At 36.8% G+C, this 121,896-nt stretch overlaps 1 protein-coding gene and 1 long non-coding RNA gene across 3 annotated transcripts; one reads left to right on the forward strand and one right to left on the reverse strand.

The window, feature by feature from the left end:
- Positions 1-40,554: 40,554 nt before the first annotated feature.
- Positions 40,555-78,507, reverse strand: RAB18 (RAB18, member RAS oncogene family). 2 transcript variants are annotated; one of them, XM_081123194.1, is made up of 7 exons: positions 78,235-78,507; positions 73,106-73,161; positions 54,803-54,864; positions 48,974-49,046; positions 44,614-44,732; positions 44,472-44,538; positions 40,555-42,489 (listed from the first exon to the last, which is right to left on the reverse strand). In XM_081123194.1, the coding sequence occupies exons 1-7, from the start codon at positions 78,300-78,302 to the stop codon at positions 42,314-42,316; spliced, it is 621 nt and encodes a 206-aa protein (XP_080979320.1). In that variant the 5' UTR covers positions 78,303-78,507; the 3' UTR covers positions 40,555-42,313. The 2 variants fall into 2 exon arrangements, with proteins under 2 accessions (XP_080979320.1, XP_080979321.1); XM_081123195.1 differs by lacking the exon at positions 44,472-44,538 and having other exon boundaries at positions 78,235-78,497.
- Positions 78,506-121,217, forward strand: LOC308549970. The gene is made up of 4 exons (XR_013997823.1): positions 78,506-78,668; positions 115,064-115,237; positions 119,667-119,833; positions 119,922-121,217. It is a non-coding gene; the product is annotated as an uncharacterized lncRNA (long non-coding RNA).
- Positions 121,218-121,896: the final 679 nt, after the last annotated feature.

Consider the following 121,896-nt stretch of genomic DNA (forward strand, 5'->3'; position numbering starts at 1 on the left):
TAAAATATTCATGGTCAGTGTACATAAGGATGCCATAACAGAAATATTTACACATTTAAACTAACATACACAATCACTTTACAACCCCTATGTTTAGTGTAACAATAACATCATTACACAGAATAAACAGGACTGAACCAGTTTCCAGATCAAGGCTTCCATAAATAGTAGTCTGCATTCTCGACCCAATGTTGTAATCTTTGCTTGGTAACTTTATGCAGTCTAATAAAAGACTTATTATAAAAAAGGTCTTGGGCATGGCCCATAATCCATGATTTATCTTGAAGACATATTATCATTATTGTGTAGGTCAAATTTTTACATTCTTTTCACACACCACCACCACCACTACCACCACCACCTCTCCTTATATCTGCATTGTTCAGAGGGTCGACTGAAGTCAAGAGAATTGCTGGCTCTCTCTTTAACAAATAAATGTATCAAGTCAACACACTGGACACCTTAAACTTACACAATGTTATATATCAATTATATCTCAATAAAGTAAAATTTTAAAAATATTCTACAAAGCAAAAATGTTTATTAAACACTAAAGAATATTTATAACATATGAAAAAGGCACAACTACAATAATTCAAATACCCATGGTGCTCGCTTCAGCAGCACATATACTAAAATTGGAACAACACAGAGAAGATGAGCATGGTCCCTCTGCAAGAATAACATACAATTTGTGAAGCGCAAATAACTAACTAAATAAATAAATACCCAGATATATTAGTTTCCTATTGCTCTGTAGCAGATTACCACAAAATTAGCTGCTTAAAACAACACCCACTTATTGGCTCACAGTTCTATATGTCAGAAGTCCAGGATGGTGCCACAGAGTTCTCTGCTGAGGTTATCACAAGGCTAGAATCAAAGTATAAGCCAAGCTGAATTTTCAATGGAGGCTCTGGGGAAGAATCAGCTTTCAAGTTCATTCTTGTTGTTGACAGAATTTAGTTCCTTACAGTGATAGGATTTAAGTCGTCCTTTCCTTGACATGTGGCCCTTCTAGCTTCAAGCCAGCAATGACATGTCAGTCAAATCTATCTAATGCTTTGAATCTCTAACTTCCTAATCTGCAACCCTGGGAAAAAACTCTGCTTTTAGAGTGATCAGGTTAGGCCCACCCAGACAAATCTTCCCTTTGATGAACTCAGAATCAACTGATTATTAACCTTAATCACATCTGTAAAATCCCTTTTGCAACATTAAGTAACACAATCACAGGTGTAACACAAAAGGACAGAGATCATTAGGGCCTTCTTATAATTCTTACCATTCACCGTATCCAGCATTCATGTGATGAGACGGAAATATTACCAGTCTTCTGTGGGTACCTCCCTGGTTTTACCCCTTCCTATTATCCTGAATACTGGATCTTGCCTTCTTTTGCTTTTCTTTACCCTTTAGCACATTTAGCAATATATCATTCCAGAGTACATAATTTTAAACTAAGTCTAGACGAAATAATATGAAAATAACCTTGGTGGTAAAGAATGGTCTTTCAACAATGGTGCTAGAATTACTGAATATCCACATAAAAAAACAACTTTGCCCCATATTTTACACAACCTACCTAAATTAATTCAAAATGGGTCAGAGATCTATGTAAAACCTAAAATTACAAAAGTTTTAGGGAAAAAAAAGGATAAAAGGAAATGCATGTGGCCTTAGGTTAGGCAAAGATTTCTTAAACATGATACCAAAAGTACAATCCACACAAGTAAAAATTGATAAATTGGGCTTCATCAAAATTGAAAACTTCTGCTTTTCAAAATAAACTATTAAGAGCATAAAAATATATGCTTGCAGACTGGGAGAAAATATTTGCAAATCATATATCCAATAAAGGACTTGTACCTAGAATATATAAAGAACTATAAAAACTCAATAATAATTTTTAAAAATCTGAAAATAAAATAAAAAAACTCAAAAGAGATTCACCAAAGATATATAGATGGCAAATAGACACATAAAAATATGCTCATCCTAATTAGTTATTTAAAAAGATGCAAATTAAAAGTATAAGATACCATTACTACCTAGTAAATAGCTAAAATTAAAAAGGTGAATGGGTGCCCAGCCAGCATGGTTCAGTGGTTAAGCATCGACTATGATCCAGGAGATCATGGTTTGATTATCGGTCAGGGCGCATGCCCGGGTTGCGGGCTCAATTCCTAGTGGAGGGCGTGCAGGAGGCAGCTGATCAATGATTCTCTCTCATCATTGATGTTTCTATCTCTCCCTCTCCTTTCCTCTCTCTCTGAAATCAATAAAAATATATATTTTTTAAAAAGGTGAATGGGTAAAGAAATTATGGTATATCTATACAATACAATGGAATACTATCTGCCAATAAAAAGGAATGGTCTAGTGATACATGCAACATGAATGAATCTCAATTATTCTGAATGAAAGAAACCAGACAACAAAAGTCTAGAAAATGCAACCTAATTTATTGGGAAAGAAAGCAGATCAGTGGTTGCTTAGGGTAATGGGGAGAATCAGAAGGGAGGGTAAGAATGGGGCAGGAGAAAACTTTTGAGAATTGTGCTATGTTCATTATCTTGATGGTGTGATGGTTTATGTCAAAACTGGTGAAATTGTTTCCTTTATACATGTGCAGCTTATTGTATAACAATTATACTGAATAAGCTATTTACAAGACAATAAAGTTCTAGGCAGTTTGCTAAGTGACTAGAGCATTGGCCAGAGGACTTCAGGGTCTCAGGTTTGATTCCAGTCAAGGGCACGTACCTCAGTTACAGGCTTGATCCCTGGGCCCAGTTGGGGCGCATGCAGGAGGCAACCAATCCTTGTCTCTCTCACATTGATGTTTCTCTATCTCTCTCTCTCCCCTCCACTCTCTGAAAAGCAATGGAAAAAATATCCTCTGGTGAGGATTGAAAAAAAAAAGACAATTGAAAGCAATTTACTCTGAATTTTATATATAAAAAATAAACTGAACAAATTATTTGCCAGCTGCTTGAGCAAATGCAAATAGAAACACAACACAGAGCAGAGTCACCCACAATTGTTTTTCTAATGAGTCTCAGGTAAACAAATAATTGAAAAAATAAAAATCTTTGATGTATGATACACTATCATCATTGTTTCATTCATAGTCTTATTTATTTTATTTGTTTCTGTATTTATCATAATATTATGAAGAGTCATGAGTACCTGCCCAAATAAATAACTCTGGTCATCATTTCTATCCATTTCATACCCTGGCCTTCAAAAGCCCTGCCTAAAATTGCCAACCACCTTGAATTTCCTATTTAGCATTCTCTTGATATCTTAGAATATTTTATCTAACATGACTTTTAAAAGTTGTTTAGTCAGCCCAGCCGGGCATGGCTCAGCAGTTGAGCATTGACCCAGGATCCAGGCAATCAGAGTTCGATTCCCCGTCAGGGCACATGCCTGGATTGCGGGCTCGATCCCCAGTCGGGGGCGTGCAGGAGGCAGCCAATCAATGACTTGCTCATCATTGATGTTTCTATCTCTCTATCCCTCTCCTTTCCTCTCTATGAAATCAATAAAGATATATTTAAAAAAAAAGTTGTTTAGTCAGAGAAAGACAAGTATCACATGATCTCACTTATATATGGAATCTAATGAGTAAAATAAACTAACAAAATAGATCCAGAGATATGGAAGCATGAAACAGACTGACAAATCTCAGAGGGAAGGAGGTGCGGGGGGGAGCAGGAAGAGATTAACCAAAAAACTTACATGCATATATGCATAACCCATGGACACAGACAATAGTGAGGTATAGGCCTGGGAGGGGAGAGGGGCCCAGAGGAGGGGGGTCAGTGGGAGACATCTGTAATACTTTCAACAATAAAGATAACTTAAAGAAAGTTGTTTAGTTCTTATGTCCTTTGAACTTTTCTTGAAAAGGGTATCATGTTCATAGCAGCACTATTCACAATAACCAGAGGTGGAAGCAACCCAAGTGCCCATTGACAGATGAATGGAAATACAAAATGTGATGTATACATACAGTGGAATATTATTCAGCCTTAAGAAAGAAGGAAATTCATATAGATGCTAAAACATGGATGAACCTTGAGGATGTTACATTAAGTGAAATATACCAATCACAAAAAGACAAATGCTGTATGATGCCTCCACTTCTATGAGGTGTCTAAAGTAGGGAAATTCATAGAAACAGAAAGTATAAAGGTGGTTACCAGGGACTGGAGAGGAGACAGGGGTATAGATCTAATGGGTATAGATTTTCAAGATGAAAAAGTTTTGAAGATCTATTTCAAAACAATGCACTTAAAATTGTATTGAACTATATACTTAAAAATTGTTAAGATAATAAATTTTGTTATTTGTCATATAAACTATTACTAAATAAATGCAAATGCTAAGTGTAGTCCTTTTTCAATAACATTACTAAATTTTTATATTATTGTAAGTAACTACAGTTATTTTCACTGTTGTAAAACATTATTTTCCTTCTTTCTACTTTCTTTGGTTTATTTTGAGACTTTGCCTGATATTAATTTTTGGCATTTATATTTTTTAATTTATGCATTAATGACTATAATTTTTCCACAATATATGTTTTAATATGAAGTATTTTTGTTGTTTAGAAAATTTTCTAATTTTCATTATGGTGTCTTCTTTGACACATGGGATATTCAAAAGCATAACTTAAAAATTCCAATTACACTAGGATTTTTAGTTACTTTTTTGTTTATAGCTTAATTCATTCTGTTCAGACAACCACCATATAAGGATTTTTTTTTTTTTTTAATCCTCACCCGAGGATATATTTTTCATTGATTCTAGAGAGGAAGGGAGAGGAAAAGAGAGAGAGAGAAAAACATTAATGTGAGGGAGAAACATTGATTGGTTGCCTTCCGCAAGTGCCCAGACCGGGGATCGAACCTGAAACCTGGGTATGTGCCCTGACTGGGAATCAAACCCATGACCCTTTGGTGCACAGGACAACACTCTAACCAACTGAACCACAGTGGCCAGGGCCACAATATATGGATTTTTTAAAATGTTCATGTGATTGAAAAGAATGTCATTCAATTTTAAGTATTTTCAAATTTTGTTCTTGAGCTTTTTTAGAAGTGTAAGTTGTTTAAATCTCCAAATAATGGAAAATTTTAATACCTTATTTTTGTCGTTATGTTCTTATTTAATTATATTTTGGTCAGTATAATACCTATTCTTTGAAGTTTGTTGAGATTTGCTTTATGGCTTAGAGAATGATGAATTCTTATAACTGTTAAATTTGTCCATTAAATCAAGATTCTTAATTGTATCATTCAAATCTATATTTTTAATTGGATATTTTTCTTTTTAACATATCAACAGGTGTTTGCTAAATTCTCTGCTACAACATTGAATTTGTCAATTTCTTCTTATAGTTTTATCAATTTTGTATATTCAAATTAATTTCTTGGAATTTAATTTGTTTAGAATTTTAAATGTAATTTTTAATCAATGAATTGAATATTTACTATTATGTAATAAACCTCTATATCCCTAATAATGCTTTTTATTTTAAAGAACATATTTTTATATTATTTCATATTAATAAGTTATACCACCTTTCTTTTATTTTTAATTTATCTTTGTTGTTGAAAGTATTACAGATGTCCCTTTCCACCCCGCCCCCCCCCACACACACACACACTGATATCTTCCACCCTGCATGCACCCTCCAGGCCTTCACACTATTGTCTGTGTCTATGGGTTATGCATATATGTATACAAATTCTTAAGTTAATCTCCTCCCCCCCTGCCCCCACCTTCCCTCTAAGATTCATCAGTCTGTTCCATGCTTTTGTGTCTCTGAATCTATTTTGTTCATTGATTTATAGATCCAGAGACACAGAAGCATGGAATCCACCTTTCTTTTAATTAGCATTTACCTAACATATATTTCATATTCTCTTACTTTCTGCCTCTCTCTCTATATATAGCCTTATGTGTTTAGGTTATCTTATAAATCAGCCTATAACTAGATTTTAAAAATCCATTCCATTAATCTCTATTTTTTCATTTACCAATTTAGTTCATTTATATTTATCATGATTATTTATATATTGGGCTGCATTTTAATCATCTATTCAATTTTCTTGCTTTTCTATATATTTTTTCATTTCTTATTTGTTTCTCTGCAGCAGTGTTAACCAGCCACATCACCATGACCTTCAATGATTAAAAAAAATTAGCTTTTTGTTTAGCGAGTGTATTCATAGTTTTTCTTCTACTCTTCCCTTTGCTGCTATTGGTCCAAAGCTGTGGAAATAACCCCAAGTAAATCTCACCCAGTTTCTTCCATGGTCTATTTTTCATCTTAAGAACCTAGGACCTGAAGATTACGAAAATTCCCAAGTGGGAAGGAGCCCACACCCTTTGAAGAAGCCAGCAGATGATAACATGCTTTTCCTTTCACCACCACCATTTAAATTATAGGCTCTAATTTCTCTATGATCTGCAGCAGGAAGGTGAGACCACAGGGTGCGGGGCTCTCTAACGATCCACCAATGCTTCCAGACCTGTCCTTTACAGTGTTGTTCCCCTACCACCATCACCACCATCAGAATGTCATTTTCTTACTTCCCAAAATACTGCACTGCTTTCTCAGAAAAGTAAGGCACTCATGACTCTCTGAGCCTTCCTTCACTTGGTCCAAACTGTACTTTATGCAGCAGGAGTTTCATGATGTTTGTGAAAGGTGGCTGGCATTTTCTTAAATTCAGGATGTCTTACTTTACTCCCCAAATTGTATTTATTTTTTCGTGTTTTTTGTTGTTGAGGGTTAAGGTTATGGTTATAGGGTTAGTATTAGGGTTTGGGTTAGGCTTACAGGGTCATTTTATAGGTTTAGGGTTAGGTTAGTTTTAGGGTTATAGGTATAGGGTGTTACTATTATAGGTTTGAGGATAGTGTTAGGGTTTGGGTGTGGGTAATGTTTAGGTTTAGGGTTATGTTTAGGGTAGGGTTAGCATTAAATTTAGGATTAAGTTTATAAGGTTAGGGTTAAGGTTTGTTTCGGGTTAGTGTCATTGAGTTACAGTTAGGGGTAGTTTTATTTCTTTAGTCTTTCTTTTGAGAGTGGTTTGAGGGGTCAAGAATCAGAATCAGTATCATGTAAGCTTGCTCTTATATGTTCATATTCCTCAGTTATCTACATTTTCTAATTTTCCTAAAATGACTTTATACGTTTGTACAATTAAAATATAAATTTCACCTATTTACTTTAAAATGTCATTAAATTTCATTCTAGTATTTTCCAATCAATCAATTCATTCTTGCAACAAATACTTGAGCTTATAAAATGTTCTAGGATGACATTAGCTAACTTATAATTGTCTGCTTAAATAGAGCCTCTTTTGTTCCTTTTACTATTAGTATGTTAATTATATGAGCCAAGCAGAATGCACCTCTGCTCAGGAGAATATAGGTGAAAATTATACAATTAGGTTTTGATTCTAACTTGAGGCATTCTCTTTGAGTCTTTTCAATCCAAAACTATTATAAACAGGATAAAAACATCAGCACTTAGATTAACAGCTGGATTTTGTTTAAAATATTTCCTTAATTATAATCTATTTAATTTTTTTGCAGTTTAAGGGATTTTTGTTGTTATTGTTATTGGTTTCCAGAGAAAATCTCTTACTTGTGTTTCTTATATGACAATTTTGTGTTTCTGGGATGCAGAGCTGAAAAAATATGATGGCAATTGCTCTGAAAAACTCTTATTTTTTCTTTTTAAATTTTGCACCCTGGCAATAATTCTCTTTCAGGAATAGGTTTTCAAGAAGACATATCTCACTAAATCATGCAGAAATAGAAGTTGCCAAAACTGGGGGAAGCTCAGTGACTCTTGGGGGAAAAGTTCCAAGAGAAAAAAGCAAGTAAATCCTGCTAGGGTGTTTACTTCCTCTTAAAACTTAGAAAGACCTGAGCAATATAAGAGCTAAATGAACCTGAGATGTTGGTTTTTCTCACCTTTCTGGTCTTCGAGAGACTGGAGATAAAGCCCACCTATAACTAGCATAGCAACAGCTCTCAGAGAGCCAAGGTAGAGCTCATCATTTCAATAGAAACCAATTTTAATTTTAGGGCTCCACACATGACTCAGACTTAAAATCATCAAGCTGTAGAGAGTCAAAAGCATCCTTGACCAAAAAAAAAAAAAAAAAAAAAGTGGAAGAAATAAACTAAGTATCAAGATATGATGCCGATGATGGGTGATTCTGGTAATGCAATGTAAATGAAGAAAAGGAAGTAGAATAACAGGGCCAGCCTAGTGTCAGGAAACTGGGCTCCATTCAGTATCTGTTCTTTTGCTTGTCCGCCTTTTATGGGAGCACAGTGTTATGGAAAGAACATTGGCCAGATCAACAATAAAAACAAAAACCCCTCTGTTTTCAATGTAGAAAATGGATGGCATCCTTAGCAAATAAGTGTTTAATTCTATCAACAGCTCTGGTTAAATATATTAAATATGGTCTCTATCATCAGATTTCACTGTTTCAGAAAGATGCATCTGTTATATACACAGAAAACAGGCCATCTGTGAAACATGAAAGCTACACAGGAAGCATAGAGCAGGCAGAGGGTCTACCCCATCCTATACCTAAGTGGCAAAGCTCTGCCATGTGGTTCTAATCAAAGACCTCAAAAGTGCACTTAACATCGAGAGAGACAAGTCCAGATTAAATGCAGGCTCAACAGACACACATTTCAGGATTTGGTAGAAGCATTTCGATTGTATGACATATGTAGTCATTTCTGGTACCTAAATTGGATTTTTAAGGCCCTTACAGAATCCCTAAGGAAGCCTACCTACTTTTCATGGTCTTTCTGGCAATATTTTGTATAAATGTTGACATTCATCTTTTGAATTGTGTTAATTGGGTAGTATGGCTTTGAGATATTAGTGTTGAAGAGCAGTAAGAAGCAAGGAAATGAATAAATGGGCTCAATCGGGATAGTGGAAGTGGTGAGAGTATAGTGGTGATAGAAGTAGGAATACCAACAGGGAAAGGGCAGAAGGACAGTTAGAGAATCTACCCCAAACCTAGGATGCCTCCTTCTTACCTGCTCCTGAGATCACCCACTGCTGTGCCTCAGCATCCCAAAGAGAGACACAAATCTTTTAGCTTCCTAACAGAGGCAGAATAATGGTCCCTGAAAGGTGCCCACATTCTAATTCTCAAAACCAGTGAGTATGTCACCTTATATGGCAAGAGGGGCTTCATAGAATTGCCTTGGTTTTAAGAATCTCGTGGTGGAGAGATAATCCTAAATTACCTGAGTTGGCTCAATGTAATCACAAGGGTCCTTATAAGAGAGAGGAAGGGGGATCAAACTCAGAGATGTATGACAGAAGCAGAGGTGAAAGGGAGAGAGGGGGAGGGAGAGAGAAAAGAGAGAGAGAAAGGCAGAGGGGTATGGCTGGGGAGGGAGGAAGAGAGACTTGAAGCCACTGCACTGTTGGCTTTGAAGATGGAGGAAAGAGCCATGAGCCAAGGAAAGCAGGTGGCCTCTAGAAGTCAGAAAAAAAAAGCAAGGAAATGGATTCTCCCTAGAGCCTCCAGAAGGAACATGGCCCTGGCAACGCCTAGGACTTCTGACCTCCAGAACTATAAGAGAATAAATCTGTGTTGTTTTAACTCACTAACTTTTCGGTAATTTATTACAGCAGCAATAGGAACCTAATACATCTCTCTACCCCAGTGAAAAGTTATTGATTTATATAATGCCATTCCTTCAAATCTTAATGTCCCTTTCAAACTTCAAAGTTTGTATTTCTGTGATTACCAACTAGGTGACTATGAGGGAACCTTGTTTTTATCTTTTTTTAATATGCTCAAAGTATATTCCTCTAAATAAATTATGAGTTCTGATATTAAAGATTCTCAGAGCTAAAAACACTGGAGCCACAGAAATGGAGTGGTATCCCACATATACTTCAGTTGATAAGGATGGGAACCCTGTGCCTACAAGACAAGGTAACCACTTACAGTAAGAAACAACCTGCTTGCATGTCCTTCTGTCTTTTCTGCACAGCCTTGGGAATCTATATTCACTTCCAGGAAAACAAGAATTCTCAACTTGTTGAAGGAATACTTCTCACTTAAAAGCACTAAAATAGAAATCTGTCTCATAAATATAAACATATGCCCCAAGAACCACCAGATACCTGAGGAAAATCAACAACATGAAAAAGAACTAACTCTTGGGGAAACAGAATTTGCAAAGAAGACCAAAGGAAACTGCAAAATAGTCATCAGTATCCCTAGAGAGATGAGAGGCTATCACAACAAGAAAAGGTTGGTATGAAAAAGTGATCAGGATGGTTGAACAATAAAAACAATTGTATTCTCTAACTCCACAAATAAATCTCAGTACATGAGTTGAATTACATCATAGAACTAAGTGAAGATTAAATCAGTAACCTGGAAATGTAAGCTGAGGGATTCTTCTGGAATAGAGTGCAAAATAAAAAGTAATGAATTATGGGAAAAAAGGGTAAGAGACAAGGAAAATAGATATGAGTCCACTGAAAGTCTAGCAGAAGTTGTGTGGGAAAAGGCATATCAGATACATCTAATTGAAATTTTTGATAAGGATAAAGTTATTTAAGTGTCAAAGAATAAATGAAGGAAGGGGAAAAAAAAGAAGGAAGGAAGAAAGAAAGGAGGGGAAAAAGAGAGGAAAGAAAAGGAAGAGGAGGAGGAAAGAAGAGAGGGAGGGTTAGAACGAAACAGGTTACCTACAAAATATTTAAGTAGACTAGCATAAGACTGCACATCTGCAAGAAATCCATACAGCAATATTATCTCTGTAGTAAAATAATTTTAAAATAAGAATTCAATTATAGTACTAAAACATCACATAATTTTGAAGGCAAAAAAAAAAAAAAGGTATTTTCCAATTTTCTCATGGAACTCATGCCTAGGAATTACTAGATCATGTACTTCACTAAAAAGATTAATAAACAAAAAAGTAAAACTAAAAAGCTGGAAAAAAGCCATCATAGAATTCAAGAAATAATGCAAAGTAAAGAAATGGGTTAAATCATGACATTTTTATTCCATATGGTTTTGAAGAACGATACGACTTGAGAAACCATTTCTCTAAAAGTAGTGGAATCATGACTTGAAAATAATAAAAATCCAAAACTACAATTTCACTTTTCAGAAAGTAAATTCAATGGGTAGGCAAAGAAGGGGATCGAAGTAAGCCAAAATCCCTGACTTTTCAGGTTATAAGAGAAAAAGGTAAAAAAAAATGGATTGTCAATGTTGACAGAAAAATAAAAGGTTACCAATTTGAAGAAAAATAATAAGATGTGTAACTTTCAAACCACAAAAATATTGAAAAAGGAAGGATAGAAGGGATGCAGGGAGGAATAAAAGAATGGGAGAGGGCGGAAAGAAGACAGGGAAAGAAATAAGAGCACTTGATACATTAAAAAGAAAGTACAATAAATGGGAAACATATACCATGGTAAAAGGTATAATATTAAATATATAAATTACTGCAATGAAGGTAGATGGGTTAAATCAGAAAAAAAAAAAAAAAAAGAGAGAGAGAAATTCTTTAAAAACAGAAATGGAAATGAAATTCAGCTGTATGCTGTTTACAGAAAACACACAAATCAAAATAACACAAAATAGAAAATAATGGAATGGAAACATAAACTAGGTAAATGCTAACACTTTGGTACTATTAATGTCAGCCAAACATAAAGCAAAAAACATTTTGTTTAGAAGATATGAATGACAGAAGTGCCTTCTGTGTAATAGAGAGAGATAAAGATAAACTAATAAGCACAGGAGGCCCTAAAAACAAACCACCATTGGGCAAAATGAGGACAAAACAAAGTAAGAAAAATCATCATAAAGTCAGGACGGCACACTACGAATGCTCTCAGTATGGTGGTGAGATGGGTGAAAGGATGGAGGCAAGTGATTATAAAGGATGTCCCACTACAGAACTTAGGCTTAGGTAGTTTTAAGTGAGAAAGGAGAGGCATCACTTTCTTTACTGAGGTAAAATTTATGTAGAGTAAAATGTACAGATCGTAAGTAAATAATTCAATGAGTTTTGAAAAATGTTTCCTTGTGTTCCCTTCAGTCAATCTCCAGCTTCCTTAGGCAATCACTTCTGATTTTTATCGCCACAGATGAGTTTTTCCTGTCCTTGAAATTCATATAAATGAAATCAAACATTGATCCCCGGCTTCTTTCAGTCAACTTTGTACTAGACTTATTCATGCTTTGCACATATTATTTATTCATTCTTTTTCTAATGCTGAGTAGTATCCATTTCAGAATATACTGTTTTCCCATTTTCCTGTGGATGGACACATGGCTCATTTCCAATTTAGATTATGAATAATGTCACTATGAATATTATGTACAAGTTCTTTTATGTTTGAAATTGGTGGGTCATGGGATAGATGAATGTTTAACTTTTTAAAAAAGTGTCACATACGTTCATGATAAAAACTCTCAAAACTGGGTATAGAGGCATGCACCTCAACATAATAAAGGCCAAACAGAACACACATAGGGCTAGCGTTGCTCTCCGGTGAAAAGCTAAATGTTTTTCCTCTAATATCAGGAAAAACATGAAGATACCCACTCTGGCCACTCATATTCAATACAGTATTGGAAGTCCTAACCAGAGCAATCAGACAAGGAAATAAATAAAAGACATTCAAATCAGAAATGAAAAAGTAAAACTGTCTTTTTGCAGAAGACATTATATATAAAAAGCCCTAAAGATTCCATCAAAAAAGACTGTTAGAACTCATACACAAAGGTGATACATTGACTAATTTTAGGATGTCTGCTGGAGGGGCAGGGATCTGTTGGCATTTTCTCCTGAGTTACAGGTGGTGGGCACCATTTTCCTCCCGTCTTTAACCTAGCAGGTCTGACACTGGCAGGCGCCATTTCTGACACTCTCCATTAAACTTGCTAACACTGTTCACCCCACCCTGGCATTTCCCTGAAAACCCACCCATGGTAGCACCCCTCCAAAGCAGCTCAGCCTTGCCACACCCAGTGGGCAGCCTCTGTTAGCACCAGCACAAAGCAGTGTATCTGAAACAGTGTGGCTGAGCCTTGCAGCTAGTCACACAGAAGACTTATCTGCACACCAGTGTATCCACAACAGTTGTTGCCAGACTTCACAGCCAGCAGCCCAGTGACCAGCCTTGCCTGCCAGTGTGTCCAAAGAAGTTGTGGCCAGCCACAACAGCCCACACTAGACCACCCAGGGAACACCTCTGAAACACCTGACTGGTGACAAGGGGGCGTTCCACCACTGGGTCCCACAGGACACTTTCTAAATAAGGCCATTTTTTCAAGACCAGGAGATTTAGCTGACCTACCCAATACATAGAAACAAACAGGCAAAGTGAGGAAAGAAAAAAATATATGTTTCAAACAAACAAACAAACAAACAACAGGGAAAAACCCCACAAAAAGAACTAAATGAAACTGAAGTAAGTTGTCTGCTAGAGAAAGAGTTCAAAGCAAGAGTTATACTCATCAAACTCTGCAGACAAGTAGAAAAACTCACTGAGAACTTCAATAAAGAGATAATTATTATAAAAAAGGAACTATCAGAATTGAAGAATATAACAGCTGAAATGAAAACTACACTAGAAGGAATCAGCAGCAGATCAGAGGATGAAGAAAAAATGGATCAGCAATCAGGAAGACAGGATAGTAGAAATCACCCAAGTGGAAGATCAAAAAGAAAAAAGAATGAGGATAGCATAAGAGACCTCTGGGACAACATCAAGTGTACTAACATCCTAATCATAGGGATTACAGGAGGAGAAGAGAGAGAGAAAGAGACAGAAAACCTATGTAAAGAAATAATAGCTGAAAACATCCCTAACCTGGTGAAGACATCCAAGTACAGGAATCACAGAGGGTTGCAACAAGATAAACCCAAAGAGACCACATCAAGACACATTATAATTAAATTATTAAAAGTTAAAGAAAAAGAATCTTAAAAGCATCAAGAGAAGAACTAGTTACATACAAGGGAATGCTCATAAGACTATCAGCTGACTTTTCAACAGAAACTTTGCAGGCCATAGGGGATAGCATGATATATTCAACATGATGAAAGGGAAAATCCTACAGCCAAGAATACTCTATGCAGCAAGATTATCCTTCATAACTGAAGGAGAGGTCAAGAATTTCCCAGACAAGCTAAAGTTAAAGGAGTTCATCACTACTAAATTGGCATTACAAGTAATGTTAAAGGGAATTCTCTAAGTCAGGGTTGGAGAATGTCCAGCCCATGGACCATATGCAGCCCATGAAATCATTTGGTCTGGCCCTGCCAAGGCAACCACAGGTAGGACTAGAAATTCAATAAATCTAGAAGCTTTTTTCATAGCTAATTTTGAAGTTGATAATTTTGTATGGTCCATGAATGATGTTATAAATATCCAAATAGTCCTTGGCAGAAAAAAGGTTCCCCACCCCTGTTTTAAGTGGAAAAGAAAAGGGACAACTAGAAATAAGAAAATATATGAAAGAAAAAAATCTCATTAGTGAAGGCAAACATATAGTAAAGATAGACCAAACACTTATAAATCTAGTATGAAAACATTTAAAATGCCAATATTATTTAGCTGTAAGAAAGAAAGAAATCCTATAATTTGACCTTAAAGGCTTTATGCTAAGAGAAGCAAGCCAGACACAGAAAGACAAATACTACATGAACTCACATGTGTAATCTAAAAAACCAAACTCATAAAGACAAAAGAGATTGGTGGTTGCCAGAGGTGGGGGTCAGGGAATTGGGTGAAGGTGGTTAAAAGGTACAAACTTCCTGTTATAAGGTAAGTAAATTCTGGGGATGTAATATATAGCATGGTAAATACAGTTAACAATATTATACTGTGTATTTGAAAATTGCTAACAGAGTATATCTTAAAAGTTCTCATCACAAGAAAAAAATGTGTAACTGTGAGGTGATGAATAACAAAACTTATTATGCAATATACATTTTGCAATATACAAATATCAAATCATTACACTGTATACCTTGAACTAATACAATGTTATATGTCAATTACATTTCAATAAAACTGGAGAATTAAAAAAATTGTTTTTCAAAATGGATGTACAAACCTTACATTCTCAAATTTACCCCAGTAGTAGTAGGCCCTTATTATTCTCATAATCTGTAGGATCTGATAATGCTCCTTATTTCATTCCTGATATTATCAGTCTTGCTAAGGGTTTACCAAATTCATTAATTTGTTTAAAGTTTTGTTCTAAGAATTAAACATAGTATTTGATAATTTTCTCTAGGTTTTTCAGCTTCCTATTTCATTTATATTTTTCTTATTATTATTCCTTTCTACTTTAGTATTAATTCATTATTATTTTTCCAACTTAAATGGAAACTTGATTGCTGATTTTAAACATTTCTTCTTTAGTAATTATTCATTTAAAGCTATAAATTTCCCTCTAAGTTACATAAAGTACATCTTCAAGTCTTGATATATTGTGCTTTCATTATCATTCAGTTTGAAGTATTTTCCAATTTTTCTTGTAATTCCTTTTGACTCATGGCTCTATAAAAATGTACTATTTAAATTCCAGGAAGCTGGGCATTTTATAGAAATTTTCTTGTTACTGATTTTTAAAAATTCTATTGAGGTCTGAGAACACACTCTAAAATTTCATTCTTTTGAAATTTATTTTATGGCCCTGAATATCAACTATTTTTGTGAAAATTCCATGTGCTTTTTAAAAGAACATATATTCTGCAGTTGTTGAGAGAGTGTTTTATAAAAAGGATTAATACTATTATTCAATTTTTTGTCATTCTTTTTAAAAATATTTTAAAAATTTAATTTCTGAGAGAGGGGTGTTAAAATCTCGAGCTATGGTTATATAATTCTATATTTCTCCCTTTAGTTTTATTACTTTTAGCTTCATGTATTTTGAAGCTGTTTTAGATGAATACATGTTTATGATTCTTTTGGCTTCTTAATTGGCCCTCTTATCATAATGAAGTATTCCTCTTTACCTGTTTTATTTATACGCTTTGTTTTGAAGTCTACTTTTCTTATATTAATATAGGTTACCAGCTTTTTTATCTATTTAAATGGTATATGGTTTACTTTCACTCTATCTTTCTATATTTAAAGTTTGTATACAGATATAGTTGAGAATTGCTTATTTATTCAGTCTAACAATCTCTGCTTTTTAATTTAGTTTCTTTACTTTTAAAGTACTTATTGATATGACTAGGTTTGGGTCTACTACATCGTGAATTGTTTTTTATTTTTGCATCTGATCTTTGTTCCTTTCTTCCTCTTTAAGGTTAATCATATACTTTGAATATTCTATTCCTCTCTTTCTTAGTTCTAGCTATTTGTACTATTGATTTCAGTTTTATGAGATACAAAGAGTTCTGATGATGGATGGTGATGACAGTTACACATTATGAACATACTTAATACCACTGAACTGTACACTTAAAAATGGTTAAGCTAGTAAATTTTTATAATTTTTATATGTCTTTTATCGCAATGGAAAAAAAATTAGAAAAAGAGATGTTCAACTTCTCTCATGATTAATCAAATAAAAATTAATAACAAAAATCTCAAGATTGAAAACTCTAACAGAAATGAATAAGGGGCTTCCAGTCAAGATGGCAGAGTAGGTAAACGAGGTACTGAGATCCTCACAAGACTATATCAAAATTACAACTAAACTACAAAACAAATGTCATTAAGAACCACCTGAAGTCTAACTGAATGAAGTCCTATAATTAAGGATATACAGAAGAAGCCACTTCAAAACTGGAGGGACAAAAATGTGGAACAAGATGGTCCCACACCGGTGGGTGGCGGTTAAAAAGCAGAGAATATCTGAGCTGTGGAGGTCCCCCTGAGCAGAGGGGTGCCAGGCCCACACCAGGTTCCCCAACCCAGGGTTCCAGTGCCAAGAGGCGAAGTTCCTATCGCTTTTGGCTGTGAAATCAAGCGGACATTATGGCTGAGTGAGACGGAGAGCTGCTGGAGTCCCAGGTGCTCCTTTAAAAGGGCCCGTGCACTGACTTACTCTCATTCACTCTAAACTGCAGCTCTGAGGCAGCAGCTCGAAAAGTGCCAGGGACAAAATGGGGAGGATGTGAACTGTCTGGTTAAGGCGAGGGTTAGGGGGGCAACTTTGTCCCAGACAAAAGTGCTAGCAGAGGCCATTGTTTCTTTGCTAAGCCCTCCAACTGCAGGCAGAGGCCAATGCCGTATCTGAGTTCCATCAACCTGGCTAACACTGTGTACCATGCCTTGGTGATTCACAGAGACCCTGCCCCACCCAACTTTCAGGCCCACCCAAGCCACTTCTTGGGGCTTTTCCATATAAATGGCCTGCCTTGGCTCATGCCACAAACTTTCCTAAAGTCTCTCAACGATTCACAAACCCCCCAGGAGCAGCATCTGGCCTCATACCTTTTGCTAAGTGGGTCCAGGCTTGGCAGTAGTGGCAGCAGGACTCAGTTTGCAGCTTAGCCTCTCCCCGGGACCTCCAAGCCCAGCACAAGTAGCAGCCATCTGCAGTTTGCTCTGTCGTTCATTCTGGGTGGCTCTGGGCAGGGCATAGGTGGCAGCTGGCCTTGACCTGCACCTCCCAGCAGGCCTCACCGCCAGCACAATGGGTACACATAGCTTCAGACCATGTAGGAGCACCACCCAAAGACCTCTGCAAGTGACAAGTTCAAGGGGCAGACTCATCAGGCAACAGAGCTCCACTGAAGTGAGTCCTTCTCTGTGGGGTTGGTCCCTACACAGCAGCTCCTCCACTGTAGTCATGGCTGGTCCTCATAGTCAACTGGTCTAGGGGTCAACCCTTCCCACTGAGATGCCAACAGCAATCAAGGCTCAACTCCACAGGGTAGTGCACAAACCCACATGGGCAGAACACCTTGAGCACGTGGCTCACATTACCAAACAGGCTACACAACTGGGCCCTACAGGATACCTACTACATAAGGCCACCCTAAGTTGGGGAAACCTAAAAGATCTACTTAATACATAGAAACAAACACAGAGAGGCAGCAAAATCGGGGAGACACAAAAACATGTCCCAAATGAAAAAAGAGAAATCTCAAAACAAACCAAAAAAACCCTAAATGAAATGGAGGCAGGCAAACTACCAGATATAGAGTTCAAAACAATGGTTATAAGGATGCTCAAGAAACTTAGTGATAACTTCAACAGCACACAAAAGAACATAGAAATCATAAAAACAAACCAGTCAGAAATGAAGAATATGCTAGAAGAAATGAACAGCAGTTTAGATGAAGGAGAGGATCAAATCAACAATTTGGAAGACAAGGTAGCAGGAAACACCCAATCAGAATAACAATAATTTGTAAAAAATGAGGCATATTTAAGGGACCTCTGGGACAATATTAAATGTAACAACATCCACATAACAGTGGTACCAGAAAGAGAAGAGAGAAAGCAAGGGATTGAGAACCAATTAAAAAAAAAAAAAAGACTGAAAAGTTCCCTAACCAGGTGAAGGAAAAACATACAAGCCCAGGAAGCAGAGTTCCAAACAAGATGAACCCAAAGAGGCCCACACCAACACACATTATAATTAAAATGGCAAAGGGTAAAAACAAAGAGAGAATCTTAAAAGTGGCAAAGGAAAGACAATTACCTACGAGGGAGCTCCCATAAGACTGTCAGATGATTTCTTAACACAAACATTTCAGGCCAGAAACAATTGGCACAAAATATTCCAAGTGATGAAAAGCAAGGCTCTACAACCACAATTACCCAGCAAAGTTATAATTTAGAATGGAAGAACCGATAAAGAGCTTCCTAGACAAGAACAATCTAAAGGAGTTCATCACCATCAAACCAGTATTACAAGAAATGTTAAAGGGTCATCTTTAAGAAGAAGAAAAAAGAGATAAAAAATAAGAATACTACAATGGCAATAAACACATATCTATCAATAATTACTTGAAATGTAAATGGATTAAATGCTCCAATCAAAAGACATACAGTGGAGGAAGGGATGACAAAACAAGACCTATACAATATGCTGTCTATAAGAGACTCACTTCAAATCAAAAGACATCCATTGACTGAAAGTGAAGAGATGGAAAATGAGATTTCATGAAAATGGAAACAAACAAAAAAAGCTGGGGTAGCAATACTTACCAGAGAAAATACTTTAAAACAAAGGTTATAACAAGAGACAAAGACGGGTCCAGCAATTCCGCTTCTGGGTATTTATCTGAAGAAACCCAAAATACTAAATTGAAACGACATACACATCCATATGTTCATTTCAGCATTATTTATAATAGCCAAGATATGGAAGCAACCTAAGTGTCTATCAATAAACGAATGGATAAAGAAATGGTGCAGATATAAAAATGAATGAAATCTTGCCATCTGCAACAACATGGGTGGACCTAGAGTGTATTATTCAGAGTGAGTAAAATAAGATGGAGAAAGATAAATGCCATTAAATTTAAGTTATATATGGAATCTAAAAAACAAAATAAATGAACAAGCAGACAAAAAACAGACTCATAGATACAGACAGTATTTTCCAGATGAGAGAGTGCTTTGGGGGATGGATGGAAAAGGTGAGATGATTAAGAAGTACAAATTGGTATTTATAGAATAGTCATAGAGATGTTAAGTACAGCATAGGGAATATAGTCAGTAATATTGTTAATAACTATGCATGGTGTCAGAAGGGTACTGCATTTATTGGGGTGGATCACTTCGTAAGTTATATCACTAGGTTGTACACCTGAAACTAATAAAATATTGTACATCAACTTTAATTGAAAAACTAAAAAATTATTTTTAAAAATGTTTTGTGTAATTAACTTTATATTCCAGGTGTATTCTTTAAAGAAATCCAGGGAGCAGATGTTCAAGTCTTGCTAATGAAATTATCTTTATTAAAAAAAAAGAGAGAGAGAAATGAACAATGACTTTGATGTGCTTATTAGTAGAATGGATATAGCTGTAAAAAGAATCACTGAGCTTGAGGATATGCTAATAGAAACTTCCTGAACACAAAAGTGAAAAGAGTTAAAAAAAGGGTAACAGAATATCCAAGAGCTGTGGGACAAATACAAAAAGGTATAACATACACATAAGGGAAATACTGAAAGGAGAAAAGAGAGAGGGAGGTACAGAATAAATATTTGAAACAATAATGACTGAGAGTTTCTCCAAAATTAGTCAAACACCAAATCACAGGCTCTGGAAGCTCAGAGAACACCAAGAAGGACAAAAGCAAACAAACAAAAAAACCTACACCTAGACATAACATTTTCAAACTGCAAAAAAATCAAAGATAAAGAAAAAATTTTGAAAGGTGCCGGAGGGAAAAACCTTACAGATAGAGGAGCAAAGATAAGAATTATATCAAACATCTCAGAAATCATGCAAGCAAGAAAAGTACTGACAGGAAAAAAAAATCAACCCTGAAATCTGTTTCCTGCAAAACTGTCCTTCAGAAGTGAAGGAGAAATAAACTTTCAGACAAAGAAAAATTGAGGGAATTAGTTGCAAGTAAACCCACCTTGTAAGAAATGTTAAAAGTTCTTTAGAGAAACAGAAAAGAATACGGTCAAAAATTCAGATGTACATAAAGAAAGAGCACTGGAAAATAAATAAGTGAAGATAAATGCTTTTGTTTTTCTTTTCTCATTTAATCTAACAGTTTGTTCAAAATAACAACAGCACCAGTGCATTTGATGATGTGTGCTTTTGTATATGCTCCTGTATAACTATGATGAATCATATCAATGATACAAGGGTTGAGGGGGAAGAATTAGGAATATTTTGTTTTTATATGGAACTTGTACTACCCATGAAGCAGTATAGTGTTATCCAAAAGTGGACTTGGATTAGTGGTCATTGCAAATCGCAAACTCTAGGGTGATCACTAAAAAAAGTTTAAGAAGTATAATTGATAAGAAAGAAGAGAAAATTGAATCATAAGATGCTCAGTTAAACCCATGACAGACAAAACAAAGGGTGGAAGACAAAAATAAGAACAAAGAACAAGGACAACAAATAGAAAACAGTAACAAATATGGTAGATATTAATCAAACTGTATATCAATAATCACTTTGAACATCAATGATCTAAATGTACCAATTATAAACAGAGGTTGTCAGAGTGGATCAAAACAAGACCCAACTATAAGTTGTCTACAAGTAAGCTTCTTTAAATATAAAGACACATAAATACACATATAGGTTAAAAGTAAAGGAATGGAAAAAGATATACCATGCTAATGCTAATCAAAAGCAAAAGTAGCTATATGAATTTCAGATAGAGCAGACTTCAGAGCAAAGAGTTATGGATAAACAGGGGCATTAGATGATGATAAAAGGATGAATTCTCTAAGAAGACATAACAACCCTCGACATAGATGTACCTAACAGCAGCATCAAAATGCATAAGGCAAAAACTGATAGAACTGCAAGGAGAAATAGATGAATCCATTATTACAGTTGTAGATTTCAACATTCTTGTAATCGGAAATGAACAGGCCCAGCAGGCAGAAAATCAGTGAGGACACAGTTGAACTCAAAAGCACCATTGATCAAGTGAATATAATTGACATCTCTAGACTATTTCAACCAATAACAGCCATACATTCATTCTTCTCAAACTTACCAGGACCATTCACTAAGATAGACCACATTCCAGGCCATAAAACATAACAAATTTGAAAGAATGGAAACCATGCGTGCTCTCAGACAACACTGGAATTAAACTAGAAATTAATAACAAAAAGGATTTGAAAAAATAGCTGGTGTGGGATGTTGACATTGGGAAAGGCTGTGCATATGTGGGGTAGGGAGCGCATGGGAACTCTCTGTTCTTTCTGCTCAATTTTGGTGTGAACCTAAAACTGCTATAAAAAATAAAGTTTAAAAATAGAAGAAGAAATAAATCAACACAGAAGCAAAAATGAAAGAAATAGAAACATTGCCAATAAAAATATACGTTACAATAAAACCAGTATTTTTAAAGTGGCAGGTGTGATCAAGAATATTAGCTGAACCCTGGTCAGATTTGCTCAGTGGTTAGAGTGTCAACCTGTGGACTGAAGGGTCCCGGGTTCGATTCTGGCCAAGGGCATGCACATGGTTGCAGGCTTGATCCTCGGCCCTGGTCAGGGCTCGTACAGGAGGCAACCAATCGCTGTGCCTCTCTTAAATCACTGTCCTCCTCTCTCTCTCCCTTCCACTCTCTCTGAAAAGCAATGGAAAAAATATCCTCAGGTGAGGATTAAGGAAAAAAAAAAAAAAAAAGAACATGAGCTGAGAAGTCTTCCCGAATCTCCTAAAAATGACTCCAACATTAAAAACATATATTTATATCAAGCATGTCTGTCATTACTGTCCACAAGTAGTGTCATTTAAGCAAAGAGAGGTAGTACCAGATTCTGACAAGGAATACAATGACAGAATTGTCTCATAATTTAAAACATTTGGATAAGAAAGCCTACTAGAATATAATGTATTCGATATACTGGAGTCAAAATCACTGAACAATTTAATTTTAAAGTTTGGTGGAAAATTAAGTGCAATTTTAAATCCTTTAACTGTTTCCAGAAAACAGTTCTCTCTCCTCACAAAAAGAAGCCTAATATAATCTCATCTTTAAGCTCTAAAATGATTTTAAAGCAAAAATACAAAAATAATTATTTTTAAGCCTTAAATTAACTTAGTTTTACAAATATTGATGGCATCCTCATTTCATCTGCAATGCCTCCATTCAACCCCCTGAAAAGTCTAAAATATCAAGGCATACGATAGGGAAGAAAGCAAGCTTCTCTTCTAAAATGCAAGATCTCTTATGCTTCCATTGTCTCCACCTTCAGCCAAGCGCACCTGCATGGGTGCTGATCTGTAACTTGGCCCTGAGGACTGTTGGGAAGCCTGTTGACTTCAGCATAAGCAGGCCATTTCAGAACAGAAAGACTTGGATCTAATAAAAAGCTGACCCATGGTTGAACTTTGCCTCCAAAACAGAAAAGGAGAGAGACAAGAGGGAGAGGCAGAGGAGGGGGACAGGGAGAGAGAGAAAGAGAAGAAATCTGACATGCGAGCGCGCGCAGGAGCGCACACACACACTAAGCACACCCGCACACAAACCGCAGCCTGTAGAAATTCTCAAATGGGCAGTTTCTAAGGCTTTGAATGTGACCAGCACTGCAGGACGTCTCAGATAACTGAAGGGCTGCTGCCACCTCATGGAGAAACGCAAGATCTCATTTACAAGTGCTGTTCCGCAATCACACACTTACGTCTGCCTTTTCTCTTTCATTGGACTGTTACAAAGAAAATACCACAAGCATTTCTTATAGAAGATGCCCATTCTTCTTGGTATATAATTTTCCTTTAAAAATAACTAATTTTGATGACGAGGGTATTATATGGCACATGCATATGAAAGGAATGAAATACAGTCTTGCTTTATTATTACTTAGATTTAGATACACCGTCACTCAGATTCTGTTCCTCAGACATGACGGTGCAGACAGGCAGTCTCACACGACAGGCTACTCTGCTCTGAACGCCCACTTTCCAAATCTAATCGCTAAATTTCAAAATTTAGAAAATAGCAGAGCTGAAGTTGATCTTGATGCTCCATGTCTACCTTCCCTGTAACATCTTGACTGAAAATAAAAAATCCTTTACTTTTTGTACTGCTTTCCAATTTCAGCTCTTATCTCAAGCCATGTGATCCTAGCAATATAAATGGGCAAGCACAAGAGCTTAAATAATGAATTCATCTCCAAGGAATGTTTGTATCTTAATGACAGAACAAAACAATGTGCCTCTCTGCAGAAGGAGAATATTCCATAGTGTGGATCTTAGTCCAGAAAAAAATAACCTCAAAGTCTATATGTAATTTCTTTCCTTGTCTGTTTCGTCCCACTACAATATAAATTCCATGAAATCTGGGTAGTTGTCTGTCTAGTTCCATGTTGTAAACAATTAAAAATATTTATTTTTTGAATGAGAAAATTAACATTAGTTTACACAGTGATAACCACTATTTTTTTTCACTAGCAACTGTATCGTCATTGCATTTCTATGTTTATGAAAATATTTGATGCCAGCCATCCACAAAATAAGACTGGTTTTCTTTTAAATTTGAATCAAAGAGGATCTAAAATTCAATCAAGTTTAGAAACTACTGAATTTACTTCAATCTCTGCTTTCAAATACTAATCTGGGAACTGTAATACTTATGCTTTATGAGTCAAGACCCATTTTTGAAAAAAAGCTTTTATCCCCTAGCATTATTTAGGTACAATTGACAAATAAAACTGTAAGATATTTAAAGTGTACATTGTATACATATATATTGTGAAAGAACTCCTCCCATCTAATTAACTGGCATACCTAAGATGTAATTTATACAAATAATATTTATCACTGGAGCTTGAAATGGGATTTCCATTTAAATCATTTGCAACTAAGTGAATTTTGGTATTTCCATATCCTTCCCTTTGAATGCTTCAACCAGGCCCTCTTTACCATCACATTTGTGTTTAAAAGTAAGGTTTTTACAATTCTGTTTATCTTCTATTGACTCCCGCTCCAGCCCTTAACCAGACTTTAATTCAATTTGAAAACAAATCTGAATTCCTGTATTTTGCATATTCTTCTTCAGTTTTTTCCAAAGTTGGAAGAAAAAAATCTAAAGATAAGTCTGCTTTTAATTTTATCACCAAATCATTTATACAGAAATCTCAAAAAATATATTTTACACACACACACACACACCACAGTAGGACTTCAATGGGTGTGTTATATTATTCTTTATAACACATCTACATTATCTATATTCTTTTAAAAAGATGAAAAAAAATAATGAAATAAAAAGAAAAGAATACATGGTTGTAATACTATCACCAGATTAAGCAAAATTCAAAGCCCAACTAAATAAGACGTACAAGGAATATTATGTAATAATAAAAGGCACAATCATAAAGAACATACACATTGTGTTTCTTTATGGACTAAATAACATAGAGCTAAAACTTCAAGAGCTATAGGAACTTGATAAAATCACCTATCATAATAATACCCTTAAAGCAACTGTTTTAGAATTTGACAACTCAAGTAGGCAAAATAACAATGTTATATAGAAGATGTGAATGATACAGGTTTAACTTAATAAATGTATCTGTATAAACTTTGTTTTCCATAAATAGATATTAAATTTCTTAATGAAATACTTTTAAAAATCAATCAAAACCGCAACTCTATTATTTGCGACCTTGGAAAAGTTACTTAATTAATCTTTCTAAGTTTCTATTTCTTTCTCTGTAAAATAAAAACTGTCACATCTACTCACTGGATTGTTGTGACAGCTTAACAATTTTTTCCTAGCACTGATAGAAACACACCTAATACTTGTGCCTTTAAGTAGTGTATTCCATGCAGTATAGTATGGTAAGTGCATTTGGAGGTTTAATGATTAATACAAGTGAAAGTCAAGCACAGAACCTGGCACCTATGTGACACTAAATAATAAGTGTTTTTTTCTTTTTGTAATTATATTTCTTCTTGGTTTTCACCTCCCCTGACTTGTGTACTAAGTACTTTTTAGTCTGTCTTTGTAACACAGCTCTCTTCTACTTGGAAAAATTTTAGATGCTCCAAATGGGTCAACTCCAACATACTGCAATATAACATGCCAGATAAATTTCTCCCGCCTTGGCTGCCCTGGGCTATCCAAATGTAAATCTAAAATAAGTAATGATAAAACATAAGTGAACCAACCAGAAAAATAAATCAAATTACTGGCCACCAAGAAAACCTTAATGAATTCCATAAAGTACAGATTTTATGTTCCACATTCTCTAACCATAACTGAATTGTAAACCAGGAGTTTACAACAAAAATTATCCTAAAGGGAAAAAGAAACAAAACAAAGTCCTTACAATAAAAAAATTAAGACCTACTCTTCAAAATAGTTCCTACCCAAAACGTAATTAAAACACATAAATAAAAAGAATACTTGATATCAAAATATTTGGACATAGCTCAACTATATACAGTAGAAAATAGTTTAAATGCTTCCATTACAAAAAAAAAAAAGACTGACCATTAACTAAGGATGCAACTAAAAGACATTTTTAAAAATTATAATAAATCAAAGAAAGTCATAGAGAATTAAGAATCAAGGTTGATGACCCAGCTGTCCCCTTTTTAAAAAAATCCTCACCCGATTGTTTGTATTGATTTTTAGAGAGAGAAAAAGGGAGAGACAGAGAGAAATACCGATGTGAGAGAGAAACATCAATAAACACCGATTGGTTGCCTCTGGTAAGTACCCTGACCTGGGATCAAACCAGCAACCTTTTGGTGCATGGGATAACGCTCCAACCTACTGAGCCACCCAGCCAGCACCCCCTCCCCCCGCGAATTTCTTTTCATTTATTATTTTTTTACAAATAGATGTTTTTTAAAAATCCTCACCCAAAGATATGTTTTTATTAATTTTAGAAAGAGAGGAAAGAATAGAGAAACATTAATGTGAGAGAGAGAGAAACACTGATTGTTGTCTCCTGTACATGCCCAACCGGGGATTGAATCTGCAACCCAGGTATGTGCCCTGACTGGGAATCAAACCCCCAACCTTTTGGTGCATGAGACGACGCTCCAACCAACTGGGCCACTTGGCAGGGCCACCCCCACGTCTTACACTTTTGTGTACACACAACCTATATATAATTGTTGATAGCAGCTTTATTTGTAATAGCCCCAAACTGCAAACAATTAAAATGCCCTACAACAGGTGAATAAACTATGTACATCGATATCATTACTACTCAGCAATAAGATGAAAGAACTGTTCATAAAACAATTCAAATGCATCTAGAAGAATGTTAAATGAAAGAAAACTAATCTTAAAAGATCACATGCTATATTATTCCATTGATTTAACATCCTTGAAATAACAAAATTATAGAGAGAACAAGTTGGTTGCTGAAAGTTAGGGAAGGTGATTGGAAATGGGGAGACATGACTGTAAAGGGATAGAACAAGAGAGATCTTTGCAGTGATGGAAGCGTTCTGTATCTTGAATATGGTGGAGGTTACACTAATCTACACATGATAAAATAGCATAGAAATATACAAACACATTGGACCAATGTCAATCTCCTGGTTTTAATTTCTGCTATAGTTATGTAGGATGCAACCAATGGGTGAAGGGTACACAGGACTTCTCTATTTCTTTGTAACTTCTTGCAAATTTATAATTATTCCAAAATAAAAAGTTTAAAAAAGAATAAAGGATAAAATTTTAAAATAGAAAGAAAAATAAAATGTTTTTTTAAAACACAAATAAAACAGATTAAAGCCCCAATAAGTCTAAGGAGAATAAAGAGAAAATGAAAGTACAAAATTGGGAATAAGAAATAAGGTATACACCTAACTATAGAAGAAATTAAGAGACCTGACATGTTCAATGGCAAAAAATTTTAAAATTTTAGGGTAAACCGTACTAGTATGGGCTCCTTTTCTAAGTAGGACCTCCTTTGATGACGACACAGTTTGTGCTGAGTCCATTCCAATAAAACAAAACAGAATCCATAAAGGCCTGGGGTGGAAGCATAATTGTATGCATGAATGGCCCCTTTCCAGGTGCAGAAGATAAATTAGACTCGGTCCATGCCTTCATGTAGCTTATAGATGCAGAAGTTATAAACATGTTAAGTTCAATCCAGTAGCATATTTTTAATTTTTCTTATTGATTTTAGAGAGAGGGGAGAGAGAGAGAGAGGGAGAAGAAAGACTTGTTGCTCCACTAATTTATGCATTCATTGGTTGATTCCTGTATGTGTTCTGACCTGGGATCAAATCCAATACCTTGGCATACTGGGGTGACACTCTAACCAAATGAGCTACCTGGTCAGGACCTAGTAGCATACTTTTTAAAAAATATACTTTAGGAGATCCAAGATGGTGGCTGAGTAGGTAAGAAGTTACAGTCACATCCTCCCAGGACCAAACTGAGATTACAACTAAAATATGGAACAATCAACTTGAATAACCAACTAACTAAACATTAGCTGAACAAGTGTTATAACCAAGGATTTCCAGAAAAAGCCAGAGATACAAAATGGGCTGGCTCCACACTGATTGGCAAGTAGTTGAGAATTAGAGAGAGAGCTCAGCTGCTAAGGTTCCCCCTGAGGAGTGAGGGGTCTCAACCTCATGCGGGACTCTAAGGACCACAGCACTAAAGTCAAAGTGTCCACATAACATCTGGCTGTGAAAAACTGTGATCTGTCTGCCAAGGAGAGACAGTCTTCTAAGAACCCAGGCCCCCTCTTAAAGTGCCTAGGCACAAAATCTCATTTGCAGCCACTCACGTGGGCCCCAGAGGAGAGAAGGTAGCCTGGAGAGGAAGTGTTGTGTAAGGAGAGACTAGGTTGTATAGCTCTGGGGAGAGTTGGACAGCCACCAGGGTCTCTGTGATGACTCATTCTCCCACGCCACCCACAGATGACATTTTGCATGGATGCAGCACTCCCCTACATACAGCATCACCCTGGGAGAATGCAATAGCCCCAATCTCCTGAGTTCCTATAACCATACCTTGCAGCGCTCACACACTGCACACTGCATAGCAGTCAGCTGCCTGTGCTTAAAATGTAGAGATCCAGGTGGACTCAAGGGGTGTCAAGACACTGAGTTGTGTTGCTCTGGGGTGGGGCCATCCATCCCATCTTCCCTCAAGCCTGACTAACACTATTCTTCCCATGGGAGATCTACCAGCCCTTCTCTCCTGACCAGTTCAAGCTCTGCAGAAGGTCTGGGCAGAATCCAGGACAGATTAAATTGTGTGGCTCTAGGACGGAGACCATTTTCCCCTCACACACCAGACCAGTGCAGAGCCTTCCCTTCACACAGTCAAATCTTGGGGTCTGTTTGGGCCTGATAAATTCTGCTGGACTTCTCGTGATGACTCCAAGACTCCACCCAACCACAAAGGTCTGTGGACACCCAGGAAGTGGCAACTGGCCTTGGTGTATCTTGGGACTTTTGCTATCCTCAAGCAGCACTGGCACCGATTTTGAATCTCTATCAATTAGGTGAACACCACTTGCCCCTAACTGGTGACTCACTGAGAACCTAGCTCATGAAAACTCAAGTACAGCCAGAGGCTCTTTCAGTGACTGAGACTAACAGGCAGCTGGTAGGCAGAGGCAGACAGAGGCTGATCTCCAGGTACCTTGGGCCTTTTGCTGACTTGCCCCCTGGTCTAGGTGTTGGTAGAAACTGGCCTTTCTGAGAATCTTTGCCCTTCCCACCCAACCCAGCCCCAAGAGAGTAAGCCACAAACTGTGAATTTCTTTGTAGCTCCAAACAGGTTGCCAAGGATCAGTCATAGGCAGTGTCTGGCATTGATCTGCACCAGAGTACCTCCCAAGAGACCTCAGGAACAACATACCCAGCGGCCAGCTTCAGACAACATAAGAGCAGGATCCATTTGGTTCCACAAGTGGCATATCCAAAGGGAGATCTTGGCAGGCACCAGACCCTGCTGAGGCGAATTTTGCTTCATAAGGTTGGCACCCACGTAGTAGCTTGTACACTGTAGGCAGGGTCAATTTTCAGTCAGCCAGCCTGAAGGTCAACCACATGCACAGATGAGGCAACAAACTCAAGATTCAACTACCACAGGGATGCTAACATAACTGACAAAGAAATTCCTGGAGCATCCATCTCAGGTGATCAGAGAGACAGTGCCTCTAGGTCTCATAGGACACCTACTACATTAGGCCACCTGAACAAGGCTGGGAGAAATAGGAGATCAACCTAGTACAAACAAACAAAAACAGAGAGGTAACCAAAATGGGGAAACAAAGAAACATGCCCCAAATGAAAGGAGGAATCCCTAGGAGAAACAAAACAAAAAAATGAAATGGAGGTAAGCAATCTACCAGATATAGAGTTCAAAACAATGGTTATAAGGATGCTCAACAAAGTTAGTGAGAACTTCAACAGCATGAAAAAAGACACAAAACTATAAAAAAAAAAACAAAAAAAAAAACAGTAAGCAATGAACACATTATCCGAAATAAAGAAAACACTAGAAGGAATAAACAGGTTAAATGAAGCAGAGGATCAAATCAGTAATTTGGAAGACAAGGTAGCAGAAAACAGAGCAGCAAAAGAAAAAAGAATTCTAAAAAATAAGGATAGTTTAAGGACCTTTGGGACAACATGAAGCATAACAACATCCATATCATAGGGATGCAAGAAGGAGAAGAGAGCAAGAAAATGAGAAATATAAAGAAATAATGAACAAAAACTTTCCTAACCTGGTGAGAAAAAAAAAGACACACAAGTCCAGAAAGTTGAGAGAGTCCTAAAAGAGATGAACCTGAAGAGGCCCACACCAAAACAAATCATAATTAAAATGGCAAAGGTTAAAACAAAGGATCTTAAAAGCAGAAAGACAAAAGCAGTTAGTTACCTTGAAAAGAGCTCCCATAAGAAAGTCAGCTGATTTATCAACACAAACCTTGCAGGCCAAAAGAGACTGACACAAAATATTCAAAGCAATCAAAAGCGAGGACATACAACTAAGACTACTTTACCCAGCAAAGTTATCATTTAAAATTGAAGAATAAAGAGGTTCCCAGATAAGAAAAAATTAAAGGAGTTCATTACCACCAAACCAGTATTACAAGAATTGTTAAAGGGTCTTCTTCAAGAAGAAAAAAAAACAGGCCGATGGTTGCCAGAGTGGCAGGGGGTTGGGCGACTGATAAAAAAGGTGAAGGGATTGAGAAGTACAGATTGGTATTTACAAAACAGTCATGGGGATGTAAAATACAGCATAGGAAATATAGTCAACATTGTAATAACTTTTTATGGTGCCAGGTGGGTACTGGAAATATCAGGGGGACACTTTGTAAAGTATATAATTGTCTAACCACTATGCTGTACACCTGAAACTAATAAAAAATAATAATATAAACTGCAATTGAAAAAAACCCCAAAACACAGAAAAAAAAAAGACCACACTTTATAGTAGTAAGATATACTCCAAGAATGAAAGGATGGTTTTACAACTGGAAATCTTCAACGTAATTCATTATGTTAAACCAAGCAACAGCTGCCATTCCTTGTAAGATTTAAGTCAAACATTAAAAGAATGAAGCTAAGTCAATTTTCTAAAATATTAAAGACTATTTCTTAAAATTAAAAAAAGCAAATAGTACATTAAAAGGCAAAATACCAAAACTATTGTCATAAATTCAGACCATATAAAATTATCTTTACTCCCACATATTATTTTGAACCTAGAAAATAAGAAACACTAAAGAGATTAGCATTAATAATAAATTTGGTAAGATGCTATTTAAAAATACATAAACTAATTTTTCTCTATTACAAAGAAAAATAGAAAAAAATTTAAAACCTTGACACACTAATAAACAAAAATGATAAAATGCCCAGGAATACATTTAAAAATATAGCTAAAGGGTATATATAAAGGAGACTCTTAAAATTTATTGAAGGGTATAAAACAAGAACTGAGTAAATGGAGATATATGCCATGTTTCTGGACAGGAAGACTTTTTAAAATGTCAGTTTATAATCTAATATATAAACTTAATACAGCTCCTGTCACAATTCCAAAGGACTTTATTTTGTAACTGGATAAAATGATTGCCAAAATAAGTTGTTAAAAAAATAGTACAGGGAAGAACTTGATTTACAAATACACTGTAAATCAAAATGGTTATGATATTGGCAGAGGACTACATTGATAGAATAGAATCTAGAAACAATTCAATTGTATTATCTATTGATTGAAGAAATATCCATGATCTATCTAGCAACTTGGTGTCTTCACTTTCAACTGTCTTTTCTTCCACTCCTCCTCAGGCACCCATACACGTTTATAATCTCTCTCTACTCCCCAAATCTCAGTCAAGAATCTCTCTGACATTGCCTATCTTTCCAGTTCACTTGCCTTGGTATGTACATTCCAAATTATTTGACCTTATTAGGAACCCCTATCCTTTGGTTCTACCATATTATTTTCCCTATTAAAAATTTCCTACTGACCTCACTAGTTAAAAGACCAATGATTGCTACAGTTAGGAGCGTACATACATCTAAGCATGAGTTTGTTTCTATGCCCTCCCAAGTACATGATAAAAATATATTAAAGGAATTAAAGAACAATCTTTAACAGTAAAGAGCATCATCCTATGAGGTATTTCTAGGTTTATGAAAAATGGAGAAAAGATGGGTGCCTCTAATGGATAAAAGAGGAGAAAAAGGAAGTCTGGAATACACAGGTGGAGCCCGCAATAGAGGTCAGAGCCCATCCGCCTGGGGTGGGTCACAGAGAAGGCCTCAGGCAGCATCAGGTATAGTGGAAGTGATGGGACAAAGTGAACCAAACATTATACACAAGCAAACTTTTTGGTAATAGAAATGTTCCAGATCTTGATTGTTATAATGGTTACATAAAGGCATTTATTTATTAAAACTCATCAAAATATAGTCCTAAAATGGGTACATTTTATTTTATGTGAAACATACAATAAAGATTTTTTAAATTGCTCTAGAAACTTATCCTCCACAAATATGAAACAACACAAAGTTATCCATTGCCAATTCATGGGCAACTGGTTGAATAAACTGTGTAGTCCACAATGGAGGACTTGTGAAAGAATGAGGGGATAGCTCCATGAACAGCAGATACACGGAGTGCTTTTTCAGATCACATTGTTTGTTTTTTTAAAATTATTCCAAAGAATGTATCTAGTAAGAAATGGAAAAAAGAATATTGCATGGTTTTTGCAACACGAAACACAAGAGGAGGGCGTGAGATCAGGATGGAATCAATAGGGATGGGAACATGACTTCTCTGATTTAGCTTTTAATATGGTATTGACTTTTGAGCCATGTAAGTTTTAATTATTCAAAAGATTAAATAAATTAAAAGGGATAAAAAAGTAAATCCTAAAATTGAATACAAGCAGGAACAAATGAACTTATATCAAATAGATAATAAAACCATATAGAAAAAAAGAATTTATTCAAGTAATTTCAACACTGACTATATCCATCCTTGAGGTAACAGGTAAGGAAAAAAGAATGCAAATAATTTTTACATTTTCTTAGTAGGTTAATGGCTGGTAGTTCCATCGGTGTTGCAATTCTGAAGTCATTTTGTAAGATTGATTTAGTCATATTTCTATTAATGAAAAGTGAACAATTCAAGAGATAAGTGTAAACAGACATTTATAAATGTACATGGTTATATTCTCTTATCTAGCCCTACAAGATTTTTTTATTGTTTTAGAGAAATGTTGACTGTGTGTCTAACCTAAAAAGAAGGTGTGAGTGTGACACACAGGCATATTTAACTAGCTTAAAATTCCTAGTGAATGAAATATGGCTACAGGAACACGAATTTAAAAAGGACAAATGTCTGTGGTTAGGAGCCTATACTATTTCCTGACATGCAAACTAAATGCTTAGAGCTCCTATGGCATGTGTAGGCCTCAGAGGGCCGTGGCTCAAGGATGCTGTGCAGCTTGAGGTGAGGCCTGCTGTCAGTACCCGGGTCTTCCCAGGGAACTGGCAGTATCTCAACATGGACCTCACTTGCATTTGTCTGTTCTACTCAGAAGTCACTACATTGTTTATTCCCAGTTCACTGTTCTAGACTACCTTTTTGCCTGCTTAAAAACAAAACAAAACACAAAAACACAAACTGTTTGCAAAGGAAAATATACATATACACACATGGAACAAGAAACTACCACCTTAGAAATCTAATTTTCAAATGAGTCTATCAAATTTTGTTCTAGAAAGATTTTAAACCTCAAAAGAAAAAAATGCATTGTTTTCTCTATGTGAATTATAAAAATTGACTTAAGGAATAGAAAAACTAAGAAGATATACTAACAGCTAACATTTACTTAAGTACACTGTATCAAGCTTTACACTCCCTAACCTATTTAATGCCCGCAACAACCCTATGAAGTTGTTGAGACTATTATTACCCAGTTTTCAATATGAAGAAACTGAGACCCAAAATGGTTAAGTAACTAGCCCAAGCTCATACAGCAGTATAACTGGGCTGGGATCTGAGCTCACTCTGATACCAAAAGGCCACACTTAACCTTTATGCTATACTGACGTGTAGGAAACTTCCAACAAACAGGCAAGATTAACTATTCCAGCATGTAGTAAGGAATCTTCCTAATTGTATGAAGTTTGCAAAACACATAGTAACAGAAACAACAGCCCAGTCTCACTATGACTACATAAGAACAAAGTAGGAAGTGGTGAATCCTAGGGAGAGCTTTGCCTAAGAAAATCCAAGAGCCCTGGCCTTGGAAAGAGCAGGAAAGAACTGTGCTCCTGCTGACAGAGGAGCTGGAAAGCGCAGGGAAGATTTGTACTCCAGCTGACCAAGGAGCTGTACCTGAGCTGCCTCTGTGGAAGGCTGGGGTATGTAGTACTTAGCAGCAGTTGTGAAATGGGAGGTTTCCTCCACTTTGTCAGGAAACAGATTCAAACGAAACACATGCCTGCAATTTCCTGCAAATAAATATATCTTTAAAAATTACAAATTATATTTTTGCAATTTTACCTAGAAAACTAAAGAAACCCTAGCTAAACCCAAGTACCAAATGGATTAGGTAACTGGATAGACAGAAAAGTCAATAGCTTTTCCTTATTAGCAACAACTACACAGATTCTGAAATGAAAAAATTAATTCTATTTACGCTAAGGAAAAAGAATCCCTAGGAATAATTTTAAAAATGCAGGTTCAGGACCAATGTAAAGAAAACTATAAATTTAAAAAAAGTATAAAATCTGAATAAACAGATATCCTGTTTCCTAATGGCAAGTTTTACCATCATCAGTTTTCTCATAATTAATGTAGCAATATCGTGTGGTTCCAATTAAAATCCCAGTTTTTAAGAATTGATTAAAATAATTAAATTTTTGGTTTAAAATATTTTAATTATGCAATATTTCAAACAAATTCAAAAGACAAATTACTGGTAGGGAGGCTTTAGCAATATATTTTAATGATAAAGGATTAATGCCCATACCATAGTTTAGAAAGAACTTAAAAAAAATAAATAAAAAGGAAAAATAGGCAAAGGGTAAAGTAATATTTAAGACACATATATAAAAAACAAATTGAAAAACAGTGAGAAAGGACTTGCCCTGCCAGCCATAAATACATTATAGAGCCACTATCATTGAAACTTTGTTTCCCCGGGACCCTGCAGCAGTCTGATGACACATGCAGAGACCTTCTAAGAATGTTTTTTTAAAGCATAAATGAAATACACAGGATTAAGGAAACCAGTAACACTGAAACACATTACTTTCCAAGGTTAAGAGACCATAAAATAGAAGGCCAAAAAGTAGATTCCAGGACTTATGGGAATTTTATCTAGGACAAAAATGGTATTTTTCAGCTCAGTAGGAAATAGAAAGTTTAATGTAGAGTGCTGACACAAATGGCTATCCATATGAAGAGTAAGACTGCTCCCTATCTTGTGTCATAAGCAAAAGTAAATTCAAAGTTATTAAAGATTTAAAAACAAAAAATAATAAAGTCTCAGATGAAGTTAAGGAGATTGTGCATACAATCTAAGAGTTGGGGAACCAAGAAAGCATAAAATATAAAAAAATTACTTTAAAAAAAACATAGCATGGCCAAAAAAAAAAAAAAAATCAAGAAACAAATGCTTAAAACATACACATATGGTTTATTAACTGTACTATACAAAGAGTTCATATAACAAAACCACAAAAAACTGAACAGAAAATCTGACAAAGGACATGCATAAGTATTTCAAAAAGGAACAATTCCAGAGCCTACAAACATAAATAAAATGCTCTAAGAAAATAAAGGCACACACTCCCCCACAGCAGGCCAGCGCCTTTCCCTTCGCCCTCTCCTTCCCCTCAGGTGGTTACCTTTGCCATTCTCTCTCCTAAGCTCCAAAGCCCTTCCTCTGCCCCCATAACTCGTTTGCTGAGCCTACTCTACACAGCCCAGCTGACTCACTTCTACTACCTCTGTAACTTCTTTATCTTCATTGTTGAAAATATTACAGATGTCCCCTTTTTATCGTCATTGATCCCCTCCACCCCCTCATCCATCCACCCACAGGCCTTCCCCACACCAGTGTCTGTGTCCATGGGTTATGCTTATAAACACTTAAGTTCTTTGATTAATCTCTCCCCAACCACTCCCCCCTCCTCACCTTCCCTCTGAGATCTCTCAGTCTGTTTCATGCTTCTATGTCTCTGGATCCATTTTGTTCATAAGTTTGTTTATTATATTTCACATATAAGTGAGATCATGTGGTATTTGTCATTCTCTGACTGGCTTATTTCACTTAGCATACTTTCTAGTTCCCTCCATGCTGTGCCAAAGGATAAAAGATCTTTCTTTTTTACAGCTGCATAGTATTCCACAGAAGATATATATATATATATATATTTTAACCTAAGAAAAATACAGTTGTTATGTAAAGAATACAACAGAAAGCATTCAACTTTCAACATGGAATCAATAATATGGCTCTGCCATAATTGTTTTTCATGAGTTAAATACTTACCGTCCTTCCTCAACACCCTGAAGAGATTTCAAGGAAGGAAGTCTCTGAGTAGGGAGTGAGACAGCATAATAAGCCAGGACAAGTGGAATAGGGAAACTGAGACAATAAACAGCCAAACGTTATACAGTCATCTAGCAAATCTCAAACGCCTATCTTCCCTAACCAAGGACACTTAAAAGTGAATAGCTTCAATAACCCTAACTAGGGAAATAGCAGAAATCCCTTTAGTGCCATTTGTGCCAACCACAAATAAGGATGGATGAAGTCAGGGGAGTAAGTCTCATTTTGGTGCATCAGCATAAAGCTGGTGAATATTCTATTGAGATCCTCCCCTAAACTCCCAGCCTTTAAAACCCTCAAGATGAAGAACCAAGCACCAGCTACCTCGCTTGCGCGCTGTCTCTGTCTCTCTCTCACTAGCATGCGCCTTTTCCTTCCCCCTCTTCTTCCGTCAGGCAAGTTACCTTTCCCTTTCTCTCTCCTAAGCGCCAAGGGCCCTTCTTCTGCCTCTAACTTGTTTGCTGAGCCTACAAAGGTCAGCTGGCTCACTTCTACTACCTCTATAACTTTCTAAATGAACTTTCTCTTATAAATTGAAGGGAAAAAAAGCAGCAAACTAAAATAATCATTAACACCTTAAAAATATCAAAGTGGCAAAAATTAAAATTTGAGAACACCTCCTGCCGCTGTTGGAGAACGCAGGGGGAAAGCAATACACTCACATATTACTAGTGAAAATGTAAATTGTTACAGATTTTTGGAAGGCAATCTATAAAATACATCAAAACTGAAAAACAATAAAACAAAAAACATTTTGTTTGGCCCATGGATCCAACTCTTAGTATCTAGTGCACAGACACAAAAGGGTCCATGTACAAGGGCATTTACTGCAGCACTATCTGCAAAGGCAAATATTAGAAACTATATAAACTCCCATTACGAGAGGAATGGTTAAACAGCGGTAATCCATACCATGGAATATTAATGTTGTACAATCTTTGAAACATGTTACATGCATTTAAGTTGGTCTGGAGGGCCTCTGACAATCTTTTGTTAGATAAGAACAGCAACATGCAGAGATGAATATACAGATCCCATTTTTTAAAAAAATAAGAGTAAAATAAATATACACACATATTTGCATATGATTATAGAGGCATGGAGAAATGCAAAAAGGATGCACGTGCCAGGTTGTAATGCTGATTACCTCAGGGAGGACAGGGGAAGAGTGCGTGTTCCCGTAGCAGAGAAAATTAAACCAAAAAAACATGAGACCCTATAAAACAAGGGGTCCTTAAAATCTTATATATAAAGTTAACTCATTTATATATGTATATATCCACAAAGAAATATATAAAGTAACCTCACTAAAATATTGTTATTTAAGAATAACGGCTTTCAAGTGATAGTCACCAACATATTTGAGCCCGATGGACATATGCACTCACACAGCATACATTTAGTTGTAAGAAAAAAGAAAATCCTACTCAAACTGGCTTCAACAAAAAAGGAATTTATTGGCTCTCATAAGTGGAAAGTGCAGAAATAATCTGACTTCAGTTCCAATTTGATGGAGTTTCCAAATTGCTTCAGGGTTCCAAGTGCCCTCAGGCTGGCTCCTTTATGTTACACAAATGAGCTGCAGAGCAAGGTCCAGGAGAATCCTCACACCACACTATCTCCAAGAAGGTGTCTTCGTCAGCAGTTCCTGAGGAAGCCTCAGCAAACATCTTGTATCTAAGTAGTCTGATCTGGGTCAGGTGCCTGTTCCCAAACCACTGTGTGTGTGTGTGGGGGGGGGGGGGGCGGAGTCCTACCCAAACTACATGTGTGATGGGGGTAGTTAACCAAAGAAAGAGTGGGTGGCAATGTGAGAGAAGGAAGTGGATGCTGGATGGGCAACCACAACGTACATGAACAAGGAACATATTGAATAAAATATTGAAAGTACTCAATCTAATTGTATTCAAAGAAATACAAATACAGTGAAGTAATTTGTTGCTTATCAGGTTAATAAAAAGAAGAAATATTGTTTGCGTGTGTGAGAGAGATGGTGAGGGGTAGAACTGAGAATAGAAGCTCACACTGCTATTCAAAAGGTGCTTATGTGCAAGCAGTTTTAACCTAAAAGGCACATAAGCAAATTTTACACCACAATTAGAAACATTACTGGTTCCTAAATATGAAGCAAAAAGCTAGCAACAAATACTAAAATTTAAAGCCCCATAACACAACAGAAGTTGACTACCTTTTTTTCCTCCTCCATCCTGATAGATGTTTCCATTTTGGAAAAAATAAAGTTAAAATTAAATACAAGACACAAATTCTGAAAAGAAAAGGAAAAAAAGATCAGAGATTCCTGGGTAAATCTATATTCTTTAGCTCTGAGTCTTGACTTGGCCTATCTATTTCTGTCTACTCTCTTCTTTCAACATTCCTGGACGAAACCCAGGATGGAGTCTATAGTTGATTAATCCTGGTATAGCTGGGGTCAGAACTAGTAAAATGTCCTGAAAATTAATTTTACCCCATGCCAACTAGGGAATATATATGAAGGAGAAAAAATTTCCTAAGTATGACTGTTGAAATAGACCTCAATAGATAGAAGCATAAGTTTGAATACTGAGAAGACTTAAAATCTAGAGTACCTAAAGGATTATTCCAGTTGTCTTGAAAATCAGAAAAAATATACACTAAACTATTTAAAAATATTATGGCTATGAGGTAGGTCAGTGCCATCCCACCGGTAGAACAAGTAGTGGCATAAGATCGAATGCTCTTACAAGCTATGTGACCAGTCCCACACTTTGTACACAATCATGTATATTTCTTAAGTATGCAAACTACAATGAATCAAAATGAAGTCCAATTCCACTGCACTCAATTAGCAAGTCAACGCCAAGCGTGAATTTGTAGATGGGAATTAAATACTTGACATGAAAATACACCCTAGATTTGAGAAAAATTTAATTTTTCTCAAATCCAGTTACACATAAGAAGATGCCATAAGTCCCCTGATTGTGTGCTATTCTAAGTCAGATTTTCATTCCACCCTGAGAAGGTAAAAGAACTAAGAGACAACCTAGTCCACTACCTTAACTTTTTCGTTAAATGACTTACCTGGCTGACTTACATCAATGGGATTTACTCTATAACCCAAAAATCTGAAATACGTCTATTATAATAAAAAAGAACAAGAAGTAGGGAAATTCTTTCAACCCTGCTGTCACTAATCACAGCAAAGGGAGAAGTGGTCAAGAGCATGGACTCAGCAGTGAAGATGCCTTAACTGGAATCCAGCTCCATCACTGATTAGCTATGTGATCTTTGGGAAGTTACCTAACATACTTGTGTTTCATTATCCTCATCTTTAAAATGGGCATAATAGGAGTACCAACCAATCTCTTAAGGTTGCTATGAGGTTTCATGAGATAATCCAGCACTTCGAATAGCACCTCGCACCAAGGAAACTTTTAGTAAATGCTAACTATTACTCCTAATATAAATTGAATAGTTATTTGTCTGTTTAGGCCTATGTCAATAATCCTAGAACTCAAACACTATATCCTAATTGTTCTAATTTGCACCATCTCCATAAAGTACTTTAAAACTACTTCAAATGATTGGAAAATAAAATTAACAAAATCTTTTCAGTGGCTAATTTTAGATATTACAACTATTTCTCTTAGAAAACCTCCTCCGTGAAACAATAAGCTTGCAACAAAATAGTAAAGGGAAAGCCATAGAATACAATAGAATTTGAATAACATTATATTCAGAGGTTCTTCAGCTGATGAGAGTAATAGGGAAATGTATAATACTTCCTGAACAAATGCATCTAGGGAAAGCAAGCTATATTTATTCAAAAACTATAAAAGGTTACAATATAAATCAAACAAAATTAGCTTTAAAAAGTTAAGTGACTCATGTATCCAAATTCTGATCAAATCAAGGCAACAATACAAGGTACAGGAAGATTATTATATAGCCCAAGGAGCAAAGAGCAATAAACAGAAATGTCTTGTCAATATAGATACATGAATATTCAAATCTACAGTTTTAACATAACACGAACAAATCCTAAGTACATGTATTGGCTACCTTTTTCCAAAGTAGTAAATGTTTTATACTTGGTAAAAACATACATACTATATAGAACTTTTAATTACATGTAATGAGGTCTAACAAGTGTGAATAATGTAGAATGTAAGTTTTATATGAAGGTGGACATTTCAGAAAGAACTCAACTTCAAGTAAATCCATTATCACATGTATTGCAAAGATGATCCACAAAGATGCTTATCCTTTGCAACTACATACAGAGAACAAAATGCCTAGAAATTAATATAAGGATCTTACTGTGAAGGATATTATAGTGATTGACCTGTCTGAAAAGACAAATTACTTATTTGGAGGCTTAAATAGCAGAGGTCAATGTGAATTAAATAGTATGTGTAAAAAAAAATACAATATACAATAGCTAGAGGTTAGAAAACTGATAGTGTTGGAAAGATTTATTAGTCTGTACAGGTAAGTTTTAATAAAATATTGACTACTTGTTACAATAAATTACCAAGATTTTCATTGCAACAGTGTTTTCCCACACCCATCAAAATCTGGAAGCAATATGTCTTTCTCAAATTGTCATATAGTGTTTTTTATCCCAACCCTCAAAACACATAGGTTTTTTAATACAGACAAGCCATTTATGGAAGTCATAAGATACAGCTATTCATAAACATTACACAAGCTACAATGGAGGTACCTGGACAACCACCACCAACATTTATAAAAAAAGGTGTTGGTTTAAAAGTGTAAGTACTAACATGAGCCACATAAACATACTACTCATGTCTTTCCACAACCAAAATGGGGAAAACCTTATTGCCATTTTGCCAACCACCACATAACTAAAAATGCTGCACAAAGAGTCATGAATCCAATGTACATATCACAGAATTAAAACTCCAGTTAAGCAACTGAGCTACTCATTGACTTAAAAAGATCAAACTTCTTTAACATATCAATGCTATTTTAGAAGCATCATCAAAACAGAGATTTAATTATAAACTGGCCTGGATTACATCCTGTAAAGAGAATTTTGCTTAGTACCAAAGGAGAATCTGTCGGCAAACATCCTAGGGAAGCTGTGGAATCATGCTCTTTGTTTTTCTTGAAGAAATTCACCAGGTTGGATACCTGTAATGGCCCAGTGGTTCTAGGAGTTCTATATACCAATTAATTCAGTAATTGATAGGAGTATTTAAGCAAAAAGAACAACAAAAGTAGACCTTGTTCTCACATATATAATTAGATAGGTGGATTTTTAAAAATCACATGATAAATGTATATCATAAAATCAAGTGTACTTATAAAAGTACACCAATTTTATGTTACATAAAAAAACTGTAGACTGCAAACTGTGCATGCTTACCATAAATAACATTTTACCTGGGAAAGCCAATGAGTGAGATTTCTTTTTTATGCCATGATACAAAACAAATATGTGCAAACTGCAAGGTCCCTAAAATAGCAGTTAAAGAGTTTATATACAGAAAGATGTCACTATCTGATCAAATATGGCATTTCCCAGAGTTTATAACACAGAACAATAACCTCCACAGGCTCCTCCTCCATGGCCTTCTTCCCTGTGTGACAGTTTGACTCCCTTATTCTGGTTCTCACTTTCCCACAGTCCAGGCGTCTGAATGATCTTTTCAACAAGTTCCTCAAAGGCACACTGTACACCATCACAGGTTTTTGCACTTGCCTCTGAAATTCAAGGGAAAATGTCATAGTATATTCCTTCTGGTCATATGTCTATATTTTTACGGGAAACTATTATGGCATAAATATCAGCTGACAATATGTAAAGAGTCAAATCAACAATTCCCCCCCGACAGGTTTAATATTGGTTAATTTCCTCCAACTCTCAATGCCTGTCAGCTTTACCATTAACGCATCTCCCAGATCTGTGAACTTTCTACCACCTGCCACTGCCACCGCAGTCAAAGCAACCAGCTTTATTCATCTGGTCTATTAAGAGATTAACTAGCCTCTTGCTTCTGCTTCTCATGGTCCATTTTCTACACAAATGGGTCCTTTTTTTAAAGAAAATCAGGTCACAGCACTACTCCCTTGCTTTCCACCACACTTGAATAAAATCTATTTCTTTACCATATCCTGTGAGGTCCAACATGACCTTTTAAATCTCACCTCCCATTATCACCACCCTTTCCCCCAACATACACTGCTCCAGTCCACAAGCTTTCTTCCTGTTTCTTAAATACATTAAACTGGTCCCTACCTCAGGAAATATTTGCTATTCTCTCAGCCTGAGATGCTTTCCCTTTAGGTCTTCATATGAGTGTTTCTTGCTCAAATGTCATTGCCTTGCCAGGCCGGGTGTGGTTCAGTGGTTGAGCATGGAACTGAGATCCAGATCGCAGTTCGATTCTCAGTCAGGGCATATGCCCGGGTTGTGGGCTCGATCCAGTCGGGGGCGTGCAGGAGGCAGCCGATCAATGACTCTCTCTCATTATTGATGTTTTTATCTCTCTCTTTCCCTCTCCTTTCCTCTCTCTGTGAAATCAATAAAAATATATTTTTTAAAAAAATGTCATTGCCTTAAAGAACTCTCAATAATCAGTTCCCATGCCAGTTGTCCTCTCTCCTTACAATGTTTTATTACCTTCAGAGCATTACTTACTTGTTTCCCAAACTAGAACATAAGCTCCATGAGAACAGGAAGTTTGTTCTATTCACTATTATATCCTCAGTGTTCAATCAACATTTATTGAATAAACTAATAAATACTGAAATGAAGGACACCCAGCAAGTATGCAATAGAGTTCCTTTCTAAAATTCCCTATACCTTCCACTTATAGCACCCTGCTTCTACCTATATATGATGTTCTCCCATATCAATTTCTTGATTCCTAGAAAATTCTAACACCATGGAATAGCTAAATTGGTAATTCCTAAAGCTGGCTTCACATTTGGATCAACCAGGGTGTTTTTTATATATTGCCTTCTAGGCTTTCTTTCAGACCTGTGATAAGGTCCAGGGACCTGTAATTTTAAAAAGCTCCTCAGGTGCTTCTGATATAGGCGGTCTACTTTTCTAGATGACAGAGTTAGAAAACTTTTTTTGTAAAGGGCTAAATAGTAAATATTTTAGGCTTTGTGCCATATGGTTTCTACTGTAACTGAACTCTGCCATGAACCCAAAAGCAGCCACAGACTATATGTAGGTGACTAGGTGTGGCTGTATTCCAATACAAATGATGGGGTCAGATCTGGCACCTACTGTAGGTTTGCCAACCCCTGCTCTACCATGCTTTTAAAATACTAATGTGCATATGAATCATATGAAGATTTTACTAAAATGCGAATTCTAATTCAGAAAATCTGGTTACAGCTTCAGATGAAGCATTTCTAGCAAGCTCCCAGGTGGTGCCACTGTTGCCAGCACATGGACCAGCAAGGTACAACTTTAGCACTGGAAGCCTGGCTTTACTGAGTGGCATTACACCCTGAGAGGAATGACCTGTGTTCTGTATGACTTCATATAATGTGATCCTATTTTTTATTACAGAAGGAAATATAAAGAACCTGATTCTATAGTTAGATTTTATAGCACAAGACAACTATAAACTAAATACATATCATTTGTAATTCATAAAGAGAAAAATTTAGCAGAAATTCCATTTTTAAATTGCTCATTAATAATAAAATGATATTCACACACCTACCTATAAATAACATGGAATGCTTTCGTGCAAATTTCAAGCCTTCATTTCTATCAACTTCACGATTTTCCTAAAAGATAGATGCAAAGATTTTTAAAAAGCTACCAAAATATAGAGCCAAAATGTCAAGTGTCTAACTTCTTACCTTATCAATTTTGTTTCCAACTAGCATGTTTACTATGTCATTTCTCGTGCAGTATGTTTCCAATTCATTTAACCAATTATCCAGTTTAACAAAGGTGTCTCTTCTTGTGACATCATAAACTGAAGTAAAAAGAGTCATCTATTAATTATTTAAAAATAAGAAGGATAGACATCATATTTTTGATATGTAAATAGCAACTAACATTACTATATAGATAAGTTTGTTTTTTGAAACCTCTGATGCTTAACAATCAGTGTCTACTGATCTGGATGGAAGAAACAAGCAAGTATACGAAAAAAATACAAATACAAACACATTTCAATTTTATTCACACACACTGTGAAAGGAATTAAATTATATCCTGTGTGATAACTGAAAATTAATTTAAGCAAAACAACTACTTCCCCCATTCATAACAAGAAAAATAAGTTTACCCAAAAATCAAGTGTTTCAGCTTAAATTTGTACAAAATACCAAAAATTTTACATGAATTTAATCATCTATGACCCTGTTAATTTGTTTCTTACAAAGACCTGAATTTGAAAAACTATGTAAAGTTAGTAGGTGGAATCCTGATTGTCTGTCTCTATTATCACTTTCACATTATTCTGCATTATAATAAATAAAGAGCTTTATTAATTTACAGTATTTTCTACACTTAGGAGATGCTAAAACCAAAATAAGACTCACTGTCAAATTAATAGAAGTAAAACCAAAGCTTCATAAGTCACAATATGAAAGATTTCCCCACACAACTGACCAATATTCATTTTAAACTGTTTCCTAGGAGCATTTAGAACAAGCACTTTTCAGCATGCCCTGAAGACAATGGCGACCAGAGCAGTGTCTGAGGTGGGCGGTGTAGGTCCTGCTGCTCCAGAGCCGGGCCTGCACACCTCCGCGCCTCCCAGCACAGCATCTATCATCTCTGGCCCAGCTCTATCACAGGAAGGTTGTTGATCATTATGAAAATCCCCAAAATGTGGGGTCTCTTGACAAGACATCTAAAAATGTTGGAGGATCTGTGGGGGCTCCAGCATGTGGTGATGTAATGAAATTACAAATTCAAGTAGATGAAAAGGAGAAGATCGTGGGTGCCAGGTATAAAACATTTGGCTGTGGTTCTGCAACTGCCTCCTGCTCTTTAGCCACTGAATGGCTGAAAGGGAAGACAGTGGAGGAAACCCTGACCATCAAAAACACAGATATCGCCAAGGAATTCTGCCTTCCCCTAGTGGAACTTACAGCAGTGTTCCATGCTGGCTGAAGATGCGATCAGGGTTGCCCTGGCTGATTACAAACTGAAATAAGAACCCAAGAAAGGCGAAATGGAGAAGAAATGAGCCCTTGGCGAAGCTTCCAGCAGGACATATCAGCTGCTTACCCACCTGCCATGCAGTCACCAGAGATTTCATAAGCGCCTCGCACACTATAATGAAAGAGCTGTGTGATGCCCACGATACCTACATTTGCTGTCCACACTGTGGCTCTAAGACAAGCAAAATACAGTTTAATTGTTCTGAATCCTGTGGCTTCTTTCAGCCCACTTTTATCACCTTAACCCAATTTGTGTATATTTTGTATTGTGTGTATGGCCTCAAAGCTAAAATCGGTAACTAAGTCTCAAGTTTTGATTGTGCATGAAGTACACAAATATCTATTTTACCTGAATCTTCTTTGGAAAGATTACCAGTAGAATGCCTTGGTATGATCAGTTGATAGAACCAAGTATTGTTCATAAAATAGATCTGCACATATGTTTTTATTTACATATATATGTGTGTGTATACGTATATATATAACAAAAGAATGTAAGACCAAAAAAAAGGACAAGCACTTTTCAACAACTTACACTGAGATCTACATTTGGTTTTTAAATTTTGTGTGATTATGAATCAACAGTGTTAAGTGCTTTGTGCTATTTTTTAGGACTGATAAAAAGGCTGCTTGCTCAAGATCAGTTTCTGGTAATTAACTACTCAAGACTAATGAGGACTAATCCTCATTAGTTCCTTATTAACATGTGCTTTTAAATCAAATAATATCAGTCTGATCTTTATTTTTTAATGCCAAAGGGTTGAAAATAAGTTTTAAAAGTTACCACTGTAATTAGCTAATATTAATAACAGGAAAGGAGCAAAGGGAAGGCCAGATGTTATAAGCATGGTCATTTGGGAAGCTTCACCAGGAGGCTGCAACTTTATACTCCCCAGGGAACCACCATTCCCCACAGATCACTGGGGGAAGGGGTCCAACAAAGGGAAAGATGGATGCATGTGCAGTGAGTTGGGGTGACATAGGAAAGGTGCTTGACTGTCAGTCTAACCTGGGAACAAAACTAATTGGCCAGAGTAGTAGAACCAATGCAAGCCCACAAAAATTTGGGAATACATAATCTGCAGACAAAGAAATTCTCTTTCTTATGCCTCTGGCTTTGCTCCTGCTTCCTTGCACTTGCCCATGTTCCATCCCTAGCCATGTGGCCCTAGAAGCCATGTCGATGCCACACGCAATGTACTGCACATGGGACAAGCTAACCTAGCAAGATGCTGGACTGGACTGTGCAAATATGGAAAGGAGGTTCTGGGCAGTGGCTTTAATCCTAGCTCTGCTGAAGACAAAATGGGATTTTTTTCTTGGCGGGACAGAAGGAGATGGGCCTTGGAAACTCAGAAATTTCATAGAAATAAAACGTTCCACAATACCTCATCCTCCCGTGGGGGGCTCTGGAAATTCTTATTCCAGAAGCGCCCTAAGAAACCAACTTCAACCAGCAACAGGTGGGGATATAGCACCCCACCAGTAAATTTCAATATTCATTAATATTAAATGAATATAATGTCAAGTTACACAAAAGTAGCCCTAAAGAAAAATAAAACAAAAACTTATTGACTTTCACACATAAGGAGAATCAGAAATTCCTGTAGTAAACAACAATATTTTTAAAATAGTATATTAGAGATTCCAAAATGGAGGTGGATTGCGTGGACGCTACACTGAACTCTCCCAGGACGAAACTGGAATTACAACTAAAATATAGAAAAATCATCCTGAATAATCAACTGCAACTGAAGACGTGCTGAAGAGCACCCTCATAACCAAGGAGGAGAAGTGGAGACTGCATAGAAACTGGTAGGAAGTGTGGAGGCACTGGCAGCAGCTGAAAGCCCATAGGGAGATCTCAGCTGTGGGGGGTTCCCACTGAGAACTCTGGGGTCTAAACCCCAAGTTGTCAGCTGATTTTTCATCAGTAATTCTACAGGCCAGAAGGGAATAACATGAAGTATTCAAGGAAATAAAAAGCATGGATCTGAAACCAAGACTATTCTATCCAGCAAGACTCATTCAAAAGGGACTGCTGTAGCCCAGCTGGGAGTGGCTCAGATGTTGAGCATAGACCTAGGATCCAGGAGATTGCAGTTCGATTCCTGGTCAGGGCACATGCCCAGGCTGTGGGCTTGATTCCCAGTTGGGGGCATGCAGGAGGCAGCCAATCAATGACAACTCTCTCATCACTGATGTTTCTATCTTTTTCTCCCTCTCCCTCTCTCTGAAATCAATAAAGATATTTTTTTTGAAAAAAGAGGCTGCTATAATAGGAAGTAGAATGCTTGGTGGGGCTCTTCTGTGAGGCCGTCTGGACCAGGGCTTTTGTTTGCTGGGAGTTTTTTGATTACTGCTTTGATTTCATCAGTTGTTATTGGCCTATTCAGGTTTTCTGATTCTTCCCGATTCAGTTTTACATGCTCTCACTCATATGTGGAATCTAATGAACAAAATAAACTGATGAATAAAACAGATCCAGAGACACAGAAGCATGGAACACACTGAAGAGTCTCAGAGAGAAGGCAGAGGTGGGTGGGTGGGAAGAGATTAACCAAAGAATTTATATGCATATTATGCATAACCCATGGACACAGACAATAGGGGTGGGGGCGGGTGTGGGGTAGAAGGGGTCAAGGTGGGAAAAGGGGACATCTGTAATACTTTCAACAATAAAGACAAATTTAAAAAAACAACAACTAAGGTCCCAGTACCTACTCTCCCTCCCAGGAGTACCCCACTCTTCCCTCCCTTATCTTCCCCCTTTCTCCACAGGCATGCATCTCCTAAACTCTAAGCGACCCCACGAGGCGAGGCTTGCAACCAGGGTAGCAATGGGCAGTGGCAGTTGATCCCGGGCAAGCCCCCTGAACCTGTCCCTAAGGCCCCCTTTTCTCTGACTTTTTAGTGAGCCTAAAGAGCCCAGCCCAGGCTCATTTCCCCAGCCCTTGCTTGTTTCACTGTCCCCAGCTTTAATAAAAGTCCTCCAAAATTCATAAATAAATAAATAAAACAGTATATTAAAGTAAAAACTTACCTAATATAACGCCCTGTGCACCTCTATAATAGCTGGGAGTTAATGTTCTGAACCTCTCTTGACCAGCAGTATCCTAAAAGTGACAATCAATTACTATTAAATAAAACAAAGTATAAATAACAGACATTTAAGAGTAGAAAGTAAACAGCATTATTGAAAATATCAATGCACAAGCTGATTTAAAACTTGAAATTTAAATGTGTTCTCTTAATGATGTTATATTAAATAAAATTAAATGCTGACTCATCTCTCAAAAAATGCAACTAAGTAAAGGTGTTCTACCACTTTGAATTTAAGATTTTTATCACACATAAAACCCATTTCATTGAAAGCCATGGTTTTCAACTCTGGCTGCACAATGAAATTTCCTGAGAAACAGGTTCCAATACACAAATACTCTGATTTAACTGGTCTAGGGACTGAGGGAAGTTTTTAAGATCTTCCCAGGTGATTCTAACATAGAATCAATACTGAGAACCACTGATTTAAAGAGAATTACAGGGGTGTCTTATTTTACGTAAGCAACTTTTAGGGTGGACTTTTTAAAGTGTTTCCTATATATCTTCTTTTAGGAAAACACATAAAACCAAACCACTCCTTATTTCTGACTCCTGCTAGGGGTGATAAACATAAACTGTACACTAGCAGGTAATTAAGATTTCATGAGGAAGGAACCTCATTTGCTTAGTCACCACTTTAACCCCAGTGCCTACTGAAAGTCCTACCATAGGATAGCTGCTTAACTTCTGTTGGGGGAAAATAATAAGTCTCTACATCCAGGATGGTTCCTCTGTCTTCTTTACACCATCCTTGGACTGTGGCTTCAAGGTACCTAAGATTATGTAAAGCAGCAGCTGGCAATCTGCTGCCTCAGCCACCTACCTGTTTTATTACATAAGGTTCTATTAAAGTTTTATTGGAACACAGCCAGGCCCATTTACTTATGTACTGCCTCAGTGTTGGGCTAAATTATTTACTATTCAGCCTTTTATGAAAAAGTTTGCACCAGAGAAGACAAGAGTTGGGGGACTGGGTGAAAAAGGTTAAGAGATTAAGAAGTATAATTTGGTAGTCACAAAACTGTCACAGGGATGTAAAGTACAGCATTGGGAATATAATCAATAATACTGTAATAACTATGTGTGGTGACAGGTGGGTACTAAAAATATTGAGGGGAAGACTATAAAGTTTACGACTGCCTAACCACTATACTGTACACCTGAAACTAATATAAAATAATAATGAATGTAAACTAATTGAAAAATGAAATTTAAAAAGAAAAAATTTGCAGTTTGCTAATGTAAAGTACCCTGAAAAAAAATAAAGATGTATATCAAATGTCAACTTAGCTACCAGCCCCAAGGTTGTAAATGCGAGTTTAGTTATGAAGCAAACAGAAGCTAGCTCCTTTACATATAAAAAGTGTTAATAACCTCTAAGAGGTTTATAAGATTGGAGAGAAATTTTAAACCAGTAGTGCCAGGCTCCAGCAATACCTAATTTCTTTGCCTGGCCAAAGTAGAGAATGCTTTAAGAAAACAACAAGGTAGAGAGTATATGAGGTAATTTATAGCCCCAGGAGAGAAACTTAGGAAAATAACTTTCATGTAAATCATTCTGCACATCCACTGCTCTTCCAGATAAACTTACATCAATGTAGGATGTCCTTGGCTTTCAGATTATCACCACTACAGAAACTACGCCCCCGCCCCACACCCCTGCAATAATGAAGTGAAAAAGTAACAAAATTAAAATTAAACTTTCTAGCTCTGGCCAGTGTGACTCAGTCGGCTGGAGTGTCATCCTGTATACTAAAAGGCTGCAGGTTTGATTCCTAGTCAGGGCACATGCCCAGGTTGCAGGTTTGGTCCCCAGTCAGGGTATATACTAGAGGCAACAGATCTCTTTCACAGTGACAGTTCTGTCTATCCCCCTCTCCCTCCCTCTCTAAAAGCAGTAAAAACATATCCTCGGGTGAGAATTTAAAAAAAAGTTAAACTTTCTAAGAAATAAATTTTTGAGATAAAATAATTGCTCTCTTTACAAAAATTCTCTTTGCTTATAAAACCTGCCTGATATTTATTCAATTTGGACCAGCCAATGTGGTTCAGAGGTTGAGCATCGATCTATGATCCAGGAGATTTCAGTTTGATTTCCAGTCGGGGCACATGCCCAGGTTGCAGGCTCAATCCCCAGCAGGGGGTGTGTGGGAGGCAGCCTATCAATGATTCTCTTTCATCACTGAAGTTTCTGTCCCTCTCTCCCCCTTCCTTCCTCTCTCTAAAATCAATAAAGTACAACAACAGGCATATAGATCAATGGAACAGAACAGAGACTCCAGAAATAGACCCACGCCATTATGGTCAGTTAATATTTGACAAAGGAGGCAAGAGTATCCAATGGAGTAAAAACAGTCTCTTCAATAAGTGGTGCTGGGAAAATTGGACAGGTACATGCAAGTAAAATTAAACTAGACCACCAACTTTTACCATACACAAAAATAAACTCAAAATGGATAAAAGACTTAAATGTAAGTCACGAAACCATAAAAATCCTGGAAGAAAACATAGGCAGTAAAGTCACAGGCATCCCACGGAGTGGACTTTTCACTGATACATCTCCTAGGGCAAGAGAAACAAAAGAAAAAATAAACATATGGGACTACATCAAACTAAAAAGCTTCTACAGAACAAAAGAAAACAGACTCAAAATACAAAGGAACCCCACGGTCTGGGAAAACATATTTGCGAAGGATGTATCTAATAAGGGGCTAATTTCCAAAGTGTACAAAGAACTCATACTACTCTGCAAGAGGAAGACAAATAACCCAATTAAGAAATGGGCAAAGGACCTGAATAGACACCTCTCCAAAGAGAACACATAGATGGCCAAGAGACACATGAGAAAATGTTCAACATCGTTAATCATTAGAGACATGCAAATTAACACCACAATGAGGTATCACTTCACACCTGTCAGAATGGCTACCATCAACAAATCAACAAACAACATGTGATGGCGAGGCTGTGGAGAAAGGGGAACCCTAGTACACTGCTGGTGGGAATGCAGACTGGTGCAACCACTATGGAAAACAGTATGGACGTTCCTCAGAAAATTAGAAATGGAGCTGCCGTTTGACCCAGTGATTCCACTCCTAGGAATGTATCCTAAGAATCCTGAAACATTCATCAGAAAGAATATATGTACCCCGATGTTCATAGCAGCACAGTTTACAATAGCTAAGATCTGGAAACAGCCCAAGTGCCCATCAGTAGATGAGTGGATAAAAAAGCTGTGGGACATTTACACCATGGAATACTACGCAGCTATAAAGAAGAAGAATCTCATACCCTTTGGGACAGTATGGATGAACCTGGAGAATATTATGCTAAGTGAAATAAGCCAGGCAGAGAAAGACAAACATCACGTGATCTCGCTTATGTGTGGAATCTAAAGAACTTAATAAACTGATGAACAGAATAGATTCAATGACATGGAAGCATAGATGAGACTGACGAATGTCAGAGGGACGGAGGAGGACGGGTGGGTGGAGGGGGAGAGAGTAACCAAAGAATTTATATGCATATATGCACAACCCAAGGACAAGGACAATGGTGGGGAGAGGGACTGGGGAGGAGGAAGGGACGGGGTGGAACGGGTCACTGGGGAGAAAAAAGGGACATCTGTAATATTTTAAACAAAAATAAAATTAAAAAAATAAATAAAATCAATAAAAATGTATTTTGAAAAAATTATTCAATTTGCATGTTTACTCAAAACAACAGAAATTAAAAACTGCATAAAATAAAGTAGATTTACCATCTAAAACAAATTGTAATATTGACGGTATGACATAGATCAGGGCAAGGACCAAGAATGAAATATTTCTGTCCAAAGACTTTTTGTTATAACAGGAAAAAAGTCATTTTATTTGCATAGTGAAAATATCCTTTAAGAAAATAATTTCCAGAACTAGCAGAAAACCATTTGAATATTAATTTTGTTCCCTTTGGTCTTCATCAGTAATTGCTTTAATGGAACAAAATATAAAAATCAGAACTGCAATTCCTGTTAAAATTGGCATAAAGTTCAGAGTTTTAAAAATAAAGACTATAGCAAAAAATGTTTTAGTGTTAAAGTGCTGCCCATGACTTTGACACTTTAAATGTGAACATTTAATTAGGTCAGATGTTTGAGTCTTGACATTTTCTATTCACCTGTAAAAATGTTTATGTAGGTATGGTAATTTGGGCAAAAAACCCTGTGACACAGTACTGGATCAGGATTTATAACAACTATAAAATTTATAAGCTTAAATAGTCAGAAGTCAGATTTTTGCTTGTGTTTGTTTTCAAAACAGGAATATGCAGTAAGTGTAAATGGCATCTTTATAAGATAAAAGATGCAGAGCATATTATCTTTATCCTGTGCTTTTACTTTTCTTTCTTTCCCTCTTTCCCTCTCTCTCTCTCTTTCTTTTTTATCCTTACCTGAGGATATTTTTCCCATTGCTTTTCAGAGAGAGTGGAAGGGAGAGAGAGAAACATCAATGTGAGACATTGATTGGTTGCCTCCTCCACGTGCCCTGACGGGCCAGGGATCGAGCCTGCAACCCAAGAATGTGCCCTTGGCTGGAATCGAATCCTGAATCCTTCAGTGCACAGGCCAACACTCTAACCACTGAGCAAAACCAGCTAGGGCTGTGGTTTTATTTCTTTATAGAAGGAAAAGAGATTATTGAAGATGAGATGTATAAAGGCCTAGAAAGGATCTAGAAAGGCTCAATAACAGAATGTGAGGAATAGAAATGAAGGGAGAATATAGAGAAAAACAACCTTAGCGTAGGTAATAATATATACACAGCACTTTCAGAAGGCTGGGCAATCAATATGAAAAAATAAACCCAGCCCTGGCCAGGGTGGCTCAGTTGGTTGGAGAGTCATCCCATGCACCAAAAGGTTGCCAGGTGGATTTCCGGTCAGGACACATACTTAGGTGGGGGATTCGATCCCTGGTGGGGCAAATATGGGAGACAAATGATGGATGTTTCTCTCATACACCAATGTTTCTCTCTCTCTCTACCTCTTCCCCTCTCTTTAAAATCAGTAAATCATATCCTCGGATGAGGATTTAAAAATACATGCATACATACATAAACAAACCAACAAACCCAAAGTTGGCAAACTCAGATTTTATGAATATTTATACTAACAAACATGAAAAATAATTTTTTCTAAGTGTGACTTTATTTCCCTTCTCCCCAATAACTGCCTTTAGTGTTATGTTTATTCGGTCTAAGCCGTCTTTTTAAAACTTTATAGAAATCGATTCAATAACAATGATTTTCTCTGGCAGGCAAGATAATTTTGTTTGTTTTTCAATATTCTGAAGGGATTTTATATATATATATATATATATTTTAAAATATCTTAATTGATTTAATAGAGAGGAAAGGAGGGAGAGAGAGAGAGAAACATCAGTGATGAGAGAGTCATTGTTCGGCTGCCTCCTGCACACCCCCGACTGGGGATCGAGCCCACAACCCGGGCATGTGCCCTGACCAGGAATCGAACTGCGATCTCCTGGATCATGGGTCGATGCTCAACCACTGAGCCATGCCAGCTGGGTGGAATTATATATTTAAGTAAAACAAGTCTCTATCTAATGACTCAATTATAACTATTTATTACTTACCCTTTAATCAACATCAAATTTCCCAGAGGTTATTTAATACAAATTGTTCACTGACCTATAGAACACTACTACATCAATATCTGCTTCTTTAAAATAGTATAATACTTATAACAAGTACATTTTAAAAACTCTTACCCATATTGCAAGTTTAGCCTTATTTCCATCCACTGAAATTGTTTTCACCTTAAAGTCAACACCTTGAAAAGAATGAAAATTTTGGTAAGAATCGCAGTAAAATACATTTTTAAAACCAATTACCCAGGAAACAGAAAAGCCACTTTATCAAATGCCCTAATTCACACACCAAGTTCTTAGAGTTATGAATGTGAAAATAAAAGAAAAAGTGTCACTAAATTTCAGCACCTTAGGATTTACTTCACAATTTCAAAAAAAGAATTTACACACCAAAACGTTTATGCCCAACCCTCTAAGAATCTTCATACGTGAAGGGGGGGGGGGGCTCAGAGTTCTGTAAAAATCTTCTATTACTATTAATTTATGTAAAGAGAAGAAGAGTTTCATAAGAAGTCATGAGGTTTTACTAGCAACTCCTCCAAAACCTCTCCCTTTTCAGGAAAAAGAGTTGTCACATGCCATCTGGTTTAAATTAACAATAACTACCCATATGTCTTTAAAGATGATCAAATATAATATGCTGTCTACCCAACTGGCCAGAGGGAAAACATCAGCTCAAGAATCTTGGAAAGAAAGTTTCAAAAGATCTTACTTATTATTAGTTTGTCGCAATTAATTCAGAAAGCCACAACTAAGATGAACAGCACCCTCATATACTAAATGCTTAATAGAACACCTATCACCAATAAGGAAATATATTAGTAATTCTTGAATGATTTCTGGTAATTCATTAAATATACAAATAAGGTAATAAAAATGCATTTCAAAGTATGTTCTATGCCAGGTCTTTCTGTGTGCCAAAGATTAAGAAAAAAAGTTTGGTGTTTTGGGCTAGAGTGATAAAGGAGTTGATAAAGCCATGCCTAGAATGATGTGCAACCATTAGTTAAAGGACAGTGCCAATTACACAGTCCAAAGGAAACCCTTAGTTTCTTTGCAGTCAAAAACGACGACGGCAACAAAATAACAAAAACACAAAGAAAAAATCCCATGTTAAATAATCTTGTATTCACCAGGTCTAGATTAAAAAAAGAATTCATGCCACACCATCTACATAAAAAATATGAAATTATGTACCTTTTATCCATATTGCTTTAAAAAACAAAACAAAACCTAAGAAAATCTGAATGATAGAAATGGTTCTGACTTGGTGTAGGTACTAAATGAAGGCCATTGATAGACACTACAGAGAGACAGCCTATCATACATATTCTACAGTTAAATTCTCAGGTTTTTCAGAGAGTGAAGAACTTTCTTCCCCTTAATAACCCCAGACAGCATGATCCAGGGCAAGCTGGCCTTTCAGCTAGCTACTGGCTAAATTAGTTTACCAAAGAAAAGAAACTCACTGTTCCCAGAATGTTTGTTTCCCTCCCTTCCCCCAATCTCCTTTCTCTTTCATAATTTCCTGTTTTTGCATGTTTGTGGACAGCCTAATGCCTGTCTCTGTGATGTGTAATTTACATGTTAGTGACTGTCTCCAAGTTATTGTTCTAACAGATCTGAAAGTTACAGAGAATACCCTTCAGGAAACACTGCGTACCTGAGTTCTACCATCAAAGTTGACAGACACTGTTAGCCTAACAGGGCACGTCATCTGGACCCACACCCCGTAAGCCCTCCATCTTCCCTTGTCTCCTCTGGTGATTCCCATGTGCTGACACTGAACTTTTCAGCTCTCATAAATTGTTTCTTCACCAAGCCTGGTTTTTCTGTTTCCAAGTGGCTGTTAATTTGTCTTCACTGGTGGCAGCAGTGGGAATCATTTTGATAAATTTTATTTTGCCAAATTCTTACTAGATTTAATTAAACTATCTTTTCAACCTACTCATGTGGATAACAGGATGCTCATAAAAAAAGCAGAATGTCTAGGAAAAAAACACTCCTGTGTTTCTCCTTTAGTACAACACTGAACATTTTCTGTGACCAGATATGTGCTATAAGACACAATTCTTGAACTCTCCAGGGACACCAGCTGGGTGTCCTACAATTCAACCCAGCTCTATACTACCTACAGAAGTTAGAGTCAGATCCCACAGAAAAAGGGCTCAGTCCCACAAGACTGCTGCACCCATCATTTCAGATGCCAATCAAATCAGGTTGTTACCTGTGCTTCTGACCAACTGGCTATAAATGAGAGGTTCCCATGATCCCCTCCTTGATTCGATTAATTTGCAATAGTAGCTCACAGAACTCAGGAAAACAGTTTACTTACTAGATTATCATTTTATTATAAAAGGAAACCAGGAACAGTAAGATGGAAGAGATACATTTGGAAAGACATGGTGGCAAGGGGCAAAGGGCTTCCGTGTCCTCCTCCCAGCACCTCCAAGTTTTCACGAACATGGAAGCTTTCCTGTCAGCTCAAGAACAAAACAAAAATGCCTACTTTCACCACTTCTACAGAGTATTGGAAGTTCTAGCCAGAACAATTAGGAAAGAAAAAGGAAATAAAAGGCATCCAAGTTAGAAGTAGTAAAATTATCTTTGTTCACAGACAACATATTAATAGGTAGAAAATCGTAATGATTCTATTCCACACATACACACACACAAAATATAAGAACTAATAAATAAATTCAGCAAAGTGGTAGAAAACAAAATCAACACACAAAAATCAGTTGCATTTCCATATACTAGAAATGAACAATCCAAAAAGAATTATTTTAAAAAAACATTCCATTTACAATAACATCAAAAATAATAAAATGCTTAGGAATAAATTTAACCAAGGAGGTTTAAAACTTACACACTGGCACCTACAAACACTACTGAAAGAGATTAAAGAAGACATAAGACATAAATAGGTGGAAAGACATGCTGTGTTCATGAACTGACTGTTAAGATGACAACACTACCCAAAGCAATCTACAGATTCAATGCAATCTTCAATGCAATCTACAGATTCTATGCAATAAAAATTCCAAAAGCTTTGCCCTAGCCAGTGTGGCTCAGTTGGTTGGGCGTCATCCTGTACACCAAAGGAGCTGATTCGATTCCCAGTCAGGGCACAAGCCCAGGTTGCAGGCTCTATCCCCGGCTGAGGTGCATGTGGGAGATAGCTGCTCGAAGCTTCTCTCTCACATTGATGTTTCTCTCCCTCTCCCTTCCTCACTCTCTAAAATCAATTCTTTTAAAATTCCAAAAGCTTTTTTGCATATATGTTTACAAAGTGGCTTTTAGACTCCACCTAAGGATGGGGAATGGCTGCCAGGGGACCCAACCTTGTGATTAGAGGACTGGAACTTTCAGACCCACCCACTGACCTCTGGTGAAGGGAGAAGGGCTCAGGTTGAGTTAATCACCAATGGCCAAATGATTTAATCAATCTTGCCTATATAAGGAAGCCTCCATAAAAACCCAAAAGGAGGGGAGTTCAAAGAGGTTCCAGGTTGGTGAACACACAGATTTGAGAAGAGTGGTGCATGGAAGCTCTACACCCCTCCCCACACATCTTGCCCTATGCATTTCTTCCATCTGCCTGTTCCTTTTATAATAAATCAGTGATCTAGTAAGTAAAATGTTTCTCTGATTTCTGTGAGCTGCTCTAGCAAATTAACTGAACCTGAGGAGGGACTCCAGGGAAACTCTGACTTGTAGCCAATCAGTTTTAAGTAAAGGTAACCTGAACTTGTGACTGACATCTGAAGTCCAAGGAGGGGGCTGTATGAATCCCCATGTATAGCTGGTCAGTCAGAAGCACAGGTGACAACCTGGAATTTGGGCTGGCATCTCAAGTGGTAGGAAAGAGGGAGGAGGCATATGAAGTGGGGAGAGGGGAAAGTGAGCAGTCCCGCAGGGCTGAACCCTTAACCTGTAGGATCTGACACTACCTCAGTTACATAATGTCAGAAATGACCCAGCTGGTGTCTCAAGAACTGGTGGCATAGGAACCGCGCCTCCCTCTGCCCCCCACCATGAATTGGAATTAGGTCCAGGAACCTAAAAGAAATGGATAAACAAAATGTGGTACATCATAGGCTGGAACATTATTCAGCCATAAATAAAATGAAATTCTGATACACTCAGCTACAAAATGGAATGAAATTCTGACACCTGCTCAACATGGATGAATCTTGAGGACATTATGCTAAGTGAAATAAGCCAGTCACAAAACGACAAATATTGTAAGATTCTACTTATATGAGGTACCTAGACTAGGCAAATACAGGGACAGACAAAGGAATAAAGTTATATAAGGTACCTAGACTAGGCAAATTCATAGAGACAGACAGTGGAATAAAGGTTACCAGAGGCTGAGGGGAAAGTGGAGTGGGAGTTATTGTTTAGCTGGTAGAGTTCCTATTTGTGGTAACAAAAAAGTCTGGAAAATAAATAGCGGTGATGGTTACAAAACAATGTGAATGTACTTAATGGCACTGAACTGTATATTTAAAAATAATTAAAATAGACCAGCTGGGCATGGCTCAGGGGTTGAGCATCAAACTAGGATCCAAGAAATTGTGGTTCAATTCCCAGTCAGGGCTCATGCCCGGGTTGCAGGCTCGATCCCCAGTCGGGGGCATGCAGGAGGCAGCCGATCAATGACAATTCATCATTGATGTTTCAATTCTCTCTCTCCCTCTCCCTTCTTCTCTCTGAAATCAATAAAGATATATTTTTTAAAAAAATGGTTAAGATAGTAAATTTTATATTATGTATACTTACCACAATAAAAAATAAATAACTGGAGAGTCCTATATCTATTAAAGGAACTGACTCTGCAGTTAAAAACCTTTCCATTAAAAAAAAAAAAAAACAACAACCTCCAGGCCCAGAGTGAATTCTACTAAACATTTAAATGATATCTATTCTAAACAAACTTTCCAAGAAATTTAAGAGTAATGAATATTTCCTCAGTCATTCTATGAGTTCTACATTACTCTGATACCAAAACCAAAGACATTACAATTAAAGAAAACTCCAGACTAATATTCCTCATGAACATAAGATGAAAACCCTAAACAAAATTTTATAACTACATATAAATATGTATAAAATATTTATAAAAGAGCAACACATCAAACCAAGTGGGGTTATATCAGAAATGAAAGGCTGACTTAATACTGAAAAAAATCAATGTGAACTTGACTACTACATTAAACTAAAAAGGAACTTCACATGATCATCTTAACAGATGCAGAAAATGAAATAAACAAAATTCAACATACATTCCTGATAAAAACCTTTTGGCAAACTAGAAAACAGAAGGGAAATTCTTCAACCTGATAAAGAGTGTCTATGAAAAACATAGAGTTAACATCACACTTAATGGTAAAGACTGAACATTTTCCCCTTAATATCAGGAATGAAAAAGAAAAATGTCACTCATCACTTCTATTCAACATTGTACTGAACATTTTTAGTGAGGGCAAGAAGAGAAGAAATAAAAGGCATTCAGACTTGAAAGGAAGAATGCAGAAATCCAATGGAATCTACAGAGTAGTTTAAAAAAAAACAAAAAAAACCCAACAACTCCTAGCACTAATAAGCAAGTTTAGCAAGGTTGGAGGATATAAAAATAAGCATTTTTTTTTTAAATCAACTTTATTTCTATATATTAGTCATGAACAAAGGGAAACTGAAAAATAATTTAAATACCATTTTACATAAAAATCTATGAAATACTTAGGGCTGAATTTAACGAAAGATACAAAAAACCTAAAACAAAACACTCAAGAGAAACTTTAAAAGATGTAAATAAATGGAGAGATATCACTTGCTCGGTAATCATAAGATTCAATGTTGTTAAGAGGTCAATTCTCCCCAAACGGATCTAAAATTGATTCAAAATAAACCACAGGCCTACTATAACACATGAAAGTGTAAAACTTCTAGACAAAAGTATAGAAGGAAAATCATGGCAACCTTCTGTTAGCCAAAAAGACACAACACTGAAATCATCTATAAAAGAAAAAATCGGTGAACTAGATTTCATCAAAATAAAAAACTTCTACTGTTAAGAAAATAACAAGAGGAGCCACAGGCTTGGAGGAGAATATTTGCAAAGCATGAATCATCTAATAAGGGACTTATATACAGAATATATAAAAAACTTTCAAAATTCAACAATGAAAAAAGAAAAAATCCAATTAAATAAACAAAGGATTTGAAAGAAACACTTAGGACACACACACACACACACAACACACACGTGAGTGTATGGTATATAAGCACATTAAAAGATGCTCAACCTCACCGGTCATTAGAGAATGTAAATTAAACCATGAGATACCAATACACACTTACTAGAATGGTTAAAATTTAAAAGTACAGGGGTGGGCAAAGCAGGTTTACAGTTGTGAGTATGTGAAACACAGTTTATTATTGCATTACCTTCCATATGAATGACTGAAAACCTACTTTTGCCAACCCCTGTACAATAGGTGAAGATGTGAAAGAACAGGAACTTTCATATAACGTTAGTCAGAATAGTTAAAATAATACTTCATTTAAAAATGGCCAAACTGTTTTCCAAAGTTAAACATGCATTTACCATATAATCCAGCAATTCCATTACTGAGTATTTACTCTAGAAAAATAAAAATTAATATTCATATAAAGTCCTGTACCTGAAAGTTTATAACTGGTCTATTCATAATCACCCAAAACTGAAAATAACCCAAATGTCTTACAATGAGAGAATGGATAAACCAACCCTGAAACATCCATACAATGAAATACAACTCAGCAATAAAACAGAACAACTGACATGCAACTGGTTGTGGCTCAAAGGCATTAGGCTAAGTGAAAACACTCAGTCTGAAAAGGTGATATACTATATTATTCCATTTATAGGACATTCTCAGAAAGACAAAACTCTACCCGTAAGAACTGACCAGTGGTTGCCAGGGGCTAGAAGAGGAGAAAAGTGTAACTAACAAGGGACAGCAGTAGATATTCTGGGGGATGACACAATTGTATGGCATCCCAATTGTGGTAAAAATATAACCATATACATTTTTTATAATACATGTTAAAATGCAAATAACTGTATACTCCCAAAAAGTCAATTTCACTGCTATCAACTCATATGCTAAAAACAGGTCAAAAATATTTTCTGAAAGAATAAATTATCAGATAACATGCATTGTAAATTTCTGTTTCTTTCCAGTTTAAGATTTACTTTGTTGAGAAGTCCAAAACTGATTTTGTAAAATTATTCCATGGGCTTTTAAAGTAATGAATTATTTTGGATCTATCTAATTATGAAAGAGAGATAACAAATCTACTAATATAACTGTATTTTAATCAAATTCTTCTCTTATGTATGGACAAATTTTGCTTTTATATAGCTTCTATGTTTGCTGCTTATTTGTTCATGAATGTTATAACTGCTTTGTTAATTAATGGAACCTTTTGTGATTACATAATACCCTATTTTATTCTGCCCAGTGCATTAACCTTAAATTCTACCCTGACATATTATATCACCACCTCTACTTTGGATTGTTTGCTTTTGACTGGCTCATCCCTTTACTTTCAATCTTTCCTTATTTAAGTGCTCAACTCCACCTGACATTAGATTAGGAGAATCTGACCCATGCACATTTAATTAACTGATATATTTAATTTGACTGCTTCTCTCTTATGTTTAGCATTTTTGACATTCTGCTCAAATCTGTGCTGGATCCTTCTTATTGTTGAGTTGTTTTTGCTGTGATATGATTAAAAGAATACCAAGTTAGAAATGAAGAGGCTGGCAACTTTTACTAAAGTCTAGATAGGTAAGAGTTTAACCCCTTTAAGACAATTTCCCCTTTCTTACTAAAGAATATAAAAATTCCTGCTTTACCTTCTTTTTCACTGTTTTTTTCTTTGGGGGGATGATTAGAGGACAGCAGGGAAGGAGGGTATCAAAAGAGATACTATAAAAGCTCTAAGGATCCAATAGAGAACAAGATTATGAAAACCTAGATCCCAAAATCTGAGCTTACAAACAATTCTAAGTATTAACAATAAAATGTGATAAGTGCTCTGATACCCCAGAGGACCGTAAAAATTGTTTCAAGAGTTGAGAGGGAGGCCCTACCGGGTAGCTCAGTTGTTTAGTTACGTCCTGATACACCAAGGTTGTGTGGTCAGGGCACATATAAGAATCAACCAACGAATGCATAAATAATTGGAACAACAAATCCATGTTTCTCTCCCTCCCTCTCTCTTTTCCTCCCTCTCTTCCTCTTTCTAAAATCAATAAATAAATTTAAAACAGAGTTGAGGAGTGGGAGCTGGGCAGGTGAGAAAAGATGTAGAAAACCTTATAAAGATTAGAATCTGGGAAATAAAGAATAACCTTGGAGACCAGGGCTTTTGTGTGGTGACTAATTAAACAGGGATGCCTAATGGTTTTATGGCATATAGCAAAAGCAAGACAAAAAATTTTGGAGGAGTCCTGGCCAGGTAGCTCAGCCGGTTAGAGCATTGTCCCAATACTCCAAAGTTGCGGGTTCGATCCTAGGTCTGGGCACGTACAAGAATCAACCAATGAATGCATAAATAAGTGAAACAATAAATTAATGTTTGTTTCTCTCTCTTGTGCCCTCTCTCTCTTTTCTTTCATCTCTCTCTAAAATCAATAAATAAAAATTAAAAAATAAAAAAATTTGGAGGAAGGTCTTATCAAGCTGAATGCAAGGCCCCTACTTGAGTCCTACTGAAGGACATGAGGCTGGCAGAGGGTGGGTGGTCATACTCCAAATGGGAATCATTATCCAATAAATAAGAAATAAAGCAAAAAAAGGGGGCCTGGAAATTAAGAAACACATTCCTAATTAAAGATTTCAAATGCTCAAACTGAAAATTAAAACTATCTAGGGAACAATGAAAAAGAAACACACTATACCATGACCTATGGAACACAGTAAAACTTGTTCCTAAGACTACACCTCTATTAAAGAATAAGACTAAAAATAAGAAAAGTTAATACTTATCTTAAGAAACAAAATAAAGCAAAAGAAAAGTCAAAAGGAAAGGAAAAAAATAAAGCAATTCCTCAAACAAGAAAATACATTCTTTAGAAAGAGATGGACAACAAAAATATACCAAAATACACAAGTTTAAAAATGAGAGAGGAACATAAGCACATATAATGAAGAGTTTAAAAGAATACTGTGTGCCTGGCCGGGCGTAGCTCAGCAGTTGAGTGCCGACCTGGGGTCTGGGGGGTCGCAGGTCAACTCCCAGTTGGGGTACATGCCTGGGTTGCAGGTTCAGTGCCCAGTTGGAGGCATGCTGGAGGCAGCCGATTGATGACGGCTCCCTCATCATTGACGTTTCTGTCTCTCTCTCTCTTCCTCTCTCTGAAATCAATAAGGATATAGTTATAAAAAAAAAAAAAAATACTATGTGCAACTAACTTAAGAGATAACTAACTGTACTTCCCAGTTACACTCCCAAGACTTTCTTAAGAAATAGAAACTTGAAGAGGTTGGAATGGTAAAGAAAAGAACAGGATCAGGTTGACTCACAGGTGAAAGGTAACCTTTAAAGAACAGATAGTGTTCCAATAGTATTTAAGCAAATAAAGACAACTTAAAAAGATGAAAAGCTCCTTCACTTTATAAACCATTTAATACCAAATCCTGATTTTTTAAAAAATATCAAGAGTGCATCTTATGTATAAAAATAGATGTAAAAATTCTAAATTAAATATCAGTCAATAGAATCCAGAAATATGTCAAGCAATAAATGAAGACTTATCTAGGAAAGCAAGGACATTTCAGTATAAAAGTCTATTAACCATTAATCAATGCTGAAAAGGCAAATGGAAAAAAAAATCACAACCTTTCCTAATAAAAACTCTAAGTAAAATAGAAAAAAGAAACTACTTAAATACGATGAAGTATTTGCCATTTGCCATTATTCTAAATGAAGAAATGCTAGTTTTTTTATTGCTTTATTCCAATAAAAATGTTTAACTGAATGAAATTGAATATATTTTTCTTTGAATTATCACATACTTCCAAGTATTTTAACAAACTTGTTATAGCATTAAACAAATATAAACACCATTCTCTACTTTAATCAAATCATCTTTTGTTAGGTAAGCCCAAACTATAAGATAACTAACTGTGGATGGAACAGATTTGGTCTCTGCCTTTAGAAGTCTAACACAGGTAACATGAGGGCATAATCATGGGTATTTTTTAAAAGCTTACCAAGGGCATGACAAGAATCAATGATGTAAGTCAAATAAACAAAATTTGTCTTAACTTTAGTTAAAACGCATCAACCATCAAAAAAAATTTTCACATATTTTAACAATTATGCCTTACAAAAAGTTCAAGAAAGAACTGGTTTTAAATTTTCTAATTTTTATTTGAAATAAGTTTTACTTAAAGCACTCTTTTTATATTCAAATTAGCTGCTTTCTTTTATATTCAAAGATTACCTAAATTTTAAAAAAAAAACACTGGAACATGAAGCAATTTTTGCCTATTTAATCAGATTATATAAAACTGGTGCAACTAATTTCTACAGGGATCTAATCTACATCTTAAATTTCAACTAATTCTATCTCCACAGCTGATTAAGTACCATTTTATGACATTGCAGTAACAAAAAAATAAATATTCTCCTCCCAAACACTGTCACGTAACAAACAAAAAACCTAGTCAAAATATTCTTGCAATTGTATTTTTATGTAAGAAATATTATCTGGAACTATATCATTAAATATTTGTTGTGTTTCATTATTTTTCTTCTGAGACTCAAACATGCGTATATGCTGGTTCTCCTTTTCTGATTTCTGTATCTATCATTTTCTCTGTAATTTTTTTAACATTTTGATTCATTTTGGTAAATTTTACCTACTTTGTCTATTTCTAGCTTCTGTATTCTTTATTGGGTTTTCCAAGTCTCTACTGGTCCTTGTAATCCTTCCAATTTCACCATTTCAGTGATGGTTTTATTTTCTTATTTTTCTTTTCGCTCAATAAGCTTACATTGCATTTTTTTCATGTAGTCACACTCTCTCTTCCCTGGCTTCTTATATCACTGCTTTGTGCTGTTGGCACTAAATACTTCCATTAAAGTTTTAAAATTCACAGCAAAATGCTTTGTCATAATTTTTATCTTCTTTACAGCAATATTTTTTCTGGTATTCTTTTTTTTTAGTCCTTACCGAAGGTATGTTTTTATTGATCTTAGAGAGAGAGAAAGAGAGAGTAACACTGAGGTGAGTGAGAGAGAAACATCAATCGGTTGCCTCCAGTACGCGCCCCCACTGGGGACTGTACCCAAACCTAGGTATGTGCCCTGACTGGGAATCGAACCCACAATCTTTTAGTGTACGGAACAATGCTCCAACTGACTGAGCCACCTTGGCCAGGGCTGATGAGTCTTCTTCATCTGTCCTTTGCTTTTCTGTTCCTTTCTTTCTTTTTGATTCTTAAATGGTGGAAGTGGCCTTGAGCTGGATCCCTTCTGATTTTTCATCTTTGAAGGATGTGAGGTTTTCCTGGACAAGCTATTAACAGGAGAGTCATGCAGAAAGCCAAAGGGGCTCAAGTTCTGGACCAGCTAAACTTTTTCTTGATTCAGGATTTACATGAAAATCATTTAGTTTTTTACTTCTCACCAGCCAATGAAGATAGGCAGCCTGAAGTTTTTCACAATACAAAGGTACCTCAAAATAGTCACAGACAAATCAAAAGTAGCTTATTTGTGCAACTCTGTTTGGCGTCATCTCCCCAAATTTTCAGAATCAAACCAGGTGCAGGGAAACTCCTGCCATTAACTCAAGAAACCCATTTTGCTTTTGCAAACAAGGGATTTGGGTTTTGCATCTCAGGCTGGGCCTCTCAACTTCATGAAGCAGTCTCACTAGCACTGATCTCTGCAGCTGATGTATCTTCTCTCCACTTCTCACATGCAGCCTGCTTAACCTCCACTGCTTTTGGCAGCCATTCCACCTATTCTGCAGCCTGGGGTTTTAGCTGTCTTATAGTTTAGTGGATTGGGGTTTGAGTTTGAGTTTTTCCCTCTCTTTGTTATTATTAGCTAACTGCCAGAAAACTAAAGAAATGCCAAATTTATAGTACCATTCTCAAACCGTAAATCCAACAAATATCTTAAAAGAATATTTTCTACAAGACAAATTTAAGTGTCTTACCATATTACTGAAAGATAAAGGCATGCTTTCCTTACTGTTTTACTGTAAGGTAAAATACTAATTTTCCAAAAAACATTAATTTTCACAAGGCCATTAACAATTGAGCTGTTTATTTTATAAACTCACATGTATGCTGGTTATAACCTAAGGCTGAAAATAATCTGATGCCTAAATGTAAAAGATACTTTTCAGACCCAGGATCTATTTGGGGAACAAATTTATGTATATTCTTATCAGTATGCCATAATCTAAATATTTGTTTTTAAAACAAACAAAGCCTTTTTAGTAATAACGGCAAAAACATGATCTGTCATTCTGCAAGTCCCCAGATTCCATTTGAGTTTGAAATGAAGATGGATAGCTTTCTATTATATATAAGATCATTGCCTTACTAAAATTTTAGTTCTAGGCAAGTTTATTTTCCTGCCAGTTATTATTATTCCACTCCTTGCTATCCATTATCAGGAATATTCTGAGCAAAATGAAGTTTTACTACTAACTAATTTTTTAAAGGAGTAAATAATATACCGAAGCCAAATTAAAATGGGTTTTGAATTACTAGTGTTTTAAATGATTCCCTTTCATACACATAAGAATAAATTTATCAGTGTTTACATGTCATACAAAACCTAAAAATGCCTGATATAATTTATTAGAACATTTAGAGGCACTATGAGTTCACGTTGACAGAAACAAAGAAAAGCTCTTCCTTGTAAGTAAACATACAGTACCATATATTCCAGCTATTTCACTATTAGCTATGTATCTAAGAGTAATGAAAGCATATGGCCATACAAAGACTTGTAAAGTGTATTCACAGCAGCTTTATTGGTAATAGTCAAGAAATAGGAACAATTGTCTATTAATAGATGAATGGATAAACACTGTGCTATATCCATATGATGGAACACTACTCAGCAATTAAAAGAATGAAATAGTGATACATAAAACCAACATGGAATAATCTGAAAATAATTATGTTGAATGAAACCTGCCAGTCAAAACAAAGTATATATACTATGACTACATTTTCTAAATAAAATGTTAGAAAATGTAAGTAATCTATAGTGAAAAGAAGCTACTGAGTGGTTTCCTGGGGATGACAATGGCTCAAGGAGAGAAGACAATAAGAAATTTCCAAGGGAAACAATGAAACTTTTGAGGATAACAGATATATTTATTATCTCGATTCTGATGATAGTTTTATGAATATGTACATATGTAAAAACATCAAATTTTATACTTTAAATATATGCAGTTTAGTGTATGTCAATTATACCTTAATAAAAGTGAAAAAAAGTTGTCTTGAAAAGAAAAAGAAATGTAGACAGAATAATCACCATCTAACAACCACTATAGCTAGAATGCCAGGATAACATTTTACAGTAGAGAAACCTGGCATATATCACCTTAAGGAACCAAAGTCCCATAATCAGTAATGGTACAAATATACACCATTCTCTGAGAAGCATTTTTGTGCAATTCCTGCCCCAAATGCATTACCTGAGGACACAACAGACAAATGCAAATGAAGGATATTCTACAAAATAAATGACCTGTATATACAGTAAAACCTTGATATAATGGACTAATTCAAAACAAGGGGGTGTAAGTTAAAGCCGAAAGTCCATTATATAATAGTTTTGCCAAATGTGTATGTTAAAAAATTGACAAATTAGTTCACCTGTTTTTACTTAAATAGACATATTTAATTAAAATTAAGTATGCATGAAAAGTTTAATTTCACAGAAAACTTTTCTATATGTATTACTGTAAGTCTAAATTTATACTGAATAGGTCTAGTAAATGCATGTATTCACCAATCACCTCAAGCAAACAAATGCACACGGCTGGGGCGTGGCTTAGCATATGTCAGAACATCGGCCTGCAGGTGTTAAAACTGCTGCAGAAAGTCTGGACAGATGACAACAGAACCAATTGTCACGTGTGCTGCAGTGTAATCATGTGTTAATCATTCGAGGAACACTGTTTACTAGCGGTGACTGTTGGATTTATATATGTAAACTATAGTTGTAGATATGTAATATTTATTTATGTCAGCAAAATTACTAGTTTTTTCCAACATATGGCCTATTCACTAAAATTTGTTAAAAATAACTGTGAGTTAATAACAAAAAAGCCCTATTGATTTAATTATAATCAAATCTTGGTTAATCACATTTTAAAATTAACAGGATGTTAATTTTCTTAGGACATATGGACCAGAAATTTTACCCGTTAAATTCAAAGTCCATTAAATCAAAGTCCAAAATTGAGGGTTTACTGTACTCTTGGCTCATGCTGCAGGCTTTCCTAAAATTCTCAAAGGTCCACAAACCCCAAACAAGCAGCATCTGGCCTCGGAATGCCCCATATCTTTTGCTAAACGGCCCCCCAGGCCCAGCAGTAGTGGCAGCAAGCCTTGGTTCACAGCTTAGCCACTCCTGGGAACTCCAAGCCCAACAAAAGTAGCAGCCATCTGCAGACTGCTTTATAGCTCAGGCTGGGTAGCCCAGGACAGAGCACAGGTGGTGGCTGACCCTAGCCTGCAAATCCCAAGAGGACTCAGAGCCAGTATACCTGGTAGACAGCTTCAGACCACTCCATAGCACCACCCAACCACCTTCACGAGTAACACGGTCAAGAGGCAGACTCATCAGGCACCAGCATTCTGCTGAAGCTAGTCCTGCTCTATGGGGGAAGCCTCTGCAGAGCAGCTTCTCCAAAATAGTCATGGCTGATCTTCATCGCCAATTGGCCTAGGGGTCAATCTCTCCCACTAAGGTGGCAACAGCCATAAAGGCTCAACTACAAGAGGAGGGCGCATATAACCCACAGGGGCGGGGGGGGGGGGGAGGCTGCACCTGTAGGGCCCAGCTTGGGTGGGAGGGAAGGCTACACCACTGGGCCCCACCTACTACGTAAAGGCCACTCTACCAAGACTGGGAAGCATAGCAGCTCATCCTAATACATAGGAACAGAGAGACAGCCAATATAAAAAGATAAGAAGCATGTCTAGGATGAAAGATTAGAGCAAAGCTCCAGGAAAAAACTGAACAAAATGGAAACAAGCAATCTACCAGATGCAGAGTTCGAAACACTGGTTATACGGATGCTCAATGAACTTAGGAGAAGAGTAAATAAACCTGGTGAGAATTTTAACAAAGAGACAGAAAACATAAAAATGGAAATAGAAAACATAGAAAGAACCAGTCAGAAATGAAGAACACAATAACTGAAAAGAAGACTACATTACAGGAAATCAGCAGTGGAGTAGAGGAAGCAAAGGATCAAATTAGAGATTTGGAAGATAAAAAAACAGAAAACACCCAATCAGAACTCCAAAAGAAAAAAGAATTTAAAAAAATGAGGATGTGTATGGAGCCCCTAGGACAGCTTCAAACATACCAACATTCGTATGGGGTACCAGAAAAAGAAGAGAAAGAGCAAGGAATTGAAAACCTATGCGAAAAAATAATGATGGAAAACTCCTCTAACCTGGAGAAGGAAATAGACACACAAGTACAGGCAGCGCAGAGTCCCAAACAAGATGAACACAAAGAGGCCGACACCAAGAAACATCATCATTAAAATGCCAAAGGTTAAAGACAAAGAGAGGATCTTAAAAGTAGCAAGAGAAAGGCAGTTAATTACCTACAAGGGAGTTCCCATAAGACTGTCAGCTATTTCTCAGCAGAAATTGTGCAGGCCAGAAGGGACAGGCACAAAATATTCAAAGTGATAAAATGCAAGGACCTACAACCAAGATTACCCAAGCAAGGCTATCATTTAGAATAGAAAGACAAAGAGCTTCCTAGACAAGAAAAAGCTAAAGGAGTTTGTCACCACCAAACCAGTACTGTGTTAAAGGGTCTTCTTTAAAGAGAAAAAAGATTAAAATATGAATAATAAAATGGCAATAAATACATATCTATCAATGATTACTTCAAATGCAAATGATTTAAATGCTTCAATCAAAAGTCATATGGTGGCTGAAGGGATAACAAAACAAGACCCAAACATATACTGTCTACCAGAGACTCACTTCAGATTGAAAGACACTCTGAAAGTAAAGGGATAGGAACAGGTAGGTATTTCATGAAAATGGAAACAAAACACTTGGGTAGCAATACTTATTACAGACAAAACAGACTTTAAAAAAAAGGCTATATAACAAGAGACAAGGAAGAACCCATCAATTCCACTCCTGGATATCTATCCAAAGAAACCCAAAACACTAATTCAAAAAGATAGATGCATCCACATGTTCACTGCAGCATTATTTACAATAACCAAGATAAGGAAGCAACCTAAGTATCCATCAATAGATGAATGGATAAAGACAAAGTGGTGCATATATACAATGAAATATAACTCAGCTATAAAAAAATAATAAAATTTTGCCATCTGCAACAACTCAGATGGACCTAGAGGCTATTGTGCTGAGCAAAATAAGTCAGACAGAGAAAGACAAATGTCATATGATTTCACTTATATGTGGAACCTAAAAAAAATAATAATAAATGAGCAAGCAGAACAGAAACAGGCTCATAGATACAGAGAACATTTAGAAGGTTGCTAGAAGGGAGGGGTACAGAGGGCATAGGTGGAAAAGGTGAAGGGATTAAGAAGCACAAATTGGAAGTTACAGAATAGTCACTAGGATGTAAAGTACAGTATAGGGAATACAGTCAATAATATTATAGTAACTATTTATGATGTCAGATGGGTACTAGATCTAGTGGGGTGATCACTTTATAAGTTATATAGATGTCTAATCACTGGGTTGTATACCTGAAACTAATAATATCGTATGTCAACTGCAATTGAAAAATAAAAAATTATTTTAAAAAAATGTCAAAGCCATGAAAGATAAAGATTGAAGAACTATTTGGGTTAAAAGAGATTAAAGAGAAATGACAACTAAATTCAATGTGTGATCCTGGACCAGAAACAATTCTTTTCTTTTACTATATAAAACATTAATGGGATAATTGATGAAATGAGTGTGTATACTGAATTGTATCTATCTTCATATAGGAAATACATGATAAAGTATTTAAAAGTTAAAAGCATCAGATCTGCAATTTACTCTCAAACAATTTGGGAAAAGACAAGAATACTATTTGTATGCAGAGAGGGAATGATAAAGCAAATGTAATAAATATTAACATTTGGGAAATTTGAGTAAGATATACAGGAATTCTTTGTACTATTTTTATAACTTTTCTCTATATATGAAATTATTTAAAAATAAATATAAACAGACCCACAATAAGTGAAAACAAATGAAGTCAGTTAAGAGAAACTATTTTCCCTAACAATGCTAGAGTCATCTTTATACTACATTCTACTCATTAGATCATGAAATTTTAGAACTGGAAGAAAAATGTATTCTCTCTCACCAAAACTTCTCAATTTACAGATGAAGGCAATGAAGTTAAATGCCTTGTTCAAGATCACAGCTAGTTCAAGGCAGAGCCCAGACTACTATCTTGCTCTGACTCAGCTCTTTCAACTAAGACAAGCTATCTCTTGCTATCTTTATACTGTTGTCTACTCCCTAAACATATGATACCAAAATATTTAACTCTATCTTCTCATATATTCTAAAAAGCTCGTGTGACAAACCACTCTCAGGCAATCTAAATTTCATTTTAAAAAGGCGTTCAGGTATCAATGTTCCTAACAATCTTTAATAACTAATACTGATAAGTATGTTGAGTTCAGAATTTATGCCAGATACTGTTAGCATATGCTAAAAATACAAAATTAACACATTCTACTGTAAGGTGGCACGGTTAGGTCCACGATGATAGAGACCAAGTTTGTATTATTCATCATTATAACCCCACCTCTTAGGATAATGCCTAGCATACAATAATATTCAGATAAATGGCTGCTGCTGAATAAAAGACAAGGCACAGTAGAGGAAAGAAACTGTGTTTGCAGATAACCATAATATCCACAGTGTTAACAAAGTGCTATGAGACAACAGACTAGGAAGTTATTTTTGCTTGGTGAGATTTACAAAGGCTTCAGAAATTTAATGACATCAAGTTAAGCTTTGAAAGACAAATAAGATTTCAAAAGACATAGAAGCACTGGAGTGGGTAAGGGGCATTAAATAAAACAGCCTGAAGGCAAGAAAATATTTGGCATTTCTATTGAATTTTTAAACATAGGCTTACCGATTGTTGCTGCAAGTTCTGGATCAAAAGTATCATCTGTGAACCTCAAGAGCAGGCTAAAAGAGATGTTAAAAAAACAGATTAAAATTTTGACTTTTCTTCCTAATCATCTGATAAGTGTGTTCATGGTTCTTATATTTTGTCACGAATAGATGCACATAAGAATAGCTGATGTAGATCTGCTCCCAAAATATTGCCTCATTGCAGGTATAAACAGATAAATTAAATTATGGGAAAGGCAATTAAAGAATCCCAAGAACAAAGTAGTTCGTACTTGAAAACATACTCCCCATGCTTCCCTACACAATTCCCTAAGTGTGAAAAGGTTTGTTTGTTTATTTTAGCCTTGTGGTATGTCCTTCTGAGAAAATGATATAGCAACATGTCATGCTTTAACTGACATGGACAAAAGGGAGAAAAATAAGTCTCTCAGAATATAACAAATTAATTTTTTTTTTAAATCTGATGTGTCATCCACTCTGAACTTAAGTAAAAACAAAAAGGTGTGAATGTCTAGCATTTTATAACACATACTTGACTACTACCTAAGTGGGATAAAAGGATATACTACTAAAAAGTGAGGGCAGACAGGTCACATAATGTCTAGAGTATGTATGTATACAGTGCAGGGTGTGTGAAATCAAGTAGGCAATAGGGAGCTAAAGAGAGGAATGGCAAGAACTGCTTTACATTTTGAAAAGTTATGCCAGCAAAAAAAATGTAGAAAAATCAACAGGAGACAACTGCAATGGTTATGGTAAGAGATTAACAAAGGATTAAACCAAGGAAATGGTAAAGAAACTAAAACGGAAGGGGTGAAATGAAAGCAAAACATACCAGAGTTGAAGAATATTTTAAGATTTTACATCTCCTAGGATTATTTTATTTAATATGAGGCCAAAAGGTCAGTCATTAGAAGCTCTTCAAAAATAAAACCTAAGCTTTTGTTAGAGCCCTAGATTAATACAATTAATCAATCTTCCCTCATGTTACCTCCTTAAGACAAGACTGTTCTATTGACCTGCTTGCATTAATAAAGTCAAGGCAATAGATATCAGATGTCTGAGTTGTACAAAAATATTTCTATAGCCTGCAATTACTGATGTTAAAGATTTTTTTTTTTTGTCCACAGAGTATAATGCAAAACACAGTGGCCTCCTGAGAATTTCCAAACCAGTATCACTGATTGTATTTGAAGGATTAACTGTCCCTTTTTGATTTTGCATTCTTGTGTTTACCAAAAAAAACAGTACCACAAAAGCAAAGTAAAACATTAGAGTCAAATTGTAGATTTTTCTAGTTAACACTGAAATACCACTTGACTATAACTATTTTTACTTACTTTCAACATGAGTTAGGTGAAAGCATTAATTAAGAATCTTAAAATACTTACAAAAATTTTCTTCTCTCTGCAACATTTTACTTTAATAAAAGTGAAAATGTCACTAAAATTTTCAGTCATCCATAATTTAAGATTGAAAAGATATGCATCTATACCTGGTCACCACAGAAAATATCATTACAAAAACAAAGGTTAACATAACCTCATAGAGCAGCAGTAGAAGTAATAATAACTAAATAATAATAAAATAATAACAATGGTATTGGCTATTATTTAGTGATCACAGACAATGTGCCAGACACTGAGCCAGGGGTTTTTCTTACATAATTGCTAATCCTTACAATAACCCTTGTCGTCAATGATACTTTATCAGAAAAGGCAGGGAATCAGTATGGTGTAAAGCATCAAATTTTAATACAGGCTCTTCATATAAATCAGCAGATCTTAGCCAGGGATATACTGGTAGCTCAAAATGCATCCAAAATTATATGCGTGCATTCTTCTAGGCAGAGAGTCCATCTCTCTATTAGGTTTTTAAAGGAATCTACAACCTGAAAATGATTAAGAACCAATGCTCTAAGGGATGTATGTTTAAGCTTTCATATTTTCAAAGACAAAGGAGCAAAATACTCTCCACGCGGAGCTAAAGATGGAAAGAGTAACTACCACCATTCCACTAAGAGGAGATCAAATTTATAATAAACAGTGTGACTGTAACTAACCTGCATTTCTTAACTTACAAGTGAAATTAGCCAAAAAAGAATGGGGATACAAGGGTCATAAGAGGGACAACAACTTAGATAATACAAGAGATAATTTAGATAATTTTAGGGAAAATATCTTCTAGTTTCTGAAATACTTTGCAACTTCTTTATTTCACCCTAGCTAGCTACAGAATCAAAGAATCTTATACATTTAACATTAAATACGGTTTGGGAGATTTCTATTCCAACCTCATTTTTCAAGTGAAGAAATGAAAGCCTAGAGTATTCAAGTATCATACACAAGGTTACAACAAGTGGCAGCTCTAGTTTAATAATCCTGATCTGGCTGCTAACATACATGTTCATTACACTCCAAGAGTCTGAAATAAACTAGAAAAATAACCCACTAATTTGAATTAGCTAAGATATTTTTGTTGATAAACCTGAAGAACACAAGACTTGTGGAAAACCTAAAAACATCATGATGCCAGAGTAATAAATCCTGAGCAACTGAAAAAAGTGATATAAGAGATATGTCATCTGTTGGAGTCAGGTTTTTACATTTTATTTCCAGAACTTTTATTAATGTTTATTAAATTTATATACTATTATATAAATTTCTCTGTACATTTTAATTACTTATCCCATACCTTACTGTATATAAGTGCTTGATCATAGCAAAAAAAGTTTTGCTAATCATAGCATTTTTCAAAAATGTAATCTCCAACCTAGGTTGGCAAGGAAAATCATAATACAGTTCAGTACTGTGGCGTGAAAAACAAATTACACATAGTTCCCTTTGCATGGTTTAAAGTCAAGCATTCTTTAAAAAATTATTTCATATCTTTTCAAAGTTCTAATAATAAAAGAAAATTCTTATACAAATAACACTACTATCTTGCTATAGTTATTGAACTGAGTGGAAAAGATCTGAAAAGTAAAGTCAAGATATTAATACATAGACAAAACAAAACAAAACAAAATACACACACACACATATCACACCACACCACACCATACCACGCCCACTGTTGTTTTAGCAGGACCAGTTTCTGTTTAGAAAAATCACAATACCTTGTTCCCACTCCCCCCCAAAAAATATATCCTTTGTTGTGCAATGATTTCTCAACAACACAAATGATATCTTACTTCCACCATCTCTAAAGAAACAGAAATGTACTATAGGTTAGAACAAGCCTTTAAGATTGTACTAACTCACCTTAAAAAACATAGGCTCCTATTTTAGTACAGTAATTTATTCTTATCCAAAAAAGGTAAGTGTTGTTTTCCATATTACATTACATATACAATAATGTATATCTAGCTAGAAAAATAAGCAAGCTTTCTCCCTAAATGCAATCCTTCCTTGAAAGAGATAGTTAAAAGTGTTCAAATTTTGCAGGGAGCAGTTGAAAACTCACCACAAAGCACTGAGAAATATTTTGGAGCGGATTAGATCCTAGTAAGTTTGTATGAGAGATGGGAACTAAGGAAGCCAATAATTACATTTAACAGATTTTACTCTAGAGGAAGTATAACAATTATGTAAACACTGTACCCCCAGTTAACCTTCCAGAAAATTTTAACATAGCTTAACTAGTCATCCATCCAACACATTTAGAAGAGCCAACCAACCATGTATTGGAATGAACCACATGAAATGACATTCTTCCATTACTGACTTCAAAATCAGCAATTTCAGAGGTCTTAACTTAAATAAGAGTCATATCTCAAGAAAAAAAGAGAAAGGCCACAAGGCTATGGAATTCCTATTAAGACAATGTTCAATATATTAACTAACTTTTTAACCCTCAAACATAATCGATGGTAAGCATAAAAATTATTATTTTCAGCCATCTAAGTAACACACACAAGCACACACACCGCACTATTTGGTTAGCCCATAGTGCTTCACTAATTTATTCCTTCTTATGTACAAATCCCTTATTCCAATATACACAGAGTACATTAAATAAGGAAAACTATGAAAATGTTTTTTCATATTTTAAAAATATATAAAATTTCAGAATGTACTACAGAATAAGAGGTCAAACTTAGGTATTTAAAAAAGACTTTATGAAGTAACTTGAAAGATAAGTTTATCAGGAGATATAGCTAACATGTGAAATTGCTTACAGCTTCTGGTGACTATTGTTTAAAGATCTAGGCACCCTAGAGTATAACCCACTCATAATCAGATGGCAAGGATAACTTCACCCACAGAACTTTGTTCTAAGACCTGACTGAAATCACTATCTTCTTGTAACACCCACCCAGCTCCACGTCTTATACTCAACTCTAACAACTGTCAATGTTATTTCCCTCAAGAAAGTGTCAAGAAAGAAAATGCACAACACTAAATTGTTCGTCTACCTCTATGATGTGGCAGAATGAGAAGTAACAATTACCCTTTATTTTCAAAGGTGGCCCACCGCTTAAGCTCTATCATCTTACACCAAAGGGATTTATTCAAGTAGTCAAAAGACCAATGAGCTCTTTCACAGCTGGCTCATTAAAAAAAAAAAAAAAAAAAAAACATAAAAGAGGCGGCAACGGGGTGTTCCCAAAATAGGCCACAAATGTGACCTAAGGTGTCACGAAACTTCCTGCGAAGAACAATACGTATTTCGACAAAGCCCAACAGAACTCCCAAAAGAGTCGAGTTACAATGCTTAACTCGAGGGGTGACAGGCAGCCTGAACTCGAGGGGCCTAGACAGGGCGTTGCGCTCGGCCGGGCTCGGGCCTAAACTCGGCCGGACTTGGGCCTAAACCCGCCCGCCACGCCCTGTGCTCCGTGGCAGCTAACCGGCGGCCGGCTGGAGGCCTTCGGGATTGTTTTTTTCTTGGTAGGACAGGAGGGAAAGCGAGCCAGAGAACTCGGGCCTGGCAGAGGCCCTGAACCAGGCTAGCGCGGGGCGCAGGGGGCGCAGGACCGTGAGCGTCCGAGAGGCCCGGCAGGGCGCGAGCGGAGCCGGCGCCAGCCCGGCCCGCGCCCGGCCGCCGCTGGTTACCGGTCCCGTCGCGGCCACCGAGAGAGAAAGGGCCCCGCCGCCCGAGCCACGGCCCGCAGGGCCGCCTTACCTAGACTTGCCCACGCCACTCTCGCCGATGATGAGGATCTTCAGGGTGGTCAGCACGTCCTCGTCCATCCTGACGCTCGTCGGCTCCGAGCCCCGCCGCCCCTGTGTGGCTCTCAACCCTTCACCAGGGAGACCTCCCGGTACACCCGCACTGCTCCGCGGCTGCCACCTTCTTTTCACAGCGGGTAATTAGATTACCCAAGCACTATTTCCTCCTTCAGGTAGTTCTGCGTCTGCGCAAACCTAAAAGCCCAGGCGACTCTCGCGCAAGCGCAGATGAGGGGGAGCCGCGCACGGTTTCACCTACTGCGCAGGCTCTTCCTCCTGCCCAACCATAACCTAACGGCTTCCCCGCGCACCGGAGACGGCGCTGAGCTGGGGGAGTGCAACGCGCTGTGTAAAAGTTCAGCAGCTGCTCTTAACGGTTGCATTGCGGTAAGCTTTGTAGTTGAAGGCAGATTATTTTAAATTTAGGGCCCAATTCCACCGTGTAACCGCTTTATATTACCTAGCCTTCTGAGCCTGTTTCCTGTCTCACAGTCAACGCAATAATATTTCTTAGAATAATACCGGCTTGTTAGAATCGTTATGAAGATTAAGTAAATTAATTTGTGAAAGCACTTTGTAAACTCTCGTGCTCTTTAATAGGTGTGAATGGGTATTATTCACTTCGTGGCATATCCAACATTAGATTGAAGAGTACCCTTTCTGCCTCAGTTCACCTTGAAAGGGAGATGTGTATTCCAGGTACATCAGGTGCCTAAAACTTCAGGTGGTTACACTTCAAAGCAGCTGTTACTCTCCGTAAGAACTGCTACACCATAACTGCAGGAATTGTATGTCTCTTGAATGCTTTGTCTCCTCCACTAAGTTGTAAATCTTAGTAAAGGTACCAAACTTCATACATAATACCTAGCAAAATGTCTGGTAACATGACAGACACTAAATAAAAATTAGTTCTTGGGTTTTATCTTCTTATACCGGCAGCTACTGCCAAATACAATAGATATTTGATTAAAGAATACATATTAATAAAGATCAGGGTAAATTAAGGAATTAATTTTTAAATGCCTGGAGGAGCTCTTTCACCAGAAGTCCGGAAGGCTCCTTCACCTCCTTCAGGTCTTTGCTCAAAGGTTGTCTTCTCAAGGAGGACTTCCCTGCCCACACTACTGAAATTTACAAATCCCCTATGCATTATTTTTCTGCATAGCACTTACCATCCTCTGATATATTAGATAGTTTACTACTTTATTTATTCATTGTTTTATCTTCCCCCAAAAGAAGGAAAGCTTCATGAAAGCAAAGATTTTTGTCTGTTTGGTTTGTTTTAGCCTCTGTGTCTAGAGTAGTTCCTGGCATATAATATGTGCTGAATAAATTTGTCGAAGGAATTCAGTGAACAAATGTTCTAGAGTCCATTCCTAACTTTTAAGATGATGTAAAACAGACAACCTCAACGTCTCATAAAATAGTTCTTGAAAACTCAGTCAAGTCTATCCAGGCTATAACATCAGGAGCTATTTGTGAGGTTTGTGGTATTGTTATGCTCTTCCACTCTAGGGCAGTAATTCTAAAAGTGTAGTCCCTAGGTCCCTAGAGCTCCGTTTCAGGAGACCCCCATGATCAAACTATTTTCATAATTATTCAAGGTGTTATTTACTTTTTTCACTCTTGTTCTCTGATGTTACAGTGGAATTTTTCACAAATCATGACAGCAAAACAGATTGAAGGCAGAACCAGATATGAGAATTCAGCTATTTTCTGTTAAGCTGGCTATTAAAGAGATTTGCAAAAATGTAAAATAATACCACTCTTCTCACAAATTATTTTGTTTTAAAATAATTATTTTCATAAACACATAAATCAACTAATAATAGGTTTATTTTTAAAATAGATTAATACATATATTAAAATTTTTCTTAGTTTTAATTTCTGAATAAATATTAATAGTATAGCCACATAATCAGCTCTTTAAAGTCCTCAATAATTTATAAGAGTATACAATAATAATACCAGAAAGTTTGAGAACTATTGTATGGTACTATTCACAACAAGATTAAAAAGTTAAAACTAAAAATTTAAAAACCAGGCCTGGATTTATTGATGCTGCACGGAATGTGATGGACCTACTTTGGCAACACTGTATTCTCATAGGTTTTTCTCCTACTTCTTGGCCACTTCTCAGTTTTTTGTGAGATCCTCTTGCTCATCTTTTTGTTGTTGTTGTTTTTAATCCACACCCAAGGATTTGGGGTTTTTTTTATTGATTTTTAGAGAGAGGGAAAGGGGGGAGAGAGAGAGGTGAGAGAGGAACATCCATTGGTTGCCTCTCATAAGAGCCCCGACCAGGGATTGAACCCTCAACCTCGGTATATGCCCTGCCCGAGAATCGAACCCACACCTTTTTGATGTTCAGGATGACGCTTCAACCGGTTAAGCCACCAGGCCAGGGCCTTCTTGCTCATCTTGTAAACATTTTGTTCTTTGGTTTTAGTTTGGTTCTATTTTCTTACTCTGCACACATGTTGTCTTTTTGGACTTATGTGATTTCCTCATCCCACATAATTTGAGGAGTCCCAAAGTTACATTTCTGGTGGAGATTTCTCTCCTGAGCTTTCAGGCCAACATACACAGCTTCCAAACATCTCCACATGGGTATGCCTAGGTGGAGAATGCCAAGTGAAACATGACTGACCCTGAATTTCCCCTCTATACTCGGGTTTTTTCCCCCGCCTTCCTTGTTAAGGAATGACTAACACCCATGTAACTTCCTCTCCCTCATTCTCACACCCAAACATTGAGTCCTCACAGTTCTACTCCTTAAGCATCCCTGAAATGTACCCCCTTTTTTCCATCTCTACCACCACTGCTATGGTCAGGTCATCATCATCTTTTTATAGTAGGATTACCTATTGTATCAGCTGCCCAGCTGGCCTTCTTGCGTCCATTTTTTCTCTCCCTTCAGAGCAGTCTGCAGCCAAAATGGTTTCTTAAGACGCAAACCTGGTTGAGTCATCCCCCCTTTGATATGCTGCTCATTGCCCTTACTAGTCTTTATTTTATCATTAAACCATGATTATCCCTCTAACCTCACCTCTTGATATCCCTAGCCTTGCACTCTGTCTTCTGGCCAAATTAAATTCCTTTTATCTTCTAAATGAACCATGCTTTACTTGTCTCCAGGACCTTGAATGTGCTGTCCCACTGCCTGAAGCACTCTTCTTTACTCCATCCTCCCCCATCCATGTGCAAACGCACACGCTTTTGCTTGGGCAACTCCTACTCATCTTCCATGGCCCAGCTTTTTTTTTTTTTTAATTTACTTTTAAAATAATCTTTATCATTGAAAGTATTACAGATGTCCCGTTTTCCCCCATCAATCCCCTCAACCCCTCATCTGCCCCCCACCCAGGCTTTCTCCACACTACTGTCTGTGTCCCTGGGTTATGCATAAGTGCATATAAGTTCTTTGATTAATCTCTCCTCACTCACTCCCCCACCCCTGCCTTCCCTCTGAGATCCCTCAGTCTGTACAATGCTTCTATGTCTCTGGATCTCTCTTGTTCATCAGTTTATTTTGTTCATTATATTCAACATATGAGGGAGATCATGTGATACTTCTCTTTCCCTGACTGGCTTATTTTGTTTAGCATAGTACACACCAGGCCCATCCATGCTGTCCCAAAGGACAAGAGATCCTTCTTTTTTACAGCTGCATAGTATTCCAAGGTGTAAAAGTACCACTGTTTTTTTATCCACTCATCTACTGATAGGCTCTAGGGCTGTTTCCAGATCTTAGCTATTGTAAGTTGCTCAGCTATGAACATAGGGGTGCATAAGTTCTTTGTGATTGGTGTTTGGGTTTTCTTAGTAGTGGGATTCCTAGAAGTGGGATCACTGGGAAAATGGCAGTTCCATATTTAATTTCTTGAGGGCACTCCATACTGTCTTCCATAGTGGCTGCACCAGTCTGCCTTCCCACCAGCAGTGTACTAGGGTTCCCTTTTCTCCGCATCCTTGCCGGCACTTGTCATTTGTTGATTTGTTGATGGCAGCCATTCTGACCTGTGTGAGGTGATATCTGATTGTTATTTTAATTTGCATCTCTCTGATGATTAGTGACTTTGAGCATTTTCATATGTCTCTTGGTCATCTGTATGTCTATTTAGGTCCTTTGCCTATTTTTTAATGGAATTGTTTGCCTTCCTTTTGTTAAGTTGTATGAGTTCCTTATATATTTTGGATATTAGCCCCTTATCAGATGTATCATTGGCAAATATGTTCTCCCATAAGTGGACTCCTTTTGTGTTGTTGACGGTTTCTTTTGCTGTGCTGAAGCTTGTAATTTTGATGTAGTCCCATTAGTTTGTTTTCTCCTTTGTTTCTTTTGCCCAAGGAGATGTATCAGCAAATATACTGCTATGAGAGATGTGTGAGATTTTGGTGCCTAGGTTTTCTTCTAGGATTTTTATGGTTTCAGGACTTACATTTAAATTTTTTATCCATTTTGAGTATATTCTTTAATTTTTTTGATATGTCTCTATTGAGTTCAGAGAGAGGAAGGGAGAGGGAGAAAGAGAGATAGAAACATCAATGATGAGTCATTGATCGGCTACCTCCTGCACACCCCCTGCTGGGGATCGAATCTGGAACCCAAGCATGTGCCCTGACTGGGAACTGAACCTTGATCTCCTAGATCATAGATCGATGCTCAGCTGCTGAGACACACCAGCCAAGCAAATTTATTTTTGTGTATAGTGTAAGTTGGTGGTCTAGTTTCATTTTTTGCATGTACCTGTCCAATTTTCCCAACACCATTTATTGAAGAAGCTGTCTTTACTCCATTGTATGCTCTTGCCTCCTTTGTCAAATATTAAATGAGCATAATGACTTGAGTCGATTTCTGGGTTGTCTGTTCTGTTCATTGATCTATATGCCTGTTCTTGTGCCAGTACTACGCTGTTGTTGTTTTAAAATATATTTTTATTGATTTCAAAGAGAGAGGAAGAGATAGGGATAAAAACATCAATGATGAGAAAGATAAGCTGCCTCCTGCATGCCCCCTGCTGGGGATCAAGCCCGAAACCCCAGTATGTGCCCTGACCAGGAATAAAACCAGAATCTCCTGGATCATAGGTATATCCTCAACAGCTGAGCCATGCTGGCCGAGCAAGTACCAGGCTCTTTTGATTACAGTGACTTTATAATATAACTAGATTATCTGGTATTGTGACTCCTCAAACGTTGTTCTTTTTCAAGATTGTTGTGCTATTCAAGGTCTTTTTTGGTTCCATATAAATTTTTGGAGTATTTGTTCTAGATCTGTGAAATATGCTGTTGTTATTTTAATACGGATTGCATTGAATCTATAGGTTGCTTTGGGTAGTACGGACCTTTTAATGATGCTAATTCTTCCAATCCATGAACATGGCATATTCTTCCCCTTGTTTATATCTCCCTCTATCTCTTTTTGCAGTGTCCTCTTGTTTTCCTAGTACAGGTCTTTTACCTCCTTAGTTAAGTTTATTCCCAAGTATCTTAATTTTTTGTTGCAATGGTAAATAGGATTGTTTTTTAGTTTTTCTTTCTGAGAGTTCATTATTGGTGTATAAAAATGCCATTGATTTCTGGGTGTTAATTTTGTATTCTGCTACCTTGCCAAATTCATTTATTAAATCTTGTAGTTTTTTGGTGGAGTCTTTAGGATTTGGTGGAGTCTTTATGTACAATGTCATGTCATCTGCAAATAATGACAGTTTTACTTCCTACTTTCCACTTTGGATGCTGTTTATGTTTTCTTCTTGTCTGATCACTGTGGCTAGGACTTCCAATACTCTGTTGAATAAGAGTGGTGAAAGCAGACATCCCTGTCTTGTTCCTGTTCTTTGGGGAAATGCTTTTAGTTTTTGCCGACTGAGTATGATGTTGCCTGTAGGTGTGCCATATATGGCCTATATTATATTGAGATATGATCCTTCTATTCCAGCTTTGCTGAGAGTTTTTATAAAAAATGGGTATTGGATTTTTTCAAATGCTTTCTCTTTATCTATTGATATGATCATGTGATTTTTGTCTTTCAGTTTGTTTATGTGATGTATCACATTTATTGATCTGAAAATATTGTACCAGCCTTGCACTCTGGAATAAATCGCACTTGGTCATGATGTATGATCCTTTTAATATATTGTTGATCCTATTTGCTAATATTTTGTTGAGGATTTTAGCATCTATGTTCATCAGGGATATTGGCCTGTAATTCTCTTTTTTTGTAGTGTCTTTATCTAGTTTTGGAATTAGGATAATGCTCGTCTGATAAAAAGAGCTTGGAAGTGTTCCTTCTTCTTATATTTTTTGGAATAGTTTGAGGAGGATACATATTAGTTCTTTGAATGCTAAGTAACACTCCCCTGTGAAGCCGTTTGGACAAGGGGTTTTGTTTGCTGACTGTGTTTTCTAATACTGCTTCAGTTTCATCAGCAGTTATTGGCCCACACAGGTTCTCTGATTCTTCCTGACTCAACTTTGGAAGGCTGTATTTTTCTAAGAATTTGTCCATTTCATCCACATTGTCCAGCTTGTTGGCATATAGTTGTTCATAGTATTTTCTTATAATCCTTTGTTTTTCTGTGGTGTCAGTTGTTACATCACCTCTTTCCTTTCTGATTTTATTTATTTGGGTCATCTCTTTTTGTTCCTTGATGCACCTGGCTAAAGGTTCATCCATCTTGTTTATCTTTTCAAAGAATCAGCTCTTGGTTTCATTGATCTTTTGTATTGTATGTTGTTGTTTTCTCTCTATGTCATTTATTTCCACTCTGATCTTTATTATTGCCTTTCTTTTACTTACGCTGGGCTTTTCTTGTTGTTACCTTCTAAGTCTTTAAGTTCTAGGGTTAGATGGTTTATTAATTTTTTCTTATTTTTTGAGCCTGTATTGCTATGAATTTCCCTCTCAGGACTGCTTTTGCTCTGTCCCATAGATTTGGGTATGTTGTGTGTTCATTTTCATTTGTTTCCAGGAAATTTTTTATCCCCCTCCTTGATCTCATTGGTAACCCATTCATTGTTTAATAACATGTTACTTAGCCTCCATGTGTTTGAATGTTTTTGAGTGTTTTTACTGTTGCTGAATTTTAATTTCATGCCACTGTGGTTCAAGAAGGTGCTTGATATGATTTCAGTCTTCTTGAACTTGTAGAGACTTGCTTTGTGTCCTAACATGTTGTCTATCTTTGAGAATGTCCCATGTGCACTTGAAAATAACGTATATTCTGCAGCTTTGGGATGAAATATTCTTTAAATGTCAATTAAATCCATCTGATTTAGGGTAATTTATGGTCATTTTTTCCTTGTTGATTTTTTTTCTGGAAGTTCTATCCAGAGAAGTCAGTGGGGTATTAAAGTTGCCTACTATGACTGTGTTGTTGTCCATCTCTCCCTTAAGGTCCTCCAGAAGGTTTTTTTTTATATATTTAGGTGCTCTTATATTGAGTGCATATATGTTTACCAGGGTTATATCTTCTTGTTGGATCAATCCCTTTAGTATTATGTAGTGACCTTTATTGTCTCTTGCTATGGCCTTCAGTTTGAAGTTTGTTTTGTCAGATACGAGTATTGCAACCCCAGCTTTTTTTTGTTTGTTTCTATTCTAGTAGAAAATTTTTTCCAGCCTTTCACTATCATCCTGTGTGAATCTTTTGTTCTGAGGTGGGTGTCTTGTATACAGCATATATATGTCATGTTTTCTTATCTATTCAGCTACCCTCTGTCTGGTGTTTGAACATTTAATCCATTTACATTTAAAGTTATTATTGATAGGTACTTATTTATTGCCATTTTAATTCTTTATGCCTATGTTTCTTTCTCTCTATATTTCCACTTCTTATTACAGCAGTACCTTTAGCATTTTTTTGCAATGCTTCTTTGCTGGTGATAAACTCCTTTAGCCTTTTTCGTCTGGAAAGCTCTTTATTCCGCCATCTATTTTGAATGATAGCCTTGCTGGATAGAGTAGTCTTGGTTTCAGATCCTTGCTTTTCATTACCTTGAATACTTTATGCCATTCCCTTCTGGTGTGTAGAGTTTCTGATGAGAAATCAGCTTGATGGGTTTATGGAAGCTCCTTTGTAGGCAGCAGCTTGCTTTTCTCTTGCTGCCTTTAAGATTCTCTCTTTGTCTTGAATTTTTGGAATTTTAATTATGATGTGTCTGGTCATGGGCCTCTTTGCATTTTTCTTGCCTGGGATTCTCTGTGTTTCTTGAACTTGTGTGACTTTTTTCTTCACCAGATTAGGGAATTTTTATGCCATTATTTCTTTGAACAGGTTCTCTATCCCTTGGTCACTCTCTTCCCCTTCTGGTACTGCTGTGAATCGAATATTATTATGTTCATGTTTCGTGTTGTCCCACAGCTCCCTTAAACTGTCCTCTTGTTTTTTAATTGTTTTTCGTTTTGAATCTCTGATTGAGTGATTTTTTTCTACCCTGTCTTCTAATTCACTCATCCAATCCTTAGTTTCCACTAATCTGCTGTTTATTCCTTCCAATGTATTCTTTATTTCTGCTATGTCATTCTTAATTTCCTTCACATTTCCGTTTCTTCTCTCATGCTGTTGAGCATCCTTACAATCAGTATTCTGAACTCTGTATTTGATAGATTGTTTATCTCCATTTTGTTTAGGCCTTTGGGTCTCGTTTTTGTTTCTTGATTTTTGTCTCCCCATTTTGGCTGCCTATTTGGATTTGTTTCTATATATTAGGTAGATCTGCTAAGACTCCCACTTTTTTTGGAGGATCTCTGGTGCAGGCCAATGTCAGATACTGTTTGTGACTGGCCTTGATTACCCTGTTGAAGCTATCATTGATCCACAGTTTGTGGCTCCCTCTGCTGCAGCTGGGTGCACTTAAAAAGGACCAAGATGCACACCAAAGTCAACTTTTTCAAGCTCCCAGTCCAGAAGCAGATCAGGCAAAGCACCCAGTGATTTATTTGCCTTTGCCTGTAGGCTGATTGTTATTCTGAGTCTCTTAATAAGCCTTGGGCTGTGGACCACAGCAAAGGGTAAACTCCACAGGGTGGAGCAAGAGATTTTCCAATGGGTGGGGCAATTGCTCCCACCCCCAGACAAAAGTTGCCTGGATGGTAAATGTCTGCCTGAGAAATATGTCCTCTGCAGTATGGGGGAATGACTCAGCATAGGAATCCAGATGGCTGCCCTCTGAGCTCTATCCGCAGAGCCAGTATCCCTAGATTCTCCTCACACAGCTCCGGTCCACTCTGCCCTCCCTCTGCCAGAGCCCAAGGTGAGTGCCTGGACATGAAATTTTGTGCATTGTCACTTTTAAAGGGTGTCTGCATTTCAAGCCCTCTTTTCCTGGCAGACAAAAACCCTGCTGCTTTTCACAGCCAGATGTTATGTGGGCACCTTTCTCAGTTCTGGTGCTCTTGGTTGGGGAGCCCAGCTTGAGGTTTAGACCCCAGAGTTCTCAGTGGGAACCCCCCACAGCTAAGATATCCCTCTGGGCCTTCAGCTGCTGCCTGTGGGAGCCCAGCCAGCCCTCTTGTGCCTCCACACTTTCTACCAGTCTCTATGCGGTCTCCACTTTGCATCCTTGGTTATGAGGGTTCTTTCCAGCTAGTCTTCAATTGATTATTCAGGATGATTTTTCTATAGTTCAGTTATAATTCCAGTTTGGTCTTGGGAGAGTGTCAGTGTAGCTTCCACTGAATCCACTGCCATCTTGACTCCTCCATGGTCCAGCTTTTAGGTCCCTTTCTCTGGGATAACTACCCCAATTTCCCAGGTCAGTATTATATGTTCCTCTGGTGTGTTCTGTAGTGTCCTATCATTTATTGTCCTGTCATTTATGTACTCCACAGTATCATAATTGTATGTTTAATTGTTTGTTCCTCTCCCAAATGTGTGCTTTTTTTAAAGCAGAATTGATTCATGTCCTGCTCATTGTTCTGCTTCCAGCATCTAGTACAATGCCTAGCCTAGAATAGTTCTCAAAAAATATTAATATAAAAACCCAAAGTCAATATCAGGAGTTTGGTACAGTAATCTGCTTATTTATTTGTTGTTTATATAGGTTGTGGTGTCTCCTGAATCTCTATATTGAGCATTGGGGGGCAGAAGGGCTCAATAACTCTTAATGTACAACCATTGCCAGGCACTGCTAGAAAGGAAGTGAGCATTTGTGTGCAGGTAAGACAAAGTTGTACTTTTTGTGCTAAATGGGTAATTCACACAATAAGTGCTCCAGAAATTCAGACCAGAGTAATTAGTCCCTGAAGTTTAGGACTACCAGAAATGGCTTCACAAAAGAAGTAGGACTTGAAAGAAGGGTACACTTTAGACAAGTACAAGAAAGGAGGCAACTCTTCAGACAGAATAAATTTAGTAAAAACAAAGTCATCAGATGATATGTAATGGATGATATTTTAAGTGATAAATTTGGATATATGTATAGGAAGTAATTAGAGAAAGTGTAGGAGTTAAGTAATGGAGACATTATAGGAAACTACTAAAAGACTTGAGTGTGGTGGTGGTAGTGGGAGCTGGAAAATGGAGGGACTATAAAAAGGCACAAGAAATAACCAGCGAAGGGCAAGGAGAAGAAAAGGTAGAGAAAAATATCAATCATTTCTCTAATGTTTTAAGACTCAGTGCCACTGATAAAATTAATTAAGATTTAACCATGTTGCCCGGCCAGGCGTGGCTCAGTGGTTGAGCATCGACCTAGGATCCAGGCGATTGGGGTTCGATTCCCAGTCAGGGCACATGCCCTGGTTGCGGGCTAGGCAGCCGATCAATGACTCTCTCATCATTGATGTTTCTATCTCTCTCTCTCCCTCTCCTTTCTTCTCTCTGAAATCAATAAAGATATATTTAAAATAAAAAAAAAAGATTTAATCATGTTGAATTTTATGTGAACATAGGCCTTGGAGACAAATTTTCAGAACTCTTTGAGAGCAGTTGTTCTAAAATTTAGAGCAGCTAACAAGACTCCAAGACAGAAGAATCCAGAAGATGACATTCCTAACCAATTATTTGACTAGGTTCTCTGTTCCACATAAATACTATTATCCTTAATTCCCTATGTTATAGGATAGTAAGATGCTATAAAATTTTCAGGGCAGGAAAAATTGAAAAACTGAGACAAAAAATTTTAAAAAGACTAAGTTTGGCAGCCTGCAGCCAACTTATAAATAGCAAGCCCTTGTCTTCCCCCAGCCAAGGATGCTTGAAAGCAAATGGTTAATGTTTCTCCAAAGAATGCAGGAGAGAAGAGGAAAGGGAGGGAGAAGAGGAGAAGAAATCTTAATGGAACTGGAAAATATAAAGCTTAAATCACCCTGAAAACTAACTAAAAGACCACAGAGAGGAAGAAGAAGGGAGAAGGAAGAGTGCAGTCTTAGCTCATCTCACTGTTTAAACAGAAAAGCTAACAGTCTCAGGATCTAATTCCCAAGTGCTTCTCATAAATTCTAAGAAAGCTATAACAAAGTAAAAGGGAGAGAGACCTTCAGAGTTAACCTATACCAGCATATCTAGCAAAGGAATTTTAAAATCTATAGACAAAAATACATATAAGGCAGAAATCCCCCACTTCACTCACTCTCCAGATTAGCTGAGAGCTGATCTGTGCTTCATAAGCCAAATGTATAGATTCACTTGCCTTACTTCTTTAATAAATGTGCTCACTTTAATTTTTTAGTAAATTGGCTTTATCACAATGCAGTCATCTGGAGTCACTCATTTGAATTCATTCATACAAGTGTGACAAGAATCAAGGTGGGGATATCCCTCTCCCTCTGACTCAGGAGGCTGTCTGATAACACCTCTCTGGTGTCTATGAGAAGTGCCTATAGCACCTAGAAAAAAGAGTCATCTGTTCTTAGGCTTCAGACATAACTTACTGTCCTTTTTTAAATGGATCCATCTTCTAGTATCAATTTTTTTCTGCCACATTCAAAAGATATGATCAGCTTGTTAGGGAATATCTAAGCCAAGATTCTTAAGACCTGAAGTTTGGAATGACCTCTGAGCAAGCTCAGTATAGAAGAAAGGATTGTAATTAAGAAACACTTGGAGGTGTGACTGGGAAGGCCTTCTGAGCCTGTGCTATTTACAACATAGCCACAGCAACAGCTCTAGAAAAGAAACAGCAAAAAAGAAAAAATGAAATTTGAGCCATTGATGTTTTTGCATCTTTCCACTGTTCCTCTCAAAGGTGAAGAATAGAAATATTGCTTGCAGAATGCCCAGAACAGGTATCAACATGAGCACGCAACTCATGGCTTGTGTAGGGATGCCATGTCCAAGTGTAACAGGCTCTGTGGCTGGACTTCATTCAGGTGCTACTGGTGGGAAGAGTCTCAAGGCATTCCTCTCCACTTCCTAGCCACCCCCCAATAGAGGTTCCAAAACCACACCTTACCTTCCAGGTATCTCCTTGTCTCTGTTGATAAACACAGAAGCTCTGATTTGCAGTCAAAGAGAAGTTCATTTCATTGTTTAGTTGTTTTGATAAAGCCCTGGGGACTTGGGGGAGATAGGTGACAGATGAAGTCCCTGGAAGAGGTAGCTGGTGTGCCCTTTTGGGCCCAGGGGTGGGACTTCAGCCCTAGGAGGAGAGGGGTCAGGGTCAAGGGCCTGATGAGATTTTGTAGCTTGACACAAGGACTATATCTTCAGGACCCATGGACAGTTTAGCCCAGACTTGAACGTGGGCAATTGTGCTGTTATTCTTCATTTGACCAGACCTGTTATATCCCACACAATTTCACTTCCTACCAAAAAATTCATTTTGCAGCAAAATAAATGTGACAGTGGGCTCATGCATGCCCTTCGACTTCATAGGTGCCCACCACCCAAAAAGAGCTGATCTGATAGACTGGAACTGCCAGCAAGATGACAATATCCTGTGAAGTTGTGTTGCTGTCTTACAGGATGCAGTTAACTTTAAACCTGCGACCTACAATAATACCGCTTTTCTAATAGAATTCATAGTCAATGGGAGCACCTGACATCCCAGTTCTATATTAGATGCTCCCCCTATGTGGCTCCTACCACAGCCCCAGTTCTTACTGGGCTCTGGTAACACTATTTTCTGCTTCTTTTCCTTCAAATTTAGAGTAGAAAAGGCTTCCCGCTAAGTTAATATGTGAGCTTCTTTCTTGTTGGTTGTCCTATCCTGACCATGCTGCTGCTGTAAATAGTCCCTTAATTGTAGTCTCTTGAGACACCTGAGTTAGATTGTGTCTCCTTCTGGGACCCTGAATGATGCAGCCATTCCCATCACCTCTTCATTGAACTGAGCACCTAAAATTATTCCCATTTTACAGTTAAAGAAATGAAGTCACACAAGGTTAAAGTATTTTTCCTAGATCATAAGACAAGGAGATGAGAATTGAATCCAATCCTCCTGTTATACTTTCACTACTCTACAGCATCACCATAATCATGCACATTTAAACATGGAAATATTTGTTTCCCCAACCACCAGTAGCCAGTGGTAGGGAGATGAGACCTAACTGATCTGGTTCTTTTCTAGTTTTATCTCTTAACCACCAAGAAGTCACAAAGGAAGAGAAATTAACTTTGGAAAACACCAATTACTAGATATGAGTTCTGTGCTACTCAATTACTTGCATTTTTCTCATTTACACTATTGACTAGAACTTCTTAGATATTTCATGTTGACGCTGATATTTTCAGTTCCAAATGCCATGTGAACAGTCTGATATTTGAACATGGGTGGAATAAATGGATCGCAATTTAAGGTAGGAAGTAGATTTTCTTAAGGACATATTCAGTGAATAGTTAAAATTTGAGTAAATGATAAGAAGACGATAGTACCAATAGCCAATCACTTGGATTATTAAAAGCCAGTAAGAGATAAGGTAACAAAAAACCTCAATAGAAAATATAGTGTTAGAGGTAAGTATGGTTTTTACTATAAAGTCATTGTGAATTATTAGTCAATGTAGTATGAGAATCTAAAACAGAGATAAAACTGGCATGGATATGCCTAGAAGTCAAAATCATGGCGTGGCAAAATTACTGTTCTTATATAATGATACTTGAGTTCTAGTCCTTGACTTTGCTACATATTTACTCTGTAACCTTTGATAAGTCACTTAGTCTTTCTGACATGTATCCTCATGTAAAATAAAATATTTGGGAGTGTGACATAAGAAACATACATTTGGTCTCTGCCCCCAAGTCCTGACACAGAACTCTTAAAATTTGTAATTTTCTGAGTGATGGGAGTGATAGGAGCATCTTAAACTGAGTTCATAAATCTTTTGGAATGTCCTGGGTGAAAGGAACAACTTTTGTTCTAATGAGGCAACTCTTGGTGGGCTCCTGGAAAGCTTTAGGATGGGACTGGTCACCACAAATATTATTTGTAGTTTCTGATTAAAAGATTCCCAAGATCAAGCCAAGAGGTTGATCAACATAAGGACAATCCATATAAATTCCATATCAGAAGAGTCAAAGCAAAACCAAAAAAGAAGAAGGTGAAGGACCAAAGGCATACACAAACAACATAGATGGGCTGGAAGGACCAGGACACCAAAATGGTGAAATATAGGGTAGATCAGAGAGCTGACAGAGAAGAAAAATGGGCAGGTACTAAAGAGGGACAGATTTCAGATTTAATATCACCAATACCAAGTGATGATCATCACAGTTATTTCCAGTGCCTTAAAATGGTATAGTGTCACAGATCATGTTTTTATTCCTCAAACCTGGCCTCCAAAAGACAAATAGCTTGCAGTAAATTGTCTTCCAGATCCCTTCCAACTCAGCATTTTACTAATCTTGGTAACTAAGTTGAAGAGCAAAACATAAGTACCTACCCCTTGAAGAATCCATTGATCATGTTAGGAATGTATAAGTAGGAGTAAGGGCTAAACTGTTGCAATAGAGACCTCAGAATACAGTAGTTTAAATAAAAAGGATGTTTATTTCTCTCCCACTTAATAGTTCAAAGATACATGGGCAATGCAGGATCGTTAGATGGCTGTATCCCAGGCGATTATCCAGAAGGTTATTTATGTTGTTGCTGTTGTTTCCCATCTAGTTGGAAGGGGAAGAAATGAAGCCTAGGGAATAAAACATACCCTTAGCTAAGTAATGCAGGAATTCAGACATTACCTCCTCAGACTCCTTTGGCCTGAGGTTAATCATATGGCCACACTAACCTTAAGGGAGTCTGGAAAATTGAATGTGCCTCTTGGCAGCATGTGCCCAGCTAAGTCATGGAGTTCTTTACCAAAATGAAAAAATATACTGTATACTGAGGAACACTGAATAGTCTTTACTGTAAGGTGCATCAACTCCAGGACAGCTATAAATCAAAATCATACTTTTTTGAACCAGTGGCTATTTCCCCCATGTCAAACTTTAAATATATATATATATATATATATATATATATATATATATATATATATCATATGATAAAATTGATGTTTTTGGTGTACAGTTCTATTAATTCTAACATAAATTTGTGTTGCCACCACTGTCAGGATACAAAACAGTTCCATCTGCTCCTCCAAACTCCCTTATGCTACCCCTTTATATTCACATCCTCCGCCAACCCAACCATCGGCAATCATTGCTTTGTTCTTTGTGGTATTATCATTTGAGAATGTCATATAAATAAAATCATATGTATGTAACCTTCTGAGACTAGTTTCTTTTATTCAGAATAATGTCTTTGTGATACATACAAATAGTTGTGTGTATCAATAATTTGTTCCTTTTTATGGTTAACATTCCATTGTATGGATGTAATATAGTGTTTATTCATTATCCATTGAAGAACATTTGTTCCTATTTTTTGGAAATTATAACTAGGAGTTTAGGAATTTTCCTTCTACTAAAGGTTTCTAAGATTTTATTATGAATGGTTGTTAAATTTGGTCAACCAAATGCTTTTTCTGCATCAATTGATATAAACATGTGGCCTGCTAAGACAGTAGGTTACATTGAAAGATTTTTGACTATTGAACCAGCTTTACATTCCCAGATAAGCTCCAGTTAGCTTAGGTGTACTATTTTTAATATATTATTGGATTCAAGTGGCTAACATTTTCTTTAAAAATTTTGTGTCTACACTTATAGGAGATATTGGTCTATGGTTTTCTTTGTCAGTACTGTCTTTGTCTACTTTTGGTTTTAAGGTTATCCATAAAATGAGTTAGAAAGTGTTCTCTCTTCTATTTTCTGGAAGAGATTGTGGAGAATTGAACTAAACTCAACTTGAACTTAACTCTTCCTTGAATATTTGGTAGAATTCACTAGTGAAACCATCTAGGCATGGTGTTTTATTTTTAGGAAGGTTATTTATTATTGATTTTATTTATTTAGAAATTTGGTAGAATTAGTGTTGTTTCTACTTTACTTGTTTAGTAGAATTTACCAGTAAAACTATTTGAGGTTACCTATTTCTATTTCAGAAATTTTAAAACTGAGATTTAGTTATGTAAAATAGCTATAGGATCATTCAGGTTATCTATTACCTCATGGGTTAGTTTTAGTAGTTTGTGTTTCTTGAAGAATTAGTCCACTTAATCTAAGCTCTTGAATTTATGTGAGCAATTATCCTTTTAATGTATCCAGGGTATGTAGTATTTTCTCCTCTATTTGTGACTTCAAACTTCTTTTTCTTTATCACTCTTGCTAGAGATTTATCAAATTTATTAATTTTTTCAAAGGAACAGCTTTTAACTTCATTGATTTTTCTCTACTTTCATTGATATCTCTTATTTTATTATTCCTTCTGCTTGCTTTAGGTTTACTTTTTTCTTGTTTTTCTGGTTTCACATTAGAAAGTTTAGGTTATTGATTTGCAATCTCCCTCCTAATATAAGCATTTAATGCCAGAAAATTCCTACTAAGCACCAATTTAGCAGCATTCCAGAAATTTATATGTGCTATACTCTTGATTTGTTTTATTTGAAAAAAATTTCTTGTTTCCCTTGAGACTTTCTGTTTGGACCCATGAATTATGTAAATGTTTGTGGCTTAATTCCCAAGTATTTGGAGATCATTCTGTTATTTTTCCATTATTGATTTCTAGTTTGATTTCATTGTGGTCAGAGAACAATTTCTAGGATTTCAACTATTCTAAATTTAAGATTTGTTTTGTTGCCCTAGCCGGTCTTGCTCAGTGGTTAGAGTGTCAGCCTGTGGACTAAAGGGTCCGGGTTCAGCTCTGGCCGAGGGCACATGCCTCCATTGCAGGCTCAATGCCAGGCCCTGGTTGCAGGAGGAAACCAATCGATGTGTCTCTCCCTTCCACTTTCTCTGAAAAACAATGAAAAAATATCCTCGGGTGAAGATTAAAAAAGAAAAAAATTTGTTTTGTTACCAAGGAGGTGGTCTATCTTGTTAAATGTTCCGTGCACAAGTGGAATTGAATGAACATTCCACTGGTTTGGGGTGGTGTGTTCTATAAATGTCAATTGGGTCCAGTTGGTTGATAGTGTTGTTCAATTCTTTTATGTGCTGACTGATTTTCTGTCTACTATCAGAGAGAAATAATGATCTATTTCTCCTTTTACTTCTGTCGGTTTTGCTTCATGTATTTTGAAGCTCCATTGTTGGATGTGTAAAAAAATAATAAATGGAACCACTTTAAAAGAGCCAGAGCTGCCAATCCACAGGAAATGACTTACATATCTTTTTAAAAGATTTATTTATTTATTTATTTATTTATTTATTTATTTATTTATTTATTTATGAGAGAGGGAGAGTGAGAGAAAGAGATATCTATTTGTTGTTCGACTTATTTATGCATTCATTGGTTGCTTCTTGTATGTGTCCTGACCGGGAGCTACCTGCAACCTTGGCATATCAGGATGTGGCTCTAACCAACTGAGCTACTCAGCCAGGGCCTACCTTACACATCTTATGTCTCAAATCTTTGGAATGTTAAAAGAGGGCAATATAACCTGTGGACTGGGCCTAAAGCAATATTGTGTTCCAAAGCACTGTTTGCAAAGATAACAAGAAAGCAGGTATTAGTACTGCTGGATTGAGGACTATGGACTAGAATTTAAGAAATTGTTTAGAATTAGTGTTACTATGTTATATTATCTGCACTAGTAGAAATGCCTTCCTTCTATGGATATGATTGTCCCCCTCCTCTTTCTCGTAAGTACCCCTTGCCTTTGTCTCCTAATCAGAACATTACTTGGGTTTCTGCTTGAATCAGTGCTTCCTGAACAGCTATTCTTTTTTATCTCAAATAAATACTGTTGCTTCTCACCTTGAAAGGCCTTTTATTTTTAGGTCACAGATGCATACTAATTTAAAATTATTTTGTCTTCTAGATGAATTGACCCTTTTATTGTTATTGTTATATAGTGTTCCTGTTTACCCCTGGTAATTTTCTTCCCTCTGAAGTCTACTTGGCAAAACTATAGCTATTCCAGCTCCCTTTTAAATGGTGTTTTCATGATATAGCATTTTATTTATTTATTTATTTATTTATTTATTTATTTATATATTTATAAATATATCTTTATTTATTTCAGAGAAAGGAAGGGAGAGAGAGAGAGAGAGAGAAACATCAATGATGAGAGAGTCATTGACTGGCTGCCTCCTGCATGCCCCCCACTGGGGATTGAGCCTGCAACCCAGTATGTGCCCTGACCGGGAATCGAACCGCAATCTCCTGGATCATAGGTAGATGTTTAACCACTGAGCCATGCCGGCTGGCTATAGCATTATATTTAAAGTGAGTTTCTTTTAGACAGCATAGAGTTAGTTCAAGATATTTTTTCATCTATTCTGTCAATCTTTGTTTTTTAATTGGTGTATTTAGATGATTGAAATTGATATGTTTGAACTTAGGTCTGCAATATTAATATTTTTCTCTTATTTTCTCTGTTTTTTATTCCACTGATCCCTCTTTCCTGACTTATTTTGGGTTACTGAACATTTCTTAGTATTCCATATTTATTTATCTATTTTAAAAACTATATATTTTCTCACAGTTTTTTAATGGTTGCTTTAAGGTTACAATATACATACTTAACTTTTCACATCATACTTAAAATAAGTATTTTACCTCTTCAATAGAAAATGTAGACATTTTACTAGCATATAGATCCCTGTTACTTCTCTGTATTATGTACTAGTTATCTTCTAGTTGTCATATATATCACATCTGCATATATTGAAGTCCCCATCAGACATTGTTAAAAATTTTGTATTCAAACATCAAACATATTTTAAAGAACTCTAGAGGAAAATACTAATTTATTGTATTTATCCAGATATTTATCATTTCTGTTGCTCTTCCTTAATTAATGGTATCCCAAGTATTCTTATAACATGATTTCTTTTCTGTCTGAAAAACTTCCTTTGGCAATTTCTTCATATCAAGTTTCCTGGCAATGAATACTCTTAATTTTCTTAATCTAAGGTTATATTTCTTTCACTTTTATTCCTGGAGAATATTTTTACCAGATACATCATTTTTAGTTGACAGTTTGTTTCTTTCAGCACTGAAACACTGACTGACTTATTTCTGGGCTCCCTGGTTTCTGATGAAAAAATTTATACCATTTGAATCACTCTCCCTCTATAGGTAATGAGCAGCAATGGCTGTTCAAAAGTTTTTTTATCTTTAATATATATCAGTTATAATGTTTTGAGGAATGGACTTCCTTGGGTTTATCCTGTTGTTAAAGGTTTGCTGATTTTCTTACATCTGTGAGTTTACATCTTTTGCCAAATTTCAGAATTCTTAGCCATTTTTCTTCAAATAATTTTTTAGCATCTGTTTTTCTTTCCTTTTGAGGCTTCAATGACATGAATGTTAAACTATTGTCCCACAGGTTCTAATGAATGTTAGACTTTTTTTGTTGCCCCAGTCTGTGTTCTATTTTTCCCTATCTTTTTTCTCTCTGTGGTTCAGATTGGATAATTTCTATTGATCCTCTGACATCTCTATTCTGCTCTTAATCCCTTCCAGTGAATTTTTCATTTCTGTTATTATGATTTTTGGTTCTAAAATTTCTTTATATTACTTATTGTCTGAGATTGTTTGGTTTTCCATTGAAGGGTGCTTGTTATTGCTTGCTAGAGCATTTTTTGGTTATTGTTGTTAATCCTCACCTGAGGATATTTTTTCCATTGATTTTTAGAGGGTGGATGGGAGAGAGAGAATGAGCATCAATGTGAGAGAGACACAGCAATGTGAGAGAGACATCAGTTGATTGCCTTCCACACTCACCCCAACCATGACTGGGGATCAAACCTGCAACCTAGGTATGTGCCCTTGACCTGGAATCAAACCCACGACCCTTCAGTGCTTGTGCTGACACTCTAACCACTGAGCACTGCAAGCTATGGCAAGAGCATTTTAAAATAGCTACTTTAATGTCTTGCCAAATAATTTCAAGGCTTGCATCATCTCAGTACTGTAATATCTTCATTTACTTTCTGGGTTAAAATTTTCCTGAGTCTTTGTAAATTGAATAATTTTGGATTATATTCTGGACATATTGAATATTAGGTTGAGACTTTGAGTCTTATTTAAAACCTATGAAGAATGTTGATATTTTGTTTTAGCAAGGAGCCTACCATTGTAGGCTTAGGAAAAAAGTTCCAACTCACTTTCTGACAACTGTGGTTCTAATATCAGTTCAGTTTTCGGAGCCTTTGCAGAGCTGTTTGGACCTGTCTAGTGTATGTACTACCCAATGGCCGATCTGATACTGGACAGTGATGTATCTCTTTGTTCATTTGTTAAAGTTCTTGGTTTGGTGAATAGGATCAGGCCCATCATGTGAGCTTGGGAGTTAGCTCAGGAATTTATAAGCAAATGTGTAATGTCATTTCCCTGAGCTCCTCCCTCTTGGTAATCTGCCTAATACTTTCTGATTCCCCATAGATCCTCTTCTCAGGCCTCCAGTCAGAAAGTTAGGGCTCTAGTTACCCTGGTATGCTGTGTACTTTCACAACTGATCCACATCTGTAGTCAAATGGTGGGAGAACCCAGGGAGAAAAAGCAATATTAGTTGGCCCTGATATCTTGCTCTCTTCTCTAAACAGAGAGGAAGGTTTTTTTCCCCTGAGTTTTGCCTGCTATTGCTGTTATAGACACCAGAAATACCAGAAAAGTGTAATTGGACAGCCCCCTGAGTTGAAGAGAGAGAGCTTTCCCTTCCTCAGTTCTTGTCAATCTCATGAGAAAGAATTCAAATAAGTGACAGACAGCAACATTGTAGTAAAGCAAATTTATTAAAGAAGTAAAGCTAGCAAATTTATTAAAGAAGCAAGGCAAGCAAAAAATACATCTGGCATAACGTGCAGATGGGCTCCCAGCTAATCTGAGGAGTGCTGCCTGGTGGAGGTTTAGCCTTTTTTACTTTTCTGTCTACAGGTTTTTAAATTTCTCTGCTGGATATCTTGGTACAGGCTAGATCTCAAGGTCTCCCTTTTACTTTTTTTATTTTTTTAAGGATTTGAATCAACAGCAAGTTGCAGAGATACACAGGGTGAGGTCATGAACAAAAGAACTTCTGTGGAGTTTGGGGCCCAGTGGCACAGGGAAGCATTCTGGTTCCCTCTCTTTTACTTTTTTATGGCTTTCCCAGAATTTATGAGAAGCATTTGGCAATTTTATCTTGACAATCCCTGAGACTACTGGCTTCTCTGTTTAAGGACTGAGATAAAATTTCCCTTCTCTCCCCCTTCCCCCAGACAGCTGACTTCTTTGTTTAGTGGGTGAGATAAAACTTTCCCTTCTTTCCTTCCCCCTTCCCCTCTCCTGCTTTAGCAGTTCCAGAGTGATTTAAGCTATATATTCTCTAGTTAGGGAAGAGAGACATTAACCATTTGTTTTCAAGCATCCTTGGCTGGGGAAGATAAGGACTTGCTATTTACAAGCTGGTTGCAAGCTGCCTAAACTGGCCTTGTTTAATATTCTTGTCCCAGTTTAACTATTCCTCCTGCCCAGGGATTTTTCTAGCTTCTTACTATCGTGTTACAATTGCCAGTGGCCACTTTTGCTACCATAGGATTGCTTGGAGACTAAGACACAAAAGAACAAAGAAAAGAAAAAGAAATTTTTATATTCTGAGTTAGAAGTTATGTTTTCCACTCCTCAAGTCACTACCTGAGGACTTCCTCTGGAGCGCTGTCTTTTTGTGCTCCATTGCCCACTTCCAGTGCATTGAACAGAAGCTAGGAGATATGGGGTGGGGGGGAATGGTAATCTCATTGCCAATTTTGTGGCACTTCAAATTCTGGCCTTCTTCCCCAAGCGATATGCTACTATTTACTTTTCAGAGTCTTCAAGTAGCTGCTCCATAATTCTTTGCAAGTTTTATAGCTTCATTCACTGGGAGAGAAAGGGTGGAGTATATTTATTTCCCCTTACCTGAAACTGGAACCTTTGACCAGTTGCTTTTGAGTTTTGAAATTTCTGGTCCTCTAGTTTATTCACACAGCTAGATCTTTTGAGTAACAAAGGATAATCTATCATGTCACAAGCTCAAACTTCATTAGAATGTCTTTCATTAATGTATTTAAAACATAATTATTTACTTTATGATATGCCATTCACAATCCTTGGTATACATGGAGGGAATTGTCAGGGTTTGTCCTATACCATTCTCAACCCAGTAATACTGTCAAAGAAGTATCCATTTAGGAATAGGCTGCCTACCTTTTCCCAACCCTGAACCAATGATTACTTAGCCCAGCACCACATTAAAATTACTTGCCCTGCTAGTCTCAACAAAGTGTGCTTATGTTAAGTATGTCTACAGTTCCAGTATGAACAGGTGTTGAAAAATACACATGGCAAGTCTGGGCCCCTACCTATCTCACTTCTATCTAGAGCAGTTGAGAACTCAGTGTTCTATGGGTGCACTAAGCCAGCTGGCTGGAACCTGTCTCCAGCTTTATTCCTGCCAGCCACTTTTCCTGGGACTGGGTCTTGTTCTTCTTTTTCTCTAGTTCTGAGATAATTCTTAGAACAACCTGGCTCCATTAACTAACCCCCCCACTGTCCCCGTTCCAAAGCAAGTCTGTGTCCTTGTTCTTCAGATCAGGTTCTCCTTGTTGATAAACTAGACTGAATCTGTCCACTTTTGCTATTTTGGCCTTTTATTGGTAGAACAATTCTTCCACTTTCTATTTATGATACTTTTAGTACCTGCTTTCTCCCTTAATGCATTAACTAGCTAAGAAAAAATATTAAATAATAATAATAATAAGCATCATTTTTTCTAGTTCTTAATTTTAATGAGACTAGCTATCATTTCACCTATTGGTTGTTATTTCTTATAATTTATTAACGCCATGTATTATGTTAATGAATTTTGTCTTATTATTCTATGCTAAGATACATCTTGATTGATTTTGGTATATTATTCCTTTTTATACTGTTCAATTATATTTTCTGACATTTCACTTATGAGTTTGTATATATAAATATACTCCTAAATGAGACCAATTTATATTTTCCTGTCAACCACATTTACTTAGGGATAGAGCACAGCAGGCATTGTTCTAAGATAATCATAGATAAAGCATACAGACAATTTTCTGAGTAAGGGTTCATTGTATTATATGTCTGTTGTTTCTAGTTACCCCAATTCTATTTCCTCTTAGCACACTCCTCATTTCCTTTGGAAACACCTCCCGCTTAGGTGTTTTTGGGAAAAACTGATGCCTTGAAAAACCAATTCCAGGAGGTGGCACATAACCAAGGCCTATCTACTTAGCTCACATCCTCAGTTAAAATTACTTAATTCATGGATGGGCACATGATTCAATGGGATGAGGTTATAGGACTCTTACATTGTCATGAGAAGCGTGTGTTATAAGAGATGCTGAAAGTTTAGGACATGGACCTGGAGCTATTGGGAGCCCTCTAGCTATTATTGGTAAGGAACTTGAACAAGAACAGGACCCAGAGAGAAGAAAGTAGAGCCAAGACATGGAGAAAGAGAGCTCCTGACAAACTGATCCTCTGGATAGAATCAGTTACTCTCAGATTTTTGTGTTCCATGAGCCAATAAATTCCCTTTTGAAAGTGTCAATGTAAGAAACATTCAAACCTGTAGGGAATTTTTGTGAGTTTATTTGAGCCAAACTGTCAACAATTTCCGGGAAGCAAAATCTCAACAGATTGAGATTATGCTCCAGGAAACGGCAGTTTTGCACCTTATTTTATACATTACAATCAGAGGAGGAGACATAAGTGGATTACGTAAAGTCCATTGGCGATAGTTAGGGAGGCAGCAGGAGAAAGCAGAGCAGGAAACCTCTGGGATTGGATAAAAAGTAAAATGATAGACATATATCTTTTCATAGCTGGGTGCAGGATACTTAACAGTCAACAATTAATTCAATAACAATGAGGGGATTTGGGGTCTCTACTCTGTTGCAGTACCTGTGCTTTGAGTGATCTGGAAAAAGGAAATTACTTTGACATTCCAAAGGTATATTATAGTAGATGCCAAAAAAACAAGACAGATTTAATTAAGGTAAAGATTTACTTTTGTCAGGGAACATTCTAGCGTAGGACATGACTACCTGCCATAAACTGCTTTTAGTTAATAAGTTTTCATTTCAGACTATCCTTTGTGGCTACTTTAGGCCTCTGAACTTGTAAGGCCATCACGCAGGCCTCCCCTGAGCTGGTCAGGTTTAGTATGTGGCCCCTTTTTGTCCACAAAATCAAACTATGAAATATTTTAAGCATACTGATCAGAGTAGAGAATAATAGGATGAACACTTAGTTTTGTCAAATATGTTAAGCATCATACTTTAGATGTTTTTAATATAAAGCATTAAACATTAAAGACAGATTTGAGATACCCTCTGTGCCTAATACCTCCTCTCACCCCAGAGACAGTCATAAATTCAGTGTTTGCCATGCCTATACATGACATTATATTTCTTATTACCTATTATGTATTCTTAAACTCCTTTTATAGATTTTTTTAAACTTTATGATTTTATCAAATTACACAGATACTTCTGCAGCTTGACATTTTTATTCAGTGTTATGTTTTGGAGATTTAACTACATTGTGAGATATAGCTGTAGTTCACTTAAAGTGCTGTATTCTAACTTCCATAAAGCTTTGTAGTCATCATTTTCTCTCTGATGTTTCCCATATTTTGCTAGTATATCTTCTTTTCCCTTAAGCCAGGTGGAATTTGAGTTCCCTTACTTGCCAACCAATCACTCCTGATTAACTCATTCAGGAGACCTCTAAAAGCAACCTGCATGTCTTTCTCTTCAAGGTGCCTATAAGCCCAACCATCAGCATCAATCTTGGGTAAAGCATTGCTTTTGGAGGTCTCTCATAAAGTAAAGGTATTATCCAAGAAGAGCCAAAGATGAGCTCATCACATACTTTGGGTAGCTATTGCCTAAAAGAAGACAGGGCTCTGGGTGGAGAGCAATAAGTAACTCTCTTCATGTGAGACCTGGAAGGAGAACTGGACTGAGCTGGGTTGTAATTGGGGAGGTGCTGGGAATCCAGTATTGGCCTAAGAGCACTAGGCACCTGAGAAGACTTAACAGCTTTGCTTAGAGGGGGACACATGTAAGATCAACTTTGTTTATGAAAGGCAGCAAAGTCTAATCACACAGACCTGGTTTCAAAGCCTCATTCAGTCCTTTACTGTCTTTGTGATTTGAGGCAAACCATTTGAGTTTCTGAGCCTTGATCGTTTCATTTGTAAATGAGATGAGTTTTATCTGCCTTGAAAGGTTGATTATATTAGATAATGTGATGAATATACAGTGTCTGGTGAACAGCAGATTCTCACTGATGATGGCTATTACTATTATTAATTCAGCCATTCCCTTCAGTTAGGCCTTTCATGAATGTTGGTGATTCCCCGGGAATTTTACTATGGAAAGATGCCTTGAGAATGGTGTGCCTTGGGCTCCCTTTCAAAGCTGGGCTTAAAGAGAAGTTTATCGGGGGGATGCTTTTTCTTCCATCAAAGACATCTCTTGGAAGTCTGGTGATCTGGAGTAAATTACTTAGTGTGACATCCATTCTCCTAGCCTTTAACCCAGGAAAATACTAGGTTAAAAGGAACTTGAAGAGCAACTAAAAGGAAGAGGATACAAGTAGCATGAAGAGAAGGGGCAGAAAGAAAAAGTGGAATTTCCAATTACTTTATTTGAAACTTGTGGAAAGGGTGTTGCAAGGGTCAGTTATATTTGGGGCTAATCTCATATTGGTGTATGAGCCTCAGGCCAGGTGACATGTTGCCTCTGGGACGCCTTCTCAAGTTGTTGCCCTTCCCTTAGTTACTGCATTATTCAGGTGCTGAAGGCAGATCTCTTGGAACACAACACATCCTAGTGATGGACAAAGCCAGAGAGAATGGGCACATGATGACATGAAAGGAAACAGAGACTGATGTTTTTGCAAGAAAAGTCCTCCATAGCCCTGCCAATACCACCTCTCTCTGGACTCTTTTGAATCTAACTTCTGGGGCACCCTCTTCCCCTGCCAGTCAGCTTGAGCAGCCGATCTTCTCACATCACTCTCCCCCTCACATCACCACTGCAAGCTCATAAGCTACCAAAACATAGCTGGTGAGTCACTGATGACTACTGACAGTAAAACTGTCTTCAGAGACAAGAGAGCGCTCCTTTATGTGGCTCTGTTTAGGTAGCCCACATGTCTTGAAACGAATGCCACCAGATGAAGGCACGCTTTAGTACTGAAGAAGATTCGGCTTCGACTGGAAGTGGACTCTAGTGATCACATCTTCATCACAGGGATCCCAGGTGATCTCATCATTCCTACCCAGTGCTTCGCGCAAGGAAATTGGGAGATAATGGAGGCGTTTTGCCAGATTGTGACAACTTAAGGATAGTCCCCTCCCAGGAAAAAAAAAACATGCCCTACCCTATGTTTGAAAGGTAGTTAGGTAATCAAATTTGGGCTACATTTTCAGTCACCTTGAGAATGCAGAGTTGCTGATATAAAACTGAAATGGAAGTGAGCTCCACGAAAAGGTTGAAAGTGGCAATGCTCTTCAACCCTTTAGAAATACCTAAAGCTTTAAAATGATCAGTGCTGGATACCCCTCAAGAGATTCTGATGTCATTGGTTTTAGGGTGGGCATAAGCTTTTTTTATTATTGTAATTTTTCAGATGATTGCAATGGGCTGCCATGGATAAGATCCATTGAGGTAAAGAATTCTACCACTTCAGTGTCTCATCTGTGTTGAGACGGTTACAATGTAAAATGGCAGTGCTGGTGATTCTGGGAACAAGAGTTTCACATGCAGCTAGTGTGAGCTCTGCTGAGAGAGCTGTAATCACTTAGAATAGGTAATACCCATGGAACCCAAGAGAAATTGGGGCTTTGGGGTGACTAGGAGAGACTGACTGGCTCTGAGAAGTCCCAGGAACAGAACCTGGGAGGTTTCTCTCCTTTCTCAAACCCCTAAATCACAACACTAACGTAATCACTACATTTTTAATGGTATGTGTACAAATAATACTGTAAGCAATTGTGCCTTGTGATTGAATGCAACACAGTAACGAAAACACGTAACTCATGGCGTTGCTCTTGGTTAGAGAGCGCATGCTGGCATATAGAAACTCTTTGTCATTAGAAAACATTACACTGACTGGTAGAGGGAACAAAGAGGCTTCTGGAACACTTGTGATGTTTTTTCCTGTTCTGGATACTGGTTACACAGGTGTATCCAGTTTATAAAAACTCATAGAGATGTACACTTATAAATTTGCACTTTTCAGTCTGCATTTTATATTTCAATACAAAGTATTTAAAAAAAACACCTGACTAACCACTGCTTCCTTTCAAGATGTGTATGGGGGATGCAGCTAGATACCTTTTATTAATGGAAAAGTATGTGTCTGTGTTGAACTCTTCCACTGACAGAGCTCAGGGGGAGGAAAATGGGGGTTGGGTGGGGACTGAAGAAAAATAGAAATTGCAAAGTCTGCCAGTTCTTTAGTGTTGCACAGGGCTGAGCTCCTGAGGAGATGCCTTTTGTTTAGCAAGTGGCAGATGTATTTTAGAATATGCAGAGGTAAACCCCAACCTGAGGAGGGCGTGGAGAGCTAATTGCTCTGCCCTGTAAATGAAGGGAATTAAATTCCAAGAAGAGCTAAAGGTAAAAGGATCTAGAGAATCAGGGAATAAGAGAGGATGCCTGAGGGAGGGAGAGGACTGATTAAGCTGTGTGATGGCAGGCTGGAGCCTGGGGTACAGATAGCTGGGGGGGGGGGGGGGGGGGGGGATGGAATGCACTCCAGAGATGCAGTGGCAGAAGGACTTTTAAGAAAAGAGGTATCTAATATTTAATTTCAAATAGTTTAATGTGGCAGCAATGAAAACCAGCTCCATTGCTCCAAATTCTCAGTAACATCTGCTACTCTTGCTACCCTGTTACTCACCTGCCATATATTACAAATCAGCCAGATGGAAGAGTACTGTAACGTAATAACCCAGAGAGAGTATGGGTTGGTTTGGGTATCTTAACTGGCTTGTTGCAGAATACTGAATTGAATTTTCTTTTAATGATGATACATGCCTGCAACTTTGTGATTTGGGGCCAGTCTCTCAAACAGTAAACTGGAAAAGTGTAAAAACTAAGTTGGGTCCTTTGTGAGATATCTTAATTCTGACACGTAGATTATAAATGCTGTTTTCATCTTCAAGTATAAATGATCAGTGTCTCACTGACAGCTGTGATGTGGGACAAAAAATAGTAAATCTTGAGCCCTGGTGGGTGTGGCTCAGTTGGTTGGAGAGTTGTCCCATATACCTAAAGGTCATGGGTTCAATTCCATGTCAGGGCACAGACCTAGGTTGTGGGTTCAGTCCCCTGTCGGGGTGCGTATGGGAGGCAACAGAGGGATGTTTCTACCTCTCTCTCTCCTAAAATCAGTAAAGGCGCGTCCACAAAAAAGAACAACATAAAAAAAAAACACACAACAAGATTATCTACATTTCTTGGGAAAACTGCTTAATATCTCTAAGTTTGTTTCCTCATCTATGACATGGAGGAAATAATTCCCAAGGAGATACTTGGAGACTTAAATAGAAGAATGTGTTTGAAGTAAGTCCTTTAGAAGATGGCATAGAGTGAATAATAAATATTAACACCTTTCCTTCTTTCAATTACATAATATTGCATGTAGAAGCACTTTGTATATTGCAAAGCCACAAAATAATTGTTAGTAAAATTAGTGAGAACTAAAACTCGTTGACTATTTGAAAAGCATGTCCTTCATAAGAGCAAATTTCTAGAAGCAGAAATAATATTTTTATGCAGCAAATTAAATTAATGGTTGGTTTTGTGTGTTTTTAATCCTCACGAGAGGATACTTTTTCCATTGCTTTCAGAGAGAGTGGAAGGGAGAGAGAGAGAGAGAGAAACATCGATGTGAGAGACACATGGATTGGTTGCTTCCCGCATGCACCCCATCCAGGGCCTGGGATCGAGCCTGCAGCCAAGGGATGTGCCCGTGGCCAGAATCAAACCTGAGACCGTTCAGTCCATGGTGGGCTGACGCTCTAACCACTGAGCCAAACCAGCTAGGGCAAATTAATGGTTTTAATGCAGTGATTTTCAACAGAGATTGATTTTGCTCCACAGGGAACATTTGGCAAGGTCTGGAAACATTTTTGGTTGTCACAAATGGGAGAATGCTACTGGCATCTAATGAGTAGAAGCCACAGATACTGCTAAACATCGTACAGTGTGTAGAACAGTCTCCTACAATAGAGACGCAGCCAGCTCAAAATCTCAAGGGCACTCTTGTTGAGAAGCTGGTGGTAAGGCAAGTTAGTCTGGTTAGTCTTGTTTTCCAGCTTTGTTGATGCCTATATACATATTAACATTCCTTACCTTTAAAGTATTCCTTTCTTAGCCTGTGAACTCTCATAAGAAATGGAAATTTTCATTCTAAAGTGATTTTATGTTCAAGCCTATATAAATGATGCACCTGTAATATCAATACGAAGCTTGTGTTCAGCCCCAGAAAAGTCTAGAAAACAGTCACTACAAATTCGTCTCCTCACCCCATTAAAAGATGTATATTTTGTAAAATGTTACCATTTTGAAACCTGTACAGTCCTGCTTTCCTCAAGCAATACTTGGTAAACAAAATTCCACTGCACTTAACTCATTTCATAATTCAGCAATGTGGTTGGAGCTCTTTCCGGCAGAGGTGATTGCTTCAGTGTAAGAGCCCTCTTTTATACCAATCCTAAATCTTAATCTTAGAGATCAGAATGAGATAACTCAGGGCCAGAAAAAAACTGTTTAGGGACAGTTCTGTTATTGCACAATAATTGTCAGAAATGTTCTTCCCAGCAGTGAATTTAACAAAGGGTGTAGCTGGTAACCTGGAGCAATTAGTACTGCTGTGCAGTTCTTCATCTCCATTGTCCACACGACTACTGCTGCCATCCCATCACTGCTCCATGATGGGGCCTGGAAATCCAACAGCAAGGTCATAGCTGGGTCAGGGGCAAAGGATGCTGGGAAAGTGGCGTGGAGCAAGCTGCACAAAGTTGTAGAGTGCAGTAGTAATGATCCTATAATTTACTTTGTATTTTCACAACACGTTACTTGATCCTTTTAACAACCTAATGCTATAAGCAAGATCAGTAATTTTATCCCTAGCTTGTGTGTTTGTTACATGCTATTGAGTCAGCTCCGACTCCTGGCGATCCTTTGAATGAGTGATGCCCACAATGACCTGTCCTCAACAGCCTTGCTCAGCTCCTGTAGACACAGGCCTGTGGCTATTTTTATGAAGTCAATCCATCCCATAGATGATTTTTCTTTTTTCCTGCAGCCTTCTGTTTTTCCCACCATTATTATCTTTTCCAAAAAATCCTCCCTTCTCATGATGTGTCCCAAGTAGGACAGCTTCAGTTTTGTCATTTTTGCCTCCAGCGATGTTTCCCTAGCTTACAGATGAAAAAAAAAAAAGATCTATGAAGTTTGAGTGTCTTGCTCTAAATTATGCAGTGTCTAGGATCCAGATCTCCTACCTCTTAACCGAGAGTTCTGCATACTATAGGACACAAAAATACAAAGCTTACATTATGGTCCTTTCCTTTGAGTTCTCTGTTTTAAAAAAAAAAAAAAAATTATTGATTTTTAGAGAGAGGAAGGGAGAGGTAGCAAAAAAGAGAAACATCAGAACATCAATCAATTGCCTCCTATGGGGGATCAAGCCAGCAACCCGGGCATGTGCCCTGATGGAATTGAACCAGCAACCTTTTAGTGCACCAGACAACACCCAACCAACTGAGCCACACAGGCTTTGAGTTCTCTTGATTTGCTTTGCTTGTGTTAGTTGCAGGAGTGCAAAGGAAACTGGAGATACTGACCTGGTGTAGAAGGGTCTACTGACTGCAGAAAAGGAGCAGAAATTCTTTATCAGAACAAAGAGATTTAAACTCATAGACATTCTCTAAACCAAAAAAAAGGACCAACCATACAAAAATCTTTGGGAAAATCTTTTATTTCTTAAAGTGTCATTTTCAGACCATAACCAATCATCCTGGAAGGATTTTTCAAAACTGGTCTTTAAAGAAAATAATAAATAATTTAGTTCTTGCCTAATTTTATCCTATTACTCTAATTTAACCACATTACTGTGATTTAATGTGCTTTTCTTCAGCATGATTATTTTAAACATTCAAAGACAGCTTGTTCCAAATTGGCAATGTCATGACCTGAATGCATATATTTATTTCCTTCATTAACTTTCTTAGCTATTCATTGTCCCTTGAAAGGATTTTTTTAGTTCTTTAACTTCCTCTTACTTGAATACACAGTGTAATTGTTTTCATATGAAACATGCAGTCTTTTTTGCTTTTTGAGAATATGAAGCCACACTTGTCCATTTATAGGAAATCATTTTGATGAGGGTTTTTTTGTGTGTATGTACAGTATGAAATTTTAGTTTTCTTTTCAGAGGAGTTAAAAATTGCACAATAAACTCTTAGTACTATTTAAAGTCATGGATTATATATATATATATATATATATATATAGCCACAAGATTATAGGTTGTCTTTATAACTAATAAAGGACAAAACCAGGAATGAGGTATTCCTGCAGCAGTGGTCCTGAATTAACAATATCTACTTTCTAACTCCTACAAACAAAACTCAGAGTTAAACTGTTACTCTTTTTTGCTACTGTACTTTGAAATTCATACCTTCAAAGACATAGCAAAACTCTGAATGAGTAGATGTGAGGCATTCACTTCCTCCATAGTGTAAGAGGCCTTAGTTGAAAAATACAGAGCTATTCTGCTCTGGTCTCATCTACTACTAGGAGAAAACGGGGAGACAGTTATTTAAGGAGTCACTATGAACTTACAAAAATTCAGCACAGATCAAGAGTGGCAAGAATGTCACTGGATGAAACTGATTTGCTTCAGCTCACCAGTTCTTTAGCAGTTCAATCTTTGTCTAGCTCTGAACAGTACAATAGTGACTTCTTATAACTGAATGGTTATTTTCTCATCTTCACTTTACTTTTTTAAGACAAAATTTTTAAGCAAAAAATTTACTGTTGTTGACAAATGTCTGCTTCAGTGAACAATAAGTTTATTGGGACCACATAAATCAAACTAAGAATCAATCTCTCTCTCTCTCTCTCTCTCTCTCTCTGTCTCACACACACACACACACACACACACACACAGAAATGTCACCCACATAGAAGATGTAAATGTATAATTTAACAAATAATTTAAGAAACCTATATGCCAGTGCAACCATCATGTAGGTTACAAGATAGAAATTTTCTAGCACAATAGCCACCCACATGTGCAGTCTTTCCTACTCCTAACCCCCACTTCTCCATTAGAGGTCACTGTTTATTCCAACTTTTATGCTAACCATTTTCTGCTTTCCTTCACATTTCTACCATATATTCATGCATCCATAAGTAATATGTTTAGTTTTTTCTGTTTTTAAAATTTCTAAGTGGAATAATATGTCTTCTTTTTAAAAATTTGTTTATAAGATGTATTTATATTGTATGGACCTGAAATTAATACAATTTCATTGCTGTATAAGATTCTATTTTATAAAAGTGCCACAGTTTATTCTTTTTGCAGATGATGACCATTTGGGTCAGTTCCACTTTTTGGTAATTGTATCAATAGCACTGCTATGAATATTATGGCATATGTATTTAGGGTATAGCCAAGAGTGATATTTCTGAGACATAGAGTAGGCATATCTTGAGCATTATCATATAATTTTAAACCATCCCCCAAAAGCCCACGTACCAATTTAAGCACTCATTCATTCTACATGTGAGCTCTTGTAGTTCACATCCTTGCCAGTTTTGGTATTGTAAGACTAGGGGCCTGAGGGAGGAATCAGAATACATTTTTCTGGGAGTAAGTACTAGTTACCTCCCTCTCCATTGTTCTTTTATTCACAATGCCCGATATAATACTAAGAATTATGACACATTCAAAGGAGGAAGAAAATGTGAGCTATTGTTGAAAAGAGAAGCAGTCAATGAAAGCAAACCCAGGCCCAGATGTTGGGCTTATCAGACAAGGACTTTAAACTAACTATAATGAATATGTGAAAAGATGTAGTGGGTAAAAGATAGACACTGCATAAACACATGACAACATCCACAAAGAGCTGACATAAAAGAGAAACAAACAGAAATGTTAGAAATAAAAACTTAACAGATATGAGAATCATTCAATGGACTTAACAGACTGGATACAGTAGAGGAAGAAAAAATTCAATGAGCTTGTAGATAAATCAATTAAAATGACCCAAATATAACTAAAACAGGGAAAGAGGTGGTTAAAAAAGATAGAGAGTCTGAGTTCTTTGGGACAATAACAATGATGTCCTAACATTGTACATGTAATCAGAGTCCCAGAAGGAGAGCAGAGAAAGTGTAATATAGGAAAAATTTGAAGAAATAATGGTTGGTAAATTTCTTCAATTGATTAATAATATTAATCCACAGATTCAAGAATCTGAGTGGACTTCAAGCAAGATACACACAAAGAAAACTGCTTCTACACATATCAAAGTCAAACTGCTAAAAAACAAAGACAAAGAGCAAATCTTTTTTTTTTTAAAATATATCTTTATTGATTTCAGAGAGAGGAAAGGAGAGGGAGAGAGAGAGAGAGAAACATCAATGATGAGAGAGTCATTGATCGAGCCCGTAACCCGGGCATGTGCCCTGACCGGGAATCGAACCCCAATCGCCTGGATCCTAGGTCGATGCTCAACCGCTGAGCCACTCCTGGCTGGGCAAAATCTTAAGAGCATCCAGAGGATGGAGGGAAATCATTACTTTTAGGGAAATAATGATAAGAATGATAGTTGAATTGTCCCAGAAACAATAAAGACCAGAAAACACTAGAACACAGCTTTAAAGTCATGAAAGGAGAAAAAAAACCCTGCCAAGCTAACATTCTATGCCCAATGAAAATATCCTTCAAAAATGAAGGCAAGCCCGGCCAGCATGGCTCAGCAGTTGAGCATCAACCTATGACCCAGGCAACTGAGGTTCGATTCCCAGTCAGGGCACATGCCGGGGTTGCAGGCTCGATCCCCAGTAGGGGGCGTGCAGGAGGCAGCCGGTCAATGACTCTCTCACCATAGATGTTTCTATCTCTCTCTCTCTCCCTCTCCCTTCCTCTCTCTGAAATCAATAAAGACATATTTAATTAAAAAATAATTTTAAAAAAAGAAGGCAAGGTAAAAACATTTTTAAACAGAGTAAGGCCGAGAGAATTAATTGCCAACATACAGTCACTGCAAGAAATACAAATAAAAGGTTTTTAGGCTGAAGGGAAATAATACCAAATAAAAGCAAGAATTTGCAGATCAAATGAAGAGCACCAAAAAATGTCAATATCTGGGTTTAGACCAACTCAGCATCAAAGCTTGGCTTTGATACCCAGGTCACTGTCACCAATACTTTGCCCTAAGGGGAGTGGTATGGGTAGTGGAGACCTTTCCTTCTGGAGTGTGAGCTTTCTAGCTGTGTTAAAGAACTGACCATCATCACTAGCTCTCTCGTGACATTTGTGAAAGTGTAACCCATACAGGCACTGTTCTTGGGGCTCTTCCTTTCTTTCCTCTTGGCTGTAATTCTTTCATAAAATCATTTTATATTGAAACATATCACTGCCTGCCAGAAGTGTGACAGAAGTTTTAAAATTTGAATAGATGTGGAAAGAAAAGAGCAATGTAGTGGGGCTGGATGTACGTAAGTGGAGACGGGGCAGAACTCTAACCAACTTACATCAGAGCTCATATGCATCTTGTATAGTTTTAGTCCAAGAATGTCCCTCATTCTGGACAGGCAGTTGAGGTGAATTTAGAATTCACAGCACATATAGCCCCAAATGGGTATTTTAGCCCAACCCCAGTGATAGAATAGTGGAACAGTCTTTCAATTTTGCAGTCTTTTTTCCCCCTTAGTTACCAGTTTTTGTCCTTTTGTGCATTTTCTTAGGTATTATAATGGACATATCAGATAAGTCTAATTTATTTCTTTTACAACTCTTTGTTATTTAAGTTTTCACACATACAGGAAAAGCTGAAAGAATTCTACAGGGATTGCCCATATACCCACCACTTAGGCTCTACCTAAAGTATTGCTTTTGCTTACTAATGATAAATTTTAATTTTTAGGCACACGTTGCAATCGATTTTAACTTAATTCAAGAAGATTGTTATGCATATCCTCAAGACCTGTGAGCATTAGATACTCTTTAAAATATTAATAATAAATAATAATTAACCAGAGAAATAAAAACTGGAGTGTATGTAATTGGATGATAAATGATATATCTGCAGTACACTAAAATATGGAGAATTGCCCTGGCCAGTGTGGCTAAGTGGTTAGAGCCTCGGCCCTCGCTCCAAAGGGTCTTGAGTTCGATTCCAAGTCAAGGGCACATACCTGGGTTGCAGGTTCAATCCCCAGCCCCAGTCAGGGCAGGTGTGGGAGGCAACCATTCAATGTGTGTCTCTCTCTCATGGATTTCTCTCTCTCTCTCTCTCTCTCTCTCTCTCTCTCTCTCTCCCCACCTCCCTCCTTCCCTCTACTATCTCTAAAAATATCAATGGAAAAAATATCCTCAGGTGAAGATTAGCAACAACAAAAGTGGAGAACTGAAGTCATTTTGACAACTCATTTTTAAGATTTTTTGTGTGTGATCATTAGATGAATAATGTTTTATAACTATACACCCCATTCCATAGATAAAAACTGATTGAAGGGAAAGAAGAAATAAGTCACCTTGATGTCAATTTGAGTCTATGTTGTACAAGTAAAAATTTACCTGAAATATAAATCAATCTCAGAATTCAAGAGATCTCCTTTCGTAGCTAATTTTTAAAGCATATTATATAGTCATACGGTCTCATGCCAAACAATGAGCACAAGAATGGGAAAATTCTTCCAGGCTTTGTGATTCATCACTTTCCAATACTTTCATTATTTGGGACAAGACAAGAGCAGCATCAGCAAGTGGGTTGACTTCTTGAGAAGCCAACGGATGGCCTCAAAGTCCTTCAGAAGAAGTACTTAAACTCCAATCTCCTTTAAAAGGGTGTTTGATACTGAAACCTTGGTTGGAATCCTCCACTTTACATTTTCCCCTTGTAATACAGCATGTTTAACATCCCAGCCAAGGGACCATAACGCAATCTGACTCTTAGATAACAATTCTCTGCATGTTATTATTTTTTTTTATTGCATTTCCCTGGCACACGTTACAAATACTTTTTTCTACAGATCAAAACCAAAAGCTTGGACTGCACCAATGTTAGTTTCAACTTGAATCACCACCCCCCTGGCCTGAGTGAGGCTGGCAGTCCAAAGGGAAAATCCTGCCTAAGTGCATTACAGCCTCTGGATCTGGACCCTGCTCAGGTGCACAGAACCAGATTAGCCAGGAGAGGCAACAAGGTAAGTTTGACTGGAGCTGAATTCTGGAAAGCAGGAGCGTTTAAGGTAGCATAAACATTTGGCAAAGCCTAAATTTAAATGACTTTTCAGGGAAACAGTTTGAGCAAGAACAAGGTTGTTCAGGACTCCAAACTGGTGCCAGGGCTTGCTGAAGCTTTTTAGCTAGAAATGCTTTCAGGGTAAGATTTTCCTCTGGAGAAGCTTAAGGCCAGAAAACCAGTCATCTTTTGCTATTACAAAACTTCCAAACATATAAAATTTTAAAGCAAAAGACTCATTCATGTTCAAGAATTTACTTAAAATAGAAATAAACTAGAATAATCTGTTCTTTGCTTCTAAGGTCCCTTTCAACACTAGGTTTTTACATGCTAAAAGTAGATTCCTTTTTCAAATTAACTTGCAGGAAAAGGAAGCAGAGTTTTTATTAGACAATTACTGTTTTTTCGTTTCACCCATTGACCAGATTTTGCCAGATGAGTAGCAGTGTTAGTTGGCTGAGTCGTTCTAGCTTTAAATACCATTAGCTCTCTTCAGCCTCCCGGATATTGCTTTTTAAGAACAGGTATTAATTACTCTCTACCCAAGGGCCTAGCACTGTAGTGGGTCTCCTGAAAAGTTGGTGAGGAGGAGGTGTTGTGTGCCTCACCTGGGGTTAGTCCCAGAAGCCTGGGAAACCATGGAGGCTGCTCTTGGAGGCTTTACCGATGTCACTGCTTAGAGAACCATGATAGTGTTTCCAGCTGGCCCACTTAGTGGCTGGATAGATTGGGACAAGTTACTTAGTCACTGAGGCCCATTTCCTTATCTGTAAAATGGGACTAATCATAATGCCTACATCATATTGCTGTTTTGATGATTAAATGATATAGAGGGAGCGCAAAGTAAATGTTAGACATACATTAGCCGTTGCTCTCAGATGTCTGTGCCTGTGACTCATGTAACTGCACTAAGACCAATTTTTATTTGTGCCAGTAGGATTTCATTGTCAACTTTATTCAGAAATATCATGTTTCTAAACCTCTTTCATGATTGTGAAAAGATCACAAAAAAGGAGCAGTGAACTGATAACTGAAGCAGAGAGAGAACAGGGGTCCCCTGAAATTGTTACTCTCAATGTCTTTTCCAGTTTTCATCAGCACTGAAAGCTCTTGCTCTTATGGACCAAGATAAAGCACTCTTGGGACCCTCTATGGAACAGGCCGTGTGTGTGTATGTGTGTGTTTCCTAACCAAATACACTGAACTCTGGTTTGGGGATACAGGTCATAGATCCACAAAGAGAAATCTGTAGAAATAAATGTTATGGACCTAAAAAAACATCATAGGGACTTCACTAATGCTTGGTTATTTACACTGTTTGTATTTATAAAGAGACTCTTAAATTACCCATTAGGTGACCCAAATAGGCTCAACATGAACATGTTTTTAATATGGCTACAGTCTAGTTTCAAATAAATTCATGATCAATAAAATTACAACATTCAGTTTCTGTCTCCAAGGATGATCTTTTTGCTTTTGCATCATTTTTGCTATGTACATTTTCAAAGTAGAGGCTTGTACACCTACTGAATAAAATCATTCGATATTAGGAAATGAAAGTCATTGAAAGATATTCAGATTCTTGGAAATTTTAGATTTTTCTTTCATAATTTATTTTTTTCTAAAAGAAAAATATAATTAGCTTTTCCTCTATTGCCAGAGAAACATGGAAGAACTCATCACTTCATTACTATTTTTAAAATGTTATAATATCACACTTTGGATTCTGATACCAGTTTAGAATTTCGGAGTCATGGAGGAACTCTGCTCACAAATATTCAAATTCACAATGTGACTGCTGACATCATAGGGAATTATTTTATGGTTTCATTGACCAAATAAGAGGGAAAATTCAAACATGCTATATGACTCTGCTAAATACTAACAACATCTTTCAGTATTTAAAACACATTGTATTCTGGTATCACCCATGATGCTGAAAAAAAATTTTTTTTTTAGTTTACATAAATTCTTGAATTTCATCTTTGGAGATGTTGTGATGGATATAGATGTCTCATAAAATCATAGGGGCCTTAATTTTACAGACAGTAGCATGAAACAGAAAGGATTTGGTCTAGCTACTGCTGTGAATTTATACCAATGTAAATCCACCAATCTAATATTAGACTAATGTTTTAATTCTATCATAATGTAGCTACTTTGGGAAAATGATAAAATCAGGAACATTTGATTTCAACAGTCTAATTGGTGAAAGATAGTTAATTTCTTAAAAATGAAAATCCTTCTATTTTTTTAGACATGTTTTACCAGGAGATATTTATAAATACTAACACATCTCCTAATAATGATCTACAACAGGAAATCACTGCTTTAAAATATTTATGGAATGGTAAAACTTTTAAATTAAAGGACCAATGTTAGCAACTGTTTGTCAACTGAGGATATTAACAACAAAACCCCTTCACCTCAAATGTAATATGTCAAAAACCAAAATTCTTCATCTCTTCCTGCCAACATAAATATGGTTGGTTTTTTGTGTCATCAGCTTAGTAAATGACACCACCATTCACCCAAAAATGCTCAAGCCAAAGGCTTGAGAGTCACTCTTGACTCCTTTATTTCTCTCACATTGAACATCCAATTACTAGCAATTTTTTTTGGCTCTCCCTTCCCCAACTATCCCAATCCATCCACTTCCTAACACCCTAATCTAAACTACTATTATTTCTAAATTGATCTACACAGTAGGTTCCTAGAGCATATCCCAAGTAGAGGAGCAAAGCAGTATTTTTTAATCCTCATCAGAAGACATGCTTAGAGAGAGAGGGCCACATAAGTAAATATTTTTGGCTTTTGGAGCCAGATGGTCGCTGTCAGAACTACTCAACTCTGCCATGGGAGAAGCAGCCACAGAAAATATGCAAATAAAAAAAATTTTTTTAAAAAAAAGCCCGACCGGGCGTGGCTCAGCAGTTGAGCGTCGACCTAGGATCCAGGTGATCGGGGTTTGATTCCTGGTCAGGGCACATGCCCAGGTTGCGGGCTCGATCAATGACTCTCTCATCATTGATGTTTCTATCTCTCTCTCTCCCTCTCCTTTCCTCTCTCTGAAATCAATAAAGACATATTTAAAAAAAAAAAAAAAAAGGAAAGAAAAGAAAATATGCAAATAAACGGGCAGTGTGATTCAATAAAACTGTAGCTGTGGACACGGAAACTTAAATTTCACATAATTTTCATGTGTCATGAAATATTATTCTTTTTCTTTCTCAACCATTTTAATGTAAAAACTATTCTTAGCTCCTGGGCCATACAAAACTAGGTGGTGTGCTGAATTTAGCCTACCGGTTGTAGTTTGGCAATAACCTCCCCACTCACCACCACCACCATAGGGTGCCCCTTTCTGGGTGTTTCACATCTTGACTTTGCCACGCTACAGACAATCCTGCTTCTCGCTGACCACCAAAGCTTCTGTGCATCCTCTCTTGTTCAGGTCCCCAAGCCCCTGTCTTTGCCCATCTGTCCTCCACACGAGAAAGCCAAAACTCAGTAATGACCTTTCCACTTCATTATGACACAAGAAAGCATATTCCGTCTTTGTCTCAGCCTCTATGCTCCAGACTGAGCTCTGGCCTCACCTTTACAAACAAAAGTGACTGGGGAAAATGGTCCCATGCCTTGTAGGAGGAACCCTGCCCCTCTGTCTGGGAAATAAACACATGTAAGTGTGATATTAATTGCTTCACAGTAGTCAATTGTTAGGGTCTACCAATTTGTTTAACTTGTTTCTTATTAATGAATATTTATATTATATTGTTTCCAGGTTCCAGATTTTCACTATTACAAAGAATGTTGCATTTTCTCATATAATCCTCAAACATCTCTATGAGATGAGAACAATTTAATTCCATTTTACAGATTAAGAAATAGAGGCACAGGGGAATTAATAACTTGCCTAATCTCATGCTTTTTTAAGTGGAAAAGGTAAAATTCTAATCTATAACCTACATTATTTCCTCCTGTTGTCTTCCTGCCTAAAAGAGGGAATATATTAATATTTATTTAATATATTAAATAAGATGTTAGAGGAGTGTTGCAGAGTGTGCACACGAGGAGTTTCAGTGTTGTTTGTAATATGCTATTTCCTCAGCCCTGGTTACAGATTCACAGGTGTTTATTTTTGTGGCTCTTAATTAACATTAGTGTTGCATATAACCTTTTGTATATATCATCTTTTACACTATTAAAGTTATAAAAAATCCTGATATGGCACATGTTCTTTAGATTGCTTTAAAATTTTTGACCTGTTTCTGCATGGCTAGGGAAAGGGGGGATTGGAATGATGATTTAGGATCCCAGGGAGAGCACATATAAAGTTTGGCCACACAATGGCCTTTACAGCAGTTGTTTGTCTGGCATTCTTATTCTAGGAATTGCTCTTTTCCTAAAATTCCTGGTTATATTGGAGGGCACTATGACCCACTTCCTGGATACAGTTGATTGGACCAAGAGCGGGCACCTGAACCAAGATATTGTTACTCTGGTAATTCATTTCCTGGTCTCAGTCAGTTGGTCTATAAGCAGCACATGACTCAGGGTAAGCCAATAAGTGTCTTTTTCCTAAAATTTTAGAACTGGATTTGGGAAATGTTTTTTTCTTAATTTTAATTTTTTTTCAATTACAGTTTACATTCAATTGGGAAACTGTTAAGATTCAAACTCAGATGTGCCAGTAGACTCTTGGAGAAAAACTCATTTGCATTCAAAAAGAAAGAAGCCACGATGGACAGAAAATCAGATGAGTCCCTGGGAATCTTGATGGCATTTAAGGCTTGGTACCAGAGGTACCTGAGGCTCAGCTACACCCCAGACCTTGCAGAAACTAAGTTGGTTTGTAAGAGTCCAGTGTATGCATTTAATAAATTACTTTTTAAAATAGAAGTTTCCTTCACTTTAACTGAGAGAGTTCTAATTTCTTTAAGTCAATTAATCAGCAAGTGGTGCTGTAAAAGTTAGAAGACAGCTATTAAGATAATGCGGACTGTTTTCATCATGGCCACTGAGAGTATAATAATTTACAGGCTTAGGAAAAGTATTTCTACCAAACAGCCAAAAGATAGTAGAGTTAGCAAACCAAGAAATATATTCCATTAGTCACCATATAAAAACAGACCAAAGTAAAGAAACCAGAGCTGCAGAACTTCCTTTGCTAAAAATACAGAGGAGGAAAATATTGAGAAACAGAGGACTAATGGATCCCAATCAACAGGAATAAACTATTTAAAATCTCATTGTTACCACCTCAGTTTTGTGTAAAATAAAGTAGATGAACCAGGTAACTGCCTAGCTCTTTACTAGCTCAAAAATTCTTTAGGTGTGATGTTAAAAACATCAATAGTAATTCATAAATTTGTTAAAGTCCTGAACATATCACAAAGTTTATTTCATACTGAACATAACTGTCAGATTGGAGGTCGTGGCTGACTTAGTTCCAATGATAAAATCAGGTCAATAGCTTCAGAATATTCTCTTTTGGTTAGTTAACAAATTTGTGTTGATGACAAATTGTTAGCAGCTCTTATACTTGTGAAGTATAAGACATAACTTGTGCTTTTTAAATGCTAAAAATGTATAGAACTGTTGTATAAAGGTTTAAGAAAGCAAAGTCAAATCCTTATCATTTTATTTCTGTATGGCTTTTAACTTAAAATTTCTGTACAGTTCAAGATCCAATTCATATTTATTTTCATTTTAAAGTCTAGCTTATTTTTCATTTAACACAAATGGTTCACTTTATTATGAATATTTTCTTTTCTGTGACTTAGTACAATATATATATATATAATTGGAATAATGATTACAAAACATCTTTGACAAGTATAGAAAATAGTAGTTAATGTTTTCCATCTGCTACATGGTATGTCACCAAAAGAACCATTGATCCTGCAGAATAAAGAAACACCTATGCAAGAACATGACAGAAATATAAGTGTCTAATGAATTAATTATGATCATTATATTTTTATAAATGCTACCATACGTTGTTTAAACTACCCATTATCAAAATTAGTATCTGAATGTTGTTACTTCCAGAGCTTCACTCTGGAAAGTTTTAAAAATTGTAAGTATTTTATTTGTCTAAAATATATTGTCACTTATTTCTAAATATCTAATTTCTAAAATCAGAGTTAGAGCTCTGAAGTCTCTTCCTTATAACAGCTTCAGTGGTGCTGTTGCAGTCTTTTGTTTGGTAGACTTAAGTTCTCCAAAGAGTCAAAACCAAAGACTATATCTACTCACCTCAAATTCAGACTACAAATTGTGGAAGGGGAATGCAGAATGCTTCACAATTTCAATCTGCATGCTCAGAAAGCATTGCAGATTGTCCATGTTCTAGGATGTTGCCTTGGCATGACTTTATGTTGGAACCCATCTGTCCACATCCCCCACCCCCGCCCCACCTGATCTTTACCAGGAATTGTGCTGGAGGAAGAGAGCTTAGTCAGGACAACACAGAAAAGTCTAAGAAACCTTTCTAGATGAGTCTATTTCACTGAACTGGCACAAAAATAGAGACTAGAAAGGCTTCCCTAAACCAAAATAATTGTTCTAAATGTTATAAATACTGGCAGGTTATTTTTCTGTTTATTGAGTTCTTCT

The sequence above is a fragment of the Miniopterus schreibersii genome (genome assembly GCF_964146895.1).
Source record: "Miniopterus schreibersii genome assembly, chromosome: 1".
Taxonomy (NCBI): Eukaryota; Metazoa; Chordata; class Mammalia; order Chiroptera; family Miniopteridae; genus Miniopterus; species Miniopterus schreibersii.

What these genes read in the sequence shown, in the direction of transcription:
- RAB18 (XM_081123194.1), bottom strand. Translation starts at nt 78,302, where the DNA reads ATGGACGAGGACGTGCTGACCACCCTGAAGATCCTCATCATCGGCGAG. An exon ending in AGTGGCGTGGGCAAGTCTAG is followed by an intron (nt 73,162 to 78,234) that starts GTAAGGCGGCCC and finishes CATCTCTTTTAG; the next exon opens with CCTGCTCTTGAGGTTCACAG. An exon ending in AGGCTAAACTTGCAATATGG is followed by an intron (nt 49,047 to 54,802) that starts GTAAGAGTTTTT and finishes TGTCACTTTTAG; the next exon opens with GATACTGCTGGTCAAGAGAG.